The following is a 107,284-nucleotide window of genomic DNA, read 5'->3' as shown; positions in this document are numbered from 1 at the left end:
GTCATAAAAAGTCTTCCATCATAACATTCGTTACATAATGACACATACAAATACATGAATATAATCATCCAACATATCAGGCTGTGTAGGGTGTTGTGTGTAGTGCCACATCCAACATATCATGTTTTATCAACGTGCGCAGCATGCTGTGTTCAGTGTTGTATATGGCCTCATATCAGACATAGCATGTTGTATATGGGTCACAACCAACATATGTTGTATATTGCGCAACTTCCAAAATAAGTTGTATATAATGTCATATCTGATATATCATAAGTATATAGTATTACATCCCATATGTCATGTTGTAAATAGCATCATATATGAACATATCATATTGTTTATAGCACCACATCTGACATATCATACTGTATATAGTGCAACACCCGACATAGCATATTGTATATAGTGTCACGGCCAATCTATCGTGTTGTACATAGTGTGTTATCTGATATACATTGTAAATATGTCCTATCTAACATATGTTGTATATAGTGCCACAATTATTCTGACATGTCATGCTGTGTCTTGTGTCACATCCAATGTGTTGTGTTATATATTGCGCAACATCCGACTTATTGTGTTGTATATTGTGTCATATATCCAACCTATAACATGTGTTCCCAAAGTTACACCAGTGCCATTAACTAACTAGTCAATATATAACTAAAACAAAGAGATAATATTTCAAAGGGGAAACAGATCAAGATTTTACAAAGAAGCGGTTCCTGAATACTCAGGTCAGGTTTGAATACTGGGAAAAAGGGTGTCATTTATTAGCAAATTTCTTCATTTTATTCTTCCTTTTGGCAATGAAGCTTTCAACAGAAAAAGTATCATTTAAAGTCTTTATATAGTTATCGCATTTTGGAATGTTGTTTTCAAAAGAGACATAGATCTGTCTTTTTGCTGAATCGTATGATTAAGTAATACACCAAATATTTAGTCAAATTGACTTTTTGTATCAAATAAGAGTTAATCCAAATTTGAAGATCCTTCCAAAACTTCTTAGTTTCACTACATTCCAAGTAAACATGGCACAAGTTTTCATCTTCATCTTTACAAAAAGCTGCACGAGGCGCTCTGGATAAGGTTCATTTTTAAAAGTTCTTTTTTGGTATAGATAATACCGTGTAAAATTTATATTGGAACTCTAAAGAGTTTTACATTATTAATGTCATGTAAGACTTAAAAATCATTGGCCAATCAAAGTCAGTATCTTCAAACACATTCTCCCATTTATGACACATATGAGGGGTTATTATTGTTAAATAACAATACATCATAACATAATCTTGATCCTTGTAATGATTTCATAAAATTCTTTTGATAAGAGTTAAGATTCATGTCATAGTTATTTATACACCTGTGATTTGTTATTGATTCAGATATATTATTTAGAACATATCTATGATCTAATTCTGTCCCTTTTATTGCATATTTACTTTTAAAGATTCAAAAGACATCAAACCTTCTTCATCACACATGTCTTTGATGGTTAATAGTCCTTTATTTGCCCAATGACTGATATAATGATTTTGGTATTTAAAATTATGATTAAAACCATAATGGCTGTGCTAAAATTTCATCAATGTTGCTTTCCTCTATGGTAATGTTAGTACAATACATGTTCCATGCTTTTAAAACTTCTTTCCAATATGGATTATGAATATCAGCAATATTATAGAAATTAGCACAAAATTTCATGATATCATGTAACGGAAAATTGCATGGGTTACATATTGATGATTTTCTTAAATAAAGTCTCAAAGTGGATAGATTCAAGGCATTGATAAAGGTTTTATGTCGATCATTCTTAAACCCCCATGTATATAATCTTTTTTTTTCAAGGTACTTCTCTTAATTTTGTCAGTTTTGTCAGTCCAAATGAATTTGAAAATATTTTTATCAAGGGAGGTAGCAAAATCTTGGGGTGGGTTTGGTTAAGTATTGAAAATATGAACTCATTTTGACATCGCTAGTGTCTTGATAACAGTGATTTTGCCTATTAATGTTAAATGTCTTTTTCTCCACACTGCCAATAATCTGTTTATTTCCTCTAGTTTTTTCTTTGCATTGATGATCCATAGGGATCTTATGAAGGAGGTAACAAAATCTTGGGGTAGGTTTGGTAAAGTATTGAAAATATGAACTCATTTTGACATCGCTAGTGTCTTGATAACAGTGATTTTGCCTATTAATGTTAAATGTCTTTTCTCCACACTGCCAATAATCTGTTAATTTCCTCTAGTTTTTCTTTGCATTGATGATCCATAGATCCTTCAGTTCAGCATTAAGTATAATTCCCAGAACATCAAATTCATTTTTTCGCCATTCAATATTCAAATCCTGACATAGTTTATCACCACAACCTGCTTTAGATCCAATCCAGATAGCTTTAGTCTTATCAATATATATGTTTAGTCCTGACATCTTATGGAAAGTATTAATTGTATCAACAGCAGAATATAGACATTTTTTCTGTACCATCTAAAACAACTCAGTATCATCTGCATATTGTCCTAATTTATACTCTGTATCATCAATTACTATACCTTTGATATTTTCATTTTGTCTTATCATGCATCCAAGGATTTCAACTACAGCCCCGTTCATTTGAAAAGAATTCTGAAAGATGTCCATTTTGAATAACACAAGAAGTTGTATTATAGGTTAGGATATTTATCCACCTAATAATTTGGGGACCAAAACCAAACTTTTTTAATACCAAATTTATAAAATCTTTAGAGACAGTATCAAAAGCCTTTTCAAAATCAATCAAAATTAATAAACCTGGGCTGTCTCTTCTTTTTGTCTCAAACATAATGTCAAAGAGTAATCTTGTGTTTTCGCTTATATTTCTACCAGGTATAAAACCAGTCTGATTTTCATGTATTAGAGAGTACAGGGTTGTTTTAAACGATTAGAAATACAAGTACTTACTTTTTACACAGTGAATTCAATAAAGTTATTGGTCCCCAGTTTTTAAAAGGGTTCTGTTTTATCTGGCTTGGGTATACATGTAATAACACCTCTTTTCATTGTGAAAAGACATTTGATTCTTATTAAAAATATTTTTAATAAATCTAAAGATCCAATATTTAAGGTCTTTCCAAAAAAATATTTAAAGAAATCTATTGGAAATCCATCTACTCTAGGGCTTTTGTTATTTTTCATATGTTTAACAGCCAATGTTATTTCTTCCATGTCAATATCTTTTTCTAATTTGTTTCTAAGATGGTCAGTTAAAGTGGGAGTTACCACATCTTGTGAACAAGTATCATCCTCATATTTCCTGCCAGAAGAGTAAATGTTTTTGTAAAATGTTTTTACTTCATTTAAGATATAAAAGCTGTCAGTAATTTAGTCATTGTTATCCAGGACAATCTTATTAATTGATTTGCTGACATAATTTCTATTTTCTAGGTTGCAAAAATACTTGGTTGGCTTTTCCCCTCTTCATACCATAAAATTCTGTTTCTGAGCTGTATACCCCTTATTTCATCTTCTTTAATTTGTTGTAGTTCAAATTTAGATTTTGCAAGTTCAGATAATAAAGTTTCATCTATAGTTTGAAAGTCCTTTCTTATTGATTCTTCATAGTCTTTAATTTTAGTTTCTAATTCTGTGGTTTTATCAATGGTTTTCCTTTTTAGAAAGGTTGAAAATGAAATTGATTTTCTCCTTACATTCATAAGGAAGGTTTCTAAAATAAACTATCATCAATCTTAAGTTTTATATTAAGGTCATTAGCATTTTCATCATATACATTAATATCTGAATATTCTTCAACAGTGTCCTTTTAATTTGGATCTAACACGTTCACTATATTCAGGTTGTAACAATAAAGATGTATTAAATTTCCAATATTCCCGCCCTCTTTCTTGGTTAATAGTATGTGAAAAGAGTAGGTAATTGCTGAGTGGTCCGTTTTATAGCCTGGTAGAATATCGGAATCAAGCGTAAGGTTCAGCAAATCTTGTGAGATTAAAAGTCCAGTCTGGCTTGTTGTCTTAGATGTTTTTCCACCACGTAAATTTTTTCAGATAATCATTTGAGTCACGCCAAACATCCACAAGATCATAAGCTGCAATTGTGTCTAAACTACTTTTCTGGCCTTGGGATTGTTGATATTTTTTAAGTTTTCTAAATCAATGCAAGAACCAGATTCCAATCTCAAAATTGGATATACTTTCAAAAAAGCTTTACATAAAATAGTGGGTCATCAATATTTGGTCCATAAAGGTTTGTGAGGGTAAATCCTTTATCTTCTACAGTTATGTCTGCAATAATAAAATTTCCACCTTCATCTTCCACAGTGTTATGTATAGTGAGATCAATATTATTATTGACAAGTATTGCAACACCTCTTGAATTGGACTTGAAAGGTGCAATTATACTCTGCTATCCCCATTCATTTCTCATTTTATTAACATCTTCTTTGGCTAAATGGATATCTTGTAAGCAAATTATTGAGTATGATTTCTTTCTATAGAGATTCATAACTTCTTTCCTTTTATTTTTTATTTGCCAGACCCTACAGTTAGCAGAAATCATCCTTATTTTTATATATTATCCATCTGATAACCATGTTAAAAATCAAAGTATTTTTAGGTACTGAGATATATTTGAAATCTCTAGGATTACGCTTGAGTTTTGTAACATGATATATGCATATATGCTGTATGTCAAGACATGTTAGATCTTCTGATGTAAATGGTAGAGAACAATGTCTTAATTTTTGGAAGACTACTAAAACTATGATGAAGTAAACATAAGCACTGACAGCTGTTGAAAAGGAAGATCTGAATCAAGCTGTTCTTGATTCTAGAAAAAAAGATGATATAAAAGAAACTATGTACAAACATATCATCTTTCAAAAAAAAGAGAGAGGCATTTGTGCTATATCCTCTCAACCCGTGAACGTGAATATAGTCTGAACTGCATCGAATGTGTCTGCCAAACACGACATAAACATAACCTTGACCTTAAAGGTCGAGGTCGGAGTCTTTATATCACTTAAATCAGTTCGGTTTACCTAAAAGTCTACTGGAACTCATGAAATTTGATTTAATAACAGATGCAAAAGTTATAAATCCTCTAACAAAGGATCAAATGGTTATTCGTGACATAGTCATGTATAAACTGTATAACCTATCATCTTAAAACAGAAAATGTAACATAACTCACGTGTGAATGACAAATGTTGGTTCATCAAGGGGTGAAGCCACCTTTAGCATGATTCCCTATTTTATCCATTCACAATGAGGACCACCCCGCCACAGTGAGGCATCTCAGGGCATTCACGAAATGACGGGGCGATGGGGTAGCCAAGTGGTTGCAGTGTTCGTCCCGAAGATCCAGGTTCAATTCCCAGCATGGGTACACTTTGTGAAGCCCATTTGGTGTCCCAGTCTTGATATTACTGGAAATTGCTAACTCACCGAGGTAATAACACAATTAACACGAGCCATTTGCCTTTGTTAGAATCATACACGGGGATACTCTGACAGTTGCTTTCAACTCTTGAATAAGATTAAACCTTTTCTTTGTCTCTTTAAGGCACCCATGAAGGGCCACCTCCTCGTGGTGGGTGCTGGGTAACGCTAAGCGCCCTTCGACCCCCGTTGTGGACCCGGGGGATATTTGGTCCACCAACCCGTTTGCCGTGGGTTGCGCCCCTGTGTCGGTGGAGGAAGGGATTCTGGTGGTTGAGGGCACTGGTTCCAGGAACAGTGTTCCTTTGCCCAACACACCACTTCGGCCCTAACTTCACCTAGACGGGTGTTTGGATGGGCCCGTTCAACAAATCGGCTGGTCACGCCAAGCCCTTTTGAATTGATTTCATTATGGAATGTTGCACAAAATTTTGAAAATTGTAACATACTCTTTTTACGTCTTGGCGATTTTTAGGAATAAGAATTTCAAATATACACTTTCATGTTTTTGCCTAGAGTCGTATGCCCAGAAGGCGGTGGCTCATGGGCCAATCAGGTGGAATAATTACTTTTGTATTATTCTGCGTGCGTATATCATCCGGGTATCCTTGGTGCTGCAGGCTGGAGACCCGCCTGCTTTTAGCATTGTCCTTGTGATACTCCGTGGTGGGTGGGGAGCTCGGATGACGAAACAATATAACCTTACCATGACTTGACTTACCCCACTCAAACAATCAAAGCATCCTCTTGATACTACTGATCCTGATGTTAACAACCAAAGACTGTCCACCTCTATTGATTACTGGCCACGATTTATTGTAATTGAGACCACTGACAATACTCCATTTAAGCTGAACCCTTTGCCGTATCTAAAGGCATACACGGCATTGCAGGAGATGTGAGAAATGTTAAACGTTTACGTACTGGTTCTTACTTGTTGAATGTACTAAGAGGCACCAGGCAAACAACCTCCTTTCAACTAAATCATTTGTCGGCATTCCAGTATCAGTCTCTGCCCACCGAACACTTAACACCAGCAAGGGCATTGTGAGAGACCGTGATAGACTTTTGCTGATATGATGGAAATTGATATTGCCTCTGAGATGAAGGACCAAGGTGTGTTATTCGTCAAACGTGTCACTACCCGAAAATACAACCAGATCCAACAAATAAACACTTACTTGTTTTCATTTTCTACTCCTACTGCTCCAAAGTCAATCAAGGCTGGTTACTGTCACATCAAAGTGGAAACGTATATTCCGAATCCACTGAGATGTTTCCAAATGCCAAAGTATGGTCGCTGGTGTAAGTACTCTGCATTGTCTGTTGTGTGTGCTCACTGCGGTGAGAAGACCCACACAACAGAAGATTGTAACAGTGATTACAAGAAATGCACCAATTGTTCAGGAGATCATTCCTCTTTCTCTAAAGAGTGTCAATTTGGAAGCACCCAGATGGAAATTAACAGGATTAAATTTACTGAAAACATTAGTTTGCCGAAGCAAAACAACTTGTTCAAAGATCTGACCCAAAGGAAACATATGCTTCAAAACCAAAACACCGTCTGAGCCATCCACTAAAGTTTCTAAATCTTCTTCAGGTTCCCAAACCAACTTGACTTGGGTGAACACCGATTCTCCACAGATTTTCTCACCTACATTATCTACTCAGACTGCTGAGCCACTTCCTGGCTATTCACAAAGTCAGTCAGGGGTCAGCTTCTGTGCATAGTTCATCATCACAGCCACCCACAAAGTCTCAATCTTTGTCTAATGTACAACAAGTTCCTAGAGGAAAAAATAAACCTAAGCCTGATTCTTCACAAAAGCAAAGTGGCAGAGCCCCAAAGGGTCTGAAAATAAAATCAAACTTTACAACAAATACGGATCACTTGAGGGATATGGACGTGTCCGAAAACGTCAATCTAGGGCAGACTGAAGCTTGTCGCCCTCCAAAACAGTCGCGGGTAGATCCCAGTAAATCCCCGAAAAGATAGTTTCTTCCAACACCATCGTACAGTGGAATTGTAGAGGACTACGGCATAATTACAATGAGTTACAGTTATTAGTCAGGATTGTATGCCATCAGCATTTTGTCTACAGGAGACTTATTTAAAGCAGACGGATCTTTTGACCTACGTCATTTCAATGCTTATCATTATTTCTCACCTCAGGTGACAGGGCCACTGGAGGCTCTTCAATCCTAGTCAAACAGAATGTTATCCATAGCCTATTACACTTACTTCTAATCTTCAAGCAGTTGCAGTGCGACTCACTTTACACGTTGCATTTACATTATGCTCTTTGTATATCTCACCGTCTTCAGTCATTCCAGAAGACTGATCTTCAAACTCTGTATGACCAACTCCTAAACCCTGTATTATTATGGGGACTTAAATGGCCACAACCCACTCTGGGGAATAGCATAAATACAAACGCTAAAGGTAAACTACTGGAGGAGTTTTGTTCAGACAATGATTTATGTATTTATAATGATGGTCTCCAACACGTATTTACACCCTGGTACAGGAACCTATTCTGCTCTCGGCTTATCAATCGCAAATTCAGAATTACTAAATGAATTTGAATGGTCAGTCCATGATGACCTATGTGGAAGTGACCATTTTCCTACTATACTAAAACCTATAAACCCATCTGATATTCCTCCATATTCGAGATGGAACTTTAAAAAGCTAACTGGCCTTTGTACCAAGCTCTGTGTTGTAGCAGACTTAAACCCGAACTCTTTATAGAATGTACTGATCCTATAAAGGATTTCTCTGAATTAATATTGCTGATGAGTGTATCCCCAAATCCTCTGCAATTCCACACATACAAAACCATGGTTCAACAATGAGTGCAAACGGGCTAGGAAGGGACGGAAGAAAGCTGAGAATTATTTCGGTCGCCATCCTATGGTCCATAATCTGAATACATTTAAAATTTTAAATGCTAAGGCACGGCGTACCTTCAAGCAAAATAAACGTCAATCCTGGCGAAATTATGTATCACAAATAAAAATTCACGAACGCCGATATCAAAAGTATGGAATATGATCCAGAAAATAAAGGTAAAGGGTTCTAAATCTAGCATTAAGCATCTTGCAAAGATGGAGACGAATTATTAACTAGTCAATCTGATATTGCAAATAAACTTGGAGAAACTTTGGCCAAACACTCTTCCTCATCGAATTATTTACCTCAATTCCAAAATTATAAAAAAACAACAGGAAAAAGAAAAACTATCAATTTCATTTTCAGATAATGTGGAAGATTACAATGAACTATTTTTCTATTCATGAGCTTCATACTGCTCTTGATCAAGCTCATGATACGGCTACAGGTGCTGATAACATACATTATCAGCTCCTGAAACACTTACCGGATTCATGCTTAGAAACCCTTTTAAACATTTTTGATGATATTTGGACTTCTGGACAATTTCCTTCTTCATGGCGCGATGCTATCATTGTACCCATCCCTAAACCTGGACGTGATCATACTGATCCTTCGAATTATCGACCAATCTCATTAACTAGCTGCGTTTGCAAGACCATGGAGCGCATGATAAATAATCGACTTGTGTGGTACTTGGAAACTAATAACCTTATAACAGACATTCAATGTGGTTTCCGTAAAAACAAAAATACTATCGATCATTTAGTGCGTTTAGAATCCTTTATTAGAAATGCCATTATTAAAACAACATGCAGTGTCGATCTTTTTCGATTTAGAAAAAGCATATGACACCACATGGAAACATGGTATTTTAAGAGATTTACACGATTTTTGGATTGAGAGGCCGTTTGCCTCTTTTTATATCACAGTTTTTAACGGACAGGCAATTTCAAGTTCGTGTGGAACTTCTACCCTGTCTGATCATTACAATCAGGATCAGGGTGTCCCCTGAGGCAGTATTTTATCTGTCACACTCTTTGAGTATTAAAATAAATAGTCTGTCAAAGGTTTTTAAGTGATTCAATCGATGGATCTCTTTTCGTGGATGATTTTAATATTTCTTGCCGTGGTAAGAACATGCGAACTATTGAGAGACAATTACAAATTTGTCTCAACAAAATTCATAAATGATGTCTTGAAAACGGGTTTAAATTTTCGAGAAATCCAAAACCAACTGTCTACATTTTTTGTAGGAAATACAAACCCCATAAAGATCCTGAATTATCATTAAATGGCACACCCATCACAGTTGTCAAGGAAGCTAAATTCCTTGGTCTCATCTTTGATTCGCATTTAACCTTTCTGCCACATATCAAAACTCTAAAAGCCAAATGCCTGAAGGCACTCGACTTGTTGAAAGTCGTTTTCAGTTCAAAGTGGGGAGGGGACCAAACCACCCTCCTTCATTTGTACAGATCACTGGTCCGATCGAAACTTGATTATGGCTCTATCGTATATGGTGGGGCCTGTAAAAGCAACCTCAAACTACTTGATTCTATCCATCACCAGGGTCTAAGACTTTGTCTTGGGTCTTTCAGAACCTCTCCCATTGACAGTCTCTACGTCGAGGCCGATGAGCCATCTTTAAAACTTCGCCGTATCAAATTGTCCCTACAATATATCACAAAAAGTTATATTCTAATGAATCAATCCTGCTCACACTTGCGTTTTTAATCCTCTTTATGAGGACTTGAATAATAGAAAACCTTCACTTGTTCCACCTCTTGGGATAAGAGAATCCAACAATATATTTCTGCTGCTGGCATTGAGTTGGAGAATATATCTCCATCCCGTCTTCTTTCTTCTCTTCCTTGGCAATTAGTGAGGCCACAAGTTGACCTAACACTGACAAAGTTTAAAAAATCCGAAACTAACGAATTACAGTATAAACAAGAATATAATCAATTAAAGAATAACTATAATACATACAAATCCTTATTTACAGATGGGTCCAAGGATGGTGGCATGTGCCACCGTCATTGGATCCAGAACAATATCTTCTAGAATGCCTGATACCAGCTCTATATTTACAGCAGAAGCAAACGCCATCTTAACAGCTCTTAAATATATTCAAAGACATCCCAAACATAAACAATATATAATATTTTCTGACTCTCTTTCTTGCCTTCAGGCGATTAAAAATCTCTTGCAAACATCCACTTTTAATTGAAATAATCAAGTTATATAATGATCTTGCTACTGGCCAATGCGACATCGTCTTTTGTTGGTTACCCAGCCACGTTGGCATTTCTGGGAACACAATGGCTGATCTTGCTGCCTAGGCAGCACTCAATGAAATCTGTGACACCACTTCTGATCCCATACTCTGATTACAAAGCCAGCATTAGAACTTACATCCGTGATCTGATGCAGAAGAAGTGGGACCCAAGTTGTTATTAATAAATTACATGCAATCAAACCAACTATCGGTTACACCTACTTGGGTTGTCAGTCAGACTTGAAGAGGTCATCATACGACGATGTCGTATTGGCCACACACGATATACTCATGCATACCTATTGAAGGTGATGATCCTCCGCTTTGTATCCCTTGTGATGAGGGAGAACCACAGTCAAGCATGTCATGCTTGACTGTGTTAATTCTCCATCATAAGGGGTAAATACACAATGTGAAAACAGTTAAGGATAATTTTAACACTGTTAATTTTCATTTAATTATTGTTTTTAAAAGAAAGTGATTTAATGAATGAATTTTGATTAATATGTTCTGTACATGTATGTATTTTAATTATTGGTAGATTTGATTAGTAACTTAGATTGTGAGTGGCAGTGCCCTCAAAGGGGGTTAGTAGCGTAAAATTATTGTCCTCCCGAGAGGGTACGTAAGTCCCAAAACATTCAAAGTAAATTCAAACCTACTACTCTTTTAATCGTAGAATATATGTTCGTTTAATTTATGGCTAGATTATCTAACATTGCTAATAGCTGAGGGGATGGTGTAAATCCAGCTAGGGTCCATGCAGGAAGCCAATGTACTGTAAGTCCCCATGGTCCCTAGTATGGTGATCTACCTTCAGTTGTTGGCAATATATAGCCGGTTTTTACCTTGTATTGTCCTATAGTTAGACTGTTTTAGATTTGATTGCTAGTTTTAAATTCGAATCTGTGATAATCTAGTTATTTTACTGTCCTTCGTTGACAGGTTTTTATAGTTTGCCATTGCTTATTATGCATAAAATTAATTGTTCTCGTCACGATATGGCTGAAATATTGCCGATGTGACGTTAAATTTTACAACTCACTCCACTCACTTTGTCTCTTTATATACGTACACAAGTTATGTACACCAACATTTGGAACACTCATCTGACGTGATAAGCACTGCACTCGACGTGCTTATGTCACTACCGACTAAATCTAATGACAAACGGAACATTCAAATAGTCTCATCACTGGCTGTGATCTTAAACGATGATGACGAAATCAGGCACGTAACAAGCCATGTTTTCGTCCGAATAGGTTGCAAAGCTTTATATCTGGATAGTATTGAGGGGGCTTGCCCAACTTTCACAGCAAAAATCACGTGTAAGCTAGGCTCTTTTTATAATCGTAGCTACGCCCCTGGAAATGATGTCACAAGTATATTATACTATGGGTAGTTTCCAATTTGATGGATGCACATCAATTAAAATTGTCAGAGTTTTTCTTCTGCATCACTTTTTTAGACGACTTCTGGAGGATCGTGTACAGATGATCCTGGTAGTCCAGCAGCTTCATGTAGTTGCTAGACTCCTCCAACGGGGTGTCGAGGTGTCGGCTCAGAACATCAAAGTCCGGTCTGGACTCCGGATCCTGTCGCCAACACTTCTTCATCAGAGAGAACCTGCAGAACGAGAGCGCTAGCGCTGTGTTGGATCAGCAGCTTAACACCACAGGGCCTAGATTTTCCGAAGCTCTCTTAGCGCCAAGATAGTCGTAACTTAATGTTAATGTATGGTACTTACGACTATCGTAGCGCTAAGAGAACTTCGAAAATCTAGGCCAAGCTTCTTAATTCACACGTAAAATAAATAAGATTCTAATATTGAAACATTGCAGGATGTGTGTTTCCAAGACATTAAAGGAAGCAGTATAATTTTACTACAGCATATCCTTTTATTAAAACAAAACACACTGTCGAATCTGTAGGAAGGAAATGTGGGTAGTGAACGCACTTTTATGGGTAACAAATACTTACATACTTTGCAACGAACTGACCTTCATACCTGTTTTAACGATAGTGTCAGGTGTCCAAATAAACCTGTTGTCATTGAGCATTTCGTCACGGATAGACTTTCATTATATTGATTGTTGATAGTCAGTGGTGGTATACCCGGTGTTCAGGTACATGTGCACTGACACAGGGTATATCAAGCCATATGCCAACAGGGAATGATTGATAACGTATTTATCTTCCGGATTTTCGTTCCACTGACATTTTGACAGCGAGCTGACGACGTCCAGAGAGTTATTGCCCATTCATTATTATCAGATATGCCTGGCTAAGTTTGCGAAAATAGACCTTGATACGTGCTCAGTGTCGAGACATTACATTTATATCGGCGTTTTCGCATTGGTAAGAACTTAGCAATTTCAAGAGAGGGTTATAGGACAATCTTATGTCATTGAAAGCATGGTGTATGTGAACATTTGCCTTTGATCTAACCAGTCAGATGAAAATATCTTTGAGTTATAAGCAGTGCCAATAAACCGCCTTAATTGTATGTGGTCAGACAAACATGTCATGGTTATTCCACAATCTCTGCTTGTATGCTCCACGCGTATTATTACTGGAATTTAATGCGAACTTAATAATGAAATTTAGATGAAGTCAGAGTGTTGCACTGAAGCAAAGACCATCTGATGATATCAACCAGTTATATCCATCTTCCCAATAACTCACAGCTCTGTAACCAATAACCCTGCTAATATCAATTGATGATATCAACCAGCTATATTCATCTTCCCGACAACTGACAGCCCCGTTACCAATAACAACCAGCTAGATCCATCTTCCCAATACCTCACCACCCCGTAACCAATAACACCTGTTAATATCAACCAGCTATATTCATTTTCCGACAAATGACAGCCCTGTAACCAATAACATCTGCTGATATCAACCATCTTCCCAATAACTCACAGCTCGGGGGCACAGTGGTCAGGCCTGGACATCGTCTGTCCATTCAGCACGTCCTGCACGACCTGGCGGGCAGACCTCCCTTGGTATGGGCTGCCCCTGTGCAAACACATCACAGACCACGTGGTTATTCAAGTAATCACATGAATCCAAGTAATCATGGAGAACAGTTCATGTAGCTAACAAACCGTCCTGATTATACAGAGTGACGATTGACGATTGAAACATAGTTTAAGAATGATCCTTTATCAATCATAAAATGAGGGTAATATAAACAGTGTATCACAGTGTGTATAACGGGAGTGTATCACACGGTGTATCACGGTGTATCACGGTGTATCACAGTGTATCTACTGCAATAAAGCAAAGAAAAATAAGCGAACTCAATGAATATTCTGCTAGAAGCGGTAAAACACTTTCAGTACTCCAAGAATATTCTGCTAAAAGCGATAAAACCTTTCAAATAAAAATATTCTGCCTCGGTGTCTAGGAGAGTTTATATTAAAAGCAGTGATAAAACCATTTCAGACCTCAGTGAATATTCTGCTAGAAGCAGTATGACCCTTTCAATACTCCAAGAGTATTCTTCGAAAATGATTAAACCATTTCAAATAAAAGATATACTACTTCGGAGTCTACGGAGAGATGTTATTAAAAGCGACTGTAAAATGTAAATACCGTGAAGTGTAACGGTCGTAGTTCAAATAACTGGAAGTGTTCAGGTGACCATAACTTGACAGTCTCAGTCCCAGCGTCTTACCATCCAATCAACATTTTGTGACAAACGTCAGAAGCTGAACGCCTATTCATTTCCAAAACTGAACGGTAATAATCAAATATCCATATTCTCTGCTCCTTGGGGAGTATACTTACCGAATGTAACAATCTCCCAGAGCAGGATGCCATAGGACCAGACATCAGACTTGGTGGTGTAGATGCGGTCTCGAGAGACTCTGGGGCCATCCAGCGCACAGGAGGGGCCCCTGTCACAGTAACCATGACAACAATGGAGATTTGGATCTGAGAAACCATTCCTGACATCATTAAATAACATTAAAGACTCGACTACCGCGCGACAAGGTAAACCCGGTTCAAGGTGAAAGACAAGTTCAACATTACCATAATGCATCTGATTGATCGAAGCAAAACTGATTATCACTGAACGTATATATTTTCTTATTCACATTTGCACAAAAGAGTTTTATGTGAGCCGACAAAAGGTATATAGGTTATCTCATTTTTAGAAAAAATATTTTCAATCAAAAGTGTTAACTAGTGTAAGTTTTTCAGTGTTCTAATTTCTGTACAGGATCATTTGTGTTTTTTGTATCGGCAGTTAGATGTAGAAAACTTCTTCATGGCAATGAGTGCGACGTTTCAGTGTAGGTACTGACACAACTTGATAACGGTGTTAGTACCTACACAGAAACGTCGCACTCATTACAGTAAAGAAGTTGACTATCCATAGAAAACTGGTTTTCCTTCATCTTTACAACTTCTAAAATGTCTCTCAAAAACTTGCATGTAGTTTGTTCGGATAACCGGAAGTTCCAGAAAAATAGAATGGAATATGATAATGCACAAATGGATTATCTCCGGTAGCTTGACATTAGCTGTCCACAGAGTCGTCCCGAGATAGCGTATGGTTGAATTGCGTACCTCCGATATAGTCTCGTAAACGTCGCCATCAGAGTCGGACAGATGCCTCGCCAGACCAAAGTCGGCGACCTTGCATTACAAGTTGTCAAACAGTAGCACATTCCTGGCAGCCACGTCACGATGAATTATCTGACAAAAATTCATCTATAAATTTATTGCACTGTGAGTGTAAAACCGACAAAGAATTCTGGGCCTAGATTTTTGAAACTCTCTTAGCGCTAAGATAGTCGTAAATGCCATACATTAACATTAACTTACGACTATCTGAGTACTAAGAGAACTTCGAAAATCTAGGCCCTGAACTACAAGTTGTCCAACCGACGTTCACACGCGTCGGCACTCCCTCTTTGGCAGAACTATTCGGACAGAACTGTGTTGTACATGAGACAGGTCCGACCGCGTCATACCAAAAGACGTTAAAATATGGTACTTGTTGGTCCCTGCCTGGCGCTCGGCATTAATGGGTGCAACAAGGACTGGTCAACTCGGAGTCAGTATAAAGGTGTCTGAGTGTGGAATTCATGCTTCACTGTGGCATGGTATCTCAGTGGGCTAGCACTATAAAACCAGTTTAGGTCTGGGCTAGTACAAGCAGCCGCACACACACATACACACGCATGCACGTCGTCATATGAGTGAAATATTCTCAAGCACGGCGTTAATCCCAATTTCACCTCACCTCACATGAGACAGATGTACACTACGAGCTCACGATATTCGGTGTTGGACGTTTGTGTGATGTAAATATCCACATTGTTCAAACCGTCGAACGCCGTGTTGATATTCAATGAGAGAACTGTGTCAGCTGTTTCGCGGAAAAGTAACGTCTCGGCCATCGCCATGACATCATGATATGACGCACGTGACGACGTTTAGGAGGGTACTGTAAAAATATGTTGTCTTACCCATTCAAGAAAACCATTGCCTTCAGAAAAGCTTCCATATATCGGTAAATGCTTACTTTGTTCCTATGAAGATGTCTAAGCCCCTTTGCTATCTGATAGGCGAACATCGTCAGTTGATTCGAAGTCAGACCAAGGTTGGCACTTTCATCATCATTGCTTTGATTCTCTGAGTCGTTGGACAATAACGGTGTGAGGGGCGGATCTGGAGACCTTAAGGCGTTTCTTGCGTAAAACTGAAGGAGATTTCCCAAAGGCGAGTATTCCATTATCAGCATACGGGAATCTGTCAGAAGGAGGAACGATTATGAAGTAACTGCAATTTGAAAAAACAGCTTCGTAACTCATGTTGATAATGACGTCGTTGTTGATGTGATGTCAGCTGCTTAACTCCTGTGTGAATGTTTTGAGTAAAGAATCTATAAATAGACTGCAAAGTCACGAATAACAAGCCCCGAAACAGATCTAGATTTCATTGGGTTTAAAGGAAAAGTAGCTGTAAAATGCACTGCTTATTACTTATTACTCACTGGAACAGTTATCCCAGGATGCTAGATCGTCTCTGACTTTTGAGTCGGGAACTAGAAAGGTTAGTTTATTAGCCCGAACTGTTTTAAACCCAGCATCAGTATGAATTTTGGGGGTGGGGCTGGGGGTTTAATACATAAATCACTACCTGGCATCGCTATAAATGAAACACCGTCATTAAAACTACTCACTTCTATCTTTAATCAACTGAAATCGACCTTTTTTGACAACAGTGCACAATTCTAATCCCAGAACGTAATTTCAACCAATCAGAGCCAGGGCGATCTCTGTGTCGTCATATGACGAATAGATGTGAGGGGGCCCAATGCAGAATTCATCTTACATTTCAGGGCGTAAATTATCTTGTTTACAGGTTTGTATAAACCTGGAATCGTGACAACTGTTGTGGAAAATGAAAGCTATATGTTCTTACAATCTACTGTCATCATATGAGTTTGTCTCCCTGCTTTGCCTAGTTTCCGAGTTACAACTTGACACATTACTTGGAACATCTGCAGATGAATCACACCTCGTTTTGTGGATATTAATGGATACATTCCTCGAACAAGGTAATAGCCTGACATTGTTCCTAATAATTTAATCTGTTTTAATTTTAATATTTGCATTTTGTTTTTATTCATTGACGTAGCATTCTACAGAATCGTTTTCGCCGTGAAGTGTAATGAGACATACACTATGGCGTGTGTGCGAATTATGATTCACTTTGGCAAACTATAAAATGTCTAGATATTACAGTCCTGTTATAAATGCACTATAAGTATCAACAGATCGTCTGCTTTTATTTAGTTTCAAAATGCATACAAGGATGATAATAAACTAATTAGGATTATAAGACCAAATATAAAGACGTACAATGACTAGTATCTACATACTGGTGGAGTGCACGTTAACCACGTGAATGTAGCAAGAAATTTATCGCGCAGTATTGTCAGTCGACCCCCACCTCGCTTCCGTGGAAGAAATCGTTATGTTATAAGTTGTGTCATGAAAAAATGCTTTTGGTTATGATTCAAATACATATATGACTACGAGTAGAAAGTAGTTTTGATTTTCTAACCAATGATGAAAACAAACCATAATCTCATTAATTCTAACAGACTTTAGCCCGTGACTTCACGATTTTCAAAAATGGCGGCGCCCTGTCGCGAACATCCGCCAGTCTGAGTATAAATGCTGTTTAGGTTTGTTTTCACCGAGTTACAAAATCAAAACTACTTTCTACTGGTAGTAAAATATGTATTTGATTGATGGCCAATAGGATTTTGCATGACATAGCTTATAACATAACAATTTCTCTCGTGGAAGCGAGGTGGGTGTCAATATAATACTACTTACAGTATTATTGTTACTTCGACCACAACCTCGCTTCTGAGACAGAAATCGTTATGTTACAAGTTGTGTCATGGAAAATCTTTATGGTCATCAATCATATACATATTTTACTACGACTAGTAAGTAGTTTTGATTCTTTAACTTCCGTGAAGCGATCTGAACACAAGTAAGATATCGTTTCAGGCTTCCACAACGCTCGCTTCGCACTCACAACCATTTTGCACGCACTTGCGGGGTCCTGTGGAAATCTGTGCATAGCGACACCATCGCCTGACCTCTAGGACCAATTGACGACAACGCAACGATTTGGCATGTCTTCGTTAATGTCGAGAAATCATCAAAATGACGAGCTTGCTACACACTTTCTATACAACTAACTGAAAATCCTTCCTCATATAACGTCACTGCAGTGCTCTGGCGACAGAGTTGCGTAACCTGTTTGTTGTTTCGTTGGCGGGCGAGGAGTGAAGCAGGCGACTTTTGGCAACTTTTAATCGCTCGGTACTAATTAACCACAAGTTTTTAAAGAATGAATTTGCTGTTCCGCATAAGACTGACCACAAATCTTTCATATGTAATAGATTAAAAGATTACAAAAAGAAAGTTTATTTGTTCTTTAACCTTACAAGGTTTCAATCTTCCATGTTCTATAGAGAATACACTATGCCATTTACAAAGTGGTCAAAATTTACTATTAAACTTTCTCAGTGAAGTTACAGGATTCTAGTACTTTTGTTAGGTTGAGTCAATACTGGGATTCGAACCCGCACTGTGACTCAGGCGTCTAATCGCCAGCACACGAAGTCAGTGATGTGAGTGAGATGGCTGTAAGTTTCCTGACTCTGACAATCTGGATTCGAATCCCGGATGAGACTCAAGCATACACAAAAAGTACTAGAATCTCTACTTCACTGGGAAAGTGGACTCAAAGAGTCAGTCAAAAGGTTTATTGTACAGACGGCCTCTGGCCCATATGCAAGAGAGTATGTACACATCATACTGTTACACACAGGGAGTAACACGTTCTTTAAACAGTTAGACATGAAGTTACGTCCCCTCAGAAATTACACGTCATTCATTCCTGTAGTCTCCCTTTGAGTTTGTGTTAAACATCAACATGAAAGGAAACTACTAAACTAGAAAAGGGAATCCAATATAACATGTGTTACTTTCTATAGATACACCATTATGCAAGAGCCTGTGTCTACAGCGTTCCATGTTGTGCATATGTGCTTGTACCACAACTGTTTTAACATAAATACATGGACGTGGGGGTCATTTTTACGGCTAGATTATTCGGCCAGGGTTAGGTCGTCCTCGACATTCCAAAACCCAGTGGGCGGGTGGGGTAGCCTATCGTTTAAAGCGTTGGCTTGTCACGCCGAATGCCCGGCTCGATTCCCCATGGGTACAATGTGTGGAGCCCATTTCGGTGTCCCCCGCCGTAATATTGCTGGAATATTTCCACAACCGGTGTAAAACCATACTAACTCTCACTGACTCCAAAATACAGAATGTCTTCTCACCTTTACATACTTTTAACAGCAACGATGTCACATTGACCTGTGTGTAGAATCCCATTGGCCTTGGCCTTCCAGACCTTCCAGAGTGACCTTCACCCAACACGGCCAGAAGTTCAAGGTTGTAGTGTGTTAACTGGAGTTCTGATGGTTGTGCAACGTTGTTATGTCGGTTGTATTCCTGACGCGGGAGCAACATTGTTGTGTTTGCTTTGTTATTAGTTTTAAGGATGTTAGCTGGTAATATAAATAGTACATTTTTTTCTAATTGGTATATTTTAAAGTATGACGTTTGTCTTTGCAAAACAGCCCAGAAAAGCAGGAGGAACTGTGGGTTTCTTGAGATATGTTAGTCTTAAAGATTCCTTGGTTAGCCAGGACTTTAAACATAAGAGTCTATGGGAAAATCAGCAAACCCTTTACATGATCCCTCATTTTCATAATTTCTAGTATTAAACTTTTTCTAAATTCCAATATGTTAATGACAACATGTTTTGCTATAAAAATAAGTATAAAACCATGGGTCCGCTGAGGGTATTTTTCCGCTATGACACAATGTGTCACATTATATTACATATTTGCACAAATGTTTATATAATATTTATGATAAATTTAAGGATATATATGTGGCTCAAATAGTTTTTCCTCTAGTAATTGAATGACTTACTGCATTGACAATTGAAATATCTTAGCTTAAGTGCATCCATGTTAACATTTATCTGATATTTTAAGCAGAAAAGGCGAAGAGTAATCATACAGGAAAACAATAAAGATTTAGTCGCTCCTTTGTCGTCCCAATAGACGCACATAGATGGACTTTGAATGTGAAGCAGAGTGGAAGTGATGGTGGAACATTGCCAAGTGACTGACATAATGGCTGGGGACATTATGAACATATATATACGTGAAACGTTTACTGTCACTAAATACACTGAAATCAAAATCATACTTACTTTGGTAGCTTACGGTGTTCAATGTGAACAGCAAGATACGTAATGTTGACACATGCACGTACCTTCTGTCTCTGTCTCCGCTTGATGCATACTGCGATGACTGCAATCAGTATCACAAGAGCAACAGCAGCCCCTACAGCAACACCAATTACAACCGGAGATATTGTGCCTGCAAAAGTAAAAAATTGTCTGATGTTACATGAGTATCGTCTGAGTGGGTGTGCAGAACATGTCTCCGTTAAATGAGCTATCATCTTAGACGAGTAGCAGTCTATGTTAAAGTATATGGGTGATCATCTTAGGTGCAGAAAAGTGTTGGAGTGTTCTTAGCATTACGATTGTCGTAAAGTGTGTTATGGGGTTAGATCATAATACGCTATCATCTCCGTTAAAGCGATCTACGACGGCTGTCGTAAGTCTGTGTTATGTTGAGTTAATCATCTTAGCGCTTGTCGGAGTTACGATCATCTTAGCACTACGACTGTCGCAAGTCAATGTTAAAGTCTTGTTACGATCATCTTAGCACTACGACTGTCGTAAGGCTGTGTTAATGAATTGGAGTTGCCATCATCTTAGCGCTATTGTCGTAAGTATGTCGTATGGGTTACGATCAAAATAGCGCTACGACGGTCGTAAATCTCCGTTAAAGCATGGAGACGATCATCTTAGCGCTACGGCATCAAGTCTTAAAGACTCGGAATTACGATCACCTGAGCTGAACGTCCCTGCGCAATGAACTGCCACAGGATCTTTTTAGTTCATTACACATGTACTGATTTGGGAGTTTGTCAGAGTCAGTGGCATGCATTGTGTACTCCTTCCAGAGTGAGTGAGTGAGTTTTGTTTTCCGCCGCACTCAGCAGCATTCCAGCTATATGGCGGCTGTCTGTAAATAATCGAGACCATACAATCCAGTGATTAACAGCATGAGCATCGATACTCCTTCCAGAAGTCATTTGAATCGTTACGATGTAAAAAGAGAAACTATTTATAGCTAGTCAAAACATTTATCTTAAGTCAAAACATTTCAATGCTGACCAAATATTTCTAAGTGAACCGGAATAATATTGTTTCCAATATGAAACACCAAAGAGTGTCATCATGAATGAAGGGGCAAGTATAAGCCCACGTCGTGTGTAATAATACAGAGGTTCTATGAAGTGTGTTGTATTTGGCGGAACCGGTGTGGTGGAGCCTTGGTGTGTGGGTGGATGGTGGTTACAGATTGGTGGGCATTGAGCTTGGTGGATATTGGAGCTTGGGTGGATGAAGCTTGGTGGATATTGGAGCCAAAGAGCTTGGTGGATATTGGAGCTTGGTGGGTATTGGAGCTTGGTGGATATGAGAGCGGATATTGAAGCTTGGTGGGCACCCTCGAAGCTTGGTGGATATTGGAGCCTTGGTGGATATTGAGCCCAGAAGCCTTGGTGGCATTGAAGCTGGCGGGTATTGAAGCTTGGTGTATTGAATATATTGAAGCTTGGTGGATATTGGATTGCACATTGGTGGATATTGGAGCCATATTGAAGCATATTGAAGCTTGGTGGGCACTGGAAGCTTGGTGGAAATTCGAGCTTGGTGGATATTAGAGCTTGGTGGATATTGGCCTGGGGTATTGGAGCTTGGTGGGTATTGAAGCTTGGTGGGCATTGGAGCTTGGGGCATTGTGCCAGGGTATTGGAGCCTGGTGGATATTGGAGCTTGGTGGGTGGAGATTGGTGGGTATTGAAGCATGGTTGGTGGAAATTGGACAGATTGGTTGGTGGATATTGAGCTTGGTGGATATTGGAGCTTGGTGGATAAAGCAGGACTTTGATCATATTGTCATGCACTTTTTGTTTGCTCACCATTTACTCACCGACTGGCGCGATATTGTTCCTGGAACTCCTGCTGGGCGGCGAATGACATTTTGCAAACGGATGACATCTTACCGTAACCACAGTCTAAAAGACGACAGTCTCTCCTCTCCGCCTCAGTTGTGTCCCCGCTGCAGGGTCTACCGGCAACAGTGGTGGAAGGTTGTTGCAGGATCGGGTCCTGGTCGCATTCCGGAGGCTGGTCGGATTCTCACATGTCAGTGGTGGACACGCAGGAACACTCCAAGAGCCCCATTCGACATTCCACCGTCTACAACAACAGGGTGCACAGTCAAGAGTTCAGTCGTAGATACATCCAGAACACACGACCAGAAAAGATCTTATTGCTCAAGCAAACAAACAACAACAAGAACGAAAAACAACAACTTGCACTCGCAAATATATATCAACGGAGTTTCTTCTTATTTGTCAAAACATTAATCTAATGCCTACATTTTCGAAGCTGTCTTAGTGCTAAAATAGTCGTAAGTTGATGTTAATGTATGGCAGTTACGACTATCGTAGCTCTAAGAGAGCTTCAAAAATCTTTATTCCAGGGTCCCGATCCACAAAGCGTTCGTAAAGTTAGGCCCTCTCGTAACTCTATAGTTTATCATGGGCTTACGAAGCTCTACGAGCGTTTTGTAGATCGGGACCTAGTTCCTTTACCCTACACTCCTATAATTACGATTGATTGGAAGCGATCTTACCTTTGATGAAGACAAAATTTCAAGGATCCTGTCCATTGTGTCTGACAAAGTGGAGAAGTTTTCAACTTGAAAGACAGTCTCATTGACGAGGCAATAGATCGAAGCCCGTTTCATACCGTCTTTTGATAGGGCGAGCTTGGGAAATTGAGTAACGGATTTACACCCACGGAAAAAATGGTAATTCCAGAGTTCCTCGCTTCCAGCAGCAGCAGCTTCTGTATTAATGGGGTAGTTTGACAGTCCATCTGTCATGACAATCATCACTCTTGAAGTATCACCAGGCTCCCTGGACAAGAACACGCCAGCTCGCTGAATTCCTAAGTGAGTGAAAGTTCCTGAACTTGGATGTGATATCTTGTTTATTTCCGTGGAAAGTGTCGTGATGTTTGAAGACACAGGGATTATAGTTGTGACATTATTGCCGTAGATCACAACACCAATTCTAACTGCACTGCCGATAGACTGACTGGTTAAAACAAAGTAATTAAGGACGTCCTTAATTATTCCGAAGTTGCTGTTGCTAATACTCTCTGAACCATCCACGACAAAATACACTGTGAATCCTCGGGAAGATGCAGGAGACGCTGGAAGTAAAATCACACCAATACATTCACGTATGTACAACACAATGTCAAGCCTATAACTAGATAAGTTGAGTCTTAATATGAGCATGGAAGTGTTTGAGTGACGACAGGATGTGAGACATGATCTAGTTGGTCGTGCAGGTGCACTACTGCCACTTCTGTTACGCGCTCGAGACACGTGTACAAGACCTTACAGCAAAATCGAAGCAATAAGCCGGCACATTTTTCGAGGGATGTTATGCATGTCTTAAGTTAAAAATTACGGATGATACCTTATGTGAGGAACTCCAACAAACAATAGTGAAATGTATGTATGTGTAGCGTACGCAATCTTTAACAATGTACAGCGGATGTGCTGTACACTTCTAGAAGCACACACAACATGGTGGTCTGTTAATGTATGATGTGTAACAATGTACAGCGGATGTGCTGTACACTACTAGAAGCAACACACAACATGGTGGTCTGTTAATGTATGATGTGTAACAATGTACAGCGGATGTGCTGTACACTACTAGAAGCAATACACAACATGGTGGTCTGTTAATGTATGATGTGTAACAATGTACAGCGGATGTGCTGTACACTACTAGAAGCACACCATTTGTCACCATAGGAATATGTTACGTGTCAAACCAGTACTGTGGCACAAGTAAAAACAACTTTCTGACAGACCACTGTTACGAAACGTGCGCGAAATATTAGTTTCATGCCTGGCAAAGTTTCAACCGGAAACTCTTCTAGCACCATGTTCATCGAAAAATTAGCAACATAAACCATTGGAGTCTGAGGTGTGTTAATCTCCACATCAAGCGACATTAGCCCCTCACCTGTCGACGGACAGTCCTCAAGTCCGCAGTTGACCACTTTAGATTCATACGGATGGACTGTACAAGGGCGCCCTCCATACCTCGGTTCTGGATTTGAGCAGTTTCGGTGTCTGTCCACAGTTCTCGTGGCACTCTTACCGCAAGTCTCCGTGCAGGATTGGTTGACCCATGCACCCCACTCAGTCATTCCACCATCAACTGCAAATAGTTGTCACCATAGTTTAAAATGTATAAGATGTTATATTTAGGATTACACTTCCTCCGTAAGTGACATCTCAGTGGCATTGTGTAATCATAACTTTCGGCCATGTGGGTTCTAGTACTTGCCAGACTTAATATTTGTTGAAGCCGCATCGGCGGAGTGGGTTACATCACTGACTTTGTGAGCTGGCGTTTTGGTGCCTGACTCGGAGTGTGGGTTCAAATCCCTGATAGGACTCAACCCCCAAAAGTACTAGAATGTGTACTTTACTGATTAAGTGTAATCCCAAATGTACTACCCATCAAAAGTTTAGACTCACTAGTGTAAATGTAGCCACTTACTCCGGTCAACAGTTCTAAAGTTAGGAGATAAACGTACTGTGTTTGGAAATTAGATGAATGTTAGACCGAATTGATAGTCTCTAAATTTCATTTGAAGCCGAACGCGTAGTTTATATGATATGTACATCAGCACCTAAGTGCCGTGTTACTGTACCCCCCTGGCCACACTATAATGGAATCGTCTGACCTACTTATTTTCTTGTAGTTGCTGACAGCGCAACAGTTAGAAATGGCGGACGAGCCAGAGTTTACATTTTGAGAATGGTTGAATTTTGAAGTGACAGTGGAAAATACTTGACTGACTGTCGAATCTGAACCCTGCAGAATCGAAGAATAGATCCTTTTCTGATTGACCTACGACCTGTAACTCATCAAAGACTGTTGATTTTTATTACCGGCGAGTATCGATCATGATTTCACGCACGTGCCTCCATCCCGGCATGCAACGAAAGAGTGACAGTGCTGCTTTTTGTACATGCCACTAACTTGGGATACCTTGGGAACATTGTTCTCATCATTTGGGACTGGATTGTGGCCAACCTTTTTCAAAGTGTACGAACATAGCAGTGACAGCCTTGCTGGGAAGGTGGCAGAGAGGAATTCTCGTGGTTCAATTTTTAACATTTTGAACGATGCAACGGGACATGATGGAGTATGAGTGGCATAAATTTGGTGTTATGCCTGACCGTTATCTCTATGAATTTCCCATTCTAAACGGAAACAACTATACCATTTACCAGGCAGGCAGATGTTTACGAACGTTTTGCTGCACAAATAGGGATAGATTAGGTTTTCTGATTTATATGTTAGATATTGTTTGTTTATGGGCTGTGTATTGTAATTGAGTTTGAATATTTTTATAATAGAAGGTGAGTGAGTGAGTGAGTATGGATTTACGCCGCTTTTAGCAATATTCCAGCAATATCACGGCGGGGACACCGGATATAATAGAAGGTAATAATTATGATAGTGAGGTTACCTAATAATTGTGGAGGTGAAATCGTACAATTATATTTTTCGGGTTTTAATAAATGTTTTATAAGCATTTCCATCACGTATGTTGTGTTGATATTAGTCATGTTGGTGGCCAAGCTGAAGAAGTGCGTCAGTGATGTATACGTGCGCAGTGAAGTGCCGTGAAATCAGACGCATTGTCAATCCAAATTTGATACCGTCTGAATTTTGATTGACCAATCAAATTCGAGCATTTCACGTAGCCATGGTAGAACAGATTATAAATATTCCATACAGTTTAACGGTACTGTTTACACATGAACTGATGTATTGTAAAACGAATTCGTAACGTTGAAAAGATTATTGTCATTAGTTCAATAAATGATGAAACTCAGTGAAAATTGGCGAATTCTTAACAAAACTTTACACCAAAACGCAGCTGTTCACATGCACGATATTTGCACCGACTTTTCAGCAATTTGGTGCATGATCCACGTGCAGTTAATTTGCAGAAGGTTTGCAGTTGGTTCCCCAAGTTGGTGGAAAAATTCATCTTCGATGTAACCATATATATATACATGCATTATATATAATGAGCGCTTTAAGTGAGTCTAACTTTGATGGGTACATTTGATCACTTTCTAAATGACATCTTGCTATCTACTCTAACTGGGTAGGTTGTTTACCTACTTTTATTTTTAGTATAAAGTCTATTTTCTCCCAGTACCTGTCTCGTATCGCGCCTGTACATTTCACTGTACATGTATTACTTATACGTTCTACTTTTACACTTCACCGTACATGTATTACCTATACGTACTACTTTACACTTCACCGTACATGTATTACCTATACGTACTACTTTAAACCTCACCGTACATGTATTACCTATACATACTACTTTACACTTCACCGTACATGTATTACCTATACGTACTACTTTACACCTCACCGTACATGTATTTTATGTACTACTTTACACTTCACCGTACATGTATTACCTATACGTACTACTTTACACTTCACCGTAGATGTATTTTATGTACTACTTTACACTTCACCGTACATGTATTACCTATACGTACTACTTTACACCTCATCGTATATGTATTACCTATACGTACTACTTTTTACACTTCACCGTACATGTACTACTTATACGTACTACTTTACACTTCACCGTACATGTCTTACCTATACGTACTACTTTTACATGTCACCGTACATGTATTACCTATACGTACTACTTTACACACTTCACCGTAGATGTACTACCTATACGTTATACTTTACGGTTAACTTACCTTTGCATGCGGCCATTACACACGACGTTGTCCTCGTCTCGGAAGACGGTGGAGCACATTGCAGACCTCCGTTCTGTGGTCTAGGATTTCGTGCACGAGCGAGTTCTAGTGTCTGTCTGTGTTCCTGATCGCAATCCTCCATAGCATATCTGGTGTCTATCATCTGTCTGCAAGGCCCAGTGGACCAATAGTGATAACTTGATCATGGTAAATCAATGATGACACCGGGTGTTCGTGGAAAGGGTAAGTATGTACTGTATTGTGACAGCATTTACGTACACTGTGCTGTTGTGGGTTGGTTGGTTTTCAACGCCTCACTCAGCAATATTCCAGCTATATGGCGGCTGTCAAATACTTGAGTCTGGACCATACAATCCAGTGATCAACAGCATGAGCATCGATTTAAGCATTGAGATATTATGACATGTGTCAACCAAGTCAGCGGGCCTGACCACCCGATCCCGTTAGTCGCCTCTTACGACAAGCTTGGGTTGTTGAAGACATGTGTTCACGGGCGTGCCGTTGTATAGTACAGCCCACCTGTGGTGACAGAGTTAGTACACTGTTCATGTCATTTTAGTCAAACATCTCTAGTCAAAGTCTTCATGTCAACGTGAATTGTATTGTGACAGTTTAACCTCCATTTTAGTCAAACTCTACATGTCAACGTGAATTGTATTGTGACAGATTCACCTCCATTTTAGTCAAAATCTACATGTCAACGTGAATTGTATTGTGACAGATTCACCTCCATTTTAGTCAAACTCTACATGTCAACGTGAATTGTATTGTGACAGTTTAGCCTCCATTTTAGTCAAACTCTACATGTCAACGTGAATTGTATTGTGACAGATTCACCTCCATTTTAGTCAAACTCTACATGTCAACGTGAATTGTATTGTGACAGATTCACCTCCATTTTAGTCAAACTCTACATGTCAACGTGAATTGTATTGTGACAGCTTAACCTCCATTTTAGTCAAAGTCTACATGTCAACGTGAATTGTATTGTGAGAGCTTAATCTCCATTTCAGTGAAACTTTACATGTCAACGTGAATTGTATTGTGACAGCTTAACCTCCATTTTAGTCAAACTCTACCTGTCAACGTGAATTGTATTGTAACAGATTCACCTTCATTTTAGTCTATCTCTACATGTCAACGTGAATTGTATTGTGACAGATTCACCTCTATTTTAGTCAAACTCTACATGTCAACGTGAATTGTATTGTGACAGCTTAACCTCCATTTTAGTCAAACTCTACCTGTCAACGTGAATTGTATTGTGACAGATTCACCTCCATTTTAGTCTATCTCTACATGTCAACGTGAATTGTATTGTGACAGATTCTTCTCCATTTTAGTCAAACTCTACATGTCAACGTGAATTGTATTGTGACAGATTCACCTCCATTTTAGTCAAATTCTACATGTCAGTGTAAACTGTATTGTGACATATTCACCTCCATTTTAGTCAAACTCTACATGTCAACGTGAATTGTATTGTGACAGATTCACCTCTATTTTAGTCAAACTATACATGTCAACGTGAATTGTATTGTGACAGCTTAATATCCATTTTAGTCAAACTCTACCTGTCAACGTGAATTGCATTGTGACAGATTCACCTGCATTTTAGTTAATCTCTACCTGTCAACGTGAATTGTATTGTGACTGATTCACCTTAATTTTAGTCAAAATTCTACATGTAAACGTAAACTGTATTGTGACAGATTCACCTCCATTTTTGTCAAACTCTACATGTCAACGTGAATTGTATTGTGAAAGATTCACCTCTATTTTAGTCAAACTCTACATGTCAACGTGAATTGTATTGTGACAGCTTAATCTCCATTTTAGTCAAAGTCTACATGTCAACGTGAATTGTATTGTGAGAGCTTAATCTCCATTTCAGTGAAACTCTACATGTCAACGTGAATTGTATTGTGACAGCTTAACCTCCATTTTTGTCAAACTCTACATGTCAACGTGAATTGTATTGTGACAGATTCACCTCTATTTTAGTCAAACTCTACATGTCAACGTGAATTGTATTGTGACAGCTTAACCTCCATTTTAGTCAAACTCTACCTGTCAACGTGAATTGTATTGTAACAGATTCAATTCTCTATTTTAGTCTATCTCTACCTGTCAACGTGAATTGTATTGTGACAGATTCACCTCCATTTTAGTCTATCTCTACATGTCAACGTGAATTGTATTGTGACAGATTCACCTCCATTTTAGTCAAACTCTACATGTCAACGTGAATTGTATTGTGACAGATTCACCTCCATTTTAGTCAAACTCTACCTGTCAACGTGAATTGTATTGTGACAGATTCACCTCCATTTTAGTCTATCTCTACATGTCAACGTGAATTGTATTGTGACAGATTCTTCTCTATTTTAGTCAAACTCTACATGTCAACGTAAACTGTATTGTGACAGCTTAACCTCCATTTTAGTCAAACTCTACCTGTCAACGTGAATTGTATTGTGACAGCTTAATCTCCATTTTAGTCAACTCTACATGTCAACGTGAATTGTATTGTGACAGCTTAACCTCCATTTTAGTCAACCTCTACCTGTCAACGTGAATTGTATTGTGACAGCTTAACCTTCATTTTTGTCAAACTCCATTTTAGTCAAACTCTCTACATGTCAACGTGAAATGTATTGTGACAGATTCACCTCCATTTTAGTCAAACTCTACATGTCAACGTGAATTGTATTGTGACAGCTTAACCTCCATTTTAGTCAAACTCTACATGTCAACGTGAATTGTATTGTGACAGCTTAACTTCCATTTTAGTCAATTTCTACATGTCAACGTGAATTGTATTGTGACAGATTCACCTCCATTTTAGTCAATCTCTACATGTCAACGTGGATTGTATTGTGACAGATTCACCTCCATTTTAGTCAAACTCTACATGTCAACGTGGAAATGTATTGTGACAGATTCACCTCCATTTTAGTCAAAGTCTACATGTCAACGTGAAACTGTATTGTGACAGCTTTACATCCATTTTAGTCAAACTCTACATGTCAACGTGAAATGCATTGTGACAGTTTAACCTCCATTTTAGTCAAACTCTACATGTCAACGTGAATTGTATTGTGACAGCTTAACCTCCATTTTAGTCAAACTCTACATGTCAACGTGAAATGTATTGTGACAGATTCACCTCCATTTTAGTCAAACTCTACATGTCAACGTGGAATTGTATTGTGACTGATTCACCTCCATTTTAGTCAAACTCTACATGTCAGTGTAAACTGTATTGTGACATATTCACCTCCATTTTAGTCAAACTCTACATGTCAACGTGAATTGTATTGTGACAGATTCACCTCTATTTTAGTCAAACTCTACATGTCAACGTGAATTGTATTGTGACAGCTTAACCTCCATTTTAGTCAAAGTCTACATGTCAACGTGAATTGTATTGTGAGAGCTTAATCTCCATTTCAGTGAAACTCTACATGTCAACGTGAATTGTATTGTGACAGCTTAACCTCCATTTTGTCAAACTCTACATGTCAACGTGAATTGTATTGTGACAGATTCACCTCTATTTTAGTCAAACTCTACATGTCAACGTGAATTGTATTGTGACAGCTTAACCTCCATTTTAGTCAAACTCTACTACTGTCAACGTGAATTGTATTGTAACAGATTCACCTCTCCATTTTAGTCTATCTCTACCTGTCAACGTGAATTGTATTGTGACAGATTCACCTCCATTTTAGTCTATCTCTACATGTCAACGTGAATTGTATTGTGACAGATTCACCTCCATTTTAGTCAAACTCTACATGTCAACGTGAATTGTATTGTGACAGATTCACCTCCATTTTAGTCAAACTCTACCTGTCAACGTGAATTGTATTGTGACAGATTCACCTCCATTTTAGTCTATCTCTACCTGTCAACGTGAATTGTATTGTGACAGATTCTTCTCTATTTTAGTCAAACTCTACATGTCAACGTAAACTGTATTGTGACAGCTTAACCTCCATTTTAGTGAAACTCTACCTGTCAACGTGAATTGTATTGTGACAGCTTAATCTCCATTTTAGTCAACTCTACATGTCAACGTGAATTGTATTGTGACAGCTTAACCTCCATTTTAGTCAACCTCTACCTGTCAACGTGAATTGTATTGTGACAGCTTAACCTTCATTTTTGTCAAACTCTACATGTCAACGTGAAATGTATTGTGACAGATTCACCTCTATTTTAGTCAAACTCTACATGTCAACGTGAATTGTATTGTGACAGCTTAACCTCCATTTTAGTCAAAGTCTACATGTCAATGTGAACTGTATTGTGACAGCTTTACATCCATTTTAGTCAAACTCTACATGTCAACGTGAAATGCATTGTGACAGTTTAACCTCCATTTAAGTCAAACTCTACATGTCAACGTGAATTGTATTGTGACAGCTTAACTTCCATTTTAGTCAATTTCTACATGTCAACGTGAATTGTATTGTGACAGATTCACCTCCATTTTAGTCAATCTCTACATGTCAACGTGGATTGTATTGTGACAGATTCACCTCCATTTTAGTCAAACTCTACATGTCAACGTGAATTGTATTGTGACAGCTTAACCTCCATTTTAGTCAAAGTCTACATGTCAACGTGAACTGTATTGTGACAGCTTAACATCCATTTTAGTCAAACTCTACATGTCAACGTGAATTGTATTGTGACAGCTTAACCTCCATTTTAGTCAAACTCTACATGTCAACGTGAATTGTATTGTGACAGATTCACCTCCATTTTAGTCAATCTCTACATGTCAACGTGAATTGTATTGTGACAGATTCACCTCCATTTTAGTCAAACTCTACATGTCAACGTGGATTGTATTGTGACAGCTTAACCTCCATTTTAGTCAAACTCTACATGTCAACGTGAATTGTATTGTGACAGATTCACCTCCATTTTAGTCAAACTCTACATGTCAACGTGAATTGTATTGTGACAGATTCTTTTCTCCATTTTAGTCAAACTCTACATGTCAACGTGAATTGTATTGTGACAGATTTACCTCCATTTTAGTCAAAATCTACATGTCAACGTGAATTGTATTGTGACAGATTCACCTCCATTTTAGTCAAACTCTACATGTCAACGTGAATTGTATTGTGACAGATTCACCTCCATTTTAGTCAAACTCTACATGTCAACGTGAATTGTATTGTGACAGATTCACCTCCATTTTAGTCAAACTCTACATGTCAACGTGAATTGCATATTGTGACAGATTAACCTCCATTTTAGTCAAAATTTTAGTCTACATGTCAACGTGAATTGTATTGTGACAGATTCACCTCCATTTTAGTCAAACTCTACATGTCAACGTGAATTGTATTGTGACAGATTCACCTCTATTTTAGTCAAACTCTACATGTCAACGTGAACTGTATTGTGACAGCTTAACCTCCATTTTAGTCAAACTCTACCTGTCAACGTGAATTGTATTGTGACAGCTTAACCTCCATTTTAGTCAAACTCTACATGTCAACGTGAATTGTATTGTGACAGCTTAACCTCCATTTTAGTCAAACTCTACATGTCAACGTGAATTGTATTGTGACAGATTCACCTCCATTTTAGTCAATCTCTACATGTCAACGTGGATTGTATTGTGACAGCTTAACCTCCATTTTAGTCAAAGTCTACATGTCAACGTGAACTGTATTGTGACAGCTTTACCTCCATTTTAGTCAAACTCTACATGTCAACGTGAATTGTATTGTGACAGATTAACCTCCATTTTAGTCAAACTCTACATGTCAACGTGAATTGTATTGTGACAGATTAACCTCCATTTTAGTCAAACTCTACATGTCAACGTGAATTGTATTGTGACAGATTTACCTCCATTTTAGTCAAACTCTACATGTCAACGTGAATTGTATTGTGACAGATTCACCTCCATTTTAGTCAAACTCTACATGTCAACGTGAATTGTATTGTGACAGCTTAACCTCCATTTTAGTCAAACTCTACATGTCAACGTGAATTGTATTGTGACAGCTTAATTTCCATTTTAGTCAAACTCTACATGTCAACGTGAACTGTATTGTGACAGTTTAGACTACATTTTACATATAGAGGTGAACTGTATTGACAGTTTAGACTACATTTACATATAAGGTGAACTGTATTGTGACAGTTTAGACTACATTTACATATAGAGGTGAACTGTATTGTGACAGTTTAGACTACATTTACATATAGAGGGTAGTGAACTGTATTGTGACAGTTTAGACTTTACATTTACATATAGAGGTGAACTGTATTGTGACAGTTTAGACTACATTTACATATATGGAGGTGAACTGTACGCAGTGACAGTTTAGACTACATTTACATATAGAAGGTGAACTGTATTGTGACAGTTTAGACTACATTTACATAGTAGAGGTGAACTGTATTGTGACAGTTTAGACTACATTTACATATAGAGTGAACTGTATTGTGACAGTTTAGACTACATTTACATAGAGGTGAACTGTATTGTGACAGTTTAGACTACATTTACTGTATATAGAGGTGAACTGTATTGTGACTGTAGTTTAGACTTCATTTTACATATAGAGGTGAACTGTATTGTGACAGTTTAGACTACATTTACATATAGAGGTGAACTGTATTGTGACAGTTTAGACTACATTTACATATAGAGGTGAACTGTATTGTGACAGTTTAGACTACATTTACATATAGAGGTGAACTGTATTGTGACAGTTTAGACTACATTTACATATAGAGGTGAACTGAACTGTATTGTGACATTTTTAGACTACATTTACATATAGAGGTTTAACTGTATTGTGACAGTTTAGACTACATTTACATATAGAGGAGGTGAACTGTATTGTGACAGTTTAGACTACATTTACATATAGAGGTGAACTGTATTGTGACAGTTTAGACTTCACATTTACAGTTTAGACATATAGAGGTGAACTGTATTGTGACAGTTTAGACTACATTAGACTACATATAGAGGTGAACTGTATTGTGACAGTTTAGACTACATTTACATATAGAGGTGAACTGTATTGTGACAGTTTAGACTACATTTACATATAGAGGTGAACTGTATTGTGACAGTTTAGACTACATTTACATATAGAGGTGAACTGTATTGTGACAGTTTAGAGGTACATTTTAGACTACACATATAGAGGTGAACTGTATTGTGACAGTTTAGACTACATTTACATATAGAGGTGAACTGTATTGTGACAGTTTAGACTACATTTACATATAGAGGTGAACTGTATTGTGACAGTTTAGACTACATTTACATATAGAGGTGAACTGTATTGTGACAGTTTAGACTACATTTACATATAGAGGTGAACTGTATTGTGACAGTTTAGACTACATTTACATATAGAGGTGAACTGCATTGTGACAGTTTAGACTACATTTACATATAGAGGTGAACTGTATTGTGACAGTTTAGACTACATTTACATATAGAGGTGAACTGTATTGTGACAGTTTAGACTACATTTACATATAGAGGTGAACTGTATTGTGACAGTTTAGACTACATTTACATATAGAGGTGATCTGTATTGTGACAGTTTACATTCATGTGTGTGTAAGGTAACTGGTATTGCTGTAGTTAACCCCACCTATACACGTCCTGTTACAAGGGGATGTTCTCGTGTCTGTCGTCGGCCCTGAGCAATGCTGACCTCCGTTCTGAGGCACAGGATTAGTGCACGTGCGGCTTCTTGTACCCGTCGTCAACCCGTTGCCGCAAGAGACTGAACACTGACCACTCGTCCACGTGGCCCATTCACTGAAGCCGCCATCGACTGCAACAACGTTCAACATCATCGTATCAAAGTAACCAATCACAGCAGATATCACACAAGTGCAAGGTTGTTGTGATTGTTTAGTATTGCCAGGGCTAGATATTATAGTTTGTATAATGCCAGCTGACTGTAGGCTGATTGTGTAGCCGTATTTCACTTAATGTCAACGCGTAAGATAAATTTTGAATCAATCAAGTATGAGGCTAAAATTGGGACATATACCCGAGGAAACTATTAAATCCCGCACTATTTCACGGTATCTGAGAAGCGGTGGTTACATAATAAAATCAGGTAGTTATAAATAATGCGTACCAGGGACAGTCGACCGAAGTGCGAGCGCAGCCGTTGTCGTCTCGCCGTTTACGACGAATGAGTAGTTGCCTACGTCAGACGCCTCCACATTTGAGATCGTCAATTTCTGGGTCTTCCCAATGGATTCGATTAGCGTTTTGGATGAATTAGTCAGTGTGATTCCATTCCTTTGCCAGTACCCCACTGCGTTGTCTTGGTTCAAGACTGCTTCAAAGACAACCGACCCACCAGGACCGGCTGACTGGCTCTGTAGGTGGGACTGAATAGCTGCAACATACAGATGTTCACATGCACATACCAGTTTTACATTTAACTCGTTTTTAAGATTAGAATTGACCGAGTAGTCACTGCTTGTCGTTAGAGGCAACTAACAGGATCGGGTGGTCATACACGCTGACTTAGTTGACACATGTCATCGTATCCCAATTGCGTAGATCGACGCTCTTGCTGTGGATCACCGGATTGTTTGGTCCAAACTAGAATATTTACAGACCGCCGTCATATAACTGGGTACGGCGTAAAACTCACTCACTCACTCAAGTATATGACGATAATTAAGGGTGGCACCCTTACAATTTTACAATCAATTTTATAATATTCAAAACATTGTTTTAACTCACCACCACACACTGGTAAGTTACAGTTTTCTACTGAGGTTTGCTGGGTGTCGCCCGTACAAGCACTTCCCCCGTACGCCGGGGCTGGGTTGGTGCAGGTGCGTGTACGGACTAGAGTCTTCGTGAGTTTATCGCCACATGTGTCTCTGCACGGTCGTGTTGTGGTCCACATGCTCCACTGTGTGAAGCCGCCATTAACTGGACAACAAGCTTACTCAATTATTTCTGGCAACCTGAACTGCACGTCAGATGCCCCTATATGTCATAGATGTAATATATACTGTAAGCCATTAAAAAACGCAATTGGTACTTGTTGTCCTGAAACTTACAAAAGTTCTATTGAATATTACTTCCTGCGATACAGAGGATGCAGGGATAAAAGGCTGTTATTCTGTCCCATTTTTGAGTTCGAGTCCCGGGCATTCCTCTCACATGAACTTTGATACTTAAAACTGAACCTTTGACAATTCTCGTAAACACAACCACATTCATGAATCACGTTGTGCACATGCATTACTTGCATCCAGGCCCTGTAAAAGCACAAGGAATTGTGGAACTCAATCACTTTGAGAAAATGCCACACTTGACGCAAGACGAAAGGAATCAGGTTATCGGTATGGTCAGCCAAGGTGCTTCAGATGTGATGATTGCCAGGCACTTAAATGTGCATCCATCCACTGTAAGTCGATTCAGACAACGTTTTCGGGCTACCGGAAGTGTTGCTGATCGTCAGCGACCTGGTGCACCACCTGTGATCACAGCTCGACAAAACCGCAATATCCGAGTTTCACACTTGCGATCGGACAAACAGCTGATGATTAGGCAAGGAGGACAATTGGGACAAGTCAACGTCATTTCAGCGCCCAAAAGGTGCAAGGATGCCTTGCTGCCTTCAACATCCGGTGTCGTCACCCGTACCGTGGTCCAACCTTATTGCATCGCCACAGACTTGCCAGACAGCGACGGGCAGCAAATGGGGCCAATCTTGGCAACAGGACATGGCCAGATGTCATTTTTTCAGATGAATCCAGGTTTAACTTATCCTTTGCAGATGGACGTCAACAGATTTATCGACGTAAAGGAGAAAGACTTGCGCCAAACTGTGTCCTTGAACATGATCGTTTTGGAGGGGGTGATGTCATGATCAGACCACAGACCATAACAGGCTGCAGACCATCCAACTGCATGTCTTGCAGCGCACGGTGGACACGCACGATATTGACTGCAAGTGACCCCTCCTTTGTGTGATGTCGTTGTTGCGTCACTGATGTTGTTGTTGACTGGACATTTTCAGATGAAATTATTCACAGATGTTCACTTAAAACATATCTGCCAGTTAGGTTTATATATGTTGAAATTAGTGTGAGTAAAGAAAGTATGAATGTCAAATTGCATTTTTAATGGCTTTCAGTATATTACATTTTGTATATTTATGCATATTATATTTTATGTCTGAATCCTTTTATCAGTTAAATTCTCAGAATAACCTAGAACGAGTTTACAAAGAGAACCCAAAGACGTCACAGGTCCAATTATACACATCAAAGCAGAAAATTGTCTTACTCTGATTTTGTTATTTATTTTATCACATGAACGCTCTTTGTTTAGAGTAAAAGTAAAATATCTAATTCGACAAAATGGTTCAAATGTGACGTCACATTGCTTCGATTTAATGTATGTTTTAATATTATTGATTGTTTTTGTACTGGCGACAAAATATCAATGCGACAATGTCCCTTCGATGATTCCATATTTCTGTGGAGGGATAGGATATACGTGTGTAACTGAAATATTTAGTTTAACTTGTCTCGGCGCGTTGACATGAGTATGCATATTCTTAAAGAATTGACAATTTTCACTCACCTGGACAAAAAACTGTCCATACAAATAACTCTCTGGCTCTGTTCTAACGTCTCCGTGCAGGTGTTGCCAGTGTTGCATGTTCTATAGCGTTTTTGCATGTGGTAGACGGCACGACCGCAAGTGGCGGGGCAGGGGGGGGGTTGTTCCAGTTGCCCCACTCAGACACTCCACCACCAACTGTAACGACCAGAAATGTCAAGATCAAATTACGTAATCCTGCTCTGTTGAAGATTCAAAAGCTAATCCAGGCAGGTCCTCCTTTCACAAAGCACTAAGGTGATCGTAAGTCACTAAGATAACCTTAGTGCAATGTTAAAGAAGGGGAGTTAAGGTTAACCTTAGTAAAGGTTTCCTTCGTAATAGGAGCCCCTGGTCTGCAGCTTATGAAGATTCCTCCCATGGAATCCTTGATGGCAATGTACTGTAAATCAGACAAGACTGTAATCTTTGGTAACCTTGTGGTTGAAGCGCCCTCTCGTCACACTTAACCCACCTGGGTATAACATGTCAAGGCCATTTCTGGTGCCCCCCGCCGTGATAGTGTTCGAATATTGCTACAAACGGCGTAAAATCATACTCACAGAAAATATTGATCTGTTGAATACACGTATTACTGCAGGGCAATATTGCACTTCCAATCTGACAGTCTACATTGTATGCCACTTGAGCGGAACTTCCATGACAGAAGGCAGTCTCACATACAACATATGTTATATTTGAGATTACACTTTCTCCGTAAAGTATCGATTCCAATACTTTTGTTAGGTTGAGTCCATCCGGGATTCGAACCCACACTCTCAGGCACGTAATCACCAGCACACAAAGTCAGTCATCTAACCCACTCAGCCAGAGCAGCTTCCACAACATATGTTAGATGAGTGGATATTTTATAATGAAGTATGGATAACAGGTCACTGGCGCACATACAACCCGTCCACGGCCCACACTCAGCATCACGAGTCTCCGGGCTTTCATATATACACAGACGTGCAGTTACGGGAGTGTCTCAGCATTGTCACCAAAACTAATTCCATAGAGTTAATATAATGAAGATGAAATCATTCCGTACTTACCACAGGTAGCTGGTCCACACTGTTCGGTCTGACGTTGACTGTTAACACCAGGACAGGGAGCGCCACCATTGCTGGGAGCTGGGTTAGAACAGGTCCTGGATCTGGTGACGTTACGACTGGCTGTAGGACCGCACGTGGCAGGACAGGAGGGACCACTCCACTGTGACCACTCCCCCCCCAGTTCCCGTTTACTGCTGTGTCTGAAACAGTACATGATCTTAAATGTACATTAAATTAAGCATAAACACAATCCTGTTATGAACAAAGACTTTATAATTCAAAGAACTATGATATTCCTACAAAAGGATTACAATAGTTACCAACTACAACTATCCAACAAACCTTATCTACAAAAGTAAAAGACAGTAATCAAGTTGAACGACTGATATGTGTGTGGATACACCAGATGTAGCTTTACACTACTCTTCGTTCTGAATCTGAGTGTGGTCAGTGAGTGTGGTCAGTGAGTGTGGTCAGTGAGTACTTTAGGTAGTAAGTCAATCAGTCAGTCAGCTCGTCAGTGATGCATGGTACAGCTTACTCTATGTCAGTTGTAACATGGCATAACCGTTATGTGGACAAATAGCCAAAGTCCAAAATAATGTCGGTGTACATACCACAGGTAGATGGTCCACACTGTCGGTTTTCAGTTTCGCTTCTTTGTCCAGGACAGGGAGCGCCACCATTGCTGGGAGCTTGGTTAGTACAGGTCCTGGATCTGGTGACGTTACGACTGGCTGTAGGACCACACGTGGCAGGACAGGAGGGACCGCTCCACTGTGACCACTCCCCCCAGTTCCCATTTACTGCTGTGTCTGAAACAGTACATGATCTTAAATGTACATGAAATTAAGCATAAACACAATCCTGTTATGAACAAAGACTTTATAATTCAAAGAACTATGATATTCCTACAAGAGGGATTACAATAGTTACCAACTACAACTTCCCAACAAACCTTATCTATAAAGGTAACAGACAGTAATCAAGTTGAACGACTGATATGTGTGTGGATACACCAGATGTAGCTTTACACTACTCTTCGTTCTGAAGTTGAGAGTGTGGTCAGTGAGTACTTTAGGTAGTAGGTCAATCAGTCAGTCAGCTCGTCAGTGATGCATGGTACAGCTTACTCTATGTCAGTTGTAACATGGCATAACCGTTATGTGGACAAATAGCCAAAGTCCAAAATAATGTCGGTGTACATACCACAGGTAGATGGTCCACACTGTCGGTTTTCAGTTTCGCTTCTTTGTCCAGGACAGGGAGCGCCACCATTGCTGGGAGCTTGGTTAGTACAGGTCCTGGATCTGGTGACGTTACGACTGGCTGTAGGACCACACGTGGCAGGACAGGAGGGACCGCTCCACTGTGACCACTCCCCCCAGTTCCCATTGACTGCTGTGTCTGAAACAGTATATGATCTTATGCGTTCAGGACAACAAATCCTTGATGACAACACGATATTGGCAGGAACACAACTCTTCACGTCTAAGTGCAGCGCTTGACATCATTGGCAGCTGTTGAGTAAGATTCCGACATGTGGTTTTGGGGATAGTTTGTAATGAAGAATCAGATTTTAATCAGAGTTTGTGGTGGCGTGTGGCCCTGTGCGTAGAGCTCAGGTCACTAATCAGATGAAGTCCCTACATGTGTGACCGTGTTTGGCAGCTTGACTCCTGAGAGTGTCTAGGACTTCAGTCCTGCCCACAACGAAGCACATGTGATACATGTGGTCTCACCTAAGGCAAGTGAGTTTGTTCAAAATTGCCTCTGTATATTCAGCAGAAAATGGGTACCTGTTGGAATAAAGTCATTTGACGATAACCTTCTGGCGCTTAAGAGGCAGCTTGGGTTATCCGGGGTAATAGTAATACAGAGCATGCATTGTGCATGGAGAAATGCGCATGACAAATTGACTATTGTTATTATTATTTTTTTCATCAAGTTGAATGAAAGGCTATTCGTCTTTCAAGTAAATTAGACAATCATTAAAACAGCAATGATCACAGCAAGCATCATCATGGACACTAAGAAACGGGCATAGTACAGACCGGAGCTTCGAGAGTACTCAACACATATCACTTGCATCTGCCTGCTCTCTGTCTCTCTGTCTCTATCTGTCTCTGTCTCTGTCTCTCTCTCTCTCTCTCTCTCTCTCTCTCTCTCTCTCTCTCTCTCTCTCTCTCTCTCTCCCTTCTGGGAAAGTGTAGATATATTTTGACAACAGCGTTCTGTGTTCAGTTTCACTTTTATTCTGTCAAGGTAAATACCAGAGAGATTTGGATGGTTCGCTGTTTACCTGATGTAACAGTGACAAAGGCTGTCGTCGTCTCCCCGCCCACAGTGAAGGTGTATTTGCCGCTGTCTGACACTTGGAGGCTACTGATGTACAGGTAGATGCTGCCAGTGTTTCTTATGTGAATTCGGGAATCAGTAGGAATGGCGCCATCGTTTTCTGCCACACCCCTGTAAGACCCGTTTGTGTCAGCTGGATCTGGAACACTAGCTGGTCCCCTACACGTCCTGTAGCGTTCTGAAGCGGTGTGGATATTACAGAGGATCCTTCAAGAGAGAACATTAGGCAGTTAGAAATATCACACATTGCTGAGACAAACTTACAGTTTAACGCTGTCCGTTATCAACCACGGTTTGGCTATTCACCAAATAATCTTTGACATATAACTACGAAAAGATACAGTAACTATAAACAGTTCAATATGCATATGGTCGATTCAACGAAAAGTGTACACAGCATGTTTGAGTTATAGTTCAGTAGGACGTATACTGTATTGATTGTTTTAGTGACATGTTTATCTGTACATAATTATATATGGTATATGGTAATAGTTCAAGCGTTTTGAACATGTGTGATGTGCTTTCTTTGAATACAAATGTCAGTCGAAACATTTGGTAAATAAAATTTCTGATGTAATGATTTTAGTTCAAGTTCTATACTTCTCATCAACCATTTAGACTCACTAGTGTAAATATAGCCACTTACTTGCGGCGACTGTTTTAAACTAAAGTTTGCAAACTATTCCATACTGTTTAAAGGTACTGTTCACACATGAACTGATGTATTGTAAAACAAATTCGTAACGTTAAAACGATCAGTGTCATTAGTTCAATAAATGATAAAAATCAGTGAAAATTGGCGAATTTTGAAAAATTATTTTACACCAAAACGCAGCTGTTCACATGTTCGATATTTTCACATGCTTTTCAGCAATTTGATGCATGTTCTTCGTGCAATTCATATGCATAAGGTTTGCAGTTGGTTCCCCAAGTTAGAGGAGAAATCAATCTTTCGATGTGACAGTACATATATATACCATATAGTGAGTGTTTTAAGTGAGCCTAAACGTTTGATGAGAAGTATATTTCCATCAGATAAAATGACATTGCTACTTTCCGACAAAACAGAGAGAAAGCTTTAAATTGGTTGTAAACAGTCTTCATTAGAAAACAATTTCCAACTGTTCGATGTTTTAATAAACCAGCTACGATTTAGTTTGACATATATAAACATTTATGAAATACAAGGAATTACGTGATATGTGTTACCTGCAAGTAAACTTTATCTTCAACCCAAAATGTGGTTATTGATGCATTGTTTGTTGTACTTACCGAAAGTTTCACCCGTTGTCTCTCAGATGAATAAGATAGATATGTAATAATGATTTGTTTGTGAAAAGAACGCTTAGTGGTGCTATCTCACTTACATCAAACAAAGGTACCAAAATGGTTCTACTTTCGTAAAGCTTGAGGTTATAAAACATGAAAGAAACCATGATATGGCTTCAGAGTTTCTATAGTCATTAACATATTGTGCATGTAGAACAACAGTGAATTTGGATGTTAGGCAACATATAACCCATCTAATCACAGGATATACAAGGTATGATGTTGGTATTTGTAGGTAATTTAGAAAATGAGCCTTCAACTTCACTGATCCACCAACTTGTCACTTTTAGAGATTAGTGATGGCAACTGATTTTCATAAGAGGCGAATATGTTGACTTTACATTGGTAAAAAGAATTACAAGCTGCAAGCAATTTTTTGGACACCTTGTACCCAGCTGTGTACACTTTTTGTTGGAATCGACCATATACATACGTGCATTTACAGGGGGCGTTTCATCATAGTCACTAAAACCAATACTAGTAGTTCAGTAGAATTCATATTTAACCCATTCAACACCGCAGGCCGAATAATCGGCCACAACGTTATGAGTACCCAGACACCGGAGGCCGATTAATCGGCCAGGCGAGTAGTCACGTCAAAAAAGACATAATTTTAAAACCTACCTGACTTATGATTCATATACTAAATCTATCACAATTCACAATATCTGAAAACACTTATTCAAATTCAATTGATCATATACTAGTATTATCGGCAGAATTAAAATTGTAAACTATATTTCGCAATGTTATTGAAACCAACGATTGTCGGACACATGCTTCGGCAGCGGGTCCACAATAATACTGTCAAAGTAACGATGTTTCGAGGAAATCATTAAATAAATTGAATACACTAATGACTAAAATCAACAACAGCATTCATAAAAGTTGTCAAACGTACGTATAAAATTACTATTTCCATCTTTTGTGCGATCATGTAATGTAAGTCAAGTCACTGACAAGTGACATCTCGGCTCTCCGCCTCAATCTTCACGCTCGGACACGATGTTTAATGCGAAAATATATGCATGAAGCATTTTTGTCACAGGTCATAACCTAGCACGATACGTCCAATACTGACTGACTGACTGAGTTTGGTTTTACGCCGCTTTTTAGCATTATTTCAGCAACATCACGGCGGGGACACCAGAAATGGGCTTCACACATTGTACCCATGTGGGGATTCGAACCCGGGTCTTCGGCGTAACGAGCCAACGCTTTAACCACTAGGCTACCCCACCGCTTATACGTCCAATAAGTTCCAAAATTACGTATAGGTGGCGATTTCCTTGCTTAATATGTTCAGAATAGCATTACTTTACCCAACACTTTCGTCTAAATCTAAAAGTTTTCGTTTACGAGGACGACATTCATTGCCGTAATATGATTGGCTGCCTCGGGTCACGTGTCTGATTTTGAGCAATCACGACCCTTAGCATAGAGCAGACTGTGTCATTAACGCGAAACGAAACCGAAATACACCGTACGGAACAAACTTAACCAACGCAGAAACAAAAGCGAAAATAAATCGTACCGAAGCAAGACAAACTTAATCGGCGCGAAATGAGGGCGAGAAATATACCGTATCGAAGCGGAACGAACAAACCAAGGCGAAACGGGAAGCGAATTAAACCGAACCTCAGCCAAACCTACAGGCTGAGCTGAAGCGAAATGAACCAAAATTTGAGTGAAGTAAACTCAAACTAATAAATCGAAATAAACCAAAGCTAAAATAAAATAAAATTAAACAAAATCCCTAAACAATTAAGATGTTTAAAATGTTGGAAACTATCAAAATCAGCCAAATTAACAAGGTACCTGAACAAATGGTTCAAAACAAAATATGTACATGTATGAGTTCAAAACCAATGCACTTGTTAAATGCACAAGCACATGTATATATATATTTGCTTATACATAACATTTCTATCCTAACACGAGATACTTACTAAATCATGTACATTGTGTCATTCACTGCCCATGCATTATTCCAGGTCATGACTTCATACTATAAAGTCACCTTTTTACAATGCACTAACAAACAATTTTATTTGCAGGAAAAAGTATCTTTTATAAGTATTCCACACAAACCAAAATAAGCTACACATATATTGTTTGCAGCAAGCTAAGTAAAAAGTGCCAACGAGATTAGTGCCAGTTGAAATAGGATTAGCAGGATTAAAATACTCCCGCTGTCTGGTCAATGAAGTTGTTTTGTAGGACACACCCCATTTTGTTATATTCTGTATTTCATTGGTTATTGTAGGTTACACCCATTTTGTATCAGTCAGCGAATCATGTTCTGTTCCTTGTTTCAATTTTAGGTAAATAGTCACTATCTCTATTCGTTTGTCAGTAGGGTTTTGACGCCCAACACAGGTCAGCTCTAGCCCTCAGCCCATGGGTTGTACCGACTCGCTGTAGCCACCCCATGTTATTCCGTTCTCGTAAAATAAAATTGTGATTAGCTTCTTGTGACTTCAGACTCTTTGCTGAGTTACTTCCCCAAACAGACCAGCACGCCAGTTAGAAAAGGGTTTCACCGGAACCATCACTTGGACCCAAAACCCTTATCATAATAGTTGGTATAAAAGAAAAGGCACAGAAGGTTATGACATGTCACAAATGGAAAATAAATCGCCATAGTTTTTCTTCTTTCGTGGTTGATCTGGAGATTATAAATGTAAGCGTGCATGCATTAAAAACTAAATTTATGTAAGTTGTAGTTGTATTATTTGAATTATATTATAAAAATAAACTTCATATTTATCAACAGTGGGATTAGATCTTTTTTAAATGGTGTATGAGATATAGTAGCAATAACGTTTTACAAGCTTATAATTTCCTTCATAAACATAGGCTTTCATCTATGACCTCAGAGTCTCTGGGAACTCGGTGTCATGGCAGTAAATGCCTCTGGTTGACTGGTGTTGAAAGAGTTAAAGACAATATCATTCCGTACATACCACAGGTAGATGGTCCACACAGTTCGGTCTGACGTTGACTGTTATCACCAGGACAGGAAGCACCACCATTGCTGGGAGCTGGGTTAGAACAGGTCCTGGATCTGGTGACATTACGACTGGCTGTATGACCACACGTGGCAGGACAGGAGGGACCACTCCACTGTGACCACTTCCCCAGCTCCCGTTTACTGCTGTGTCTGAAACTATTTAATTATGGTTTTGTAATCACTGACCCTGTATGGACGCTTCGCATTGAACGTCTTCAGGAATATCTCCGTATCATTGTGTCCTGCATAGGTCCGTGGTCCGAATAAACTACTTTTACACGTTATCTTGATAATTCTGCCACTAGTCAGACTGTCATCGAAGATTGAGACACCATAGGCCCATAGTTCAAAAATACTTTCAAGATGTGGATGTTCCTTAAAACTAACAACGAATGATATTTGAACAATTTGGTATTATCTAAAGATATAACATTTGAAATTTCCCTTAGAAAGTTAAAAGAATTGATGTTTGGATAACAAGCTAACCTTGGAATGCATGTGTTTCTGAATTGAAGAAAGGTTTCGAAACAAGCACAAAATCATATTCATTTTCTAAAAACTTTAAGAACTTGCAGATATTGTTATACCTTTGAAGATACCACTTTCATTCATGCGAAGATTTTTACTACAGTGTCTAGAATGGTGTTGACTGTCACAGTAACACAATATTCGAGAACAAAAGTCGTTTGAAAACTGAGTGGATACGGTATTTACTGTAAACCGGAAATATTCTGCGTCAGTTTATATTTTGCGAATTTTGCATAGTTACTGTACTTACTGTTTTCGCACTTAACTATTAACATTTTCTGTAACAATCTTAAATTCATTGGAGTTTTTAAGGAACAGGCCTGACCAGGCCTGGCGTTGAATGAGGTGTACCATTTCTTATTTTCATTGATGAAACTACATACGGAACATTAGACCAGTAAACTAGAATACACCTTCTTCATCCAGGTGTAGGAGTTGGAAGGAGAGTGAGAGATTTCTTCAAGCATTATTGTTATAGTTATTATTATAGTTATTCGAAGGAAGTAAGTTTACCATTTTGCTTCCTGTTCATATGATTTCCATGACGCCAGGGTGCAGTTTAGTCAATCAACTATTAAAGTGAGTGAGTGTGGTTTTAAGCCTCTTTTGGCAATATTGCGATGAACATAAAAATTGGCTTCTCAAAGTGTGCTCATTGGAGAGTTGAACCCAGCGAGAGCTTTAAACACCAGGATACCAAACATCCTAGTCAACATTGTAAGAAAACGTTGACTCAGGTTTGAAGATTGAGATTTTGCGGCAAAATGATTAAACTGCTAAGAGAAGTGATGATGAATCGTCAATATTCACTGCATTATATCAAGCAAGTTTGATAATTAGTAAGATATTGTGTAAATCTGTATGATAAACATTCTCATGCCAGACAAACTAATTAATCTAAGAATAAGAACTTGATGACATGTCATTTCATATCTTTATCAAAAGATGCATAAACAAAATATCATTGCGACATATATATGTTATCTGCAATGCTAACAATGTTGAAGGGCTGCTCCATCGTAACAGTATCAACTTAGAACAAGTTTTTATGGATAACAACTTCTTTATTTTGTGAGTGCGACGTTTCGATACAGATATGTACCGTTGTCAAGCACACAATGGTACAAGAATCTGTATCGAAACGTCGCACTCACGAAATAAAGGTTGCTATCCATAAAACTTGTTCTATATTTAATACGTCTCAACTTCTAAAATGCCACTCAAACAAGTATCAACTTGTTTAGATCTGTGTGTAAGATATATACGCATGTTATTAGACAAGGTCAGCAACCGTCAACTCTATACTTTAAGTACATGTGTACCTGTTAACCATGCATTGGTCACCTCCCCACGAACAGTGAACGTATAGCGTCCGGAGTCCGATACCTGAGGGTTGGTGAAGAAGAGAACCTGGGTGGAACCAGGGGGAGAGATCACGTATCCTGTGCCCCAGTGATGATGACGCCATCACGCTGCCACGTCCCCGTGAGGCCTGGTTTGGGTCACGGTGACCTGTAAAGGCCACTGGCCTGCCCACTGGGATAGTTATGTTACGCAGGCCGAAGACAATAGTGCCTTGATATGCGAAAGAAAATGTTAATAGTATTCGTATATTTTTAAGCAGTCAATAATTAAGACTTCAATACTATATTAAATATGTTAAAATGTTTAAAATTACCATCAGTCTAATGTAATCGATGATCTTTGATCGAAGAAGGTTAATAAAGAAACTAGGATTGTAAGGAAATATTTAGTATGATAAATGGATATGAGTGCCATACGTCCCACAGAGCGTACACAGCAGACATTAGGGTATTTCAGGCTGCTGTACGCACACCTCAAATATGATGTTAGCGTCACAGGGGGCGTGTCACGCTTAGAAACAACATTAGAAACACATATAGGTATATAGACCCTACCCTAGTACTATATAAAAGGAACGGGATGTAACGACGGAACCACCTCCTCCGCGATCAAAGTTAGATTTCACCACGTAAACTATTTTAAAGGCCCCGTCGAGGCCTACGGATCGAAAGCGAGATGATTTCCTATAAAATGAGCTATAAATGGTCACAATCGGATCATTACTTTAAAAAGTTATACGCCACGACTCACCGAAAACAGCTACCTTCGCAATTCAAGCCAAAACCATGGATCACCCAAGATACCGAAAACCTTTTAAATTCGTTTATTAATTCCAGCCACGTTGACAGCACCTATGTAGGGCTAGATTCAATCGGCAGCGGCATTCAACGGGTCTAAAACATATTGCAACATCTACAAATCATTTCCTCGACAGTAAGCAGGCATTTTCTCGAAAACCACCGGTAATCATACTCACTTGTCGGCCATAGATAACTTTTGAAATTCTAATAACGTGAAACGCCCATGTGGTTAGCGTGTTCTATCCTAATGATACTGAGGTGACAAGAGTCACAAGTGAAACTAGGGTGCATGTAATGTCTTAATGATACTGAGGTGACAAGAGTCACTGGTGAAACTAGGGTGCATGTTCTATCCTAATGATACTGAGGTGACAAGAGTCACTGGTGAAACTAGGGTGTATGTTCTGTCCTTTACGTAATGATCACTGGTGAAACTAGGGTGACAATCCTTAGTCACTGACAAGTGAAACTAGGGTGCATGTTCTATCCTAATGATACTGACGTGGCAAGTGACAAACTAGAGTCAATGGTGAAACTAGTGAAACTAGGGTGCATGTTCTATCCTAATGATACTGAGGTGACAAGAGTCACTGGTGAAACTAGGGTGCATGTTCTATCCTAATGATACTGAGGTGACAAGAGTCACTGGTGAAACTAGGGTGCATGTTCTATCCTAATGATACTGAGGTGACAAGAGTCAAGGGTGAAACTAGGGTGCATGTTCTATCCTAATGATACTGAGGTGACAAGAGTCACTGGTGAAACTAGGGTGCATGTTCTATCCTAATGATACTGAGGTGACAAGAGTCACTGGTGAAACTAGGGTGACTAAGAGATACTGAGGTGACAAGAGACATTGCAAAAGAACGTTTCATGCGAGTCAAAAGAGAACGTATTCACAAATTGGTGTAGTCTGGAGACATCAGTGACGCTTGAACAGTTGGTGAATGATTATTTACAGAGTAGCTAGGTTTGAGTGAAAAAGGTTAAACTGTATTCTGGTCTTGTGACAGCAAGATATTTGATCAGACGAGCGAAAGCCTCAACCGCTGTGCTACCCTGCGTACATACAGCACAAGGGACGTTGGGGTAGCCTAGTGGTTAAAGCGTGCGCTCGTCACGCCGGAGACCCGGGTTCGATTCCCCACATGGGTACAATGTGTAAAACCCATTTCTAGTGTCCCCCGCCGTGATATTGCTGAAATAATGCTAAAAGCGGTGAAAAACTAAACTCACTCACTCACATACAGTACAAGACAGTACGCCAGCTCAACGCCTGGTATGTGTGTGAATACGCCACTGGTAGCTGCACCACACTGGGACTTTGAGTGTGATCAGTAGGGAAATCGAGAAGAAGTCAATCAGTTAGTCAGCGCGTAAATGATGCATGGTGCAGCTTACTCTATGTCAGTTGTAACATGGCATAAGCGTTATGTGGACAAATAGCCAACGTCCAAAATAATGGCGGTGTACATACCACAGGAAGATGGTCCACACACTTGAGATTCAGTTAGGCTATTTTGACCAGGACAGGGAGCGCCACCATTGCTGGGAGCTGGGTTAGAACAGGTCCTGGATCTGGTGACGTCACGACTGGCTGTAGGACCACACGTGGCAGGACAGGAGGGACCACTCCACTGTGACCACTCCCCCCAGTTCCCATTGACTGCAACACCTACAAGGACAATGAAACCCTCTCAGTTGGTAATCCAATATCACTCTGGACCATCACAGAGAATAAACAGCATGGACGCTGATGGATATTGAAGAACGTGAAACGAATTATACAAACAGCCATATTGGAGAAATGTCATACCGAGGAATTATTGAGTTGAAGTATCTAAGTATATGAGGAATGAGTAAAGTAACCCTCAACGTCGGATATGTACATACCACAGGAAGATGGTCCACACTCTCGGGTTTCAGTTTGGCTGTTTTGACCAGGACAGGTACTTCCACCATTGCTGGGAGCTGGGTTAGTACAGGTCCTGGATCTGGTGACGTCGCGTCTGGCTGTAGGACCACACGTGGCAGGACAGCCGGGGTCACTCCACTGTGTCCACTCCACCCAGTTCCCATTGACTGCACCTGCAACTATTAGGGGACTTTTCTATAATCACTGACCCTGTATGGACCCGTTACGTTTTGTGGCTTCAAGAATGTCTTCGTGTCATTATGTTCTCCTTTATGTGATGGGTCCAGAAATTCAACTTAGTATGTAACACGAGTTCTGATTGGTCAATGCTATAAATTTCCGACCGTATAATCAGCATATACGGTCGCAATTTGAAAACCGATTCACCAAGAACCTTTGAATGTATCCCTACACTATTGGGGTAACGCTGTTTCGCAGGACATTGTCATTTGCAGAAGCCATTGGTCAATTAACTCCCCTATCCAGCTAAAATGGGTGGAATTTGTGTTAAAAAAGACAAAACAGTATCATAAATTTAATTTTAAGTTCAAACAACTTACTCGCAACGGGCTGTTGACCCAACACTGTTAGATCATGAAACAAGGTTTATGACGTCATTATGGAGCGTGACGTCACCTGCTATGACGTCATTTGACAACAGAACTGATAATGGCCCGTAGTTGAGGAATCAGCGGGCCGCTCATTTCTGTAACTAGAGGGCGGTTTCATCATAATACCGTCCATTTTATCTATAATACTATGATCTATTCATCATTGTCAAATTTAGTCTGTGTGCACATAATAAACGTGTGTAGTTTGAAAAGGGAACTACTTTCTCTGGCGATGGTGTAAGTTGAAGGAGTGATATGATTAACCTTTGACCTAGAGGAACTTTGACCTGGTTTAAATAATGAATTTCTTTCACGAAAAAACAGCGTAAAACGAGTTGAATTAGAATGGGGATAACTGTACTGTGTTTGACGAATTGGGGACGTATACCGGTGGTTATATAGCCGCAAATTTAACGTTATATCGGCTCCGCTTACGCGTCGCCGATATAACTAAATGGACTTTCCTGTTCTGTCAATAAGATTTATCCTGTTGTTTGATCCCTTACTTTATTACCAAGCCGTAATAGCATTGCTTTTTCTGATGCAATCACAGTAATCCTCACTAACGAATATGTGGTACGTTTTTTTGTATAACAAATGCCTTTTTAACCTTATAACACAACTCATCAACAGTCTGTCTATATCCACAAGGACCTTAGCAACCGTATACTACGATACAAAACCAGACACGTACTTGCGTTAACTGTCAGCTGGGCTGAGATGGTCTCCCCATTAGCTGTGAAAGAATACCGTCCAGAGTTGGACACTTGAAGATTAGCGATATAGAGAATCGCAGCATTGCCATTTGAAACGATCTGGTGAGTTCCATCTGCCGTTATCGTGGCACCATCCTTTGTCCAGACACCTGTGACACCTGACTGAGCAAGATCCACCTGGAATATCACCTGTCCACCGACGGATCGCGTCTGATCTGACAGTGTGTTTGTAAAGGTGGACGCCACTGTAACAACAATGTCGTCAATATTAGCAACATGGCATCAACATTATTCGACTATATGTCTTCTGTAGCTGAATTTGGTAGCCTACAACGTCTTTCCATTTCTTACTTCTAAATGAGTTGATTATTCCACGATCAGTAGTTGTTTCAAAACTTTCCGAATGACACCAATCAAACTTGGTGTAATTTACAGCAAAATCGAAGCAAAAAGCCGGCACATTTTTCGAGGGATGTTATGCATGTATTCAGTTAAAAATTACGAATGATACCTTATGTGAGGAACTCCAACAAACAATAGTGAAATGTATGATGTGTAGTGTACACAGTCTTCTAATGTATATCAGGGGCTTGTCCCCAGCGTTTAGTATATATATAACAGGCAATTATCGATACACACGTAGAGACGCAAGGGACATGGCCAAGTGACTGCCAAACATGAAACATGTCAACGTGGCTTATAGATTTCCATAGATCCATAATCTGGAGTGAATGAGTAAGTGAGTGAGTAAGTTGATGAGTGAGTTTAGTTTTACGCCGCACTTAGCAATATTCCAGCTATATGGCGGAGGTCTGAAAATAATCGAGTCTGATTCAAACAATCCAACAGCATGAGCATCGATCGACAAGCACAGGTTGGTTAAACATGGATTGCTGGGTTCTAACCCGGATCTTCACGGGTTTATTAAGTCTTAATGCATATAATTCCGTAAAGTATATGTAGATAAAGATATGAAGATACGATTATTCCGTACATACCACAGGAAGATGGTCCACAAACTTGAGACTCAGTTTGGCTATTTTGACCAGGACAGGAAGCGCCACCATTGCTGGGAGCTGGTCTATCACAGGTCCTGGATCTGGTGACATCGCGTCTGGCTGTAGGACCACACGTGGCAGGACAGGAGGGACCACTCCATGGTGACCACTCCCCCCAGTTCCCGTTGACTGCAACAGCTACAAGGACAATGAAACTCTCTCAGGTGGTAATCCAATATCACTCTGACCATCACAGAAAACCAACGGCATGGACGCTGATTGGTCCTGAACTACGTGAAACGGATTATACAAACAGCCATATTGGAGAAATGTCATGCCGAGGAATTATTGAGTGGATGTATCTAAGTATATGAGGAATGAGTATAGTAACCCTTAACGTTGGATATGTACATACCACAGGAAGATGGTCCACACTCTCGGGTTTCAGTTTGGCTATTTTGACCAGCACAGGTAAATCCACCATTGCTAGGAGCTGGGTTACTACAGGTCCTGGATCTGATGACGTCGCGTCTGGCTGTAGGACCACACGTGGCAGGACAGCCGGGGTCACTCCACTGTGACCACTCCACCCAGTTACCATCAACCGGACCTGAAACTGTTAGGGGAGTCATCTGTACACAGAGATGTGTTTCAGATTATACCTGACGCCATGGATGTTAAACGAGGCGACTAACGGCATTGGGTGGTCAAGCTCGCAGATTTAAATGATAAATATCGTTGTATCTCAAGTGTTTTGGTCTATGTTGATCATGTCAAGTACAGAATTATCGTAATTTAAAAAGAAAATCCTGTTCAACAGAAATGGGTGATTTCGATGTGTCAGTCCTAACTGCATTATAGCCCGGGCGATCCGAACATTAACAACAAAAGGAAACATAGTATTACCTTGCCATGTACAAAATGTAATTTTCTGACTAAAATTGACATTTTATACTTATCCTGACTCATGCTTATTGCTTGTCTCCCTTTCCTTCCGAATGCTAGTGGAACACTTGAATCCCCTTTTGAAGCTCCCTTCAAAAAAGCGGACGTAAAATCACTTACCAGGAGTCACCTCCCTTGCCAGGTTTTGGCGGGAACGGCGCCACCCGTCTGCCATGCTCTTCACTCTCTCCGTATTATAACCCGACACACTGGTTTACTGGGAAATCCAGAGTGCCTTGAGGGAGGTTTGAGGTCTTACCTCATGAGTCAGGATAAGTATAAAATATCAATTTTAGTCAGAAAATTACATATTTTTCCTTATCCTGACTCATGCTTATTGCTTGTAGAATCCGACGGTATAGGTGGTGGGTCAAGCCACCTCTGGATTCCTTAGTGATGAATTTACGTCCTATATACCCCCATGGGAATTTTAAATGGCATTGCTACTGTTGATCCATATGTCGATATAATTTGGTAATTTGTGGGGACCACAATATATCAAACTCTTCTGTAACCGTACATGTGGATTTAAATAAATCCAACTCTTGATGTTGTATCAAGTGGAGGAGAGACCCTATCCACGTACAAGTAATTCCTTACTAGTACAGAATCCAATATTCATGCTAGTCTGTTCTAGACGTGTACATGGACTATAAGCTCTATTCCTTGGAGTACGAGCTTTGCATGACATGCGGTAAAAGGGCGAGATACATCTCAGCGCCTTTGAGGGACCGTCAGCTGTTGAGCTACAACCAGAGGTCCAAACTGGTGGATACCAGAGACGTCCTCGGTAGCAAAGTCTCTGAGGTAGTGGTTAGCAAATACTGTCTCCGATTTCCAAAAACACCCTTCCATGATCGTGGATATTGAGCAGTTTCCATGTAGAGCGAGTGTAGATGCCAGTGCTCTAACTTCGTGCGGATTGGAGGCTCGAGGAGGCTCAAGTCCTGCTGCCTTGTAGGCTCGTAGTATGATTGCTCTCATCCAAACTGATATCGTAGTACGTGAGATCTCTGTGGGTGTCTCTGACGATATGGGGATGAAAAGGCGTTTGAATTTTTTGTCTCCTGGTTTTAGACTTTGTAGATAGATTTTCAGCGCTCTGACTGGACATAAGGATAAATCTTGTATATCCTGTGGACCAAGGATTGTAGATAATGCTGGGATGTGGAATTGTCTGTCCGGTTGACCTGGCAGTTGATTCTTAGCTATGAAATCCCACCTCAATCCTAGATGAACCGTGTTGTGACGTGTATCAAACCGTTTCCGTTCAAAGTCCAGCGCATGTATTTCTGACATCCGCGCTGCTGTTGCCAATGCGATCGGAAATAGCGTTTTCTGTGTAAGAAATTCGTAAGACGTTCTTTCTAGTGGTTCGTACACATCACTGGTGAGATGTCGTAATACCACGTTGATATCCCAAGCCGGCGCTTTAAATTTCCTTTGTTGGTCTTCCAGTTTAAAAGAGCGTAGCAAGGCCAGTAACTCTGGCACTTTCGTCAGTTTCACGCCTGTCTTCATAGTGATAACTGAGCTGAGAGCCGCTAGGTATGTAGATAATGTCGAACCTTTTAATTTCCTCATTTGTCTGAGATGACAAAGATATTCCGCCACTTGAGGATGTGTTGCTTTCACTGCAGTGAAACCTTTCCTCGATGCATATTTCTCAAAGCTTTGCCACTTGTCGTCATACAAGTTACGAGTAGATCTGCGTAAAGCTAGTGTAACTGCTTTCGCTGCTCTGGCGGAGTATCCTCTTTTCGACAAGCAATTCGTGATACGTTCCATACGTGTAGGTGGAACAATCTGGGATACTTGTGAACTTGCTTGGTGTGAGGATGAATTAGTAGGTTCGGCCAAACTGGAAGTTGTATTGTTGGTTTTCCGATTTCTTGTAAAAGAACGGGAAGCCACGTTCTTGCTGGCCAGTAAGGCGCGACCAAAATCAGTTGTAGATTGTTTGTCTGCCTGATTTTCTGTAATACCTGTGGTATTAACGCTGGCGGAGGGAACGCGTACGCGTTTAGCCCTTCCCATGGGATGCTTAGAGCATCTGTCGCCCATGCTTGCGGATCGGGAATTGAGAGACGAATGTTGCCAGTTGATTGTTGAATCTCGTGGCGAATAGGTCTACGAGTGGAGATCCTATCGTCTGTATGATGCATCTGAACGCTTGTGGATGTAACATCCATTCTGTTGGGGATGGTTGATGTGGTCGAGATAGCGCATCTGCTATTACATTCCTGGCTCCCGGAATGTGACATGCTTTCACATAAATGTTGAGATTGTCTATTATGTTGAATAGTTGAAAGCTGAGGTCTAGAAGATTGCAAGATCTTGTTGATCATTGTTTGTTTATGTAGAACGCCACTGTTGAGTTGTCCGTATGGATCATCAATTTTGCGTTCCTTAGTACTTTGGACCAATGTAGTAGGGCATTTACTACTGCTTTCATCTCGAGCATGTTGATATGCAGAATCATTTCTTGTTTTGACCATTTCCCGGCAACCACTTCGTTTGTCGAGGTGGCTCCCCAACCGTGCAGTGATGCGTCTGTGTAGAGGTGGACGTTGCACTCCGGCTCTATTAAGTAGTTTCCGTCGCAAACATTCGACTTCTGAGTCCACCATAGTAGATATGGTTTTAGTCTGTCTGGTATTTCGAAGGGATCCAGACTGTGTAAGTGGGCGTTCACAAATCTCTGTAGTGGACGCAGTTGTAGTCTCCCTCTGCGTGTCATGTCTTGAGCTGACGTGAGGAGACCTAATAGGCTCTGCCATTCTCGTAGTGGTAACGGAGAGAGTAGAACTTGAGAGATCATTTGTTGAATCTTGATCCAACGATCCTCTGGAACGAGAATGCGATTCTTCGTTGTTATAAGCCGTATTCCTAGGAATTGCAAGTCCTGAGTAGGCTGTAGTTCCGACTTGAGGAGATTTACTAGCCATCCTAGTTGAGTGAGAAGTCTGATGGTGAAGTTCAGTTGCAGTCTGAGTTGACTGGGATCTTGCTGAGCTTGAATCCCGTCGTCTAGGTAGAACGCACTGCGTAGACCTCGACGATGTAGATATATATTGATGGGCTTTGTCACTCGAATAAACAACCAGGGGGCTGACGATATTCCAAATGGCAGGACCTTCCATTGGAAATGACGTCCGTTGAACAGGAATCGTAGATATTTCCTTGACTCCTGATGGATCGGGATGTGTAAGTATGCATCCTGTAAATCTAATAGTATGCTGGCGAGATAGTCTAGCAGATGTATGAGCTGTTGTAGCTGTGGAAGATGTATCATCTTGAACTTTGCGGGTGGTAGAAGGTAATCTTTGTTGAATTTCCTCATGTTGTAAATGAGTCAGAACATTTCTTTGAATTTTCTTTGATACCAGAAAAATTGGGGAGTAGAAACCTGGTGTGACGCAGTGTTTTATCTCTTCTATTGCCTCTTTCTCTAGTAGAGATGTGATGGCTTCTAGTAGATTTCCCTTCTGGTCTGCAGCGTAGTTGTGAACCATAGGGTTGATTGTTACTGGTGGTACTGCTTGTAGCTGTATCCTGTAACCTGTGCGTAGAATCTGAGATACGAAGTCGTCTTGAAGAATTCCCCAATTCTTCCAGTAGAGTTGCAGACGTCCACCCACTTGTGAGGGTTGTACTGGAACGGCTGGGGGTGGAAGACTCCAGTCGTTCCGAACCTGTATTTCATCGTCTGGAACTTCTGGCGCCTCGAAAGGGCCGACCTCTTCCGTAGTTACCTCTTGGAGCTGCGGATGGGCGACGAAAAGAATCCTTATTTCCTTTAGCGTTGCCTGATTTCTTATCCCTTGCTCTCTGGATGCCTGCAAACTTCGATTTGCCGGAATAACGTTGGGAGGTCTGACGTATTACACTGGCCAGTGTATCGATAGACTTGATCATCATTACTTCTCGGGAATCTTTAGCGACTTCCTTGGCGACTTCATCAATTCCTCCTGCAAAATGGAATCCGATGTTGCTGACCAAGGGGCTCTGTAGAGTGTCTTGGTAAACTTCTCGCTCAAAGTACATGAAGATAACAGTCCTTGCCTTCTTGATAATGTTAAGCCTGCAGAAATGGATGATAGGTGTTCAGACATGAACTGTTGATCCTTTTCGGTGTAAGCAGAGCTGAATAAACCATTCTATCTTCCTCTGAAGTTGAATTCTTAAACTTCGAGATGAGAGTCTCGTTGACAGCTCTTGACCTGGCTAGGCCGAAGAAGGTTCGTCTGGTTACTGTGTCTAACTGTGCCAGCTTTTTATCTTCTATCTTGTAAGCTTTAGTCCGAGTGTCGTTGATGATCTTATAATTCTCATCTATCTCTTGGGCCTCCATGTGGTGTAGAGAGAACTTCTTAGCGTTGAACGACGGAATACTCTGAGTCTGGTATTTAGTTGCCTTCTTGAAGGCTGTGCTGAGGTTGTCTGGAACGTCTAAGACTGGGTCGATAGGTGGCATCGTGAGTGAGTCTATATCATCATTCACCATCAAGTATGATAGTGCTTCGTTGGTCTCCTTAGAGGGTGATGCGAGTTCCAAACCGTTGGCCATCCATGACTTCATATAATTCCGCCGTCATCTTCCTGCTCTGAGGATGGATGTCTTCTATTGTCGTCTGAACGAGGAGATCTGTAAGGTGATCTGTGTGGTGACCTTCGTGGCGAACCATACGTTCGTGAATGTGTTCGTGACATCCTACGTGGGGACCTGCGTGGAGATAGAGATGACCGTGCATGCCTTCGCGCGAACCTGCGTGTTGGTGAACGGCTTTGTCGAGGGTTGGAGTCTTGTGACGAATCTCTTGATCCATCAGATCCAACATCTGTTGGGTAAATTGCTGCATAAAGGCGCCCGGGTTGAAGGTCTGCGTTGTCTGTTGTACTGACGACGCATCTGAGATGGATGAGGCTTCTTCCGAAGGGCGTAGAACCTTCGTGCCGAACGTCTGCGTTGATAGGATGTCCTGCGTGGTCACTGTAGAAGACGTCTTCGTCTTCTTCTTAGATGTGATCTCAGGGATGAGGATGGGCGGCTCATCGTAGACATCTATTTCTTCCAGAGGGACGATCTCAGCTGAAAAAGATCTCGTCTTCTGCGTTGCCCCGTGTGGAGACTTCGCCGAAGTCTTAGCTGTAGCTGCCTTCTTCCTCTGGGAAGACGATGCCCTAGTCTTCTTAGACTGCGAAGAGGGTGTCTCAGATGTAGATGACCTCTTCCTCGAGCCAGCGTTGTCTAAGGCGGCAACCTCCTCTGTAGACGACCCCGGTAGACCACTGGAATGGTGTATCTGCGCAGACACCAACTGCCGGTCCTCTGCAAGCTTAGCCGGTTTAGACATGTCGTGTAATTCTCGTCTGGACCTGTCCTTTGCACGTCTAGACAGATAATATGAATATTTGTAAAATGCAATATCAGACAGGTGAAAACACAACTGACAATGAGTGTCAGATAAACATATAGGCTTGCAATTAGGACATAGGTTATGTGGATCAACAGCAGACAAACGATACCTACAATCAGAACAAGATTTCATCAATTGTAAACAATGTGAATAATCACGTAAAAACGTGACAAATACGGAGAAATTTGAGAATTAATTCCGTACAATATTGTAGGTAAATGTTAGCTAAAGCCTTATACAGCTAATTTAGAAGAAAAGCCTAAATAATAAAAGGATATAAAGCCGTATAGGGGACCAGGTGCTCTCACAACCGCCCACTCGGGCGAATCAGGAGAGAGTGAAGAGCATGGCAGACGGGTGGCGCCGTTCCCGCCAAAACCTGGCAAGGGAGGTGACTCCTGGTAAGTGATTTTACGTCCGCTTTTTTGAAGGGAGCTTCAAAAGGGGATTCAAGTGTTCCACTAGCATTCGGAAGGAAAGGGAGACAAGCAATAAGCATGAGTCAGGATAAGGAAAAATAAATATCTATTTAAGTCGCATTATCCTGAAAACAGCGCCCCGTTCCACACAGAGATCGTAGCGCTAAAGAGAACGTAGCTCCTATATTTTGACATAGAGTTACGACTGTTTTAGCACAGAGGAGATCGTAACTGCCCTAAGTCGTAGCACTGAGGAGATCGTAACTGCCCTAAGTCGTAGCACTGAGGAGGCCGTAACTTCCATATTTTAACGTGGACTTAAGACTGCTGTAGCGTTACGCTATTCATGGTGGAAAAAAAATCAGTTATAGCATAAGTGAACTATAGGACCTACCCCCCACGGTGAGATAGGCTGATGTGGACTGCCCATTGATAGTGAAAGTATAACTTCCAACGTCCGATGCCCCAACGTTAAAAAGGATCAACTGGCGATATTGGCCTGGTTCTGTTATCGTCAGCTTGCCTGGTATAGTTGAGAGTGGGTTGCCATCCTTGGACCACACTCCGCTGCCTGTGATCTCAGCAACGACTTGAACGTCCAAACTTACAAACCCTCCGGGAGCAACCGTGGTATTTTTCAAGGTGACCTGAAAACTGAGACACATTTTGTCATTAGGAATGGCATCACATCTGAATAGAAATCAACATGGATTATCTGACAACACAGATTCCATTGGGCGTAAGACAAAAGAAAAACAGCTACACAACTGTTGCTTCATGAGAGTCGTTAACCTTTCAGTCAGCGAGCAGGGATAATAACATCTGCATCATAAACCGAGTAATGACCTCACACATGTTATACGGCATGATATGAATAGATAGAGGTGTTTCCGTAAACATAAGGTATCATCACTATTTGGCCGTGATTCCAACACATAGCCAAAATAGTGCTGTCTTGCTGTGGAAAGATTTCGGATTTTGGCGTTATTATTATTTACTGATAGACACCTCAGTGTGTTCAACATATCTCTCGAGAGTGAGCAGTGAGAGAGAGTGGGAGGGTGGGTGGATGAGTGAGTGGATGGGAGGACTGGTGGATGAGTGAAAGCGTGAGAGAGTGAGGTGAGGAGTGAGAGTGAGGTGAGAGTGAGAGTGAGGAGTGAGGAGAGTGAGGAGTGAGAGTGAGAGAGAGAGTGAGGTGAGAGAAGAGTAAGTGAGGTGTGAGAAATGAGTGAGAATGAGTGAGAGGAGAGAGAGTAAGAGAAGAGTGAGGAGTGAGAGTGAGTGAGTGAGTGAGGTGAGGAGTGAGGGAGAGAGAGTGGTGGGAGTGAGTGAGTGAGAGTGAGAGTGAGAAGAGTGGAGTGTGGGTGTGGTGAGAGTGAGGTGAGGAGAGGGAGTGAGGAGTGAGTGGAGTGAGGGTGAGGAGTGAAAAGGACTACAGAAAGAACTTAGACGCCTCCTAAGGATAGCAGCGTAGAGGCCCAATTAGAGACTGTGCACACCTAGGTATAACAATGTTCGTGAAAGTTGAGCCCAGGGAAGGCGTTGCCCGAGAAGCTGGCAGATAGTGGGGAAAGTATAGATATCAGTGTCCTCAGACCTATGATTGTTGGTGAACTCTATAAGGCACTGGAAGACCTGCAGGGCTTCGCAGTTTCAATCATGGTGAAAGTAGGGTTTGATGTGCCGGCTGGGCACACTTGGAATTACTTTGACGGTGGGAAAGGAGATGTGTATCAAGGCGGGGATATAAAGGAGTTTGTCGACACCTCGTTGCAAATCATACAAAACTCCCTACTATGCTGCGCATGTTCCGGGTGGGTCGAGGGTATACTCGATAAGGTCTATCTTGATATTTACTAAGGACCTCCCTTGCCGGCGGCCCAATTAGAGATTGATATACTTAGGTGTGTACACAATGTCTACTACTCGGGAGCTCAAGCAGATCGCGAGACAGCGAGGGGTGATTGGTTTACTCTAGAATGAGGAAACTTGTTGAGATTACTTAACATACAACCCCTACCACGGTAAAACAACTACAACTCCGAGCAAAGAGCTAGGGGTTGACGGGTTATTCCCGACTGGGGAGAGACGGGTTAGTCGCATTATTAAACGGCCCCATGGTGAGGTGAGGAGTGAGGGTGAGAGTGAGAGTGTGAGTGAGAATGAGACAGTAAGAGTGAGGTGAGGAGTGAGAGTGTGAGACTGAGTTAGTGGGTGACTGCGAGTGAGTATGAGTGTGAGTGAGAGTGAGTGAGAGTGAGTGAGTGAGTGAGAGGAGTGAGTGAGGTGAGGTGAGAGTGAGGAGAGTGAGGTGACTGTGAGGGAATGAGTGAGAGGGAGAGGGAGAGAGTGAATGAGTGAGGGTGAGGAGGAGGGGTGAGGAGTGAGGTGGGAGGGTGAGAGTGAATGAGTGAGAGTGAGGTGTGAGCTGAGTGAGGTGTGGTGAGTGAGTGGAGTGAGGTGAGGTGAGAGTGAGTGTGAGTTAGTGAGTGACTGCGAGTGAGTATGAGTGTGAGTGAGAGAGTGAGGGAGGGAGGGGAGGGAGGGAGGGAGGGAGTGAGTGAGAGTAAGAGTGAGAGTGAGAGTGGAGTGACTGTGAGAATGAGTGAGAGGGAGGGGGAGGTGTACGGTACACAACCCTGTGCACTTAAAAGAACCAACAGATCCGTTGGTACATGACCAGATGGTGGCCCCATGAATACGTGCAAACACCCAGTTGCGGGTACAGCAACGTGCAGTTAACATGGACAAAGTACTGTGACTATGCGTCCCAGTCCACCCAGCTGTAAATGGGTACCTCGTAAGGATGGGAATGCCACACTAACTCGGTGCGCCTAGTGGCTGCAAGAGTTGTATGCTCCCCAGGGAGTTGAGATTGACAATACGATGTGCCGTTGAGATTGACATCCAGTGAACGAGGGGAAAAACAAAGCGCCTTTGAGCAGCTGAGCTGAGCTGGATATCGGCGCTATACAAATGTTAGCATGATGATGATGATGAGTGAGTGAGTGAGTGAATGAGTGAGAGTGAGAGTGAGGGTGAGGGTGAGAGTGAATGGGTGAGAGTGAATGAGTGAGGTGAGAGTGTGAGGTGAGAGAATGAGAGTGATGAGTGAGAGTGAGGTGAGGTGAGTGAGTGTGAGGGAGAGTTGGTGAGGTGAGGTGAGTGAGTTAGTGGTGAATGAGTGTGTGCGAGTGTGAGAGTGAGTGCGTGAGTGAGTGTGAGTATGGTGAGAGAGTGAGTGTGAGTGAGGTGAGAGTGAGTGAGTGAGTTAGAGAATGAGTGAGAATGGAGGTGAGAGTGAGAGTGAGAGTGAGAGTGAGGTGAGGAAGTGAGGTGAGTGAGAAGTGAGAGTGAGGTGTGGGTGAGAATGAGGTGAGAGTGAGGAGAGAGAGGAGGAGTGAGTGAGTGAGTGAGTGAGTGAGAGTGAGAGTGAGAGTGAGTGAGGTGGATGAGTTGGTGGGAGGATGGGTGGATGAGTGAAAAGAGAGTGAAAGTGAGTGAAGAAAGAGGAAAGAGTTCGGGTGAGTGAATGAGTGAGCGAGGCGAGGTGAAGTGAAAGGGTGAGAGAGAGTGAGTGAGAGAGTGAGAGTCAGTGTGGGTGAGTGAGTTGAGTGAGTGAGTGAGAGTGAGAATGAGGTGAGTGAGTGAGTGAGTGAGTGCATGATGGCACTACTTCAGTTATGTCGCGGTCTGTCACATCGTACTACAGGGACTACGTCAATAAACAACGTAGATGTACACGTGTTGTGGTGTTCATTGTGTAGATTGTGTGGGGTGTATCTGTGTGCCATGGTCTACCTGTCAAGCAGGAAGTTCCTCGAGCCCGCCTATACACAACTCTCTACCAGTCAAGCAGGAAGTTCCTCGAGCCCTCAATACACACAACTCAAGACGTACAGAAAAGACTTTTGTTCCACAGAGACTTGTTGGTCACGTATGCGGGCCCGTACGTTATAATCAATGGTTACCTCAACGATGCGTGTTGTCTCTGTTCTGGATACCTATGACACAGCTCTTACAACAAACATTGAGAACCCAAGAATACCCCAGTAACACAAGACTCTGGTGGCATAGTCTGTCAAGGTATTGTGGATCTGCTGGGCTACGGCAAGTCCTACAACTTAACATGCGCGGATACGGATCCTCTGAACTGTCCCCACAATTAGAAAGCACGGGGTACTAGGAACCTGCTGTGCCTGAATCCCTCGGGGAACCAGAATCCAGTGTCCTCTATTGTCCATTGTTTTACAACCAACATAACTGGACAGATCTCAACCATGCCTTTCATCTGAAGATTATATCGACTACACTCTATGTAACGCTTCAAGGACCGCACACAGTGTAAGTTGTCTGGCTGTATCTGGCTGTATAAGAACAGAGGACATACAAACCACCGTGGATCTCACAAAGCAGCTCCTTGGTCTCTGTGGGATATTATGTCGTTACATTCCAGCAGCATACATGGAGTATATAGCCCACCGCCATGCTTGCCCTGCATTACCATACACATTTATGGGGTCAAGCTAACACTGTTGTGCAGTGAAGGGAAGAACGTTTTGAATGAAAATGTAATGTCAGTTGTGTGGTGGTGGTTCCTACAAGACGAGCAGGACACACTGACCTTTCCGCTAACTGTGTGAGTGGTGGTACCTACAAGACGAGCAGGACACACTGACCTTTCCGCTAACTGTGTGAGTGGTGGTTCCTAGAAGACGAGCAGGACACACTGACCTTTCCGCTAACTGTGTGGTGGTGGTTCCTACAAGACACAGGACACACTAACCTTTCCGCTAACACCGGGTGTCACCACTGTTCAACACTAACTATGTATACTCTGACGTCTTGCAATTACCAATGACGTGTGCAGAACAAAGATGTACATTTACCATGCACATTGATCAGCCACTGACACTAACAGTAAGCGAGATATTGAACAGGCTTGAACAAATCACCTAAAGAAGGGGTCAAGGAGGTAGCCCAGAAACGTCGTGTTATACAATAAAGAAGAAGTTGCCGTCCATATACTCGTCGTATATAGTCACCAACTTCTAAATGCCTCTAAAGAATCCCAGGCTTGAACAGTTCCACCAGTTTCTGATGAAAACAAGGGTGTATGGCTAGGTGTGAGTATAGTAAAGAACGTCAGTGCAAGAACATGCTCAGTCTAAACTATCCTCAGAAACAAATTCCGTTTGGTGTAAAGGGAACATTGCTGGGGAAAGTTTAGGAATGGATCACTGATCCCATTGAAGTTCGCGAAAATGGTAGCACGGTGGCCCTGGCTATAGCGCACAATGTGTGCCTAAACATGACAGTATGTTTGCCTGGCCTCTCATAGCAATACTGCTACCATGCGACGGCGCTTTGTAAACAAACCAGACAATCAAGTGATCGATGGAGCAGATAAATTAGTCGCAATTTGGAAATACGACACCAGTGTAGAAGTACAGAGATTGTTTCTATGCTTGTGAATAAAGAGCAAGGTTTGTAAAAAGATTTGCTGTACAAAGCATTGGCGGGTCAGTTTTAATGTATAGGGAGCAGACATTCAGACAGACAGTTTATTCAGTGAAGAGGCCATAGGCCCATACTACAGACACTGTAGGTTGCATGAAACACAAATGCCAATGAAGGAATTGATTACGTTTCCCTACGTTTGATTTAATATACATATAGACATGCGTTATACACAGTATCAAAGTTTTCAGAGGAAAAATTCGAAAAAAGATGTTACTGTGTGGCACTTGATATATATTGTTTATATTTCTTAGGGTTGAGTAACGTTCACATACATGCAATATATGACATTCATCTTCAGCAAAAGACCTTCCCTTTCTATACAATATTTATATATGTATGGCGCATTGTTCAGTGTATGGGACATTGTGTATCTTCCAAAATGTACTGCAAGTTTATACCTACTACATCTGAAACAGAGACATGCATAGTCTCTGATGTATAGGGGTTGGGAGCGTAAGATACGTCTGTACAGTTAACAGTGATTAAAAATGCTTATAATAGAAGGAATCAGATAAACAGAACTCCACCATGATTGTTGAACTTCGTCAAATAATCTTTGTGTAAAGGGTGAATAAATATCTTCACATTTCCCACAATAACCACACATATTCGAATCCAAGTCTAAACAGCATATGTTTTATATGAGTAGCCCATGTGGTACAGCCAGAGTCGTCCATTAGGTAGAATTGGCAGTCTGTGTTCATCCAAATACAGTATCCTACACCAATACTTAACAGCCCTGTGGGTATACACAGGTTGGAGAGGGGCCCTGCCACATTCTCCCAAAACCATTTTAAGGAACATTTTATACATTTTATGCTGTACATTAAATTTTTTACAATATGAGGTGCCCCATACCTCTGCACAATAACACGCTATAGGAACAATCGCAGCATCAGATGTCTTAAATAAATCTTAACATGGTATATGTCTTTTGATATCCACACAATGTCATAATAGCCTTGCTGCTCTTAGCAGCAAAGAGTAGTTACTACTTTAGTCAAAATATTTTTGGTGTGAACACTATGCCCAAATATCTATAAAAGATACAATTTACTCCATTAAATTTTCATTTATAAAATGTTTGTATCGGAAGCTTCCGAAAACGTTTGTAACAGTTCAATATTCCACAACATATACAGGCAGATTAGTAACTATAATCACGTCCGATTTGGGACTGGGCCCCACGATTGTACCACGTGAGTGCAAGTGAACTAGCCATGCCACTGAGATGCGAAATAAATATAATACTGAACTTTTTCTGCATTTATTTTATGCAATATCAGTGAAGTGTAAAATCCATGCGATGCTATGTATCCATATCTTTCTGCCATATCAGTGAAGTGTAAAATCCATGTGATGCTATGTATCCATATCTTTCTGCCATATCAGTGAAGTGTAAAATCCATGTGATGCTATGTATCCATATCTTTCTGCCATATCAGTGAAGTGTAAAATCCATGTGATGCTATGTATCCATATCTTTCTGTCATATCAGTGACGTGTAAAATCCATGCGATGCTATGTATCCATATCTTTCTGCCATATCAGTGAAGTGTAAAATCCATGTGATGCTATGTATCCATATCTTTCTGCCATATCAGTGACGTGTAAAATCCATGTGATGCTATGTATCCATATCTTTCTGCCATATCAGTGAAGTGTAAAATCCATGTGATGCTATGTATCCATATCTTTCTGTCATATCAGTGAAGTGTGTAAAATCCATGCGATGCTATGTATCCATATCTTTCTGCCATATCAGTGACGTGTAAAATCCATGCGATGCTATGTATCCATATCTTTCTGCCATATCAGTGAAGTGTAAAATCCATGTGATGCTATGTATCCATATCTTTCTGCCATATCAGTGACGTGTAAAATCCATGTGATGCTATGTATCCATATCTTTCTGTCATATCAGTGACGTGTAAAATCCATGTGATGCTATGTATCCATATCTTTCTGCCATATCAGTGAAGTGTAAAATCCATGTGATGCTATGTATCCATATCTTTCTGCCATATCAGTGACGTGTAAAATCCATGCGATGCTATGTATCCATATCTTTCTGCCATATCAGTGACGTGTAAAATCCATGTGATACTATGTATCCATATCTATCTGCCATATCGGTGGGGTGTAAATTCCATATGATGTTATGTGTAGATAGTCGTTTTGCCATATCAGTGACGTGTAAAATCCATGTGATGGTATGTATCCATATCTTTCTGCCATATCGGTGGGGTGTAAATTCCATATGATGTTATGTGTAGATAGTCGTTTTGCCATATCAGTGACGTGTAAAATCCATGTGATACTATGTATCCATATCTTTCTGCCATATCGGTGGGGTGTAAATTCCATATGATGTTATGTGTAGATAGTCGTTTTGCCATACCAGTGACGTGTAAAATCCATGTGATGGTATGTATCCATATCTTTCTGCCATATCGGTGGGGTGTAAATTCCATATGATGTTATGTGTAGATAGTCGTTTTGCCATATCAGTGACGTGTAAAATCCATGTGATGCTATGTATCCATATAGCTTCCAGCCTTACAAAATGTGCAAAATAGGTACTCTCTTATGTTTATCTTTCAGCCATATGAATGAAGTGCAAAATCCGTCATTCAAATATTAATATACATATCTTTCTGCCATAGCGGTGGGGTGTAAATCCCATTGATATGATGTTATGTGTAGATAATAGTTTTGACATATCAATGACATGTAAAATCCATATGATGGTACGTATGTATGTATATCTTTCAGCCATAACAGTAATGTTCAAAATGCATATGATGGCATGTATATATATCTTTCAGCCATATGTATGATGTGTAAAATCCATATGATGGTATGTAAGTATATCTTTCAGCCATATGATTGATGTGCTTAATGCATATGAAGGTATGTAAGTACATCTTTCAGCCATATGATTGATGTGTAAAATGCATATAATGGTGTGTATGTACATCTTTCAGCCATATGATTGATGTGCTAAATCCATATGATGGTATGTATATATATCTTTCATCCATATAATTGATGTGTAAAATCCATACGATGGTATGTAAGTATATCTTTCATCCATATAATTGATGTGCAAAATGCATATGAAGGTATGTATGTACATCTTCCAGACATATGATTGATGTGCAAAATGCATATGAAGGTATGTAAGTACATCTTTCAGCCATATGATTGATGTGTAAAATGCATATGAAGGTATGTAAGTATATCTTTCAGCCATATGATTGATGTGTAAAATGCATATGAAGGTATGTAAGTATATCTTTCAGCCATATAATTGATGTGTAAAATGCATATAAAAGGTATGTAAGTACATCTTTCAGCCATATGATTGATGTGTAAAATGCATATGAAGGTATGTAAGTATATCTTTCAGCCATATGATTGATGTGTAACAACCTTATGATGGTATGTATATATATATCTTTCAGCCATATAATTGATGTGTAAAATGCATATAAAAGGTATGTAAGTATATCTTTCAGCCATATAATTGATGTGTAAAATGCATATGAAGGTATGTAAGTATATCTTTCAGCCATATGATTGATGTGTAAAATGCATATGAAGGTATGTATGTACATCTTCCAGACATATGATTGATGTGCTAAATGTATATGAAGGTATGTAATTACATCTTTCAGCCATATGATTAATGTGTAAAATGCATATGATGGTATGTATGTGTATATTTCAGCCATATGATTGATGTGTAAAATGCATATGATGGTATGCATGTATATCTTTCAGCCATATGATTGATTTTCAAGATGGATATGAAGGTATGTAAGTACATCTTTCAGTCATATAATTGATTTGTAAAATGCTTATGATGGTATGTGTATATAGCTTCCAGCGATAACAATAAGGTGCAAAATAGGTACTCTGTTATGTTTATCCTTCAGCCACATGAGTGAAGTGCAAAATCCGTTTGGTGTTATTCATGTACACACATTTCTACCATATGAATGAGGTATAAAATCCATATACTGTATGCATGAAACCAATTAAATTTTGATTCTTATTCATGGAAACATGAAAATAATCAATCAATGTAAATAGTGCGTGTATGAATATTGTACGTGCGTGCATGCATGCATGCATGCGTGTTATGTGTGTCTATATATGTACGTGCACATGACTGTGCTAAAAATGATATCATTAAAACGTGCACTAACTGTGCTATTCATGATATCTACAAGAACGGACACATGCCCGTGCTATAAATGATACCTAAAAGAACGGACACATGTGTGTAAGGATATGTGTATGTATATTAAATATCAATGCTGATGAATCATCTTACCTTGCTGATGTGAGTATCCTATGTTGAGAAATATAAGTATCCCAGGTATAAACAGAAATCTCACAGGCGACATCATCTGGACAAACAGGCATGAATCATCAATAAAAAAAACAGTCAAAACTTGATTTTAATACAAATATACCTGGGTAGTACTAGATAGAATGACAGTCCGAGATCAAGTCCAACAAAGTTCTGTAAAGCTTTATTTCACAAATAAAGCTTTTGTCAGACCCTGAGATCTCGCCCCATCGTATATACTACTTTTGAACCCCCAGTTAACTTCCCGGCCACGAGTGCCACTTCCTGATCATGTGATATCTCTATGCCGTGTGAAACAGTTTAATGTTTCGCACCCCTTGTTCTATGTACTTTTTTTTCTCGTCTTCGCCGATAGCAGACTTACGAGACTTGAGCCGGATTTCTTGTTTCATCTTACGGTACTTGTCGAGTTCAGAGAGGATTGAACGAGATTCCTCCTCTGAGATCTTACTGTCAGTGAGTGCTGTAGAAATACGCTCACTTACCGTGTTCAGCTTTGCTTCAGCCAGAATCCTGATCTCGTCGTGTTTTAATGCCTTCCGGTGCAGTCTGCGTGACACAAACTTAAACACCAATCCAGCCAACCCTGACACCCCAGCTGTTATTTCGATGCCTAGCACTATGGGTGCGGCTATGATGGTGGCCAACAACCCCGACACCTACTGCCCCTAACCCCATACTGGTTGCCATAAGGGCGGTATCAACCCCATCCACGACATTGAAAGCTCTATGGTACTTCTTATACAATGCTGCCCGTGTGTCGCGGTCTTGTTCTAGTTGGCGTTTTATGTCGCATAACTGTCTCAAAGCCGAACCCGTCTACGGTTTCCAATGGCTTCGGGGCTTCCTCCGCGACATGGTACAGCCCCATCCTGTGTGCATATAATATATCTTATGAGATATTTTCTAATTGTGTGCTATTTAATCGTTCCTGAATGTATTTGAGACTTATAAGGTGCAGACTCTCAGACAGGTAAATAGGTTAGAGGATCAACGGCCCTCTACTATCACACGAACATCAGGGGGCTGACGAAGGGGACTATATAACCTATTGAGGGGTTTCGGGTGTATGACGATACGGCAACGTTGGCCCCGCGTATGGCGTCCCATTGTATTGTCAACCCGGATAAAAGTTGTAGTGCTGAACTAGGAGCGGTTCCCCGAAATGGACTTCTATGATGAGTGTGTAGGGCGATATCATAAATTATAGGATTCACCCGGTAATTGAGGATGTAAAACTGTAATTCATTATTTTTGATTGAAACTAACATGTTGCTTGTTCGATCCGGGGTTAGCTGGACACTTACATCAGACTCTGGAACAAAACCCTGAGAGAGGTACCGTTATTCCTAATTTCGGAGACATAGCCATCTTTGTTTAGCGAGATATAAGGTGCAGCAAGGGTCATGTTGATAAACCATTTGGGCTCGGCTAGCAGACGATGCTGCACATACACGCCGCCTAGTAAGCGTAGGACGTACAAAGGTGAATTCCTCGCCGGGCTGGTCGAAACCCCTTGTGCCTCCTAGACCCCGAGTGTGATTTTGGGGCGATGATCGACCATTGCTGCGCGCCTATACACGTTGTCTTTCAAGCATAGGGCATACAAGGCGTCTTCTCTCCGGGCTGGTCGAATCCCTCCGTGTCCCCTAGGTCGTTAAGCGTAGCGATGATTGGACATTGATATATTACTATTACGAGATAGTTTCCAATTGTTTTCTGATAATTTGTCAGGGGCGCACTTCAACCCCATGAAGTATATGTTGTTGGGTAGGAAGATCTTGGTGAGTGATATCGTGTCTTCCACGGTCACGGTGACCCCCTGCAGACTGGTGTGGGAGTCGGCACCCACCCGCACGTAAACAGTGCAAACCTGATACTGGTGCCGCTTCACCCACCCGAGTTTGACCCCTTCACGATTTTGACTTCATCCTGCGATGGTTCCCCTCGGTAGACTTTGATGACCAGAGTGGAGTTCGCCGGTAGACTCTCCAGGATGTTGACCACGCCTTCGAATTCAGACACCAACTGCAATGTCACGTTTTGCACTCCCGGTTTACTCGATAGTATGTGGGCTGCCATACTGGCGGCTGGGCTGATGACTACGCTACGTCTCTGAGCCGGGACGTAAGCCACGAGCAGGGTTCCGTTGTTCACGACTTTGTTTAGGTAGTTGTCTTTGTTCTCCGTGAACACGTAGGGGAGCCGAGCTTAATATTGAGAAACCAGTCAACTTTAGCGGGTAAGAACACCCACTTGTCATCATCGGTGAAGACGAGCGTATATGGCTTGTTTCGGGCGACGGTAGTGCTCTCAACATCTTCTATGTCGAACAGTTTGCCTCCGAACGATGGGTATACCATCCATTTATCATCACCGGTGCTGACTAGGGCGTACCGAGTGTTGACGACCACTCTTGAGGTATCTACTATATCACCTAGGGCTCCATCGGAGGGGACTTCAACGCGTTTGTAAATGTTGTTTTTCAGTTGCAAGGCGTACAATTTACCATCTACTCCGGGGTCGTCGAAACCGCGTGTGTCCCCGAGGTCGGAGATCCCCACATTGATGCATTTTTCAACTTCATCCCGGGGCCTTGTGCGCTAGTCATTTTATGTGCAGCTTTATGCTGAGGTATCCTATATTCACAGGGTTATGATTTATATCTAACACCGATATTATCAGCTCAGGGATGTTGCCTCGAGTTAACCTCTTATACTGCCGCGGCGAAAACGACTCGGTTCTACCGTCGTTGTATTTCTCCGTTTTTCACCGGTAAGGCTCTCAGTATCGTGGAAGGGTCCACCTTGAATGTTGTCCGTGGCTGGCGAGATGAATGCACAGCTCTCGGTACGGTACTAGGTCGGGTAACTTTGTGCCTGTGACTGTAGTTGTTGGTTTTATCTCGTCAGGCGACATACCGAGTGTCCTCGCCAATGGTCAGCTGAGCCTCAAGGGGTTTCTTCCGTTGTTGATTAACACCACTGTGCCATTTGAGTCATTCATCTTGAGTTCGGCTCCCAATGGTTTGAAGATCTTGTCGCTTAGCAAACACACGCTGTGGTAGCCGTCGATTATATGGTTGCGGGCGCCACTGACGAACAGCTTGTTGTTGTTGACGTTCATGTTAGTCCATCGTGGTTGGTAGGTGATATCGCAGAGTGCGACTTTGAGTTGGCCCGACGTGTTATCGATCGCGTGCATCAGCTGAACAGCCTTGCCGCTCGTTATTCCTGGAAGTGTTATGTAGATGTATATATACTCATTATATAATACTTTAAAATGGACAAAGGAGTGTTTTACTCCCCGGGAGTGTTTTACCCTGAACTGGACATAGATTTCCCACACAAGATCGTGGTCGCTGATGGGCTGTATTTCAACGCCCAGTTCATAGATGTGTTCGACCGGTATAAGCTTTCGGCGACCAACGCCAAGGCAGTCCACACCTGGTTCAACAACCCTATGCAGTTCTGGCAGAATCAACTCAACTTCGCCGTGTGGTGTGCAACGACTGGGTGTGGCTTGACGTTGACCGACACTTTCGGCGGGGCCGCTGAGTGAGTCTGTGTTCACGTTCCACGTGTACTACCAGGTCAGACGTATCCTCAAAGAGATCAGCGCTCCACTCCCACAGGACAAAGCATGGGACGCAGTAAACAACCAGTACGATAGACGGGCCTATGAACGTATTTGCAACGAATTTAAGCTAGACCCGAAGACGGATTGGCGTTTGCCGGGGCCGAACCACGGGTTGGGTATCCCCATCGTTCACAACATGCCTATCGTGGATGCCAGCGAGAAGATGAAAGAATGGGGGTACAAGTCGTATCATCACCTCACAACAAACGAGTGGGATGACCGTTACATGGCTTTCGACAACAGCAAGGATTACCGAGTCTGGAGGTTCGAGCAGGGGGCCAGCGGATGACTGGAAAAAGTTCATGTTGGACACGTCGAGAGGGTTCACTCGTGCCGGCATCGAACGCTTGAACGACTCGATTCGAACGTACGTGTGGGCGCTGTTGGGTGCGCAGACGCAAACGCGTTCCAGTATAATCGGTACGGGTACTGCCTTAGACGCACAGAAACAGTTCGTTGTTAACGTTGAGGATGCTATCAATGCTCCATTTGATCTACCGGGTGCCATACAACGATACCAAGATGTGTTGGAATATGCCAGGTCGAAAGTCTACTACGTGTTTGACATGGGGCTGGCTGTACATGGCTCCAAGCGACATGCGACCGAGAATCAGCAAAGTGGTGGGCTACAACAACGAAATAGTCGTAGCCACGGCAGCCCAAAAGTTGGGGGTCAACCCCGATGTCAACATCCCCCACGTACCACCTCCAACGACCGGTGAAACGGGTATAGTCGTACCACCCCTGGAGTCCAGGGTTCAACACACACACCTGCAGCCCCAACCCCCACACGTGCAGGCGTCCAGTCAGCAGCACATCGACCGTAAAACAGCGCTGGTGGTCGGGGGGATCGCGGTCGGGGTAGGGCTTATTTGGTTAAAAATTCCTTAGCCGCTACGTACACCAGACCCGCCATGGCGACAATGGCTGCCCACAGCCGAGCCACGTGGCAGTTTTAGCCAGAGCGCTCAGCAACCACGAGACGATGCTATCCAGGATGCCGGGTAGGGCTTCGGCGGCCTTACCAGCCAGTTTAGCCAGGGCCTCCCGAGGGATTTCAGGTGTTTTTATCCAGTCTTTGACGCCACCACTTGGGGGTGTGGGTGTTGGTGTACCACTGGCGTCAATGACACGACCAGGGTTGATATGATGGAGCCCAATGCAGTCAGAATACTGGCGATGGTGATCCCTTGCTTTTGAAACAGGATTCGAGCCTGTCAGCTAGCGTGGTGTCCTGGTAGAGGACTCAATCAACGGTTTCCGCACACGGCTGATCTGGGATCGAAGCTGGTCTCGGAAGGAGGATGACGCTTCCAGCCGGGTATACCTTTCCTCTTCCAAATTACGTATTCGTTCCTCGATGGGGTCTTTCAGAGACTCGTCCTCTGTTTCACCGAGTTTGACCTTTTCACGGGCGATGTGGTCGTCTATCGCGTCCAGTTTGGCCTTGTTGTTCACAAGATGTCCGCAAATGGTTTGCATGGCCTTGTCGAGCCCCGCAGTTCCCGAACGGTAAATTCGAACCCAGGTAAGGGTTTGTTATGGTAGGTGGCCAACAGCTTTTCAATGCTATCAGCCATGTCTTGATCCGATGTGGCCCCCTGACGTCTTGCAGATCTTGAACTGCCTCCGGGGAAGCTTAGGCCGTGCGCCAACATAATCTATGAAGCATAGTTCATCTCGGATAAAGTCACCCCATGGCGACTGCCGAGTGTCGATAAGGCAAGCGGTTTCTCTCGTGCGCTTATTCACGAGATTGATCTCCGGGTGATCTCTCAGTTGCAGCGTGCCCTTGCCATCGACAAAAACTTGGAATAGTCTCGTCCCCACGGCTCGACGTAATTTTTATCACTTTTTAAGCTATCGTCAAACCCATTGACAGTTTGTTTGATGAGTTCAGTGCTCAAGGGATACGAGGCCTCCTGCTCGTTGAACGGCTGGGCATTATCATCCCACATATCATCCATAGGGATGTCCTCATGGCCGCCTTCATCCATTATTTATATGAAACTTTTATATTTTATGTATATAACAATGTATGGCAGGAAACTAGATCCTTTCCGAAGATCAAGAGAGCCTCTAGGCGTCAAAGCCGTGCGTCAGTCGGTGACCATCACCAACAATCCCAGCAAGATAGACCAGAACCAAACGCTGCTGGTTAGATTCCCAAACCTGGGCGAGAATGACCTTATCGTACCAGGCACGGTTCGACTGGCGTTCAACCTCACGTTGACCTCCGACAACGACAAACGCGAGCTAGTGCGGAACGTAGGTCGAGCCATCATCAAGAAAACCACCATCAAGATCAGCGGTAACGAGGTGCTGAGCATCGACGACAGCGACGTGTTTCACTGCTACGGGGACCTCTGGAAAAGCTAGGGAGAACGCGTCAATGACGTGTACCAAGGTATCAACAAATCGACCCGGTTGCTTTCGTGGGATACAGTTTCACGGCAGACCAGCTAGACAAGATCTTGGACGGTGAAAAGGCCATCGCCCAAGCGTACGGGAACAGGTTCTGCGTGCCGCTCGACTTCGAGTTGCTCACGGGGCATGCGCCGTTTTACCAGGCCGCACTGGGTGATAGGCTTGAATACGAGCTCACGTTTAACGACTACAGCAAAGTCGTGCGTACGCCGAACGGTGATGAGGCCAGTTACGCCATCGACAACATCTCTCTGGAGTTCGACATGGTCACTAGCCCAGAGCTGGCCAGGCAGGTTCGAACCCAGTACTCGGGGAAGGTGGCCATCCTGTACGACCGCATACTGAGGCATAGATCGGTCGTGCGGGATAAGAGCGACACTGTGTGGAACATCAACCTGAACGTGCCGGCGCGATCGATGAAAGGCATCCTGGTCGTCCCCGTGGAGGATTACGAGCTGTTCCGAAGGGACAGCGAGAAGTTTTTCAACCCCGAGATTGAAAAGGTGGAAGTGACCATCGAGGGCGTGCCCAACCAGCTGTTCAGTCATGGTATGAGGGCATACCAGCAGTGGGATGAGATAAAAAGCTACCGGCTATCAAACAACACCCACACATAACCAAAGCCATGGACCTATCTTCCGTGCAGATTGGTGAATACCTGACCACCAAGTACTCGCTGTGGTTGGACATGCGATCCACGGATATTGATAAATTGCATGGTAGTGGCCGCCGCGCGTCGACAACGGCAGCGAGGGATAACAATCCAGATCACCAAGAAGGCTCAACCCGCGGGCAAGTTGAAATTATATCTGTACGTGATTATGGACGCGCAACTTAATATAGAGAATGGGAGATTTGTGCAAGCCATCTACTGATTTGCCTGGCGGCAGGCCACTGCCTGCTGGCTGCATTGATTTGCCCCTCAACCCACACTGCACCATAGTGTGCGGGCAGACGGCTGTGGGAAGACCGTTTTCGTGCTGGATATGTTGGAGGGTACTACCTGGATGTGTTCGATAACATCGGTATCATGTGCCCTACTCTGCACATGAATAGCACGTACACGGAAAGACCTTGTTTGATGATGGACCCGGACGTACACAGAGTCGACCCAGGGACACATCTGCAGGGCTTGTTGAAAGCTTACCATATGAAATTCAAGGGGAGTCGATGCTGTTCATCCTGGACGACTGCAGTGCTAATCGCGAGATAACAAAAGAGAGACATGCTATCGCACCTGGCCTTCTCCGGCCGACACGCAAAGCACAGCATCTGGGTACTAACGCAGAAGTTCAACTCGGTGTTGAAAGACCTCAGGGAAGCAGACGCGATGGTTGGCTTTATTCCACTGCAAGGACAGGGGATTCGTTCGAGGAGTTTTTGAGAGAACGATGTGATGAGGAAACATGATAAGGAATGTGTGAAGAAACAGCTCGCTGAGACTTCGTAGTAGCGGTCGCGGCGCATATTAATGGCTATCGAAAGGTACATCAGGTAACCTCAACATCCAGCACCTTGATCTTCCACAACCTCTGCCGCACCTCGAATTACGGGCAAATAATTCTTGCCAGCAGGCGATGACTGCCGCCCATAATGGCGTCCGTCACCAGATTGCGCATTCATCGCGATACGAATGCTAATTTCAACTTGCCGAGGACTATTGATCTGGACCATCACTGCTGTGGCGGCGACACCCATTCATCGATGTCATCAATCAATACAGCGGCGTCATCACCGATTGCCGGAAGATCTTTGGTTAACCGTGGTGTTGCTGATAACGTTATCTCCCCTTTGCTGGCTAACCATCTTACCGCTGTTTCAGCTCGGTTAACCCTCATTCAATCTTGAGGTGAACGCCAGCTGTCGCTTGAACGACTGCGTAATCCTCCGGGGTGACTTCAGGATGCTCGTAATGCATTTTCAGACCCGATATTTACGCAATTCTTATCCCGCGCGACAGCCTTCGCATCGATATCGCCGATGCTCGCCTTTCCCGGTACTGGCTTCAGCGTGGACTATTCATGTCATCGCTCAGAAGATGTCACCGTTTATGCGCTTACGACTTTATACCAGTCACGTGACTCGTATTCAACCTATCGCCAGTGCGGCTGGTAAACGGCATGCTGACTCATCGGCGTCGACTTCGCCGGTACGACAACTGGTCGGCGCCCGTGAAGCTCTACCGGCATGACTTGATCATTACCGCAATTTTTGCGTCGTTGACGCACTGAGATGATGATAAGTGGTAATGGTCGTCTTCAGCTACCTAGACCCGCGACTACGATTCTTTACTGTTGATGATAACCATTCCTGCTTTCACGTTTATTGACGCGGAAGATCGAGGTTGAACGCCGATCGTGCCCTGTTACGATGGGTCGTGCCGGGTTGATCAACAACGGCGTTTCGGTTCTGGTCTATCTTTACAACGGAGATGACGGTGATGATCTTGTTTATGGCACCACAAAATGCTAACGATATCTTCGGAAGGTCAGTTTCCACCGTATTGTTATACGTAAAGGCATAAAGTTTATAAATAATGGATGGTGACATCTATGGTGATATGATAATACCCGGCGGATCGGCCATTTCACTGACGCAATCATCGAGCTGGCTGTCGATGGGGACTGACGATGAAAAAGTGATAAAGACCGAGCGTGGATCGGTGCCAAGTTTTTGTCGTGGCGAGGTACGCAGATCAATCGGCGAACATTGCTTATATCATCCGACGTCGTAATGGTGACTTCATCGTGGTGCTTCGCCAGATTATCGTGCGACATAGAACGGTCCGTCTGCTGAACGGTTATCGAATCGGGTATGATAACGATGACTTTGTTGACCACCTATTCAGAACCGGTGCGGATTCGGCTGCCGACTAGCGGTCATCTTAATGATAACGAATAGCTGAACGGTGAAAGGTCGAACTTTCGGTGAAGGCTGAAACGTATAATATCGGCGTGACTGGAAGAGAAGGTACCAGCAGGCGTCGTCTCGCTTTCGGACCAGCCGATCCAGATCGGCATATTAATTGGTAAGATTGATTGGTCTGCGTAGCTGACGGGCTTCGAAGATCCCTGTTTGGCGGATCGCTATTCTGACGCGTTAGCTTCGTACGCCTGACCTGATCTCGATGACGGTGCGCAACACCCACGCCCCAATTATTGACGTCAACACCAATTATTAAGCAACGATTAGCGCCGGTACCGGTGAGCAGCGGCTCGTCTTAATTAACATACCGGTGGCTTTCGACTTTGCTCGACGTAGGTAGTACCAATGGCGGTACCCGGTCGCGTAGCGACTAAGAAATTTTAACCAAATAGTCCTACCGATGACCACCAACGCTGTTCGATCATTCCAACGTTTTCTGCATTAATTGAAGGCTACGGTGTTGATTTCCCACCGAGTGCTGTTTCGCCTGACCGTGGAAGGACGGCGTCGGGCTTGACTTTTGGGCGGCCAAATGATTTGATATTTCGTTGTTGTAATACCGCTGTATTCGATCTTTTCGCGGAGCCATGTGGCTTTAAACTTGCGTAGTAGACTTTTCGACCTGATGTTGGCGTCTTGATATCGTCTTGACACCGGCGATCAACTGGAACGATGATAACGTCCTCAGATCAACTGGCTTCAACTGTTTCTGTGCGTCAGGTGACGTACCACCGGAACGTTTATCTTTTACGTACGGACGTTCTCGACCGATCAACATGAACCGGTCGCATTAGACACTTCCGAACTCGACAATCGGTCATCCCCTTTCAGACTGACGTAATTGATATTTTATTTCGGCTTCTCGCTGGCATCCGCGATGGGCGTATGTTGTGAACGATGAAATCGGTTCGTAAACATAACCGGGTGATAGATTTAATACGTTCTTGGAACTGATCATCGACACTGGTTGATTTTTGCGTCCCCATCTTCTATTGAATTGAACGCTGTTCTGCACGGTGCGTCTGTTTCGTCGGAACAACGCAATTTCACTCGGCGGGCCTCGATGATCGGTCAACGTCAGCCACTGATCGTTACGCGGCGAGACAGTTGATTCTGCCGGAACTGCGCTTGGAATTGTTGACCGAATTACTGCTGGCATTGATTCGCCGATAGCTGCTGCGATCGTTTATCATGAACTGGTAATGCAACCATCGGCGACCGCGATATTTGTCGGTTCGAGATAAAACCTTTCCGGAGGCACTCGCTTGTCCATTTTAAAGTGATATATCAATGGTGTATATTCCGTCTATGGCGCTTTCCGGAATAACGGCATTCGCTGATACTGCTGTCATCAACGTCGGGAACTGCTGAATTAAAGCATATATCATACCAATTCCATGAATAACATGGCGATCGGCTGTACAACAGGCTGGGCGTAGATCGGTAACCATCGGCGACTGGCGTTATTGCTAGCGACGGATCTTCAAACCGATTGAAGTTATTCAGATGAATGACTCAAATGACGGTGTTAATCAGCGGAAACCTCGTCTTAAACCGATGACGACTTCGATAACGATATCGCAGACAAAACTACGGTCACAGGCTTCTTCCGACTTTAATGCCGGCTGTGCGATCATCTTCGACCGCCATACTGAACTTACCGAAGCGGAATCAACGACGGTCGTTTTCCTGATATCGAACATCCTGAGCTGATAATATCGATTAGATATCGTCATAACCCTATTGATATGGAATACCTCGACGCCAACGCTGCGCATAAAACCGACTGGCGCAGACCCGGACAGTTGAAAAATCGTCGATGAGGGGATCCTCGAACGCACGCATTTCGACCTGGTGAATCGACGGAGATTATTAAAACGGCGTTACAAACTTGCGTTATTCATTTTCCGTCGAAAAATAGATGCTCGGAAGATGATCGTCCTTCGGTACGTAGTCGGCACCGGTGATAAATGAATGACCTTCGTTCGGTAAACTGACCGTTTATGAAGATGTTGAGGAGCATACCGTCTTCAGCCTGGCTTCATTCGTCTTCACCGACTGAAGTGTTCGTTCTTACCCGCTAATGACTGGTTTCTCAATATTGGCTAAAACCGTGTTCGCGAACAAAGAACACTGGCTGAAGTCGTGTTAACGGATTACGTCGGCGGCGTATCGACCCGGCCACGTATGGCGGCCCACTGTCGTGACGTGCGGTACAGGCGTCGGTCTGGGCGGCGAACTCCCCACTTCTGGCCTCTGCGACCATCGGGATGTAGTCAGGTATTCGGGTGAATGAACCGGCACCCATTGTCGGGTTGCACTGGGCGTACTTCCACTCTGCGAGAATGCGCGGCAACGTGAAGGCTGATCGCTCGCCGTCTTTCACCGCAACTGGCTTCATGGGGTTGAGGTGCCTGACCATCGGAAAACAGTTGATACCGTAATAATGACTGTATCAATGTCCCCATCATCTTTAAACGACACCCGGAAAGTTCGACCGGCGGAGATGTGAAGACTGGCGTATGGGCAATCTCATCAGGGTCTGGAGGCACGAGAGTCGTTCAACCCGATACGATCTACGCTTTACTGGCGTGCGGCATCGTCTTGAAGCATCAGCCTTGACCGCTGCTTACGCAACATCTCGCTAGTAAGATTGGCATGTCTCCGAGGTAAACGGTACTACTCTCGGTTTTGTTCCCGGAGACTCTGATGTCGGCTGGCAGGATTGTAATTTCGGCCAAAAATTTGGTTTTACTCAATCACAGAATTTGAATCCTATGATTATGATAATAAGCCCTGCGCTCATCATGAAGTCCATTCGGGGAACTGCCCACAACATCGAGGTTGACTATTACAATGGGCGAGGCCGACCATGTCGTCATGCAACCAGTATAATAGTCCTTCGTCAGCCCCCTGATGTTCGTGATGAACAGAGGGCCGTTGTCTGAAGTCTGCACCTTAGAATAACAGGCCATTCGGGAACGATTAAATAGCACACCAGTCCAGAAATATCTCATAAGTATTGCTATGCGCACGGTGAATAAACTGTCGCGGAGGCCCGAAGCATTGAGCGGACTAAACTGGTGGTCATGCGACATGAAAACGCCAGCTGAACACGGCCATGAAGTGGCATGGGGCGCGATAGATGGACAGGTTATTTGCACCCGCTTGTTTAACCGGCAGCGCAGGGCGATGATATTCGGTTGATACCATCAACTGCGCCCATGATATCGAGAAATGGCGGCTGGTGTCGAAGTTTGTCGATACTTTGAACTTTGCACCGGAAATACGACGGATCGATTCTGGCTTGAAGCTGAAGCGGTACATTTCCACGGCGCTTCAGATCTTTCGGAATCACTAATCTCTGTCGATAAATACCATGGATGAACGAAATCCGGCTCAAGTGCTAAACGATCTGCCATCGTTTTGAAAAAAGCCAGAACTTTGGGGGTGCGAGAACGTTAAACTGTTCGCGGCATGAAGATATCATGGTCGGGGTGACTGGTAACGGGGGTTCAAGCCAGTATGATGGGCGGATGGGGTTGATAGCTTTGTTGTTGAGAATGCTTTGCAGAGCTTTGTTGGACTTGATCTCCTTTCATTCTATCTGGTACTACCAGGCTATTTATTGAAAATCAATTTTCACTGTTTTTATTGATGATTCATGCTGTTTGTCAGATGATGTCTTAACCAATTTTACTGTTTGCCTGGGATATGCCATATTTCGGCGTAAGTGCTACGTCGGCAGGTGATTCGCCGGCATTGATATTTAATATGCATGCACGTAATCATACGCACGGCATGATGACTCCGTCGTTATAACTTGCGGGCATGTCGTTCTTCGGGCTATCAATAGCACAGTTAGTGCGTTTTTAATGATGTCATTTTAGCACGGGCATGCGCGTACATCGCACGTAACGCATGCATGCGTCATTAAATGCGCGCGTACGATGATTGATTGACCTGTGTTTCTACGTGAATAACGTCAGGTTCATGCGCCGTGTAATGGATTTTTTATACGCTCATTCATACGGTAAATGATGGATATCGAAAAACGCCAAACGAACACGCTTCACTGAAGATAAACGGCAATTTTTACGCTTTTATTGATTGTCGGCTTCAGGTAATGCCGTCATAAACGACACAAATCAATGCTATGACTGAAGATATTTGCTTCGCTGTCGCTCCTCTTGAAAATGATCGTATGACTGATGCTGCATCGCTTAGCCATTTTACATCAACAGGCTGATACGTACGTCTTCATCATATTAATTTTACGTATTCGCTATGGCTGAGATCGCTTACGCTGCCTTCGTATGCGTTGCATCAATCATATTGAAGGATCTTCAGCACATCTGTCGTTTTACTGTGTTCCGAATATCGCATACCGTATGCATTTTACCCATCTATGGATGAAGCTATACGTACCTGTATGCATTTTACATCGGTCATATGGCTGGCGATCATACCTTCATATGCGGCAAAGATTTGTTACGCATCAATCGTATGGCTGATGCTTGCATGCGGCTTCGTAATGCGTTACGCATCAATCATATGTTTGCTACTGGCACATGCGTTTTACGTCATATGGCTGGACTCTATTAGCGTACGGCTTCATGCGTACGTCAATCTTATGACACAATGTAACTATGTGCATTTTACGTATGTGAAGATAATATACGCTATTTCGTATGCGTTTGCATCAATATGGATGAAGCTATTTCGCTGACTACCGGCGCTAAACATGCCGTTTGCGTCGATATATGGATGAAGATATGCTTACGCTATAATCGTGTGGTTACATCTAATGGATTGAAGATATTAATATACATGCCGTCGTAATGGACGTCAATCATATGGCGGAAAGATGCATCTGCCTTCTTATGGTTTACATCCATATGGCGTGGCCTTACGTACCTTCATGTGCGTTAAACGTCAATCGCTATGACTGAAGATCTATACTTACCGTCATCAATGGTTACGTACGCTATCGACGAAGCGGTACTAATGGCTGAAGATATACGTACATACAAATAAGTTTACGTATTCGATAATGTCCGAAACTTATTATCTGCACGTAACATCATGTCAATGAGTTACGCCCACCCATAACGAAGATATTAATGTTTGGTCGACGGTTACGCTTCATTCATATGATGAAGATAGTATGGAAGTGCCCTATTTTGCGATTTGTGGGCTGGAGTATATGAAGGATATGGATATGGCATCGTGGATTTTGCGTCATGATAATGACTTATCTGTAACATCATGTGGGACTTACCGATATGGAAGATTATCGGATACGTCATGGTTACGCGTCATGAATCATATTGGTTACGCCCTACCGACGAAGGATAATAGTTCCATGGCGTCACGTAGTTTTGCGTCATATTCAGCGTAACGACTGGTTGCTCAACCAACTCAATGGGTTACCACCGATATGGAAAGATAATGATTCCGTCGTAGTTTTTACGTCGCTGTTTATGTTTTGAAACGACTATCTTACGTAGATCATGTGGGGATTTTGCCGCCGATATGACGGAAGATTTCCATGGCGTCGCATGTGGTCGCTGATATGGTATGGATTATGGCCATCGCGTGGTTACGCGTCACGTGGTTACGCTTCGTGGAAGATAATGGATATGGCGTCGCGTAGTTTTACGCTTCGCTGATATGGCGAGATAATGGTTATGGCGTCGCATGGTTTTACGCTTCGTATGGCGAAGATATGGATATGGCATCGTAATTTTACGCTTCGATGTTATGGCGAAGATAATGATTACGTACTGCATCGCGTTGTTTACGCTTCGCTGATAATGACTCTGGATACGTAACGTCGCTTGGTTACTTCTTCGATTATTGATGAAGATATGGATGCCTTAACATCGTAGTTTTACGCTTCGCTGATATGTTGAATCATGGCATCACGTAGTTTTACGCTTCGCTGATATGTTGAATCGTCTCGGATATGGCGGCATCGTAGTTCACTGATATGTTTGAATCGATATGGATACATGGCATCGCGTAGTTTGCTTTCACTGTTATGATTTGAAGATAATGGATACATATTTCGTAGTTACGCTTTCGCTATTGACGGATCGTCATGATGCGTGGTTTGCTTCACTGATATGACGGATCGATAACATGGCGTCGTTTACGCTTTCGCTATTATGAACGAAGATGGATACGTAACGTCATATTTTTGCTTCATGATATGGTATAGAATAAATGCGAAAAGGACCGATATTATTTATTTCGTCTCCGGTAATGGCTTCGGACTAACTTTACTTCGTGACGATCGCAGGACCGATCTGGAAATCGGACGTGTTCGGATGATCTGCTATTTATTGAACATTGAACGTTTCGAGCTTCGATACAAACGTTTTATAAATGAGGATTTAATCAGACGGAAGTATTGTTTATTTGGTAGTGTTCACGCGAAATATTTTTGACTAAAGCCGATGACTATCTTGTACGCTAAGGCTGAAATGATGATCGGAGCATACGGCTGTTAAGATTTATTTGGGCATCTGATAACGCATTATTCATAACTTGACCCGGTAGTATCAGGGCACCTCGTACGGCGCAAAATGGCATAGTGTTCGCTTAAAACAGACTTTGAGAATGGCGGGGCTCTTAACTACTATTGACATGCAGGGGAATGACCAATATTGGTGTGGGGCCTTTGCTGGATGGTGGTCTACACAATGGTGACTCGCTGTACCCATGGTACTCATACCAAAACATATGTGTTTGAATATGTTATTGATTGTATTGTGAAGATATTTATTTGCTTTACACAAGATTACATTTGACAGTTCTTGGTATGGTGAGTTCTGTTTATCTGATTCCTTCTATTGCTGGCACATCGCTGTTAACTTTGTACGGGCATCTTACGCTCCAACCCTGCCATCAGGGGGCTGCGTAATGCTCGTTTCGAGTAATGACGAACATTTCAAACTTTGCGGTTTGTTACGGAAGATTTTGCAATGTCATACGCTGAAACAGCATCATATAGCAAGCTGTTGACGTAGAAGGAAGATGCTTTGCTGAGGTGATGATAAACGCACCAGTACGTAATCAATGACGTTACTCAACCTGAAAATATGAAGCAACGCTCGGGGTGCCGCACGTGGCATCTTTTTTCGAATTTTTCTCTGGCGGCTTTGATTGCTATTGTTATGGCTGCATGTCTCAGCCTTTGTTGAAGTCGAGCGTGAAGGCAATGATATTGCTTCATTGGCATGTGTGAATACGGCTATGTGGTAATGAATATATTTTCTTTCGCCAGTAAAATGTGATGCCAATGCTCTATACGTAAAACTTGACTTGTCTTGTGCAGCTGGAAATCTTTTACTGTTGCTTTCTTTTATTCTGGCATGAAACAATCTTTCTGTATTTCAAATTATGTTTAATTTGCTCTTAGCTTTTCCATCGTCGTTGATTGATGCGGTTTTGTTTGCAAACGCCGTCTGTGTTGGTGTCGTGATTTGGAGCACGTTATTAACGCTGGGGAATACCGTATACCGCGGGAAAATCGGTGGTGAAACTTCGGCAATAACGCCAAACTGGCGATTTGTTTCACCGGTCAGTTTGGGCTGAGGCGTATTCCTGCGACGTTAACATATGCTTTCACCTGCCCGCTTGTTTTCATCGGAAACTGTTGAACTGTTCGAAGCGCAGATTCAACAGAGGCATTTAGAAGTTGGTGATACGACGGTATGAACGGCAACAACATTGTGTAACGTTTCTGAGCTTCGACCCTTCTTAGGTAGACTGAATTCGAAACTGATAATAAGCAACTGTTCCGAATGATGGAAATTGACGATATCGGTATGTTTCAAATATTCACGATAACGTTCTGCGTCGGTAACAATTGCGGGCGTCAGGTATCGGTTGGTGTTGAACGATTTTGCCGGTGTTAGCGAGGACCGGATATTCACTGTACTGAATATTGTACCGCTCGCACGGTCCAGCGGAAGATGGGTGATCTGCTCGTCTTCTGAAGGTACCGCTCGCAGTTAGCGGAAGATAAATTGTTATCGCTCGGTCCAGCGGAAGTGATCATAAACTGTGGAGACCACCGCTTTCACACTGTTGTTTGACCTGTTCTGACATGCTTTCCCCTCGTGCAACGATCAGCTTGACCAGCAAATGTGTGGTAATGCGGGCGAAACATGGCGATGGGCCCTCCGTATCTGAATTGACGACATAATGTACGAGACAGGGGCTTTGCTGACGGATCGCGGTGTTCAATGATCTCTTCGTTTAACATACGGCCGGGCCAGCCGGTTACCGTGATAGCAGGTCCTTAATGCATGGGGATGTCGGTCGTATGCTCTTTCGGATGAGCATGATTCGGGTCGATTATCGGACAGAAGGACGCTGGATATGTCGACATTCTGGTTCCCCGGAAGACGAACGAATTTCTGGTGCCCGTAACTGATTATTGAGGGACGACAATCGCGCGTGATGAACTGATGAGTTTTCAGCAACCCGGATCCGCAATACTTATGACGAACAATAACCGAGTCTTTGTTATGGAATTTGGTTCTCAATGTTTGTTATGGGCTTTGTCATGGTGAACGGCGCATCGTTGAAGATGACCGATGATTATAACGTGCGAATACATCGGTGGAACAAAATTTCATGCGTCTTGGTTATTAATGAACTTCATAACGACTGATGAAGGTTATTAATGGGCGAATAGAACTGCTTGAGTGAACGTAAACTTTGTACAATCTACGCAATGGCGATATTGCATCTACGTGATCGCAATTTTTATTGATGGCATTGGTGCGTCGTACGCTCTTTCGCTCTTCATGCCGTTCGCTTCTTTCGCCAACTTCGCTCGCCGCGATGCTTCTCGCTCGCTCTCTCGCTTTCCTTCGCTCTCGCTCGCTCATTTCGCTCCTTCACTCGCGAACTCTTTCATCGCTTTCATCTTTCATCATCATAATCCATGACTTCATCCGCTCTCGCCATCGCTTTCGCTCGCCGCTTTCGCTTCGCTTCTCGATATACCTTCGCTCGCTTTCATCTCGCTCTTCATCGTCGCTATCGCTCTTCCTCTTCCATTGCTCGCTCGTTCTCTGACTCGCTCATCGCTTTCATGCTCACGCTCGCTTTCGCGCTCGCTTTGCCGATTATGCTAACTTCCTCGCTATTTCGCTCGCTGCGCTCTTTCGTTCTCATCGTTCGCTCCGCTCTTCGCTCGCCTCGCCATCTCGCTCATTCATCGCTTTCATCAAATCGTCGTCGTCTTGACTGTAGCCGATATCAACTCGGCTTCCTCGTTCGGATCGACATCGTTGATCGATCTCAACTTTCCCTGATTTATTCTTCGCGACATGGGCGACGTTCCATACGAACGCCGATTGTGGATTGGTTCGGTATTTCGATCCATGTTAACTTTGCGTTGTATGCAACTGGTGTTTGCTGATCCTGGATTCATCGATGATATAACGGTTCGTTCTTTAAGTGCTGGTTTCTCCCTCTTCGCTTTCTTCTTCGCTCTTCATCGCTCTTCCTTCTCATTTCGCTCATCACCTTCGCTCACTTCGTTCATATTCGCCCTACCCTTTCTTTCGCCATTCGCTTCTCTCTTCATATGCTCGGTCCTCGTATCTCATCTCGCTTCGCTTCATCGCTTCACTCTTCATCGTCTGCTGATCTTCTTCTCTTTGATATCTTCGCCGCATCTCACCATATCGATTCGGCCAAAATCTTCCGGTCAATGTTCCGTCGACCTATCTTTAGTTATTGTTTGCCGTGTTGAAGGTTATCGTTGATGATCGACAAATTTCTCGATGGAATCAACCGATCTTTCGCTTGACGATCTGCCGATCGAACGATGCCATTATCGATGATGATGGAATCATATTGCCGGAACATCAGTCGTTTTATTGACCGATTTACGACGGTTAATCGAATATTCCCGTATTCGCATCTCTTTCACCGTCAATGATTCAATCGTTACCCGATAAAACCCTTTCGCCATGATTGAATATCGGATATTATGGTTCGCGGTAATCGTGATCTTGGACATGATATCTATCCCCGCTATGAACGTTATATACTGGGTGCGGTCTTGATTGGACGCTCTACGCTGTATCGCTGGGAATCTGGATTCTATATCGGTCGCTCGCCTCATCCTTCTTCGCTCTTTCTTCTCGCTCGCTCCTCACCTTTCCTTCTTCGCTCGCTCTTTCATCTCGCTCGCTCTTCGCTCGCGCTTTCGCTCTTCATCTCATCGCTCTTATCTTCTCGCTCGTTCTTCGATTCATCTTATCTCCTCGCTTTCTCTTCTCATCTTCGCTTCGCTCGCTCATCGCTTTCATGCATCCGCCGATCTTCCATCCATCGCTCATCACCATATCGCTCGCTTTCATCACGGTCGTTGAGTCGATCTATCGATAGATAATGATAGTCGAGATCTTCGACTGGTTGACGCGTGATGATCGCGATGATCAGTTTGCGAATATCTATTCGTAATCGTAGCAAATGATATTGGTCGTCATATCGGTGCGGTCGTATCGACAAACTGATATTGAACAACGGTTGATTCAATATTCAATTTTCTCTTTTTGATCTTAATGGGATTTCTGATTCGGGTTGATGTATTCTAATGACGAATCAATCGATCGATTTTCGAGATGCTGCCGATAACTTCGGACTATTGAAATTCGGACGTTCAAAGTCGTTATGGATACGAACGATGATGAGGATGACGACTTCTCGGCTATGATATGATGATGAATGATATCGACGATCTGGCTGGGATCGGACGTTGGTTATATTTCGCTATCGATGAATGATCGATATCGACTCTTCACCGTTGAGTCGATCTATGATTCATGTATCGTAAATGATTCGACGACTACGCTATCTTCATCCCACGTTAAAAGGATTACGATGTCTCCTCAGTCTACGACAGAATTACGGCCCTCGCGGCGACTTCAGAGGCGTTGTCTCCTCGGTGCTAAAACGATGTAACTATGTTATATGCCGTTACTGGCGATGCGTTATCTGTAGAACGGGCATGTTTCGGGATGCGGCTTAAATAGATGTTATTTTTCCGCCCATCGCATTCTTGCTGATGCTCTTTCCTTCCGAATGCCAATTAGACGCCACGGCAAAAGAGCGACTAAAGATACTTCCTTGCGGAACTGGCGGGTAACCGCACCCATCTGCCGTAACGCTACTCTGATGAGCATTGTCGAAAACCATACGGCTTTATATCCTTTTATTGACCCCAGGCACTGTGAAATTAACAATAGACGGCTTGGCATTTTACCGGCTATTTCTTCGATTTGTCGCACGATTATTCACTGTTGACTTTGTGATGGTACTGGTGGTATCGTTTGTCTTGCTGATGATCACGCCAACTATGTCACAATTACTGGCTTAAATCATCTGACGCCATTGTCGACGTGTTTTCACCTGTCTGATATTGCATTTTACAGAAGCCTGTTCTGTTATCTGTCTGGGCGTGCGGGTGAGTCCAGCAGTTACACGACATGTCTAAGCGGCTGGCGAACCGGCGGTTATTGACTCTGGCACCACCAGTCGGTCTGCGGTCTTCGGGTTGCGCTGGAGCTTGCTGGCTCGAAGGAGATTAAATGCGACTGAACACCTGTTCGCAATTTATGCCCGAAGAGGCGGCGGCTTTGAACTTCGGCAAAGTGGAAACGCGAAGACGGATATTTTCAGCCTCTGGAAAATGGATGATGCGATGAGCCTTCTCGCAACGATCGTCAGAAGAGACGAGGGCTTCTACAGTGATGCATGCGGAGCATCTATCGGCGCGAACGTTCGACGAGGACTACCGCCCTTCGGCTCATTGTCGGTACAACGGTGGCTGAGCCTTCAACCCGAACGCTGCTCGGCTACAACAACGGTGTTGGTCTGATGGATCGAAGATTCGCAGAACTCAACCTACGACAAGCCGTTCATAGCGCTGTCATCTCTATCTCCCGCGTAGTCGATGTCACGGGTACGATACGAACGTATCGGTTCGCCACCTTCTGCCGAGCATTGTGAAAAACATCCGTCACCGGAAGCACCGGAAGATGACGGTATTTTCCGACTTCGGTAATGGCGAGCAGAAGAACTTGATGATGTGTTTTCGCTCACGTGCCTTCATCATTGATATTAAACGTTCGAACAACACCGGCACGGCCTTCAAGAAGACGACTAAATACCGGAGCTCCATACTGTCGTTCCCAACTTTAAAATATATACGTAGACTTCCTTCATGAACAGATGAAATTATGGACTTCGAACTTAAGCTTATAAGACGAGAGATAAAGCGGCACGATGAACACGGTAACCGAACGAACGCTTTCTTCGACTGGCCAGGCTGTCGATAATCTCGAGAAGTTTCAGAATTCGGCTTCGAAGGAAGATAGATGATTTGTTCATTCTTACACCGAAGGATCGGCAGTTCGTGTCTGGTACCTATCACCATTTCTGCGGAAGCTGTCATATTACGCTGAGCGAAGTTTACCCAGGAACGCTCTGCGAAACTTGCCGGTCAAACATGATTTCACGGAAATGATGAATAAAACGCTAGCCGGCAATGATGATCGGAGAATCTGCTCGATACGCGGCGGTGTATACCAGCGACCATTCGACAAATCAGTTTGGGCATCGAAAGGATATCGGGCAGCAAAGAATGAAGTTTCGTCGCCCATCTGGTAACTTTACGGAAGATCGGCCCTTTCGGGCGCAGAAAGTTCCGAACGATGCGGGTTCGGCGGGTCTTCCCCGTTCCGGTATTCTACTTGATTGAGTTCTTCGAGACATTCGGGCGCACGGGCAAACAGCGTGCTGTCGACTTATGGTTCACAACTACGCTGCGAACTGAAGGAAAATCTGCCCCAAACTTCATCATCTTCGAGACGATGAAAGGATAGGCTTGCGTCACTGTTCCACTTCCCAATTTTCTGTTGTCAAAACCAATGTTCTGTTTCGTTACAGCTTCTTACCACCGCAAAATTCAATACGTACAACCTTTCGCTTCATCGCTGAATTCTCGCCGTATATATTTACGGGATGCTGCTTATCCCCGATCCATCGAGTCATCCGCGATTCCACCGACGGTGCGTCGTTTCCAATGGAAGATCTGCCATTTGAATCGACCCCCTGTTTGAACTGCGTGGAGTGAGCGGCAATCGCCAACTATGATGAAGTTCTGGATGCGTTCTACAAAACGTGATTCCTGAAAAAAGATCAATAAATTCGCCGTCTCGCTTCGGCTTTAAGGATGACTGTAATCTTCTTCGGTGGAACAAAGAACGCACGATTCTAAATTCGCGACATAACGATCGTTCTCGTTCGGAAGGATCGTTGGATGATACTTCTCAAGTTCTACTCGCTACCGCTGCGGAATGACAATGAATTCGCGTCGGCTGCGAAAATACAACTTCGTCCGCTACGGAAGATTTCGGCAACCGGCACGGTCACCGGATCGAAGCACCAGACATAAAAACCGTATCTGCTATGGTGGACTCGGGGATCGAATGTTTTGGGCAATGGAAGCGATTAACGTCCTCTACGAGCATCGCTGCGAGGCCCGCCTGCAATGATGATCAGGCTGGTGATTCTGCGCTATCGGCGATAACGGATAACGTGATAAGTAACCCTACCCCGACGGTCAGTACAAACGCAGGTGTCAATGTGGCACGGCGTTATAAACAAACAATCTTCGCAGTGACCTCGGCTTTCGGCTTCGGCATAAATAGTTGATCTGGCGATTGCTCAATGGCGTGTCATTCGGGGAGCCGAATGTAACGAATACTTTATGCATCAACAAATCCCCAACAGTGTTATCCTGGCGTTCATCTACAGCTGATGAAGTTCCGCGCATTAAACTGGCATTCGTCTCCTTCAGCCGCTCTTCGTAAGGGAAGAAGCTGAAACTGTCGCTTCATCGGCGTTAATACCACGGGTATCCACGAATCGAACGGACGTCTGCAACTTGTTTTGGCGCTTGCCTGGCCGTTCTTTACAGAATCGGAAAACAACTATTGACTTTCCGGACGAGCACTAACGAGATTCTGAAGTATCCCCGAATTCCTGGAACATCTGTCAGCCGAACAGTTACATAACTTTACGCGCGATCTCTCTGCAGGCATTTAGTATTAAGCTGGCGAACCGCTACTGACGCTGTACATCATCGAATGACGAATCTCTTTGATAAATATGAACAAAATGAAGGTTCGACGTATCTGCCGAAAGGTTCTCAACTCGATTATCATAACTTGGTTTGGTAAAACTGTTTGAAAGTGCCGGAACCACTGAACGCTGCGCTCTTTTAAACTGGAAGACGAAATTTAAAACGCCGTGGTGTTATTACGGCTCACCGGTGATGACCACGAACTTCAATGGAATCTTGAGCAGAAGATGCTGTTAACGGCATGTCAAATGCTGAACTGATACACGTCTGGCTTACGGTTCGTCAGGACGGTCGGGATTTCGGCTGCTATGATCCACGGATGTCAATCGCGGTCACGGGATACAGACATCGCCCATGTCGATCAAAGCGCTGAAAATCAATATGAAGTCTGAAACCGAACGAAATTCAGGCATATCCCCGTATCGTGAAGTTGCTACGAATCTCGTACTACGATATCGGTTTGGATGAGGAGCAATCACGAGCTACGAACGGCGGACGGCTCGGCTTCAATCGTTATGGAAACGCTGCTCATGAACAGCGCAAATATCGATCATCGGAAGAACTTTGGAAGTCGGAGACGTATTTGCTTAACCATACCTCGAGACTTTATACCGGATCTCTGATATCTACCGTGTTAAACGACGATCCTCAAACGGTCTCGCTGCTGCATGTCGTAAACAACCAACCAAACTTATCGGTCAATAATGCGTCTGCATTCGAACACTGGCATGATATTGGTTGTACTATTGAAAGAGATTGACGCGGATAAGTCTTTCTCTCGATACTGACATCGGGACCGGACTGTTCGTCATTGCTGAAGAGTTTTGATACTATTGATTACGATACTGGTGAACATGTGGATCAACGATATTGATACCAATGGTATGGACAAATGAGTTACAAATCGCTTCAAAGGAATTGATACCTATACTGGAATCGGATTCTGAAGCAATGAAGCATGGTCGGGATGGGGAAAGGTAATGTGATTTTCTGACTAAAAATGATATTTTTATACTTATCTGACGTGATGTATTACTCCCTCGGAAAGCTGCTCTGGGACACTGATATTCGGTGATGAAACCAGGCACTAATACGGAGTGAAGTGACGGTACCACTGAAATCTGGCGAGGGGCCTGATGATTTTACGTCGCTGACTGAGGGGCTCAAAATTCGGAAAGGAAGACGATATAAACATGGTCGGATAAACGATCGAAATTACATTTTGGCCACGCTTTACGGAAGTAATACGCTGTTTCCCACGGTGTTAATGTTCGAATGGCCCGAATCGAACGACACTGCCGATACCGTGATTCTTGTTATGATCGGCATGAACAACGAGATACTGACTATCGTTGATCTGCGAGCAATGCCGTGGTAATCTGAAACGCATCTCTGACGAATGACTCCCAGCGTTCGGGCGTCGGTTGATGATGCAGTAGTGTTGTCGGCCTCTGCCGTGTCAATGTTGCGACGTCGAATCCGGGAACCTGTAATGGCACCGGCTCTGGCAGTGAACACCTGTGCTGATCACTGAAGCAGAGTATGAACCCACCGCAATGTGCAATCGGCGGGAGCCACTGCTACTTCATTCTCTGCGCCTTCGTCCGCTCAGCCTTCCTCGGCGTGACATTTTCTCCAATATGTTTGTTTGTATCAATCCGTTTCACGGTTCGAAGCAATCGGCGTCCCGGCAAGACTACTGACAGATGATCGAGAACGATATTGGTGCATCTGAGGAAGTGTTTCGACCGATCGCGCAGCAACTGTTGCGGTAACCGAACTGGGGGTACCGTAGTGTTCCTACGGCCGAACGTGATGTCGGGATGCAGGTCGGCTCCCCGGCAATGGTGGCTCTGTCCGAAATAACGAAGCTGGTCTCGGGCGGACCATCTTTCGTGACATGTGCAGATGTCTGTCTTCATCTTTATCTACTTGTATTATGGAATTATATGCATTAGACACCAACAAACCCGTGAGGAATTCGAGGTTGCGTAACGGCTTAATGTTTAACCAACCCGATAGCGATTCTGACGAATTGTTGAACGAACTCGATGACCTCCACTGCGCTATGGCTGGAATATTTCTGAAGTGCGGCGTAAACCAAACTTCATAACCTTTCTCGAGATGGATCTATGAAATCTTTAAGCCGCGTTGACAATGTTTGTTGATCGCGTCTCTGCGTTGATGTTTATCATTCAATTGCTGTTATATCGCCTTAAACGGTTGACTTTGTCCAGAAGACTATTGTTGCTGCCCGCATCATGCGATTCACTGACCAGACTGTTGGAGTTCCTCACATAGGCGTAATTTGTGGTATGACGATTCGCCATGGCATCACTAAATATTAGCCGACTTTGCTTCGATTTTGCTGTAGTACGCAGGTTTGTTGGTGTCATTCGAGGTTTGAACAACGATCGTCGGAATATCAACTTTCGTTTAAGTGAAATGGAAGACGTTGAGCTTACCAAATTCGGCTTTACGGCGTATAGTCGGTGTGTTGATGCCATGTTGCCCAATATTGACGACGTATTACGTTATTGGCGTCCGCTGAAGCTTTGCTGTCGAATCGCGATCGTCGATGGTTAGTGATATTCGGTGGTCGACCGTCACGAATTGATAAAGTGGTCACGGCGACGAATGAAGCAGATAGACGTAACGATAACACGCTATCGCGATATTTCAGTGTCCCTTCTGGACGGTATTCTTTTCACGGCTTAATGAGACGACTTCCGGCAATGACATTAACACACAATGCATTGATCTGGAACATCATACGGTTTTATTGGTCTATGAACACCGAACTTTGTTGATGATTGTCAGACCGCTGGGTTAAAAGACATTTTGACGGTTATATGGTGCATCGAAAAGCAATGCTATTACGGCGCTTGTCGGGGATCAACAACGGGATAGTCTTGAATCCTTTGGAAATGATGACAATGAATCACAGATGTGATGCGGAGCCGTAGATGTTAACATTTTCAGTAACAATCCGGAAAGAATTATTATGGAATAAACAGCGAACAAGGAGACTCATTATAAGACTACCGTCATTAAGAAAATGATCGCGAAATTCAAGCGAACGTATCTGGTGAAATTTGCCAGACCGCGCTGCTGCCAATGAAGAGAAGCTATTGACAAACCCTGGTGTTGATTTTCATTATTAGCCAGTACTATGAAGGCCTAATCGTTTGTTGGGGATAACTTTGTATGTGAACGGATTTGGGGTATTGCCGGTGGTTGTATGGCGCGGAATTTGGTTGTCGGCGTGGCGGAGTTACGATGTAACGTTAATTGCTGTATAACTTCACCGGTGCCTTCCCCAATTCGTCAGAGCACTGGTGATTATCCCCGTTCTAATTCGGCTCGTTTTCCGCTTGTTTTCGTGAAATTCATTATTTAAACCGAGTCAAAGTTCCTACAGATCAGGTTAATCTTATCGCTCCTTCAACTTTACCATCATAGTTCACAAAACTTACACGTTATTATGTGCGCACAGGCTAGAGGTGACGATAATGAACCGGCAATATTACCAGATAAATGGACGGTATTATGACGAACCGCTCTGGTGCAGGCGAGCGACATGATTCAACTACCGGGCCGATATCGATTCGGCGATAAATACGACGTCATGGCGAACGACGTCGCGCTTCCATAATGACGTCATAAACTGTTTCATCGATCTGTGATGTTGAGCAAATTAAATTTATGATGCTATTTTTGATAACACAAATTCCGCCATTTAACTGGATAGAGGAGTTAACTCGACCAATGGCTGCGAATGTTTAATGTCGCAGGCGGAATACGCATTGGTTGGGAATGAATCATTTTCAAATTGCGACGATTGTAATGATTATACGGTCGAGAACCATTGACAATCGGGCTTTCGTTATGCAAGTTGGTAGAATGGTTACGATCGTCTGACCTCGCTGAACAACATCCCCATGGAACCAAACAGTCTGTAACTGACACATCACCCGAACTGAAGAACGACCATAATTAATAGTGGCACAGGGGTAGGTTGCAACACCCAAATCGGTACGGTTGTACGTCGGGGGCATGGCTACCGTCGTAATTGAACATGTTGCCGAAACACTTTCTTGAAAGCACTCAAATACTGTCTGGCTATAAAGCTTTCACGCGTACGACAACGCTTTACGCGCTTGATGCTATGATAATGCGAACTTCAATTATGATCATCGCAATAACCATGCGAACTGATCACTCTCAGTAATGATTATTCATTCGTGTTAATTTGCTGTCTGGGCGGCGACATGATCATGACTTCTCGATCTACAGGTGGTTAACGAAATTCTGGACCCGTCGCAAAGGAATGACTTGCGAACATTCAATGACCACAGGCAGCGTAACGGTCCTTTGGTCATTATGAAAAGTCCTAATATTGGTGCGGTCGTCGAAGGAACGAGACTTTCGGTGGAACGACTGACTGTCACCATATTCCACGGCCAACGACGTCTCCTGTACTATTGACTCCCCAGCAATGGTATTCTGAACGGCGGCGAACGAGTGTGGACGCGGCTCCGACGTTATTTACTTTACTTCATTCTCGCTATACCAGACTGCATCGCTGGTATTCTTTCGGTATGACCGACTGCTCAAATAGCATTTCGCGTTCAATATCCATCGGCGTCCATCTTCAATGATGGTCAATGATTACCATCGAGATGTTTTGTGTCCTTTAATGACTCGACGTAAGGAACTGGAAGTGTGCAGTCAGGTATTTCACATCTGCATTGATGATCGAAAGCCGATATGGCGTCTGTCAGGATTTGTTAACCAGCTGACGACGGCTTCTGATCTGTTGAAAACAACAGGCTGGATATGGTTTGTGGACCATCTTACTGTGATACGCCGTTATTTGGACGTTGTCCACGCTGATGCCATGTTACGGCTTTGACGCTCAAATTAGCTTTACCATCGTCATTTACGCGCTGATACTGATTGTTCTTCTCGATTTCACTGACACGCTCATGACACGCTCAAGATCAGTCGACGATACGGCTACCAGTCACATGCCGAACGTTGAGCAACACTGTCTTTATTACTGCCAATATTGATGAGTTTGATTTTTCCGGCTTTAATATCACCGGAGGAACACTAAATGGGTTTCACATTGTACCCGTATGTTGAATCGGCACCAGATTAATTCGGCGTGAACCGACGCGGCTTTGTCATATGAATCCCCTTATTAACTGTACTGATTAACTGCGGCGATTTGAGCTTTTCGCTCGTCTGATCAATCTTTGAATCTGGAACTTTCCAGAGATACGGTTGACGCTTTCCTCGAGCTAACTGCTACGTAATTCAATGATCTCGAACTACGCCAATTTATTATGCGGTTTCTTTTGTTTCGCGTAGGCGGATGCAATGTCTGCTGATGCCTCGGTATCGCTTAAGGATAAGGAACATACGCTAGTTTCGCCGGTGACTCTTTATGCCTCGGTATGCATTAAGGATGGAATACGCCTAATTTTACCGATCTGCGTCGGTATCGTGAAGGAAAGAGACATGCGCCTTGGTTGCCATTGACTCTTTGTCGACCGGAATGCGCCATTGACTAACGATCGCGGCAAGTATCGTGGGATTCTTTCGCCGGTGACTCTTGTCACCTCGATATCGTGGACGGAACATACATATATTGATCTACTTATTATCGTAGATAGAGACATGCGCTAGTTTACCGATGTTCATCGGTATCATTACGTACGCCTAACTTGTTGCGTCTTGATAACATTTATCGCGGGTATGTTATTATGAACGTTCACGCTTACTTCAAAGTTATCTATGTTAATGCGATTTTCGAGAAATGCCCTTTGTCGAGGAAATGTTGTAGGCCTGTTGCAGTATTTTAGACCCGTTGAATCGCTGCCGACAGCCCTACGCGGAGAGCCTTTGTCGAGCTGGCCAACTAAACGAATTTAAGGTTTTCGACTGATGCTGAGTGATCCACTGACTTCGGAGTGCGGTACGCTGTTTCGTGACGTATGGCTTTGAAGCAATGATCGGTAACCGGTATAGCTTTCATTTTATAAGGAAGTCTAAGCTTTCGTCTTGAAGACGCTTAAAAATGGTTTGCGTGGTAATCTAACGATCGAAGATCCGTTCGCTGATAACGGGGCCAAGTCTATACTATGTCGTTTCAATGTTGTTTCTGGCGTGACGCGCCTATTGTTTGCTTAACATCATATTTGGTGTGCGTACAGCGGCAATACGCGTGTACTGTGTATCCCATTTATCATGCTAATGCCCTTTGCAATCACAATTTTGTTTTATTAACATTTCTTCGATCGAAAGTCGTGGCCGGAACTTATGTTATTGAAGCATTTTGGCATATTTAATATGGTAATCTTAATTATTGACTGTAAAATATGCGAATATGGCTGCTTTCATATCAAAACATATCTTTCGACTGCGTATTATCAGTGGTGAGCCGGTAACGTCGCGAAGAACTGGTGGCATGATGGCATCAAATATGCTGGAGGTACGAATCCGTGATCTCCCCAGTTCCACCCGGAACTATAACTCCTCACCAACATGTTTGATGAAGGGAAAATTGTTTAATGCATGGTGCAGGCGCATGTAGCAAAGTATAGCGACGATTTGCTGACCTTTGATCTATCAACTTTTGGCTCGTGCTGCGCAGATCCCAAGCTGAAGTTGATGCTTATTTTGATGGCATTTTAGAAGTTGAAGACGTACAACATAGAACAAGTTTTTGTGGATAACAGCTGGCTTTGTTTCGTGAGGTGCGACGTTTCGATGCGGATTCTTGTGCCGTTTGTGGTGAGCGGCGGTTGCAAGTCTGTGTCGAGCGTCGCTCCTAAAAGTTGTCCATAAAGCACCCCGTTCTGAAGATTACTGTTACGGTGGTGGCTGTGTTAGCGTGCGAATGTATATGTCACCAGTATTTATTTGTATCGCTTTGATAAGGTAATAATGACATCGATTATCGAAGTTCTTTATTCTTAGATTGGTAGTTTACGATGCGGCATGAAGAATGTTTACCGCTTTGATATCTTGCGAGTATCAACCTGCTGATGTAATAAACGTTCATCATCCTTTCTCTTAACGGTTGTCATTTTGCCGCAAATAATCTTCAAACCCATTCGGCGTTTTCTTAAAATGTAGAGCTGATCAATTTTGTCGCTAAAGCGCTTTCGCCTTTCCAGTGAAGCACGCTTACTATGTTCCGCAACCAACTATGAACGATTGACTGACTACGCCTATTGTCATGGAAATCGCTATTAACACCGGAAGCGAAATGTCTTCCTTCCTTCAATACCTATATTAATAACTGTAACGATACTGAAAATCTTTCCTTTTCCTTCAACTGCCTGGTGAAGGTAACTTATTCTAACAGTGCTGTGTTGTAGTTTCATCAATGAAAATGAAAATGGTACCTCGTTAACGCCGAGTCGAGCTGTTCATAAAGACTTCAATGGTAAGATTGTTACGAAAATGTTAACAGTTAAAGAGATGCGAAAACGGCTATCAAAATTCGCCGAAAATATAGTGACACTTCGGTTTTGTATCCCTTCGGTTTTTCAAGCTTTGACTTTGATTCTCGGTATTATTGTTGCTGTGACGATCCCCTTCTGGCTGCTGTAATCAAAATCTTCGCATGTGAAAGTGTTGTCTTTCAAAGGTATATCTGCGGGATTCTTAAGGTAGAAAAATGAGTATGTTGTGCTTGTTCGAAACCTTTCTTCAACATGCGTTGTTATCCAGGCATCGAACCTAAGGGAAATTTCAAATGTTATATCTTAGATAATAGACGGTCAAACAATCATTCGTTGAATTACGCTGGAGATCCGTGGTGAACTATGAGCTATGATATTCTTCAATCTTCGATGAACATTCTACGACTGGTGAAGATATCGAAGACATGGCGTTTATTCGGACCGCGGACTATGCGAGATTTTAACGGTGAACGTTCAATGCCAATACGTGTTCCACAAAAACCGCTGAACAGTTTCGAACGCGAAGTGAAGACGATACGTATTCCTCTGATATCTGCCACTGCTGACCGGTCATGTCACCGGATAAGGACCTGTTAACAACTCGGCAATAATGATCCTTTCTATTCTATTGACGTCGAACGGACTGTTATGTGATGTATTCTTTATGCCAACACCGATTACTGTGACGGTTCTGGTCATAGATGAAAACTATGTTGCTCGAAGGAAATTATGAAGCGGCAAACGTTATACTATATCTCATGCACGCCATTTAGATCTAATCCCACTGATTGATAATGGAAGTTTTGTTTATATTATAATTCGAAATAATGACACAACTACATAAACTGGTTTTAATAAATGCGCGCTATCTTCGAGATCGGCTTCGCGAAAAATATGGCGTTTATTCCATTTGTATCATAACTACGATAACCTTTTGCAATATTATGATAAGGGGTTTTGGGTCAGAAGTGACCGGTCGATACTGTAGCTTTGGCGTGGAGTAACTCGGCAAAATCTGAAGCTTGATACTGTTTTGTACGAACGATCAGTTGACCACAGTACAACACCAGCAGACTGAAATTTTGACACCTGATGACCACTGATTTCGACGAACTGGAAGATGACTTACACTGGAGTGAAGACGAGGCGAACGATTGCTGATACGAAATGGTGTGACTTCCTGATAACCAATGAAGCTGCAGGCTATATTGGAAATGAATTGATGATCGCAAACAACTTCATTGACGAACGGCGGGAGAGATGCGATATTAATCTCGTTGACGCTGGCTTGCTGCAAACCTCATATGTTATTGAAACGGTTTGATGAATGCTTATCAAAGATGCTTTTCCTGCACAATCGTGGGCTGATATGCGTGTAAAGGTGACTTATGGTATAGTCATGTTCGGTATCGTGATGATAAACAATGTACGTGACCAGTAATTATCTCGTCGATTGAGATATGAGGAAATGTTATTAATATGAAACGAATGTATATGTACGTGATAACTGATGCTGGCTGATGCGTTGATTTGAACTCATACGTATTGCATATTTTTGTTTTGGTTTCGTTGTTCGAATACTGACGATTTTGGTTCAACATTTCAAACATCAATTGTTTAAGGATTTTGATTTGATTTTAACTTTGATTTATTTCGATTGACCAGTTTGGTTACTTCGCTCGGAATTTGGTTCGATTCGCTTCGGCTCGACGACTGAGGTTCGATAAATTTCGCCTTGATTTATGGATTCGCTTCGATACGGTATATTTCGCTCTTTCGCCATTTGTCTTCGCTTTTGTTCGCGTTGATTTGTTCCGTACGGTATATTTCGTTTCGTTCGCGTTAATGACACCGGTCTGCTCTATCTTGGGGTGCTCGGAATCAGACGCATGACGGAGCGGTAATATTACGACGATGACGAAACTTTGAATTTGAACAGTGACGGGTAAAGTAATGTATTCTGTGAAATCTTCGCCTATGCGTATTTTGAACCCATTGGACGACAGCAGAGGCGATTAACTGAATGATTAAGCGTTGTTCGTTACGCCGAAGATTAATCCACGTAGTGCAATGATGACCCATTTCTGTTGATACGGTGATGTTTGTGAAATGGTAAAAGCGTGAAACAAACTCGGTCGGTCGGTCGGTGACGGACGTGTCGTCAGATGACCTGTGACAAAATGGCACCGTGTATCGACAGGTAGACGTGTCGGCGTGTCGCTGTCGGTGACGATACGTGATCGCTTTTAAAGATGAATAATGATTTTTATGCGTACGTTTGACGGCTTTTATGAATGCTGTTGTTGATTTTTGGTCGTTAGTGTATTCAATTTGTTTAATGATTTCATATCGAAACATCGTTACTTTGTTTGTTTATTATTGACCGCTGCCAGCCTTCGTCCGACAATCGTTGATAACATTGCGAGCTATAGTTGCAATTTTAATGCGATACTGGTATGTGATCGGTGAATTTGAACAAGTGTTTTCGAATATTATTGACCGAATTTAATGTATGATCATAAAGTGGAATTTTAAAATTATGTCTTTTGGACATGACTATACAACCGTAATCGACTCCGGTACTCATAACGGTCGTGACCGATTGATACGTGAGTTAAGCTGAATTCTGCGAATACCAGTATTGGTTTGGTGACTTTATGATGAACGCTAATGCGCGTATTATCGATTCAACTGAAGATCAATGCACGGCTTTAATTTCGTCAAAATGGCGGCTGTATCAACCAATTCAACATATTCTTATGTCATAATCTTCTAAAGAAGTGTTTTGAAGTTGAGTCGGTGAGGACTCGACACTACAAATTACCTGCAAATGCATCGCAGATGGGTATGTTACGCACAACGTACTGTTGTTCTACATGCACAATATGTTAACTGACTATGAAAGCTTTCTGGCCATATCGCGAACACTGTTCATGTTTATAAACACTCGGCTTTGCGATGCCATTTTATTACCTTTGGGCTGACGAAGATGAATAGCACCATTGCTGCAAACAAATCGTTATTACATCTGTCTTGATGCATCTGAGGCAACGAGTCGAAAACTTTCGGCAAGTACGGCAAACAGTAAATCAGCTCTTCCATTTTTGAGTTGATAAAGTTTACTTTGCGGTAACATATCGCAGCTGTTCGCTTGTATTTTCATAAATGTTTGTATATGTCAAACTGAAACCGTGGCACAGTTTATTAAAACGTCGAACGGTTGAAGTATTTCTAATGAGCTACATTTACAACACCAATTTAAAGCTTTCTCTGTTTTGTCGGAAAGTACTGTGTCATTTATCTGATAGTATACTTCTTCATCAGGCGTTTGGGCTCACTTAAGCACTCGCCTTATGTTGCTGTAATGGCACAATGCATCGTGACTGCTTTCCTCTAACGAAGGGAACTTAACTGCAAACATATGAATTGCGCGAAAACTTGTCAAATGTGGCTATCAGAACGTAATGTTTGAAATTCGCCAATTTTCACTGATTTTATCGTTATTGAACTATTGACGCGATCGTTTCAATGTTGCAATTTGGGTACAATACATCGGTTCGTATTGAACAGTACTGCAAACGGTATGGAATGGTTTCAAAATTTAGTTTAAAACGGTCGCCTGGCTGAAATATATTTACGCTGGTGATCTAAATGATTTATTGAAGAGGTATGTAGAACTTGAATTTAAAATCGTACGTCGAAGAGAACTGACGCAAAATGTTTCAACTTGACATTGTATTCAGCGTCGCATGTTCCGGCGCTGCGACTGTACCACATACCGCTGTAACAATTATGTGCGAATGAACATGTCGCTAAGGCTGTCAATACGTACCTCTGCTGAACTATGGCTTCAAACGTACTTTTCGTTGAATCGACCGCTGTTTTATGAATTGCCAACATCTTTCAATGATTCCCTCGGGTAATAACTGGAAACTTAAATGATTTGATAAGGACGGCAGAAGCTTTTCGCGAGTTTATCGCCGGCTGACCAATTGACATTCTAACTGCTAATATATTACTAACGAAAGGATCTCTGTCACGCCGCTTCGAGACACCGGCTATTCCAGATTTGGCTGACACAAACGGGCACGAGGCCAATGACTGAAAACGTGGCGCCATTCTGATTCTGACGAGAGCACTGGCGGCGTCTTTACGCATCGGCCAGCCTCGAAGTGTCACGAACGGCGGCAATACGCGCCGATAGGCGACGGCCTTTAATAAACGCGTGGTGAAACGGCAATTAAATATACGGTATTACGCGAAGGTGACGCTGAGCTGGACATGTTAATCAAAATCACGCTTTCGAAGAGAACGAACAGGTGATTGAACGAACGAACTGAACTGAACGAAACGAACGGAGGCTGGTGACCGGTAACCTTATGATAAATGATGATGGCAACTTTGATCGTGCTGGCTACGTGATTATTCTGGCGAGAAGACGAATATTGCTAATTCAACTGATGAAAATAATATTAACAATAGTCAATTTGTCATGCGCATTTCTCCATGCGCAATGCGTAAATTACTTTTGCCCGGATAACAGCTTTATTAGCGAAGGTATCGGTTCCATTTTCTTAACGGTCTACGGGCGATTTTGGACTGAAGCTCGCTTTGCCTTTAGGTCGGACCACGTAACCATCACGTATTATTTCGTTGTGGTGGGGACTGGTCTGTTGCTCTCGAGTCAGCGTCTTGAGACTTTCGTCTGATTGGTGACACCGAATGCACCGAAAGAACGCTTCTGATTAAAATCTGATTATTTCGTGCAAACTTCTCACTCGAAACGTAATCGTCTTACTCAACGGCTTTAGCAATGATGTCAGCAAGTTATTGTTCCCTGCCAATATCGTGTTGTCATCGGAGATTTGTTGATCTGGGCGCATAAGATCATATGTTTTCGAACACGGCGATCAATGAGAACTGGTGAATAGTGTTCCTCTATCTACCGCGATGTCGATCGCGACGTCACCAGATCAAGTTCGATTAACTCGGCAATGATGGCATCCTAATCTGTCGAAGCGAAACCGACGGTGTTCCGGCTACTGTTACCGACTTTATTTTGGACTTTTGGCTGACTATTCTGTTTGTTAAATATGCGCTGACGACGACTTTGATTGACCTGCATGACCTTTCAACTTCAGGCGCGAAGTGAATCTGGCCCGATACCGGTATTCATCCACGCTATCGTCGTTCAGCTTCGATTACTGTCTCTGTTACCTTTATGAATGGGCCGGGAAGTTAACGGTTAATCTCTTGTGAAGATATCATCGGATAACGATATAAAGTCTTTGTTCGCTGTTTGGATTGTCGTTATCAATTTCATGTGCATTTAGATGTCGTATTGTTTCGAACGGCGTAAACGGAACTGGAAGTGCAGTCGAGACGATCTAATCGCGATGATCTGACCGATAAACCAACGTCTGGACTAACAACGGCTCCCCGGCGTGATGACTGAAATAATGAGCTGAGCCGGAAGGACCATCTATTGATATGTACCGACGACCGACGGACTTTGACTGACTATTCCACGCCAGGCAATAGCAATGTTGCAACTGACGTAAACAACTGTACCATCATCACTGATGACTTTGATTTATTTGTTGACTTTACTTTACCTAGAAGTGCTTTCGCGACCCTCTGACCACGCTCGCTGACGAATTCGAACGGTGAATAATGAAACTTCATCTGGTAATCACGCACGCTGTCGATCTTCAACTGATTACTGTCTTTTACTGTGAATAGGTTTGTTGGACTGGTTATGGTTATTAACTATTATTATCATCGTTCTTTTAATTAACAAAGTCTTTCGTTATGTTTAAGGATTGTTCGTTATCTTAAATGTGCGTAAAGATCGTATTGCTGTTTCGAGACGGCGATAAACAGATGGACGATACTGCCGCAACCGGTCGTAACGTCACCGGACTGATGCAACAGCTCCCCATCGATGACTATTCTATTGAATTAACAGTCGAGCGTCGAACCGGTGAACCAACTTCATATTGCCGGATGTTCGTCTTCGTATATTAATATGGAACAGTTTTGGTGACAATGCTGAACGCTTCGGCTGGCTTTGCGTCTATATGGCGGAACTTCGTGGTAAAATGAACTTTGATGACTGTGCGCCGATGATGTTATTTCAACTTCGATATCAAAATAATCGCTCATCTGGCGCTTATGTTGATGAATATGACTTGGTCTTGAATGTTGACTTTATTGACCAGCTGATTACGCGAAATTGAAGTTCGATCAGATGAACTTCAACTAACAAAGTATTGGATTCCGACCTTACGGAAGTCTTGATCTTTGTGATGTAATGAACTTTGCGATTCTGGCAATGGGATCATACCGTGCGAATTATCGAGACGGAAGTTAATGTTAACCCTGCGGTAATACGTGTTATTCAACTGATCAATATTTTCTATTGATATGATTTTACGCCGTTTGTAACGATATTCGAACACTATCGGCGGTGAGGAAATGTTGTGATATTATGTTTAATTGAGTTAGGTATATTGACGAGGCTTTTGTATTCACAGATTACCAAAGATTACGGTCTTGTCTGTTTACTGATACATTGCCATCAGGTCAATGGAGAAACTTTACGGACCGAAACTCCTATTTTGTACTAAGGTTAACCTTAACTTTCAGCACCTAACGGCATTGCGCTAGTTGTCTTGGTGAACTTCTCTTTTATTGATACCTGGATGATTTGATTAAACATGTTATTCGAGAGAATAGTTGAGTTTAGTATGCCAACTTATTAAAACCTTCTCCTGTTACGGTCTTTACGTCGAGATGAACTGTAATATTCGAATGAAGATAACATGCAAATGATATGCAATGAACATGATTATTGTACATATCGATCTTCGAACTGCACGATTTGATATATGTTTTGAACTTCTTTATTTATTGATATTAATCTTACTGCGCTGCCGTTTAATAATTGCGATCAATTGAATGATGCTGCTAACACTGGAAATTCTGCTAATATTCGACATTTCACAATCAACGATAACAATGCGGGCAAAATTTACGTGCATTCGAGGTTATGAGAACCGATTCTCTATGAATACGCCATTTAATCATTTTGAATATGTCTTGGCTTTGGTACATGCTATTACCAAATGAAAATATCCTGGTTTACGCGGCATATGCGATTTAAACGATTCTCCCCAACACGCTGCGAGGAGATTATTCGAAGTTGTGCTTGTTGAATTTGACCGAAGATAATACGGAATGCGGTGTTTCTGGACCCATGATTTCGTCTGAATTCGGTTGGGCATGGGTACAAGGATGAACGATTGGTATGGAATGAACGATTTACGACATTCAAACGATACGCTGAAAAAAAAAGA

At 42.2% G+C, this 107,284-nt stretch overlaps 2 protein-coding genes across 2 annotated transcripts; both read right to left on the bottom strand.

The window, feature by feature from the left end:
- Nucleotides 1-11,667: 11,667 nt before the first annotated feature.
- On the bottom strand, nucleotides 11,668-16,329 carry LOC124273552 (tyrosine-protein kinase receptor Tie-1-like). The gene is made up of 5 exons (XM_046708832.1): nucleotides 16,155-16,329; nucleotides 15,194-15,322; nucleotides 14,408-14,517; nucleotides 13,538-13,634; nucleotides 11,668-12,238 (listed from the first exon to the last, which is right to left on the bottom strand). The coding sequence occupies exons 2-5, from the start codon at nucleotides 15,292-15,294 to the stop codon at nucleotides 12,037-12,039; spliced, it is 510 nt and encodes a 169-aa protein (XP_046564788.1). The 5' UTR covers nucleotides 15,295-15,322; nucleotides 16,155-16,329; the 3' UTR covers nucleotides 11,668-12,036.
- A 2,550-nt stretch (nucleotides 16,330-18,879) lies between these two features.
- LOC124273553 lies at nucleotides 18,880-69,346 on the bottom strand. Its single transcript, XM_046708833.1, is given in 22 exon segments — nucleotides 18,880-18,887; nucleotides 19,503-19,677; nucleotides 20,512-20,618; nucleotides 22,381-22,470; nucleotides 22,473-22,576; nucleotides 23,569-23,599; nucleotides 24,430-24,627; nucleotides 34,904-35,089; nucleotides 35,402-35,668; nucleotides 36,022-36,216; nucleotides 38,955-39,154; nucleotides 39,297-39,301; nucleotides 39,572-39,691; nucleotides 40,164-40,361; nucleotides 45,608-45,810; nucleotides 49,825-50,022; nucleotides 50,241-50,441; nucleotides 51,568-51,834; nucleotides 52,588-52,785; nucleotides 53,003-53,203; nucleotides 59,766-60,025; nucleotides 69,240-69,346. Coding segments are annotated over 22 exon segments (3,504 nt in total). The 5' UTR covers nucleotides 69,332-69,346.
- Nucleotides 69,347-107,284: the final 37,938 nt, after the last annotated feature.

This window comes from Haliotis rubra, unplaced genomic scaffold (genome assembly GCF_003918875.1).
Source record: "Haliotis rubra isolate DU_JTF1 unplaced genomic scaffold, ASM391887v1 Scf1818, whole genome shotgun sequence".
Lineage (NCBI taxonomy): Eukaryota > Metazoa > Mollusca > Gastropoda > Lepetellida > Haliotidae > Haliotis > Haliotis rubra.
Note: the sequence above shows the minus strand (reverse complement) of the source record. Positions and strands in the feature narration are given on the sequence as shown.

What these genes read in the sequence shown, in the direction of transcription:
- LOC124273552 (XM_046708832.1), bottom strand. Translation starts at nt 15,294, where the DNA reads ATGTGCTACTGTTTGACAACTTGTAATGCAAGGTCGCCGACTTTGGTC. An exon ending in TTTACGAGACTATATCGGAG is followed by an intron (nt 14,518 to 15,193) that starts GTACGCAATTCA and finishes TTACTGTGACAG; the next exon opens with GGGCCCCTCCTGTGCGCTGG. An exon ending in CTGGGAGATTGTTACATTCG is followed by an intron (nt 13,635 to 14,407) that starts GTAAGTATACTC and finishes TGTGTTTGCACA; the next exon opens with GGGGCAGCCCATACCAAGGG.